Source organism: Phyllostomus hastatus, unplaced genomic scaffold, assembly GCF_019186645.2.
Source record: "Phyllostomus hastatus isolate PE091 unplaced genomic scaffold, TTU_PhHast_1.1 phas_scaffold_345, whole genome shotgun sequence".
Taxonomy (NCBI): Eukaryota; Metazoa; Chordata; class Mammalia; order Chiroptera; family Phyllostomidae; genus Phyllostomus; species Phyllostomus hastatus.
In genome coordinates, this window is record NW_025334024.1 from 28,593,473 (window position 1) to 28,733,808 (window position 140,336).

At 60.5% G+C, this 140,336-nt stretch overlaps 1 protein-coding gene across 1 annotated transcript; it reads right to left on the bottom strand.

Moving 5' to 3' along the window:
• Positions 1 to 9,955: 9,955 nt before the first annotated feature.
• NKD1 (NKD inhibitor of WNT signaling pathway 1) lies at positions 9,956 to 71,000 on the bottom strand. The gene is made up of 10 exons (XM_045819259.1): positions 70,818 to 71,000; positions 70,664 to 70,696; positions 69,861 to 69,994; positions 32,467 to 32,533; positions 18,334 to 18,440; positions 17,826 to 17,921; positions 13,411 to 13,558; positions 12,870 to 12,954; positions 11,629 to 11,756; positions 9,956 to 10,815 (listed from the first exon to the last, which is right to left on the bottom strand). The coding sequence occupies exons 1-10, from the start codon at positions 70,840 to 70,842 to the stop codon at positions 10,226 to 10,228; spliced, it is 1,413 nt and encodes a 470-aa protein (XP_045675215.1). The 5' UTR covers positions 70,843 to 71,000; the 3' UTR covers positions 9,956 to 10,225.
• Positions 71,001 to 140,336: the final 69,336 nt, after the last annotated feature.

Here is a 140,336-nt window from a genome sequence, read left to right on the forward strand (position 1 = left end):
GGGGTGAAAAATAGAACCGAAAAGAAGAAGAAAACCTCGCATTGGCAATGCCCACGGAACTGAACAAGCTCACACACACATATTTGGTTATGTGGTAAATGTCAAATAGTTGCAAAGAAACAAGACTGGCTTAGACTCATCACCTGGGCGCAGGAGGGACACTGGGGTCAACCACAGGGAGCGAACACGCCCCTGTCTCCCTTCCTGACCACATCTTCCACGGGAGACACGCGGAGCAGTGAAACGATGGAGCTGGTTGACCCTCTCCATGCCACTCCCTCATTCATTCACTCCCTCACTCATTCACTCACTCATTCACTCACTCACTCATTCACTCACTCACTCATTCACTCACTCATTCATCCGTCCATTCAACAGCATATATTGAGTGTTTCCTATGCCCTGCCCCCAAGCTCATGGGCTGCTTGCTGAGGGTGGGGTGGGGGAGGCCAGGAAAGCACAGAGGGCTGAGCAGGGAGGTGCCGGGTACAGAGGCAGAGCCTGGCCCCTGAGCCAGCTGTTTCCCCTTCTAGAATGCCCCTGTCCCCCGGGGTCAAGCCTGCCCCCCACAGCCACTCTCCTGCAGGAGGTTTCCCAAGTTCCAGCCCCGAAGCCCCCAGGACCTTGGTCGGCGGGGCCCGGCCCTGGGCAGACGGGGCTTGGGCGGACTCTGGGGTGTCCTTGTGTCCACTTGTCGTCCCCTTTAAGGGTGAGGGCTCCTAGAAGGAGGGCACTGCGTCCCCAGGGCTGACCCACAGCCTGTCCCGACCTGCAGGCCAGGGATGGGGGGGCAGCCCCAGCCCCCACACCTGCCTCGCGGCCCCTCCTCCTCTCCCCGTCTCTCCCCACCAGTTTCTTGTTTCATAAAAATCAATATCTGTCCCGTTTGTGCCGCGGACATAAAAGACGACGGCATCAATTAGCCTTCCTCCTCGCGCTCCCCTTCTCCCTTTCTCTTCCTCGTCTTTTCTGGAAACCTCTTTGTAGGGAAAATCTCGAGTTTCAGCAATTTGCATTATCCACACACTCAGCTTTGAAGTTCTAAGTTATGGTAAGAAAAGGACCCACTTATCTGCCCATAAAAAATGTTCAAAGCTTATAAATTCCCTGAAACAGATGTACATTATCATTGGATTTGCCTTTCTTTTTGCTGGAGCATGCCTAATAGAGTTTGGGCCGCCCCCCGGCCCCCTCCCCCCGCCCCCCGCGAGCGTCTCTCGTCTCCGCAGTAGCCCGCCCCCCACTGGGCCGGCAGACTTCAAAGATCCCGGGCTGTCTGAGGAGCGGAGCACAGAGTGGGAACATCGGGGCCTTTTAAATCCCCCACGTTTAAGTCAATATCGGGCCTGCCTTCCTCCCCTCCCCTGGCGGAGGGCTGCGCGTCAGCCATGCCTTTCCGCCTCCCCGAGCCCGCTGAGCCCAGCCGATTCGCGGAGGAAGCGGAGGCCTCCTGCTCGCCGCCGGGGCGCGCCACCGCCATCGCCCCGGCTGGCTCTTTCCAACTTTTCTTTCCGTCCCTCCCCCCCACTTAAGAAGAAATGTTATTCAACCGTCAGGGGAGGCGTTCCCGATCCCCCCCACGCCCCATGCATCCCTCTGGCACTTTTGTGGGTGCACGAGCAACTTCCATCCAGCAGGTCGCCGCTCGCGGGGTGGGGAGCCCCCTCTCCAGGTTACTCTTTCTAATCCCTTCTCCACAGTGGCCAGCCAGTCGAGTCCTGTCCCGCCTGCCCCGCTGACCCTCCAGCTTGTTGACGCCCCCTCAGAGTAGAGAGCAAACGCGCCCCCAAGCCCCCAGGCTCGGCTCTGCTGGGCCCCCTGCTCACTCGCTGTCCACGCTCAGCCTCGCTGGCCTCTGGGGTTCGCCCACCTCCCGCCTCAGGGCCTTTGCACCAGCTGTTTCCTCTGGCTTTTCACCGCGCTGACTGCTCCTCAGCCTTGAGGTCTCCACCTAAACACCGCTTCCCAGAGAGGCCGCCGCCAGCCCCCACCTCCGTCATCCTTCCTGCGGCGCCCCTCCCCCATCTCCCTAGCAGTGGTCACCATGGGCTGCGACGTAATTTCTTGCGTGACAGCTGTCCCCGCCCTGGGCCGCGAGCCCTGCGGTAGGGAGGGCAGGGCGTCTTACTTCGCGCTCAGCACGGCCCCTGGCGCAGCAGTTGGTCGGCGAACACGGGGCCCGGCAGAGGTAACGCCTGCTGGAGCGTGGCTGCCCGGGTAGTACCGTGCGTGTGATGCTTTACAGTTTTATTTTGGACGCGTCACCTAGAATGTCCTACTGTGTGCTTCAGTGTGATATTGTCACGTTCCAGAATGACACGCTTATGATGTTGTCATAAAATAGGTGTCGTTTGGGCCAGACCCCGTATTTGAAAGTACGGGTCGAGAGAGGGTTCTGGAGGTGGCCTGGAAACAGGCGCGGTACAGGGAAAGGCCCGCTGGGTCCGAGCAGGACCCCTGTGGGCAGCGAGGTCCAGGTTTGGGTCGTTGGTCGCCCTGTGCTCTTCCCAAGCCTTGAGCCAACTCTGCCTGGGCGGCTTCCTGTCTACAGGGAGCGGGCCAACCCCAGAGCTGACCTGCGGTAGCTACACAACCCAGCAAGACTGAACAAGATACCCAAATCCTTTCTCCATGAGGAAGGGAGGGAGGACGGAGGGAGGGAGGGAGGGGGGAAGGTCACACGGACCACTCCAGAATATTCTAGGCTGGCCAGGAATGTCTGAGCCAAATCACAATCAGATGCTGCTCTTTGAGGACAGAGTCAGAGGAAATGGGGTCAGGGGACTTCGGCGCAAGATGGCCAGCGGCCCCTCTCCATCTGGAAGGGGTGTGGCCGGGGACTGAGCCACTCAGTGTCACCCGGGACGCGGACTGCCAGGTGGGAGGCCAGGAACTCACCGTTCACTCAGCAGATCCCCTCCCCCCAACCGCCACCAAGCACCTCTGTGCGCTGAGCCTTTGAGATGACAAAATGACCTTTGGTGACCACAGTCGGGCTTTGGTGGAGACAGATGCTCCCGAAACAACCCAAAGCCCAAAGCAGCACACACAGGCCCTCCCGATCAGTCGCAGGTTATTTACGAAGGCACCTGCCGGCTCAGATGTCCTTGGAGCCCCCACATCAAGACTCACGGCGCGGTCACGGTCGCCGTGCACAGAGCAGCGGATGTCCTGAGCCCCTCGCCCGCACGTCCCCAGCTGACACCCGGCGAGGCCCGGCCCCGCCTCCCCGCCTCTGCTCTCGGGTCATTCGCACGCGTTCTGTCCCTGGTCCACTCGGCGCCACGCTTCTTGCACGTGTGTGCTTTGTGCCGGCCCGCCCCCCTGTCCCCCCGCGGGCAGCTGAGGCCACAGCCCACAACGGGGGCTGAGAGCAGGATTGGGCTCGGCTCCGGGTGAGCGTGGCCATTTGCCCGCACCCCCAGCCCCGTGAGCCTCGGCTCTCCGGCCTGGCCCGGCCTGGCCCACGGGAGGCGTGACTGCAAGCTCCCCGGCACCAGGGCGTCCGGCCAGAGTGTCAGGGACGTCCAGGGGGCAGGGAGGGAGCACACAGAGACTTCCTCCTTTTGAAATAAAGCTAAAGGACGTTCTTCTCGGTGTGCGTTTGCACAGGAAGACACTGCAGTCTTTCTTCGTTTCGTGTTTTTATTTTAGTGAAATTAGAAGCTGGGGAGGCCGTGTGGCTTCATCCAGCTTCTGTCTGAAGTGTCGCTGCCCCGTGCAAGTCCACGGTCGAGGACAGGCCGGCAGGAGGGGGCCGCGCACCCGCCTGCTGAGTAAAGGACGCGAAATCTCCCCTCCCCTCCCACCAGCCTCCGCTATCTTTCGTCCCTACTCTTCCCCTTCCTGACCACCTACTGTGTGCCACACCCTACGGAGACAGGCACCTAGGGTGCACGCCCGCACGGACTTCGCAGACCAGAGGGAAGGCAGGAGGCCCGCCGGGACGCCGCTGACCGCCATGGACCGCCCCGAGTCTGGGCACCAACGAGGGCAGCTCCTGGGAGTGGGGCCTGGTTCGAAGGGAAAACGTATGGAAGGTCGGCTTGGATGGACGCATCCTGGGCTGTGCCGTCCAAAGTGTCCAGGAAAGAGTTGTCTCGGTGGAGAAGGAGGGAGTCAAAGCTCGGGGAGGGGTGGGGGTGGAGGGTGGCCAGCCTCTTGGCACTCAGCATCCGACTCTGCTTGTCACCCTGAGAGCCAGGCGGTGGCCCTGGAGGTCAGGGCTTCTGTCCTCCGCCGGGGCTCCTCCTTGCATGCCCCTCTGGTTGCTTGCACCTTAGTCTTTCTTCTAAGCCTCTCACGCCCCTCCCTGCACACCTCCGGACACGGGGGCGTGGGGAGGACCCTTGGAAGGCTCTGCCCAGATATCGCCCCCAAAGCAGGTCCCGGTGGGGGCGGAGCAAGGCACCCCGAGGCTCAGGAACCAAGCCGGGGTCTCCAGCACAGCAGAGGAGGGCAGCTGGTGGTGGCCCCACACCCCTATTCCCCAAAGCTGCCGGGCTGGGCCACTGCCCCAGGGGGCAAGGGCCCCAAAGCAAAGCGGGAAGATGGGAAAGAGGCCACTGGCACCGTCTCCCTAAAGGGCCATGGGAGCAGGGGTTTCGTGTGGACCCGCCCTTGTCGAGGGGCGCCCTGGGAGTCTCCCCACATTACAGTCGGCTGTCTTTGGGGCCCCGTCACTTTATCACACAGGGAGTCTGGGCCGTTGGAAGAGAGCTCAGCTCACACACACGGGGGGCTGTGGGGAACTGGGGTCCCGTCCTCGGGTGCTGTCACGGCCCCTCGCGGCAACCTCATGCAGCCCCGAGGAGGTCCGAGGCAGGACGGGGTGAGGGGACTCTCTCTCCCCGCTCTACACCCTCAAATACAGTCCGCTTAAGGCCAGGCCCCGGCGTTCCCCCGCTTCACGTTGAAGTGAGCCCTTTGGGTTCTTAGCCACAGGGCTCCCCTGAAGCCCCACTTCCTGCGGGGGGCGGGGCTTGTGAGAAGCACTGGCCCCAACCAGCCCCACGCCGGGATCCCAGTCACCCCGCCCGGAGGGTGAGCCTGGGTGTCTGCCTCGAACACACTCCCTGGGAGAATCTCGGGACTCTCAAAGTCAGGGATGCCCGTCAAGGGCCCTCTGAGGCCGTCTGGGGGAGACCCAAGGTTCTGGGTTCTCCGCCCGGCTGCCCAGGAAAGCACCCAGGGGCGCCTGCGACGTCCTGATGCCGGGGCCACGTGACAGGCCAGCGTCTCGGCATCATCGGGGGTGGGGGGGGGGGGAGGCCCGGGCAAGGTCTCCCCAGGTGCTTCGGAGGCTCCTGGAGGACGATGGTGCCGGCTGGACCTCCCCCAGCCCACCCGCCTCGAGGTCACTCACTTCAGGAGGTCTCAGGCGCAGGTGCGGGGCTCTTGCACTTTGTGGGGGGCCCGTGGAGAGGAGGAGGCCTCCGTGGGCGGGTCAGGCAGCTGCCGAGGGGAGGCTCGGCCAGCCACTGCCAGACCCTCCCCGAGGCCCCTTCTGCTCCTGGGAGACGGGCCTCACCCCCTGCTCCCAGCTCCCAGCTCCCAGCTCCCGCTCCAGGCAGCTGCCTGTGCCGAAGGCTTGCGCACGGCAGTACACTCACCGGCAGAATGACTCACGGGCGCGAGCCCCTCAGAAGAGGGCTCAGGTTCGGCGGTCTGCGGGTTTGGGAGAAGGCGAGGAGGCCCAGAGCCAGATCCGAGCCCCGGACAAGGACATGACTGCAGGAAGTGGCAACGTGAACCACTCGGGAAGGGTGCCTGCACACCGTTCACTCGGGGGTCAGTGAAGCGTGTGGCTGCGCCATCACCGGTACTGGCGGTGGAACGGTCGCACGCACGCACGCACGCCGGGAGAAGGGGCGGAGCCCATGAACCTTGAGGACCCAGAAGGGCCGGGACGGGTCCTGGGGCTGAGCCGGCCCCGGGCGCAGCTGCCCAGGGTCCGCCGGGGCATGCAGGGTCTGCTGGGTGGCAGGCAGCCCTCCCTTCAGTGCGCGGGAAGAAGGGGGCGTGTCATAGCTGGCGGGAAGCACATGTCAGGGGTCCTCTCTCAGAAGCCGGGTTAGGAGAGTGACGGAGAGGCCACCGGAAGCACGTGCAGCCTCCCCCCGCCCCGCCCCTCTGGGAAAGCCTTCCCTCCAGCCCAGCAACGATGGGACCTGCAAACGCAGAGAGGGGGGAGGGGTGCAAAAGAAACTGCTCCCGGCTGTTTCCTGTGCCCCAAAATGTCATTGGAGTGGCTGGGTGGGAAGTGCACCCTTCCACTCCCCCAGCAGAGGCGGGTGGGCCGAGGGAGCTGCAGACCACACGCCAGGCGTCCTCAGGGCCCAGTGACAGGTCGGCGGAAAGGGGCAGCTGGGCGCCAGCTAGCGTTCGTGTGCAGGTGGGCGTGGGGCCGGAGTCCAGCCCCCCCCCACGACCTCTGCGCCCCAGATGAGTGGGGCGAGCCGAGCTCAGGGGCTGCCGCTGGCTTGGGGGCCGGCAGATTTGCAAACTGGACAGAACTCATCCGCCCCCGCTGCCAAAAAGTGGGCCGGAAGCCTCACCAGGGAGCGCGGCTGACGCCTTGCCGTCACCCCCACCCCAGCCCTCCCCCCCGCTTCTCTCTCTCTTCTTCCTTCCACTTCTAATTACTTGGCACGGCTGCTTCCAGAGGTCATTTCGAAGAGCATCAAAACCGAAATCGCGCGTGCTCTGGAGCCGGCAGCGCTGCGTGGCTGCCCCGTCTCCCGCTGGTGGTCGCCAAGCACCCAGGCCCTGCCACGGCCTCGGGGGAGCCCCCCACCGTGCCTGCGGGGGGGGGAGGGGCAGCCGAGAGCCGCAGGAGCCTGAGCAGCTGTCAGAGAGAAGGGGGCAGAGCCCCCAGACCCAGGGAGGCCGATCTCCGAAGACAGGAGGTCGCAGAGCAAAGCAGGGGCCTGAGTATGAAGACTATGCCGCTCGCCGGGTAAAAATAAGAGGGTGGGGCGGGAGGTGGATTAGGCAGCGACGGCACTGTTTTCTTTCTTCAAAATAGATCAGAAATAAATACTGCGAAATGTCAGCGTGTGTACCATCTGGGGGAGCCCGCAGTTCCTGGTACGCGCTCTTCTGTTTGAAACTGCGTTATTTGAAACAGTTGTTTAAGTGAACCATATGGGGGGTGAGGGAGAGGCGAACAGGCAGCGTCCAGAGGACGTCTCGCATCTGGTGGAAATTCTCTGTCCTACAAGGGTGGACGCGTCACGTCGTCCCCCATTCGTTCAGACCCACGGAATGCACCACCCGAGTGTGAACCCCAAGGCGACCCCCTGGGCTTGGGCAACTATGCTGGGTCCGTTCAGGTGCATTCTGGGTAAAAAAAAAAAAATGCACCACTCGGATGATAACGGGGCAGGCAATGTGGGCGTAGGGGCGGGGGGGGTATGGGGAGTCTCTGCGCCTTCCTCTCCATGGGGTTGCAAACCTAAAACTGCTCTGGAAAAAAACCGTCTTTTTAAAAATGAACAAATGTAAATGGGGAGATAGCTTATATAAATGCATTTATTCTTGTAAATAACGGCAGCTAACACTGAGGACGCGCTCCCAAGGGTCATTTAGCTCGCTGAATTTTCACCGTGAGTCGGGGGGTGGGGTGGGGAGTGAGTCTCTGAGGACCCCCTTGATCAAGGAGACACTGAGGCTGTGGAGGGACAGGGTACAGCATCGCAGAGCGCTGAGAGAGGCCGTTGGGATCTGAACCCAAGCCCCTGGGGCCTCACTGAGCGGCCCTGGCAGGTGCTCCGGGAGGGAGCACTTCTCCCTGCGCACCTCTCTGTACTAGGGGGTTGGCCAAAAAGTCCGTTCGGTTTTTTCCTGTGCGGTGGCTCTAGGAGCACTTAGTTGTCTCCAACTCCATTCAGTGAGAAAGTTTTGTTAGATTGTATTGTGACAGCTGTCCTATCAAGCGTGCATTATTTTTAAAAAGCATCAACATTGGTGAGTTTTTGTGCAGCCGTTTTAACACTGAAGATGGAAGAAAATACACAACATTGCCGGCAGATGATGCTTTACTTCTTCCAGAAAGGTAAAAACATAACCGAAATGCAAAAAAAAAAAAAAAAAAAAGATTTGTGCAGTGTATGGGGAAGGTGCTGTGACCAATCGAATGTGTCAAAAGCGGTTTGCGAAGTGTCTCGGCACTCTTGACGTTCTGGCCAAATAACCCTTTGCTGGGGGCCGTCTTAGGCACCACCTTAGGAGGATGTTCAGCAGCACCCCCAGCCTCTACCACTAGCAGCCAAGAGCGGGAGACAGCCAACATACTCCACATATCCCAGTCAATAAAGCTATTGGTGAAAATGAAAAACGTGTCTTTTATTTTACGGAGGGGAAAAAATTAAACCTTTTGGCCAACCCAATATTTGAATCTTTTACACGTGCACATTGCTGTTTTCAAAAATTCCTAAAACAAATCCCCGTCAGCGTGAAACAGAACCCTGACAGCCGGGGGTGGGGGAGCTGGGAGGGTCTCCCGCCGGAGGCTGCGGAAACAAACGCTCAGGAGCCACCAGGCCACAGAGAGCTCCCTGCGTGGACCCACTTCCGGGTTCGTTTCCATGGCTGCAGCCACGCTGGGCCTGGGGCGCCCACAGCTCCCCTCTGCTCAGCACCTCTCCTCCCTCCCTCCCTGGCGCAGACCTCCTCCCTTGCCACAGGTTGGCTGGGTGACCCCACTGGGCCACAGTGATTGGCCCAGAGATCAGTACTGGCCCCGAGCCCAGCCCATCAGTATCTCCCCCTGGTCCCCTAGTGCAAGGTCCTCTCCCACTTGGTGGTGTGGTCCAGAGGGCCAGCAGCCCCAACACCACGCAAAGCACGCTGGGGTGGGGGCGTCCCCCCTCCCTCCCTCCCTCGGCTACATTCCCATCAGCTGGGTGTCAGGAGTCCAGACACAGTGGTTAACATTCAGTGGTTAAGGGGCCACAGGGAAGACGAGAATCCCAGCTCTGCCATCTGCTGTGTGATCTCAAGCAAGTAACTCAACCTCTCTGAGCCTGACGTGCCTCCTGAGCTTCCCCTGGCTGCCTCGTAGGGTGGTCCTGAGGATTAAATGTATTCATCCAGTCCCAGGCACACTGCCCCCAATCCAACAATAGGGTGACAACAACTAAGCCCACTATCTTTACAAATAACCCCTCACCAACCACACTGAACCCAAAGCAGAGGCTCTGGAACAGGGGACGCAGCCGGGAGGCCGAGCCGCAGAAAGCACGCAGGCGGCAGGCGGCAGGCGGCAGGCAGCGCTGGGCTCGGAAGCCGTCCACGGAAGCAAACACCGACTGGTGCGCACGCGCAAAGGTACCTGAGAGTGTGTGTTTATAGAAAGATACATAGAAACAGACAGATGGCAGCGAGCGACAGAGACCGAGCGCTGTCCCAGAGCCCCGTCGGGACGCCCAGATTCGCCGAGGGCAGGACTCAGGCTTCCCCGCCTTCCGCCAGCACAACCGGCAGCACCCCACTGCCCGACCCGGGAAACCCCCGCTGGTCCGTGGGGCTGGGGGCCTCCGCGGAGGCTTCCCCCGTGAGAAGTCTGGTTTCAGGGGCAGTCTTTAGAAGTGGTGTGTGTATCTTTCTACGGAAGCGAGGAGGAGGAGGGGAAGGAGAAGTGTACGTTCACGTGGTGTGCAGCGGGAAAGAGGGACCCGCCGGGGCGAGGGCACGACCCCCCTGGAAAGGCATGGAGGAGAACTCCAGAGAGGACAGCTAAGGGTGGTCCCAGGTCAGGGCGTGAGAACACAGCAGCCGGGGAGGTGGCGCGGCCACAGTCCGCCGAAATCCTCGGAGCATGGTACCGTCGGTTAACGGCAAAACAAAATCAGAATAACACTAAGAGGTAGCAGCTGTTTATCTTCTCGGAGATTTCGAGGGTCTCTGGAAGAGATGGGGGGTGGGGCGGAGTCTGGCCGAGGGGATCCGGGAGCGGGGAGGGGCTGGGGAGGGTGGGGGCCTGGGTGGGAACCACAGCCGGGACCCGAGGGAGCCTCTGCCGCGCTCAGAGCCGCTCCCTGGGGGAGTCACGCACGCAGTCCCCACACTTATAAATAAAAGTTGACGTCTGTGTTTCCATAGATCTTCTACATGGAGCCTAGCGGAATATTAGTGGAGTAACAATAATTATTAATAACAATACTCGTCATAATAACAATAATTAATAGAATACGAATGCTGGGGCGGGCGGGGCGCAGTGGGCCTAGGTCTGGTAGAAGTGGTGGTGGTGGTGGTGGTGCTCGTGGTGGTGGCGATGCTCGTGTCTCTGGACCGCCTGGCCGGCCGGGCCGTCGTACACCACCACGGCGGGCAGCTCCCTCCCCTGGTCCCGCCCCACCAGGGCGCCGCCCAAGGCCAGTGGCCCCTGCAGGCCCCGGCCCCCTGGCTGGCTCTCCTTGGCTCGGTGCTTGTGCTTCTTGTGGCCGAGGGGGGCCAGGGTGGGGAGGACGGCTGCACCGGCGGCCAGGTGGGTGGATGGGGACGCCGAGGGGACCGTGGGTCCCAGAGGGGGTTTGCTTCTTGCCCCTCTGGCCCCGTGGCCCACACCCATGCTCTTGCCCTGGGCCTTGGGGGACCTCACAAAGTGCTTGCTCCCGTCCTGGGCACCCCGGAGTCGCTGCTGGGCCTCCGAGACCTTGGCGAAGGGGGTGTCGGGGCCGTGGGAGGAGCCCGGGTCCGCGCCTGGGGGCTTTCGGTGTGGGGCATGGACGGCTTCTGGCTCATGGGAGCGGGACCGCGTGGGGTTGGAGGTGCGGGGGTGCAGTTCGGACTTCTGGGCCGAGGATGGGGAGCCTAGGAACCAAGCAACGGAGAGTTGACGGGCACCTACCGTCAGCCGTGCTGCCCAAGCCCTGGGAACCGCAGGGTGCCGGCTCCCTGGGGCTCGCAGAGGCCAGTTGTGCTTCCTCAGAGCGCACCCCTAGCTCCCGGCCGCCCCCTCCCCGCCTCCCCCAGTCCTCAGATGAGACCACTCTGGAATGGACCTTGGCCATCTGCTAAGTGGGAAGAACTATTCCTTTGCTAGGGCTTTAAACATAATTCTCCTTCCTAGACAGAGTTGCGAAAGAGCAGAAGACAAAGGCTGATGACCGAGGCAGGAAGGTGCCCGCAGGCACAGCTCTAATGGGTAAGCAGGGGCAGCCCGCAGGGGAAGGGGCCCTCGGAGGGGAGGGGAGGGGAGGAGAGGGGAGGGGAGCTGGGCGGACTTCCAGGAGCTCCGTGTTCACTGAGCTTGGTGAGAGCTAAGATGCCGGAGCGGAGGAAGGCAGGGCAGCGATTTGCTGAGTGAAGCAGGGGTCCCCCTGGGGGAAACAGCCGAGAGACAGGGGCAGGGGAGGGCAGGCTGGGGTGTGGCACGGGGCTGTCAGTTTCCACCGTGTTATAGGCCCTCAGACGCTGGTTGATTGGGTTTATTTTGTGCGTTAGTTACAGCACTTCCATATTTTTAATGCTTTTCATGTCACCACCTCCACGCTAACATCTGTAACCTTGTCCCATCCATGCCGTGCCATCCCCCAGCCCAGGGGGGGACGGTGACCACTGCCCGCCCGACCCACCTGCCGGCCCAGGCCCCCCCCCCGCCCCCCGGCCCTCGCCCCGCCTCACCAGGCCCAAACTGGGACGTGTAGTTCTCTATCCCGGCGAGATCCAAGTAGTGGTTTCTCCTCTCAATGTTCTCGTCCACGCAGTGGTGCTGGCAGCCAGACTGCTCCAGCCGGCTGTCTCCCTGGAACCTGCGGCGGGAACCAGGCAGTGAGGGGGTGGGCCCTGGCCCCCTGGGGTGGGGCAGCTCCTTCCACTGCTCCCTGCCAGTGGAGACGGACGCCCGCCTGGCCCCCCTGGGCCTTCTGGGAGGGCCGGAGAGGGGCTTTGCTTTCAACAGACCCGAAGCAAGGCACAAGGGTTACTGACCAAAGCTTAAGGATGTCCCAAAGCCAGGCTTAGGGTCACGTGCCCGCCACTCCTGCCTGGTTCCCCAGGCGCTGTGGGCAGCAGAAGCCCCCAGGGCATTCGCCCTGAGGCTGGTGGACTCCTTTTCCTGCCCCAAAACCCAGAGTGGACCCTTCCTCTGGGGGGAGAGGACAGGGGAGAGGAGGATTCTGGGTTCCCTGTCCCTCCCCTGGCAGGGCCTCCGTGATCTGCCTGCGCCCCACTCCCTGCCCCCCTGCCCCCCAGCACAGACCCCGCACCTGCAGCCAGCCTGGGCACCTCCAATTGGGAGCCGCCTGCCCGAATCACGCCGCGCCCCTGCATCCCCCTTCTCTCGGGCCCTGTGCGGCTGCTTCTCAAAACCCAGACTTCTCCTTCCACAGCCTGGTCTCAGCCAGCACCGTTACTTTGTATCACTCTGCACCGGAGGCCTTTTTAAAAACAGTCTTTCTCTCCCTCCCACCCTCCCTCCCTTCCTTGAAGTTAAGGAAATAGCACGGGGTGAGCCGGGGCTGCCGGCTCATCCACAACGCTGCAGTCCCCAAAGCCTGGAAACAGAGGTTCCTCCTGACCCATTCTGAACAGCGCCCTAAGCGATGAGACCGCCCGAGTCTCCGTGTCATACTCAGTGCGAACGTGCGTGCGTCTCCCTGCAGACACCGGGCACTGCGGAGCGCCCAGACCCCACACAGAACACACGAGAAACACACGGCGAGCCTCTCTGCAAACCCAGCAAACGCAGACCCATCCTTAGTGATTTAAAAAAAGCTGGAGTCTGGGCGCCTGCCTACAAACCACCGCCCCCCGAAGACAGCACAGATGGGGGCCGCCCGCCCGGGTCCGCCCCTCTGGCCCCCACTGCGCAGGCGCATCCCCGGGGCGGAGGCTGCCCCTCCGCCCGCGCTTGCCCGCTGTACCTGAGCGGGGCTCGCTGCTTCTTCTCCCAGCTGCGCAGCTCCTCCGCGGGCTTGGTTTCCGCTCTGGGCCTGGTGGTCTGCAGGTCTGAGGCCCGCCCCAGAGACAGCCCGGTGACACGCGGCCCGACCCCACGCCCGCCGGCCTCCTGGCCGCGCCCAGGTTTTCCAAGCTGCCTGGCCCCTTAGAAAGCAGGCTCTCGCAGCTGCCTCCTCATGGCTCTGTGGCCGGAGTCCTCAGCGCCAGGCCTGCCAGAGGGGTCTCCCAGCACCCTGTCCTGCTGACCTCCTCTCCGTACCCCTCGGCCGGGCTTCAAGGCCCCGGCCACCCACCCCCATCACGATCCAGGCCTCTGTGGTGGCTGCCTGCCGCACATAGGCCCGGCACACAGGCCCGGCCCCGTGCTTTGCTGACTCAGGGGCCTTCCATTCCGATCCCTTCCCTGTCTAAACCCCACCCCTGCCAGACCGGCTCCAACCCTGCCTGGCCACCAGGCAGCTCCCAGCGCATGCCCCTGGGACCCCCACCGCCCCCGCCCCTCACCGGGATGGTTGAGAAGGATGCTCTTCTTGCCCTGGCTCCCATCGGGGGCCACGGTCAGCTTCACGCGCAGCGTCTTGCTGGACGTCGGGGAGTGGTTCACGGAGGAGTCGACCACCTCGTAGATGGTGTGCAGCAGGCTGGTGATGTCCTGGGGGCGGGGCGGGGCGGGGAGCAGACACCACACGGGCTTCAGCCGCGGCGCCTTTCCAGCGGGAAGCAGAGGGCCTACCGAACCCCAAACGCTGAGCGCCTGGGGCTCCCCAAAGCTGAGCCTCAGGCAGCGATGTGGGGGTGGGGGTTTGTGTGGGAGGGGCCCTAGGAGCAGGGGGAGGGAAGGGCGGGGAGACCTCGGAAAACCTAGCTGAGCAAATCACAGCCGGAGCCCACCTGCTCAGGCACACCAGAGCCCCTGGGGGAGACTGGGTGGAACCGGCCTGGAGAAAGTCTCACCCCAAGTCAGGAGCTGCCCTGGGGTCGCCGTGCCCCAGACCTCTGGGCCGTCCACTGCAGGCCCAGCCGCCTTCCCGGCACCAGAGGACGCTCCAGTGGGGGGCGCTGTCCCCACAGAGCACAAGGCAGCAGGGGAGCTTAGAGGCACGCCAGGGGTACAGGCAGGGGGACACTGAGCAGACCAAACCTCATCTTCTCTCCGGGCCTTGGGGAGCCCTCAACCGGGCAGTGGTCTCCAGTCCCTGCTCCACGAGCCCCCCAGAGACTCTCCCCCGGGGGACGGGAGGGGTGGACCAGGCCCCCTCAGTAGGCCTTTCTGTGCTCTGGGCCCCTGTAAGGTCGGGGTCTGAGGGGCAGCTTCCTGCCTGATGTGATGCTGGGAACTTCTGGGAAAAGGACTGGCCGTTCCCAGGTCACGGCCACATTATGGGCCAGCTGTCTGCCCAGCGACCCTACTACCTGAGCGCAGACTTGTCCCTCCCTTCACCCCCCGCCCCGCCACAGGGCAGGGCTGACACCAAGCTCTGCCTTGGCCTGCCCGGCAGGCGTGGGCACTGGCCCCGCCCCCCGCAGGCGGCAGCCACTTGACTGATGACAATGCAGGGGCTTCTCAGAGAGCCTGGGTCCAGCTCCTGTTAAATCTTCAGAACCCTGGATACTAGCAACTAATTTGTCTTTTCTTTTTTAAGATTTTATTTGTTTATTTTTAGAGAGAGAAGAAGGGAGGGAGAAAGAGAGGGAGAGGAACATCAATGTGTGGTTGCCTCTCCTGCGCCCTCTACTGGGGATTGGGCCTGCAACCCAGGCATGTGCCCTGACTGGGAATCGAACCAACGACCCTTTGGTTCACAGGCCGTTGCTCAATCCACTGAGCCGCACCAGCCAGGGTCTACTTTGTCTTTTCAATTCGCCATTCCCCTCATCCCCAGCCCTTGGCAACCACCGTTCGACCTCCCATCTCTGTGACTGACTACTCCAGGTGCCCCGTAGACGCGCAACCATACAGGACATGTCCCTCTGTGACTGGCTTCCACCACTCAGCACCGTGTCCCCAAGGTATCGTCATGACGTAGCATGTGGCAGGATCTCCTTCCTCTTTAAGGCTGGATGCTATTCCATCATCTGCGTGGACCACATCTGCTTTACCCACGCACCTGCTGACGGACACTTGGGTGGCCCTCCACTTTGGGGCCATGGTAAATAACGCTGCCATGAACGTGGGTGTGTAAGTAGCTCTTGGAGACCCTTCTCTTGATGCGGGGGGGATGTATACCAAGACATGGAATCGCCTGGTTCCACGTGGAATCGTGGTTTTCTGCAGCAGCTGCACCACCGGACGTCCCCGCCCGCACACACGCACGCGCGAGGGTCCCGGGCTCGCCACCTCCGCCTGTCATTGCCCGCTGGTCTGTGCAGCGCCCATCTCACCGACAGCGAGGCGGGGGAGGCGGGTCTCGGGGTGGTTCTGACTTGCGTTTCTCCCACGGTCAGTGATGCTGAGCGTCTTTTATGTGTCTATGGGCCATTTGTGTATCTTCTTTGCAGAAATGTCTATTCAAGTCCTTTGCCCATTTTTTGATCAAATTACTTTTTTTTATGTTGAGTTTTAGGAGTTCGCTATACGCTGTTTTCTGGATGTTATCCCCTTATCCGGCAGATGGTTTGCCCACATTTCTGCCCACTCTGTTGGCTGCGTCCTTCCACGCACGGGTGTGTTAAATTCTGGCGTAGTCCCACTCGCCTACCTTTACTCCTGTTGCCTGCGCTAATTTAATTCTTAACAAAACCCTACAGGGGCGGGGCGAGGCTGGGAGTGTGGGGGCTGCCAGTTGGAGACCCAGGCTCAAGTCCCTGACTCGCCCACTTGCTTGGTGACCCCACCTCCTCTGGGGGGACCACAGAGGACTCCTCCTCCCTCTTCTCCCGTCCTTGCTGGAGCGGCTCTGCCCAGCCACGCCTGCCCACCCCCCCCCGCCCCACCCCGTCTCAGAACGCCCACGAAGGAGATGTCGTCATCATCGTCTCCATTTCACAGATCGGGAAGCTGAGGCCCACCATCATCAGGCATTGCACACCAGGCCTGGAGCCCTCGTGGGTGACCCCGGAGGGTCCCAGCTTATTCGGGTGTCGGAGCGAGCAGACCTCGGCCACGGCCAGCTGGGAAGTCAGCGCTGTGGGCACGGGCACAGGTGCCGGGGGGGCTGGCGTGGTGCACCGGTTAACGTGTGATGGTGAACAGGTGCTTTCTCCTGAGTGGGAAGTCGGCACGTGGACCCCGAATCAGCCGCTGGGAGGGTCAGAACCCACGGCAGACAGAAATGACTGGTTCGGGGCCAGACACGTGACTCCACTGGGGCCGGTGCAGATTGGTCCCGGCACGTCTGCTGCCAGTCTGAACTTGGGGACCCGCTGGCGGGACAGGGTGTCGGTTAAAACTGGCAGCTGTCATCCCGAGACTGCCAAAGCCTGTCTGACAATAAGGGGACGCAGAGGAAACGGGTCCATGGTGAGCATGAAGACACTGAGTCTCGGGGCGCAGGGTGCCTGAGGTCAGCGCCCCGGGACCTGCCTCCCGGCCGAGAGCCGGCACACCCCTCTCGGTGACAACCTGTGCCGGGATTCTGTCCCTCACGCCCCAAAGCCACCCAGAGCCGCCTCCCCTCCCAGTTCCCGCATCCCCGAAACCATAGCCTCAGGGAGAAAGGGGTGTGGCCTTGCCCCACTCAGGAGGCGGCTCCCGCACCACCCCCACCCGCAGAGCAGAAGAGGCCTAGCCCCGAACAAATGGGGCAGGCCGGTGAGACGGCGGAGCGCCAGCGCTCTCGGCGAACGGGCCTGACACTCAGACGTGCCGGGGGCGGGGGGGTGGAGGAGCCAGCCGGGCCCATCCCTGAATCTGCGGCCATCCCACAGCCGACCACCGGGCCCCCTGCGGAGGGAGAGGGCGTCAGAGCCGAGCAGGACGGAACAGGAACACAGACCCGGCAAAAGGGACGGGCCCGGGGCCCAGAGCACCGGGGAGGCAGCGCTCCTCTGCAGTCACTCCAGTCTCACCCCGCCTCCACGGACCCTCCAGGGTTCCGCCGCACCTGCGCCCACAGCCTCTGGCCCCGCCCCGTGCCCCGCCCCGCCGGCTCCCGGGCTGCAGCCACGCCTCTCCCCAGACGTGGCCACAGCACCAGTGTCCCTAGCCTGGCACACTACATGGCTCGGCCCCCCTGTCCCCTCCTCCTCCTCTCCTCCCCGAGGCTGCCCCGGACACCCCGCCCGTGCCTGCGACGCCACTCTGTTATTTCCTCGCTGGACAGGTCACGCCTTATAATCTTCCTCTAATTGGTGGGGATCTGCCCACCTCGTCTGACAGGCAGAGCCACAGGCTAGGGACTGCCAGCCCGGATCCCGCTGTGGCCGCATGCCCAGTGTGTGGCAGATGCACACAGTAGGCACTCAGGATGCAGACACAGGCACGGAGGGAGGGCAGAGGAACACAGGGAGGGGAGGGGTGTGGGAGAGAGACCCAGAGCACTGCGGGGGTGGGGAGAGGACAGGCCCTGAGCAGGGGTGCTGCAGGGCCTTGGGGCGGGGTCTCTGTGTGCCCACCTGCCCCGGCTCCTGGGCCGACAGGCCGTGGGGGACGTGGCCCGGGTGCTCCCAGCGCACCCAGAGCTCCAGGCCACAGAGGAGGAAGCCGCACAAGACTCCGCTGGGGTCCCAGAGCCCCTCCTCTCGGTCACCTCTCCCCACCTGCCAGGCAGTCCTGGCACACCCCTCCAGCTCCAGCGGAAGCTCCCGGAAGCCTTGTTCCACCACACCCGCACCCTGCCCCACTCTGGGCCCTGTTCGCACTTAGGGGCAGGCCCCCTATGCGGGGGGCGGGGGGGAGGTGCAGGCAGCAGCCAGGCGCACAACCAACGCCCCTGGGCCCAGGACACGGCCAGCGGCCGGGGCCAGGCAGGTGCACTCACCTCGCGAGTGACCTTTCCATTGTTGTCAAAGTCATACAGTGTGAAGGTCCACTCCTGCCGGCTGTCCTCCTCCACGGACACGTCACACTGTAGCTCCTGGACACAGACAAAAGACACACAGGCACAACCGGTCAGCCAGGGGCTGGCTAGGACACCTGCAGGCCAGGTCGTGGGGCCACCACCTCCCCACTGCCAGGTAATGACCGGCCAGGGAGAGAGGCCAGGCTGAGCCGGGCGGTCTGGCCCGGCAGAGGGGCCTGCACGGGGCCACAGACTCCCAGTCCTCTCGGGCAGAGGGGACATGACAGGAGGGGTCTGCGAGGGGCTCTGTGGCCTCAGCCTGAGCTTGAGCCAAAGACTAGGAGCTCCCCCGCACACACGTCTACACACACACGCATGCACACGTGTGCCCACACAAGCACCCACACACGCTCACACACGTGCATGCCCACACAGCCCGCCCAGCTCTGCTGACAAGGCCCCCGGGAGCTGCCGCAGGGAAACTCACCTCGAACTTCAGCTGCTTCTTGGAGCCCGGGCAGGACTCACTCGGCTTCTCCATCCTCTTCTCATCTCCGCTGGCCAGCCCGTCGGTCTTCTCGGGAGGCAGGGCCACTGTGGGCGGAGGCGGGGAGGGCGCGTGAGAGAGGCCCCGGCCCCAGCAGGCGCCCAGCACTGTGGCTCTGCTTCGGCCGGAGCGGAGGACCTTGGGGGGCCGGGGCCCCTTCCCGCCCTGCTCACTGCTGAGGTCAGCGTCGCCTTGCCCTCGGGGGCTGTCCAGGCTGCTCCAGGGGGACCCCCATCCTGGGTGTGCCCATGCGGCCACCCAGATCACCCCCAAGGGCCTCTCAGGCCTCTGCTGTGGTCTCTGCCCCGACCTGAAGCCCACTTGGGCAGACTGAGCCCCCACAACGGTACAGGCCAGGGCAAGGGGCAGGGCTGACTTCGGAGCCCCAGAACCATGACTGCATGGCCGCAGCCCCACTGCCTTCCAGGCTGACACCGGTCTCCTCCAGGGTGCCACCCACCCGGGCCGGGCACAGCGCCCACTGGGGGGCGGTCAGGACGAGTGACAGAACACAGTCCGTTCGACAGGGCTGGTGAAGGGAAGGGCGCGTGTGCATACCGGCACGCGCACGTGAGAACACGCGTGCACGCAGGCAGGCGTTGTCTCCAGGAGAAAGCTGACCCTGTGCTCTTCACTCAGCCTCTGTCCACCCTGGGGGTCAGCCCCCTGCCCAAGGTCACAGTCCGTTGTGTGTCCTTCTAGGAGCGGGGAGGAGGGCGGGCATCAGCACCCATGACCTGTGCACCCTATTTCCCCATGGACTCCCCCAAGGATGCCAGGAGGGCAGCCCAGGGTGGCTGTCCTCGCCCCGACCTGCGCCCTGGCCTACGAGGGTCTTCAAATCTGCAAACCAAACGTCAGCCCTGCCTCTGCCTGCAGAAGGGGAGGCGGGTCTGCCTGGGAATGGGCTTTCCTAGGAGGGACGGCTCCTGGCCCTCGTCCGTCTGAGCAGATACTCAGCTGCCTGGGGCAGTGACTCTGCGGTCCTGCGTCACCTCTCACGCCCGACACTGCGCTGACTCCACACTGGCTGTCCACGGACTCCTCAGTCCTGGCCGCTACCCTGGGAGGTGACGACTATTATTAGCTCTGCTTTCCAGAGGGGGAAACGGAGGCATGGAGAGGGTAAGTGTTTTGCTAGTACATGACGGGGCTGGGATTTGAACCCAGGGAGCTTGGCTTGTGCTAGGCACCCCGCTGTGCCGTTCCCGGCCAACCTGGGCAGAGGGACTCTCTCCGCTTGGGTCCTGAGCCCCCGACACAACGGGAGGCCCAGGGCAGATCACGCAGCCGCACTGGATGGCTGCTTCTGCAGCTGTAAAAGGGGGACAACAGTCCCCTCCCCCGGGGGGTTCTTGTGTGGACGGAACATGCTGTGACAGAGCCCAGGGCCCTGACGCCGGGTCCCCACCATTAGTCAGGGGCAACGTCCCCTCCCCACAGAATCTGTAGGGAGTCGGCACAGTTGGTAGCTACGTTTTCTCAAAATACAGAAAGAAGGACACAAAAGTATCATTTCAAAAGCAGGCAGCCCAGGGTTGGGAACAGGGCAGGGAGGGAGGGGCTGAAGATAAGGATGCTCTGGGTCACCAGCCCAGACAAGCGAGGACCGGAAGGCCACCACGACAACTGACAGGACAGGCTCTGGCCACAGCTACCCCTCCCCGCAACCCCAGCTGGGCCTGGGGACCAGAACGGCCATGCCCGGGTGCCTCCTTCCTGCCCTGAACAGCCGGCAAGATGCAGGGAGCCCCCAGCCCACGATGTCCACCCCCCAGCAAGGTGGCAACTCCCTAGAGCTGTTGGGGCTCGGCTGTGACCCCAGCACGGGGACACTGGGCATCCTCACCACGGGAGTCGTCAGGGATGGCCACTGACCGCTTCTGGGGCAGTGAGTCCAGCCAAGTCCTTTCCTCCCTGCTGCTCCTCAACGGCCGGGAGGTGTCCCCCTCCAGGGTCACGGTGAGCCCGGGGAAGTCAGGTGGGCCACTGGCCCGTGACCCCAGGCCAGCCCAGCCTAGGGCCTGAGCCACCCTGACTCCTCCAGCCCAAATCCACTGGTGGCCTGCCGGACCACAGCTGCCACCACGCTGGGACAGTGCCACACCTGCCAGGCCACAAAGGAGCAGACATTACGGTCACACCCGTTTAAAAGAAGGGAAGGAAGTTGAGAGCCTCGTCTGAGAAATCGGAGAGTGTGTGGCCCCATCCCCAGCACTGGGAGAAGCTCCGAGCCCCGGGAACACCCATCATCTCCGAAGGGTGCAGCTCTGAGCCCCGGAAGCGCCCAGCGTCTCCGACGGGTGCAGCTGAGCTCAGCAGGAGGGTTCGGGTGGACGGGCCACATTCGGACTCACATCCCGACTCCACCACAAAGTATCTGCCCTCCTGGGGGAGCCGGGACCAGGGGGAACCTGACTCCCCTGGGCCTCAGTCTCCTCATCTGTAACATGGGGATGAAGCAGGCTCTCCCGCACAGGGCCGTTGGGGGGAGGGGACGTTGAGGAAAGTGCCTACTGAGTACAGTGGCCTGCATGCAGTAAGTGCTCACTAAATGCTGGCTTGGCAACCAATGGAGATGAGCCATGGCCCCAGCCAACAGCCCCGATCCAAATGATCCCCGCACCCCAGCGCGGCCCCACCCCAGGAGACGACACACCTCGCTATCACAAACCGCCACATCCCCCATGCACTCCCACCGCCCCCCACAACCGCCCCGGAGCGCGGGCGGGGGGTTGCAGAGGAAAGAAAGAAGAAACAAAAACAAAGGCCAGCTCCATCTTCAAAGCCGCTGCCTCCCTCAGCAGAGGTCCTGGCTGGAGATGTAAGCCGGCCAGGCTTATCGAAACCAAACTCCAAGTTCAAAGGGAAGTTATCAGAAAACCACCTTCAGGTTCAATGTTGCCTTTCAAGTTCCACTTGATAAAACCCAAAGGAAAGAAACCTCTGTCCCTGCTCCCTCCTTCCCGGAGCCTCCTCCTGCCCACCGAACAGAGACGGCCGGTCCTCTGCCAGGCGCCCCCCCCCCCCACCTCCCTTCCTTTCTCCTCTCCCAGGGAGGAAAGGACGCCCCTCACCCCCACCCTTTCCCATGTCTTTTCTGGAGACCACGGTGGCCCAGATTGTCCTTCCTCCACCAGCAGATCCCTCATCCCACCCCAGCTCAGAAGACCACCCGGACACCCATGGTGGGGGGGGCCTTCACAGATGGGTAGCAGGACTGGGAGCCGTTCCGTCCTGGGGCCCTGGGGGCCGGAAATGAGGATGATCAGCACCCCCAGCCCTACCGAAGGTGGCCGGCCTTTCCCCCTCCCCCTGTCCCCTGCCCAGTGGCCAGAGGATGCATCAAAGGACTGATCAGACAGCCTTGCAGACCCCCTGCCAGAATCAGGGGCCGGGACTCGGGGGCCAAGCCTCTGCATCCACACGGACCCTCTGGAACCAAACACCACCAAACCACCACCTGCCCACACTCGTCCCCGTGCAGAACAAATCACCCCTCACCATGCATCCACCCATCCGTCCGTCCATCCACCCGTCCATCCCTCCCTCCTCCCCTCCATCCACCAGTCCGTCCATCCATCCACTCATCCCTCCCTCCTTCCTTCCGTCTGTCCATCCGCCCACCTGTCAGTCCATCCATCCCTCCCTCCCTCTCTCCCCTATCTACCCCTCCCTCCCTCCATCCAAATGTCTATCTGTCCGCTCATCCATACGTCCATCTCTCCCTCCCTCCCTCCACCGTTCCAACCTCAGCGGAGAGAGCCACACTGCTCTGAGATGGGCTGCGGGGTCAGATCCCGAGCCCCTGCTGTCTCTGCCTCCCGTTCAGCCCAGCGGCTGTTTTCCCAGAGGTGACCTGTGGGGGTGTGATCTCAGGGGGACTCCATGACGAGTCACAGCAGCAACAGGAGATACTGCTCATTGGAAAGAGGAAAGGGTAGCATGGAAAAGTAGGAGGAAAAGGAAGAGAAGGGACAGAGCAGGAGAAGAGCAAAGCCTGTCATTGCCTCTGGAGAACCTGTGGGTGACCACAGAGCAGGACTGGCAAACCACACCCCCGGGAGCCAAAGCCCGCCCACTGCCTGTTCTTGTAAATAAAGTTTTATTGGGACACAGTCCAGTCCACGGTCCATGGAGCCCACCATGGGTCCTCTCCTGGCCCTTAGGACACGCAGCCTTCACCCCCGCCGGGGCGCCCTGATCAGCAGGGTGCAGGCGGGGGTCTCGCCCGCTGCTCACCTGCTTGGCGGGGAACCCTGACGCAGCCCGCAGCCCGCCCACCAGACCACGTGGCCGCGGAGACAGGAAGCGCCAACTCCGCTGCCCTGGAACCCACTCTCAGCTCTGACAAGTCTGGGGTCAGCAGGCGGAGGGTCTTTTCTCTGGAAACGGCTCCCGGTCCGTCCCTCCTCACACCACGGCATGGCCACGAGGAGGGGCGGGCTGGCTGTGTTTACCAGATGACGTCACCCCCCGCCCCCCCCCCGCCCCCCCCCCTGCCGCGTCCGCCCAGCCTGGCATTACTCCGCCCCCAGCAACTGCCAGATTAAATGCATTACTTGACCATCTTCACCCAGCTCCCTTTGATGTTCCCTTCTCCAGCTTCAAAATACCTTTTGGAGGGAGATCAGACAGCATTAAACAGAATTACTAATTAATTAAGCAAAGTTAAATTTTAAACACTGTTTGTTGTGTTAGCCAAAAGCCTGAACAGAACAGACTTTTTTTCCTCCACTGAGATCAAAGACGGTCTCTTCCCTCTCCCCTCCCCAAGTTTAAAAAAAGGGTGGGGGGGAGGAAGATGGGGAAGAAGAGAGAAAGAAGAGGGTGCTGGGAGGGGGGCATGGGGCACAGAGGGGGACACCAGAATGGTGATGACCACCCCCACCGCCCCACCTGTGGGCCCACTGGGAGGGGGCACGCCGGACTCATTTGGGACCACACACCGGGAGAGCCGTGGTCACTGTCTGGGGACCGTCCACCCTGGCCAAGAGCAGCGATCTGGGCAGCAGGATGGCCCTGCAGACCCGGCCCGAGCTGCCGATAGCTGGCACCACCTGAACACCATAAGAAGGGCTGTGACTCAAACAGACCGGCCGACTGGCCAGCCCCCACTCCCGGGGCTTAGGGACCCAGTCATGGGGGTCTCAGGGAGACCGGCCGAGGGAGGCGGGCCGGGGACTGTCCGACAGGGGCAGGCGCCGTGCCCACACGCAGCAGCACAGATGTGCGGACGGTGCGTGACATGTTTTGGACAGATGACGAAAGGCGTCCCGAGGGGGGTGGCCCTCTGTCTGACGCGCACAGGCAGGCGGTACTCGCTGCTAGCGGAGCTGGGGCTGTTCCCATTCCATCCAGCGCTCCGTGCGAGGTCCTGCCTGGGGTCTTCTGATGCCTCGTGGGGCCTGCCACAGCCACGCAGCCACGACGCACGTCTCTCGAGAGCTGGGGCCCCGCTGGCTCCTGGCCGGGGGCTGCCCACCGTGGACGGCACGCACCCACCACGGCGTGCTGAACTGCGCCGAACCCCGCCGATAGACGGGAGGGAGGAAGGCCGCCCAACCGACGTGCCATACATTCTGGCTGGACTGAGCCCCGGGGGGCTGGGGTGGGGAAGGGGACGACTGGGAAGCGGTGGATCGTGGGTGAATCTTGCCCTCAGGCTGCCGTCCAACCCCGGACGGGGCCGGCAGAGGCCCTCTCACCCTAACACAAGCCAGAGGGGCCTGGTTGACATTACACTTCGAAAGAGGAGACAGATCGGAAACCCCGTTGTCTGGCTTTCCGACAGAGTCAGCCCCACTGAAGGGCAGACAGGACTCTGACACTCAGAGGCACGGCAGACACCCCTCCCAGCCCGGGTCCCTGGCGGGCGCTCGGCTACCACCCCGTTAAGATCTCACCCAGGCCAGAGCTTCCTGGCTGCAGTTTGGACACTTGCCCCACCGTATCCACTGTCCTCTCTCAATGGGCCACGCACGGATTATCTGCCGCAAATATTTTCGTCTCGGGATGGCTGGCGGGATGCTTCTGACCCCCCAGCCCCCACCCCCCGACAGCTGTTAGAGGGAAGGCAGATGAGTTTTAATATTAGCCTATGCCAAATATAATTAGGCAGGCTAATCTGGTGCGTGTAAAAAGAGAAAGAGATCGTGTGTGCATTCCAGGCCAAATGGTTTCTGGCACCACGTGCTGAGGCCTCCTTGGGGAGGGTCCCAGAGACACAGTGATCTGCACAGCCCCGGGTGCTGGGGACAGGGGGACACACGTGGGGACACCCGTTATCTCAGGGACTCCTTCGTGTGACTGTTTGCGTTTGACATAAGAGGAGGCGGAGCTTAAAAAGCAAACTCGGGCCGTTTCGCTCCTGAAAGGGATGGCCTGCTAGGGCCTCTCAGACCCGCCCCTCCGCGGGAACTGCTTTTTCCCATCTCTTGACCCTGCCACGCCCTCATGCGTGACCCCTGCTCACCCTTCAGGTGCTCCGCTTCAGCTCCCAGCCCCCCCCCCCACCTCTGGGAAGCAGCTCCCCCGCCTCGGGGCGTGCCCAGAGAGCCCAGACAGACCCCGCCGCACCAGGCCGAGTGCATCACCACCATGGACACGACACGAGAGCAGCAGACCTAGGATCTGAACCCAGAAGGCGTAGAAACGGAAGGACAAAAATCCCGCCTGCCTGCCCCGGCCACGGGTCTCTCCCTTTCGTCACACCACCGTCACAGACACTTGTCCCCGCCTGTCCCGCCACCATTCTCCTGCCGATCACCAGGTTGGGGCCGCGTCTCGGGGGCCACCGCCGTCCGTCTCAGCCCACGTGGTTTTTCGGGGACTGATCCCCCTGCGGCTTCTGGGGGACGGACGCTCGGGACCCAGGCCCGGCTGCTCTTATCTCGCCCCGACGGCCACTGCGGCCGGTCCTAGATCAGCGCCCGGTCCTAGATCAGCGCCCAAGTTCACGGTCACACGACAGGAACGAGCGCTGCCTCTGTGCCCCTCACTGGCTCGGGCCCCTTTCGGCTTAGAACCGGCACTGTGTTTCGAGGACATTTTCAGAATCAGGCACGTTGACGGCCGACCGGCGAAGACCGTCGTCCCTTTCCGCTCTGACTCCCCGCACGGCCCCGTTCCCCGTGGCTCTGACGCGGCATCTCTGGAATTCGGCTAAGGGGAGGCTGAGTTGCAGATGCCTTTATTCAGGTTTAGTGGGATATATATAGTGCACAGTTATAAGAGAATCATGTATTCTTTTCCTTAAAGAAGCCCCCCCCACCCCCAGGCCCCAGGCCTGGACGAGCTTCAGGCCCCACAAACCTACACCCAGCGTGGCCGCTACAGCGAGACTCCAGGTCCCGCGGGAAGGACTGGGACGCGGCCGCTCTCGCCTGGGGCGGCTGAGCTCCCGGGACACGCGTGCCCAGCGCTGGGTGGGTGCCTCTGCCACCCGCGGGGGAGGGGCTCACGGCGGGCAGAGGGAGAGGTGGCGGCGGGTGGGTGCGGATGACGGACGTAGTTGGAGGTCCCGCACCTGGCCTGTCCTCTTCAGGAAAGTCCCACCCTAGGACTTTTCAGTTCCATGGGCCCGGGCTTAAGCCAATTTGGGTCGAGTATCCAAAAGAACCAAACGAATCCAGAAGTAACAATCCACCACTTAGAGTCCCTGCTTTTCAGGAAAAACCAGCACCACTGAAACAGTAATGGGGCCAACGCAGGGCTCGCTGAGGTGGTTTCAGGCCGCTCCGGCCCGTGCACGCCCACCCATGCACGCCCACCCTTCCGGAGACCAGCCACGCCACCACCTCGGGCCTCTGCAGCGCCCTGCCCCCCCCACCCCCCCCCCCAACAGCCAGGCTGCATCTTACTGTAAGTAGGTTTCACTTAAGGGCCAGTTGTGGCTGAGGGGGAAGAGGAAAGGGGGAAAAAAGGGGGGGAAACCCTTCCAACAAATAGCGCTCGGGCCTTCTTCCCTCATCAGAGTCTAAGGTTATGGCCACTCTACTCTGAGGTTCAAACAGGACTGAGACGAAACATCTGTTGGGGGCGGGGGGAGGGCACGCAGGGAGAGGGACAGGGAAAGGGAAGAAAGCCTTCTTTGGGCTAAAAATACCGTGTCCCTTCCACTCTCCCCCGTCCCCGCCCAAGTGAAACCATGTGATGAAACACAACTTTTAAAATCTAACCCCGAGCTACTTGAAACTATGAAAGCCTCCTCGGTATCTGACACAAGTCAGAATTTCCACTGCTCACGCTGAGCTTTTATGAAGCGCAGACTTGAGAGAAACTGCGGTCACTGCCGAAGCCTGGGGCTGCTGGGGACTGCCGAGGAGTGGAGTCGGCGAGTGACAGGCCGCAGGGGCCGGCTCCGAGCGGAGGTGGGGGGACGAGCCAGTAGGCGTGGCCCACCTGGGCCCCGCCCACACTCCCGTGGTGGCCTGAGTGACAGGCCGCAGGGTGGGCTCGGAGCAGAGGGGGACCAGCCAGTGGGCGTGGCCCACCATCTGGGCACCCCCCCCCACCCCGTGGTGGCCTGCCGTGGTGGGGCGGGGGCTGCTCTCCAGTGAACTCCCCTTCCTCTCGGACTCCCGGGGGGCCACCCGCCAGCCCCTCCGGAGGACCAGCCTGGCCCAGCAGCCCCAAGGGGCCCGGGGGGGCCCAAGAAGAAGGAGTTGGCTCTCTCTCCCCCAACTGCTCACTGAGCTCCAGACGCAGAGACCACCCGTCTGCTCAGCATCTCTGCTCGCACGGCCCACGGGCCTCTTGGTCCCAACACGTCTGAAACCCAGACCGACTGTCGCCTTCGAAAACGCCCGCTTCCCCAGGGATACCCTCGTTTTCTTAGTTCCTTAAGCGCAGATTCTAGAGTATATCCAGGTTCTCTCCCTCACCCCCTGCTCACCCCCTGCGCACCCCCTGCACCCCTCCACCCTGAGGCCCACCCTCTCCTCCCAGCCCCGCGGCCCCCACGCTGGGCCAGCGCCACGGCCTGGCCTCCCACCGACACCACCACGTCGCTCCTGTTTGGTCGGCCTCCGCCCCCCGATCCGTGTGGCCCCGCCTTCCCAGCAGCCACAGCCGACCCGCTGCAGTGGAGTCAGCACCCGGCGTTCCCCTGCCCGCACCTTCCCAGGGTTCCTCTTTCCAGAGCAGCCCAAAGCCCAGGCGTCTGCCCCGCTTGCGTCCCCGAGTCGCCTCGGGCCCCACGGGCCTGCGCCTCTCTGGTGTTCCCTGAACCCTGAGTCCCTTCCACCGTGGGGTTTGGCTCGCTCCCCCTGCGCCCGTCTTGGACGTCGGCCCAAGACGGGCGCCCAGGACCTGGGACCTGCATCTCAGCTACAATGTCACCTCCTCAGAGAGGCCTTGCCCCATTCCACCCTTCCCGGGGTCTTGCTCCCAGCCTCACCTGTCATTCACCGGCGGCTTCTGCCACCAGAACGCCCCGACACCCACCTTGCTCATGGCTGAGAACCCGCGGCCCACCCGGCAGGGCCCCCCGCCCCCGCCCTCGCCCTGGCGGCAGGAGCTCAGTCAACACACTCGCCAAGCGAGGAGGGACTTCGAGGCTTGAGCTCCGTTCCCAGTCTGCTGGGGGGCCTCGGACTGGCCACGTGCCCTCTCTGGCCTCCTCTGCCCTCCAACCACAAGTGAAGGGGACGAAAGGCCCCCCAGGGCTCCTCAGCTCAGGTGTCTCACACCTGGGCCTCACACCTGGGCGTCTGGACAGACTGGCGGGAGGCGGGGGGAGGGGGAGCCTGCAGGGAACAACTCCCTGGGCCCGGAGGGCCACCTGACTTCAGTGACTTCCTGGGGTTCACGTCACTCTTCCCGTGAGGACTCACCGGGCGTGGCCAGCATGCGGGTCCCCAGGCCACGCACAGGGTGCAGGACACGAGAGACTCCAACAGGATTGGAGGCGCCGTGAAAACAGGCCGTTTGATCTGGACAAGCAAAGGATTATAACTGCCGGCTGGTCCTAGTTGAGGAAGGTGGACCCCGAAACCGCACGAATCTCGGCGGCTCGCACCCCCCGGGGCACTCTCTCTGGGTGCAGGGAGAGGATGTGTCCCCACAGGAGCCCCCCCACCGCCCCGGGAAGAGGTGCTCTGGCTGTCCCCAACGAGGAACTGAAGCCCAGAGAGGCTGAGCGGCGCGCCCAGCGTCACACAGTGAGTTGCAGGGAAGCCGGGCTGGAACAGGGTCTGACCTGCAGATTCCCAGACAGCCAGTATAAGGGGGGGCGGGGGCTCTGCTGGGCAGCGGGGTCCGGGCCTGTGCACACTGGGACGGGCCCCCGGGTCTCGGTCCCAACCCCGCTGCCCTGCGTGGCAGGGCCAGCTGCTCCGGGCACAGCCAGCCACCTTAGGGGCTGGGGAAGCAGAGATGCCACAGGCTCTGCCTGCCAGGCCCAACCCGGGCTAGGGGGTGGGGAGGGGAGGAGGCAGCTGGACCCCCAGAGAAAGGGGCCACCTAACTGGTGGCTTTGAGGGCTCCTTTGGGTGTTACGAAGTCAGCTTTCTACAGAAAACGTCACGTGGACTGTGCCCTGCCCGTGTTCGCCCCCAAGCATAGAAAGAGGCCGGAAGACTAGAACTAGGCACTTTGGGGACCCTGGGAGGCAGGGGGCCATGGGCAGAGGCCAGAGAGTAAGAGGCAGGAGCGAGCCAAGAGGCTGGGCAGGCAGCACGTGGCGGGACGGCAGTGGGGGGACCCACTTTCCCTCTGAGGGGTGCAGAGCAGTCGCCGTCGCCCGAGCCGGGTCAGGAGGAGACCCCCCGACAGCTCAGAGAGCTGTGGGTCTGCCACACAGGCCTGGCCCCGACCGTCCCCTCAGGCCCCCGGCCACGGTCTGCCCCACCCCACGGGAGGAGGGGAGTGCGGGGCTCAGCGTCCCCGGTCCTCACACCCCGGCCGGGTCAGCACGGGCCTGCCCCCACCACGCCCAGCCAGCCCCGAGCTGGGGACTCGGGGTGTTGACTCCGTTCAGCCACAGTTCAAAAGCAGCCCCGCCGCCCGGCACCAGGCCCGGCCTTAATCTCCCGGCCCGCACGCTCCCAGCTGGCCGGTTAAGGCGGTTAAGACGCCGGATTAGGGCCGGCTTTCCATAACAACGCGGGAGCTAAAGCCATCCTCTCCTGGGATGGCTAAAAGACTTCTTTTTATCTTCATGCCTCAGATGGCCTTTTTCCCCCTCCCTTACACAGCCCTCCAGCCCGCCAAGAGGCGATGAACTTGGCCAACGGGAAGACAAAGAAGAGATTCAGGATTCAAGCTCGTTCTCCCTGGGCCAGCGCGCAGAGGGGCGCCCCCAGCCCCCAGCCCCCCCACCCCCAGGCCAGGTGGAGGCGGCTCAGGGGCCAGCACTCACTGCACCTGCGCTCGCCGGCCCGGCGGCACAGTGGCCTGCCGGTCACAGCCGCCACATCCCCCACCCCGAGGTGGACACTCAGAACGCTGCTGCAGAACACCGGGCCGAGCCTCGCCCCCGGGCAGGCGGGCCCGGCACAAGCCAGAGCTGCCACTCCTGCTGCTTTATTTACTTACTGGTCTCACTTCTTCATTCTGCCCTCAGTCTTTCATTTCACGAGGAGTACACGATGACACTCTTGTCACAGTTAAAACTTGAGTTGCAGGTAACACTGCAGTCCCCTGGGACCGGCGTCCCGCTCTTAGGCCCTTCCTCCCACGTGCAGGACGCTGCTGTCTGTCCAGGCCACTGGCTCCACACTAACACACATATGTGGTATACACACACACACACACACGGAAACACAGAGTCCTGTCCGGTGCCGTGTTCACATAAGAGGTCGCACGCTGCCTGTAACTCACCGCGTCTTCCCGCAGCCTGCCCTGGCCGCCCTGCACTGTGTGCTCCTGGCAAGCTTCGATGTGGAAAAGGGACTGAACAACTGCACCACCACGACCTAGTCCAGCCTCCCGGGCTGGTGGCCCCCCACCCCTCCCTCGTCGGTGGCGGCCTGACCGGCTGGAACACCAGCCGTGACGGGCAAGGCGCCCAGGCTACCTGGGAGCCTGGCATGCAGCTGAGGGGTGGGGGGGGGGGGTCAGCCCGATGCCACCAAGCTCACTCCCTGCCCCAGACCCTGGGGCATCTCATATTCACCCGTCAGGCGTCAGCCCACGTGGGTAAGCAAGCGCCCACCCCACCGCGGTCTATCCTCTGTGAAAGGCGCCCGCTTCCTCTGAGCACCCACCGAGTCCAGTTCCGTGCCCCCGGTGTCCCTTCTGCTTCACCACATCTGGGCTCCTGCCCTGAACGCAGGCACGGACCCCAGGGACCCTCCCCGCCAGAGGGGGTAGGCCGCTTCCTGTCTGTGTGTCGGGGCGGGGGGGCGGGGAAGACAGCTCATCTGAGGTCAGCTCCACGATTTCAGGCTGAGCCTCAGGGACGGAGGAGGGCCGCACCTGGGACGTTGCCGCAGGACGCAATAGAGGACGGGCAGCTGAGAGAAGATGGAGAGGCAGAGGGACGGGCGGAGGACGATGGCTGGGTGACAGGGAAGGGCTGGCTGATGGCCAGGTGAGGGCTGGAGGGGCGGTTATGGGTCAGTCTGGGCTGGCGGGCGGGTGGATGATGAGATGGCATTGGACAAATGAGTGGACAGGAGGGTGGACGGACAGGACAGTAAGTGGGGGGTGGAGAGAGGGGTGAACAGCAGAAGGAACTCGCCAGGAGGCTGCCCCGAGAAAGAGCAGAGGAATGGACGATGGAGTGAGTGCTGGGTCCCAGGTAACCCACGTCTGGGGTCAGCTCGGCCCCCGGGGCTCCATCCTGCACACCTTTACCTGACTCCCCGGACCTTCCCCAAGTCCTGGCACCTGTCTGTGGGGTCAAAGGTGACCAGTGGGGCTCGGGGGAGCGCCCACGTGCAGCCGCCAGCTCCGCAGGCAAACACGGTCAAAGAGAAGGCCCCGCCGCCTGGACAAAGCCGTCTGCCCGTGGACTCCCCCCCTTCACTGAGGACCTGCTCACACACGAGCAGACCCGAAGGACACCCGGGCCCCTGCCCGCCTCCCGTGCAGCTGAGCAGCTCTCCCGAAACAGTGCTTCTCAAAAGGCAGCGTGAGCACATGCCACCTGGGAGCCTGGGAAAGGGGGGCTGGATCCCACAGGCCCGAGGTTCTACCTTTGTACCGACTCTCAGGCCAGGCGTGGCCACGGTCCTCAGGCAGCCCAGGCACCCCTCCAGAGCCTGCTGGGACTGGCTGTTCTGCTGTCAAGGCCCCACAGGACCCCTGAGGCCAAGATGCTCCCCAGAGGCCCCTGGGCCCCAGCCCTCCCGCCACCTGCCCACCCCTCCCCAGCAGAGGGGGCCGCACTGCTGTCGGGCACCCCCCGTTCAGCGCTCCCCTCCTCTGAGCCCCAGCAGAAAGTGGGAACCCCATCCTGTTCAGCAAACACAGGCAGGTGCCGTCCATTCCACGCACCACCCGAGGGAGCCGTGCAGGCAAAGGCCCTCGTCCCCTTCCACGGGCACAGAGAGAAAGGCCCAGAAAGGCCCCGTGGCTGGCCAGGAGCCAGGTGAGCCTGCCAGCAGTGACCAGTCCTCCCCACAGCAGCGCCCTAATTCTTCCCCCATCACGGCGCTCCCCCTTGAAGGAAGGTGGCGTGGCAGCTACGCAGAGGCAGGTGAGGGCTGGTGGGGTCTGCGTGTGCCCACTCTCGTGTGCTCCGGGGGATGGAGTGGAGGGAGAGCTGGGAGATGCCACAGCTCCCCGAGGGAGTGCTGACGTCATGCCCCAGCCTGTGTGAGGCGCCTCCACGACCACCTCCCTCCCAGTGGCGGGGCCGAGGACAAACAGCCCACCCAAGTCCCAAAGCTGACACAGGGCAGGGCAGGGCCGGGGTGTGACCTCAGGAGGCCTGGCTCCTCGCTGGGCCTGGACTGGGGAAGCCACACTTCCCTCTTGGGCCCCAGCCCCACCCAGCCCCACCCGGAGTCCTGTCCTCCGCCTGGCCTGCAGATTTCCCTGCACAGTACGCAGGGCATGTGGTAGACCAGATGGCCCCTTCCCCACCCCACGGCCTTCTGGGAAGGAAGTGATGGATTCTAGTACCTTCCAGTCGAAAGTCTTCCTCTTCCTCCTCGCTGAGTGTTTCTCGGAACACCTCGCCCACGAGCTCCTGGAGGAAGAAGACCAGACAGGGACATGAAGGACGTATCGGGGTCAGCTAGGCACGTGGCACTGGGACAGAAAAGGTGGCATCGTGACCCTGAGCCAGGCTGGTCACAAGGAAGCAGGGCCCCTGTTCTGGTGGTTCTGATGGGAATTTAGGCCACCCGAGGCGGAGCCCGTCAGCCCAGAAGAGTCGCCGCCACTCTGCTCTGCAGGAAGGACATTCTCTCCGCCGACAGCCCACCATGGACCACCACACCTCTCCCACCCCAGACAAAGACGGGACTAGAAAACGTCCCTCATCCACCCCTCTGAGCAGACCCACGAGCCCGCTCGGGTGTGTACCCTTCCCCTGCAGAGGGTCCCAGGCGGGTGGGCAAGGTGGTTTGCAGAGAGAGAGGCTGGGGTGGGGGCTCTAGGGTGGGCTCCTCCATCTCCATGCTCTGGCTTCAATCACGCCTCCCGGGTCTCCCCGACACGCCCACCTCCAGTAACTGGCCCGATCCCTGCACACGCCCTGCCTGGTCCCTTCTGGGAGCTGAGGGAGCCTGGGATCTCATCTCAGAGGGCAGGGCTCCCCCTCCCCCGCCCTCCCCCGCCTGCTCAGGCTGCCACGTCAGGCTGGTGGGCGGCGCCTGGTTGGTCCCCGGGCTGGGAAAGTTCTGGGGTGTCCACCAGGGTCCCCTCTGTCTGACCCCAGCCCGGCAGGATGACTCCAGACAAAAGGCTAAGACTTGTTGAGCCGTCTTCTGTATGTATTGGTTTTCTGCCAAGCAGAGTTCTGTGATCAAAAAAGATGATTTCAAACAAAGTTAAACAAGGTCCCTCCCTGCAGGGCTTACTATGGCAACGGACACAGAGCACCCAAATAACGAGAACGTGGCAGCTTAGGCCGCGTTCCCGGGACCTCATCAGACCACGGAGTTTCGTGTCTCAGACGCGAGACGTGGGGTTTGTCTTCCGAGGAACCCGCTTTGAGAAACGCTCCCCCTTCGGGGGCCACAGTGGGCTTCAGGACATCGCCCTGGCTGCTCTCCCCTGGTGCCCAGCTCCCTCTCCTGGGGTGGCAGCGTGCCTCAAACTGCGAAACGAAAAGTGATTAAAAAAAAAAAATCCCCAACTCAGCAGCTATCACCAACTTCCCTTTTGGAAAAAAAAACAAAAAAAAGTGAAAAAGAAAAAGAAAAAGCACCCTCTCCTTGAAAATCCAAGGGAAGAAAAATATAAATCCTGCACCTCAGATGTTTCAAAGAAAAAACCAGGGTTCGTCTTGATTAACAACAACAACAACAACAAAATCGAGTTAAACACTTTCCAGTGCTTTGTGTAGTGGATCTCATCAACCGGACCCAGCCAGGGGGCGACGCTCCCATCCTGCTTGGATTCAAGGGCTGGTCCTCTCTGCTCTCTTTCTTCTTCCCGGGCGCTCTGGGGCACCGCCCTTGCACGCTCTCAGGGCGGTCACAAGGTGGTCCCTCTGACCCCCGCTGCCCCACTGCCTTCAAAAGCAGGCCAGCTGATTCCCAGGCTGGGACGGCTTCGCTCCCCCCTCTGCCCACTGCCATCGTCGCCGAACACGTCCCGAGCTTGTACACCGGCGGTCGGTGCCAGCGGAGCCGGAGTTGACAGGGAGCCGCATGGAGGCAGGAGAGGGAGGCACTCGGGCGGCAACCCTAGGCAGCCAGGCGCACCCCAGCAGCCCGGTAAAGCCGGTCTTGCACGCCAGGGGAAGACGGCAGGCGGTCCGTGCGCCCGGGAGCCAGTGCCTGGCTGCAGGGGAACTGCAGACCGCTGCACGCTGAGGTTGGCCGGAGAGCGGGGGGTTAGGGTTAGGGTTAGGGTTAGGGTTAGGGTCGCTGACCTCCGCCACAGCCAACCCCGGGGATGCCAGCTGCCGGCAGGGTCTCCGAGACTTGCTACCGGAACCCGTGGAGGAGCTGAGAGCCTGCAGACGTCACCAGCGATAAAGCAGCCGTCTGGGACCCCTCGATGTCGTCTCACAGGTTGTACGACGCGCCCACAGTCGTCATGTCGCTCTGACGGCGGCTTCCGTGCCCCCTGCGAAGACTGTCTGTCTGCTGGGAGGGCCGAGCTCTGGAACGTGTCAAAGCCGAGTCCCGGCCAGGCCACGCTCTGCCCCGTGTCAGCGCGTGGTCTCTGACACACTGCGGACGCTCCGGGACGCGCCCGGCGGCCCAGGGCCCGTGCGGGGCAGGGTCTGCGGCCCTCCAGCGCTGACTCGCTGGGCCAGAGGCGATGCAGGCTCTTGGGCCAGACCCAGGAGCACGTCCTGCCTCCGCGGCCTCCCTCGCCCCGCACCGGGGCCGTCCCCTCCTTCTCGGACCCTCAGCCCGCTTGTCTACTCAACGGGCACAGCGACAAACCGCAGCTCCGGTACTCCGCCAGCCGACACTTCCCGCGAACCTCTCAGGTGCGAGACGCCGTGCCCGGCACCTTATTGCCTTCAGTCCTTTCATCGCCCCAACGGCCCTGCCTTTCCCAAGGCCCGAGGAATAAACGCTCATAAAGATGATTTGCAAATTGTAAAGGGACGGGTATGATTGTTATTAGGTTTGTTCCTACAAACAAAGGGCCCTCGTCCCTCAAGGGCCCTATGAGGCGGGAAAATAACGCTGATGACAGGCACTCGCATCACTCACCAAGCACTCGGGGACCCCCCCAGAACCTCCACAGAAAGGGCTCCCCGCCAGCCCGGCGCCGAGGTGGCCAGGAGGTGACCAGGAGGTTCTGGGAGGCCAGCTGATGGGCTCTGGCTCCCCAGCCAGCGAGGGGCAGAGCCCCGATTCGCGCCGGCTCCAACGCCCCGCCTAAGCTTGTGCAGTGAAATCGGGGCTCCTGTGGGCACGGGGGCAGAGGTGGCCAAGAGCCCTGGCTGTCACTGGGGACCAAGGATCACACTTTAAAAAGTGCAAGAAAACCAGCCAGGCCCGCGGCTCTTACGGGTCCGTCGCCAAGTCGGCCTGTCTGCCCAGAGGGTCTCCAGGCTCCCCACGGCCCTCCCCCACGAGGTGTGGGACTGGGCGGAGCCCTGCGGGGAGGAAGGCACTCAGGCCCCTGACGCAAGGAGCCACATAGGGAGCCTCGGGTGCGGGGGGTGTCGGGGGTGCAGGGCATGGAGCCGGAGCTGCTGAGACCGCAGTGCAAACCCCAGCTCTGCCTCTCATGGGCCGGGGCCCCTTGGGTGGAGGGACTTCTCTCCGACGGGTGCCCAGGACAGACAGCGCAGATGAGGTCTCGGGGGCATGTGAGGGTTAAGGAAGGCAAGCGCTCAGCACTGTGCCCGAGAGAGCGGTGTTACTGCTTATTATGTCCCCTCTCGTCGTCCGGCGGCCGCCAGGGCGTCGCTGGGAGGCGCTGGGAGGCTGGCCAGACCCACGGTGCCCCACGGACACCTGCACACGCGCTCCCAGGGCTTCGCATTTCGTCCTCGCGGCCACCCATTGAGGCAGCACCACTACTAGCCCCACTTTACAGATGAGGAAACTCAGGCCCGGGGTGGGGTGGGGGGAAGGACTCGTCCAAGGTCACGTGGCTGGTGTCAGAGTCAGGACGACAGGCAGGCTGTCTGGCTCCGGAGCCCACACCCTTCACCACCGCCCTGTAGGAAGCCACCCCTTTACCCATCACCCGTCGTTGTCCCCCCCACCCCGGGGCCCAGGCCCCCTCTCCTCTGGCGTCCAGGCCGCAGGCTCTGCTCCAAGTCCTCATCAAAGGCCTCTTGGTTCCCCAGACCCTCTGCCTCGCCCCGGCCTGAGGCCCAGCTGCCCACCCCCGCCCGGGGGCCGGGCTCGTGGCCTCCTTCCCCCATCCCGGCGCTGGCCTCCTCCGCCCCACACGGGCCCCAGGCGGAGAGGCCCGCTCCCCTGGGCGCCACCCGTGCAGCCGGCACCAGCCCCAGCCCCGAGTCGCAGGCACAATGCCTTATAAGGCCGCGGGGCCGGGAAACCACATCAAAGCGGGGCTCTGGGAGTGGGCCGGAGTTCAGGCAGGGTTTTTCCTCTTTGTCTTTGCGACTTCAGCTTAGCTTGGTCCCCGCCGCCTGCCCCAGCAGCTCTCTGTCAATCCTTCTGGGCTCTGAGAGCGGGCAGACGCTGGGGCCCCGGTTTCAAAGGAAACTCCTGGCACCCACAAAACCCGCAGGACTCAGAGGTCCCGGGGATGTGCAGGGCTGGGACTGGCCAGCCGGGGACGCGAAGGCTGGGAGGCAAAACCCGGCCACCCTGAAGCCCTTCCGTCCGAGCAGCCAGCCGCCCTGGAGCCGCCCCAGAAGTTCCTGGAGAGCTCGCTCTTCCCAGCATGCCGTGCAGAGCAGAGCAGAACAGAGCAGCCCGGCTCTCGTCCCGGGAACCCGCGCCCCTCGGGCTGGCCCCGCTGAGAGCAAGCCGCGGCAGGCACCCAAGGGACAGCGGACGCCCCGCTGAACCCCGCTGGCTCCCACTTTGCTCTTCTGTAAGGGGGGGGTTAAGTGTCAGAGAAACAGAATGCCGAGGGCAGCGCTGGGTGCACAGATGGGGACACCAACCACAGCCCTCTGTCCCCGCCCTGGGGGCCCCCTTCACAGGTGCCCGGAACATTCCCACACTTAGCCCTGCAAGAGCCCGGTGGGCCGAGGCCGCGGTGTCCACCCCGGGCCCACACTCCCACGTGAGCCGCCGGGGGTCTCGTCGGAGGAGGCTGCCGGGCCGCACAGCGGGACGCCTCACCGCGGTTTGAAGAACCCGGTGGACCCGTGAACGCCGACACGCGGCGCACACGCCACACGCAAGACGGGGTGTGCGTGATGCTGCGTGCACACCCAAGGAAGCACCACACACACGTCCCTGCACCACGAGATCGCCCACGTGTGTGCGGCGGCTGCGGTCACCCCGGGGGGCGGGAGGGAGAAGACAGGTGGCGGGAATGGGGTGACGGGGAGACGGACGGCAGTTGGCTTCATCAGAACCTTCCTGCCTTTTCGAATCTCTGCTCCGCACGGCAGGCGCGTTGCCAAACTCTCCCACGACCCTGTGGGCTGACGCTTTCCCCCGAGGACACTCGAGGCTCAGAGAAGGCGGATGCCTCAGTTTCCTCACCTGAGCGAGGAAGCGGCACCGTGGAGGCGCCACGTGGAGGAGAGTGAGAGCTGGCGTGGGCGCTCCGCACGCCGGCGGGCGACCAGTGCGTCACAGACGGAGCTGCTACTGTTCCTCCCCGGCCCACCTTCCGCTCTCCCTCCCCACCCCCACCCTCTCTGCCCTCCCACTGTGGGCTGGGATGCCGTGTCCCAGGTCCCAGGTGGGCAGAGCAGTGCCCCCCCACCTCCTCGTGAGGCCTCAAGGGACACCTCCAGCCGGCACTGTCTGCGCTCCGCTGCCCTCCGGCCCAGCCACCAGTCCACCGTGCCTCCGCCTGCCACGCCAGTGACCCCGCCAGTCCCTGGTGCGGCACGCCGTGGGCCCACCCCGGCGCTGGCCAACTGCACCCAGCACAGCGAGTGCTGATAACAGGACAGGCCACAGGGGTGGCCACAGGCCCCGGATCAGGGAGCAGCTGGGACGGCCTGTGCCAGCAGCTCCTGGCCCGGGGACAGGCCCCGGGTCTGCTGCCAGGGTCCAGCGCATGTGCCCTGCTGGGCAGGGTGGCTGTGGGCCAGGCTGCTTATGACAGACAGCGCCATCATCTGCTGACCAAAGAACGGTGTCCCCACCGACCACGGGCCACCGCACTGGGGGGAAAGGGTGTGCGTCGCTGCCCGGGGCACAGGCCAGCCCCACTGGGGGCTCCGTGCGGCCTGAGGCCCGGGGAGCGTGATGGTTCTCAGCCTCCAGAGGGAGAGGTTCGCGTCTCACTTCCTCTCACTGACGAGGTGCAGTAAGACCCTCTCGTGCCCACACCGCAGGGGCCCCGCGTCCCTGAGAGGCCTCGCCCACGGGAGTTGGCTGGAAGGGCCTCGGGGGTGAGGTCTGTGAATTTCCGGTGCAAGGCGCCATCTCTGATTCCAGCTGCGGGGAACGCGGAGGCAGCAGCTTCTGCGCCCCAGGCTGCACTGCTCCCCCCACAGCTACGGGTGCGCACAGACAGGCCAGGGGGCCCCACGGCCAGAAGCTGCCAGCCTCGCACCGTTCCCGGCTGTGCGCGCAAAGGCAGCCAGGGCGCTGGCGGGGCCCTTTCTTGTGGTCGCGTAATGCCGGCGAGGCTTTGGTGCCAAGGATGGCGCGAGGCCAGCGGGGCGCGTCAGACGGGCTGTCACTGGGACCGGGGGAGGACGGCGGCGCTCTGCTCCCCGCCCCAGCACCGCACACCCGAGCCGGTGGTCTCCACTCTCAGGCGCGCGGCGGCCTACAATAACAACAACTGTTTTTGAAAAGGGGCCTCCCCCGCCACTGCCACAGAGGGGTCCCCTGGGAACTCCGTGGAGGTCTGGGAGATGCCATGGGGTCAGCACCCAGGGTCTGAGGAGGCGCCCGGGCCCGGGGACCAAGGAGGTGTTCACGGCAGGGCTCCGTCCATCCCACCTGCGCCTTGTCTGCCCGCCTCGGTCACCCGACTCACCCCGCAGCCCTGAGAGGTCAGCAAGGGAGCAAGCACCCCTTTCACCGAGGAGGACCCTGAGGCTCCAGCAGGGGGGGCAAGAGCCTGGTGTGGTTGGGAGGGACCCAGGCCAGGGCTCCTGGGACGTGACACCGGGTGTGACCCAGGACGTCGGGGCCAGACCAGAGCCCTGGAGAGGTTCGGACACGCAGGGAGTCCAAACCCCTCCGGGAGTTTCCCCCTGAGTCCAAACCCCTCCGGGAGTTTCCCCCTGAGTCCAAACCCCTCCGGGAGTTTCCCCCCGAGAAAAAGTCACGCAAATAAAACCGCATGTTGACACTTTTTGCCAACTTTGGGTGAAGAATCTCTCAGAGTACCGGTGGGGAAACTGAGACCTCAAAAAGGGACAGGACTTGCCAGGGCCACAGAGTCCAAGGGTGGCTGGGCCACCGTCAGAACCAGAACACCCAAACCAGGCCGCCGAAGATCGGACCCCCGAGGGGAAGAAACAAAAACGGGAGCCCCCCAGCTGCACGGGAGCCCGGAGCCGGGAGGCAGCCCGGACCCTCCGACCGCGGTCTACCGCAGCGCTCCGGGGAGGGTCCCAGCGCTTCTCGGAGGGGCAGCGGCAGACGGCACAGGTTACTTGCAGCTGAAACCCCCTCCACAGCATGCGATCCCCCCAACTTCTCAGGGCCCTGTGATGGTGGCTCACCCCTGGTCTGGGGGTCCCCACCCTCACCCTGGGGGGCTGCCCCACCAGCAGCTCACACCTGTGAGGTTTCTTCAGTGGACTTCCCCGGGACTTTGTCTGCAGGCCCAGCGAAACTCACGCCCCCCCATCCCTACCCCACCCCACCGTCCCCAGGCGGCCCTGAGCGACACCAGTGACTGCCTGGAGCAGGTCAGCAAAAGCCCAGCTTCCTCACCCCTGGGGAGCACCCTCTCTGAGGTACAAGTTCTACTCCAGAGCCCCCCCCGGAGGGTCAGGCTGAAGCCCAGACTTTGCCCGAAACCGCACCTTACTTGCCTCCCTCCCCCTCTGCCCACTTCCTCCCCGCCCCGCCCCTCTGGTCTCCCCTGGGAGCTCGCCCCTCCCCTCGCCCCTCGGGCTCTGCTTCTGCGGCACCTGCCACCGGACGGCCCTGTGCACAAGCCCTCGGCCCTGGGAGGAAGCCTGACGCATTTGGTGAGTTCACAGGGAGCGGACAGGCGGGTGGACAGCCAGCTGGTTAGTCTCGGACAAAGGCATCGGTCACCCCAAAGCTGGTCCAGCGAGGTGAGAGGCCAGGGACCCTCGTGCCCGGACTGGCAGGCCCACGGAGACAGACACTTTCTCCCACCCGCCACTCCCCCCACCAAGTACCGGAAGCTCTTTCTGAGCACTTCGCCCCCCAGGGACCCCTCTCCCTGAGTAGCCATCATTCTTGGGGCTGCCCTCACGGACAGCGGCATCAGCAGGACTTGGGCTGCAGGGAAGCTCTTGGCCCTTCTCTTTGCCTCTGCAGTGCGCACCCGTGCCCTGGACAAACACCCCCCTTCTCCCTGCCCCCAGCATTCATCCCTCCTCCCGGGGACACTTGGACCGTCCCCCGGAGGGCCGCCCTCCCTGAGCTCGCCAGACGGCACCAACAAAAACACAGGGCCCTCCGTTCCATTGTGTCTCAGCGTCCATCCGTGTTTGGTACAAATATGCCCCGTGCAGTATTAGGGATAGACTTCTATAAAAAATGATATGTGCCTGAAATTCAGATGTAACTGGGTGTCCTGCCTTTTATCTGGAAGCCCCGCCCCTCCGCCACTTCCATCCACGAGGTGGGGCCAGAGCCGATGTCTCCCCAGAACGTCCCAGCCTGACCCACGAGAGCTCTGCACATCCCCGGCCACAGGCAGGGCCCAGGACCCATGCTGGGCCTACGAGAGGCAGCAAAGGTGGGAGTCTGGCACCGAGGAGAACACTTTACCTCTTTACGGGGAGATTCTGTCTAAGAAAAAAGCCAGCCCAGAGGAAAGCCGGTCCAGGAGGGGAAACAATGGAAAATGCACCCTGACCACGCTGTCAGGGCACCTGGATCAAACTATACCTGAAGCTAGTGTTTCCTTGCACTTTTCAATTAGATGAACCATTGAACTGCCCCCTTTGTTTAAACCAGTTTGAGCTTGTTTTCTGCTATGAACCGCTGAATGAGTCCTGCTCGGTCCAGCCTCCTCTCACCCCACCCACCCCCGGCACAACGCTGGGCACAGAGTGAGTCTGTGCTCAGAGAATATGTAGGTGGCGCATGTCTGCAACTTTATCCTTTACTGTGGAAGGTAGCGCGGGATTATGGGAAAGCCTGGGCTTCGAGGTCAGACGGGCTCCGTTCCCACCCCAGCTCAGCCGCCGCCTCGTTCCAGCGCCTTCCACAATGGACTCAGGTCTCTGCCAGCCTCAGTTTCCTCGAGCATGAAGCAAAGATACAAGTCCCTGCATCCGGGGTGCCCGTACGATTCTGCTGCCCAAAGTGGGACCCTTTTGAGAAGGAAAGGGGACACATGAACAACCAGGCCAGGACAACAGGAGTGGCCGGAACGGTCACGGGCAAAGGGACCAGCATACCCACAACCTGCACAACTCCACCTGCCCCCATGATGAACATCCTTCCACCCTGTGACCCTGTCCACGACGCTCCCCCCACTGTCCCCTCCTGCCTACTCCCTAATTCCCACTCGGGCCTCAGCTGGAGGAGCCACCCCGGGGCCCCAGACTCCGTGTGGTGTGGTATGCTGGCCGCCCGCCCTGCCCGCTGGGGTCCTTGGCACTCCGTATTGTTATGACTTATAGAGCGCCAGTGTCCCCGGCGTGGTCGGACAGACTCATGGGGGACAGAGGCCGTACACTTCTTCCGCGTCCCTGAAGGCCCTACAGCGCTGGCCCGGCGTCTGGAACAGGCAGCGGCCGGAGAAGCAGACAGGTGCCCCTCCTTCCCCCGCTCCCGGCAGGTGCTGTGTTGTCTCCCTGGGCGAGCTGTGCAGCAGGGGCCGTGAGCCGGGGAGGAGGGGCCTGGCAGGGGCAACACCCCCCCCGCAGGCCGGGACCTGCCGATAAGGTTCCCAGAGCTCGCAGTGACTCTAGGGACAGCGACCCCAGGAGGCCCCGCCCAGCTCAGCGGTTCCCGGGCGGCAGCAGCAGCGGCGGCGGGGGCGGCGTGCTGGCCCTCTGATGGCTTTCACTGATCTGGGGCCAGCCTGCACTGGACCCGGGCCGGTGGTCTGTTCCAGAATCCAGCCCTGGCTGCGGCTCAAAACACAGGCCCGGCGTCTCCCGCAGCCCCGGCCAGCTCTGTCCTCCGCGCAGCCGAGCCGCTGCCCAGAATGCAAATCAGGCAGGTGCGCGGGGCCTCTCCAACCTGAGCCCAAGGCCACGACGTCCCCCACACAGTCCAGTCCAGGGTGTCCACACGTGAGCGGACAGTGTGCCCTTGGGTGGCTCGGCCCCAGCCCACGCAGCCCCCCTGGCCTGCCCCGGGGCACCCTGCCCGCCTGGTTTCTCGGTCCAGCCGGCTCCCCGCCTGAGGTCGGCTACCTGCAGAGCGCTTTGCCACCCCCACGCCTTGGCTCACACCTCGCACCAGACGGCACGCTGCCTGGTGTTTTCCCAGGACCCCTCCCTGCTCTGCAGCCCTCAGGGGCCCCCCACTCCCGACCAACATACACCCAACGCACACCCCTCTGTGGTCTCGCCCTGCCTTCCCAGTCCCACTCAGGGGACCCACGCGGTTAAGGTGAGGGAAATCGCTCGCCGGGGAGCCTCCCGGGAGGCCTCGGTTTCCCCAAAGGCTTTCCTGCTACAACAGCCCCATGGGCTCATGGTGGGGTCAGCTCAGCCAGGCCATGACCTCCGTCCCTCTCCTGGCACAGGCCACCCTGAAGGGCCACCGCGCACTCACGGAGCCACGGACTGCCTGTCTCGTGGACCATTCGTGCTGCAGGGGGCTGCACGGTGACTTGCGGATCTGAAGGTGTCCCCACACCACACTCGGGACCGGCCCTGCACCTCGCTCTCTGGCCATGACGTCCAGGCCCACGCAGGGCACTGCGGCAACCACAGAACCGTGCAGCTCGGACTCAGGAGCAGCAAACCTGCCCCTGGCGTGGGAGGAAGAAAAGGCACGCACGTGCCTGCAGGAAACGCCTGGGGAGGACCCCAGCGTCCTCCGCCTCACAACGTGTGCCTCAAAAAATAATAATAACTACCGGGTTCGCTTTGTAGCCGGTGGCGTGCTAACGGCCTTGAGGCCGCAGTGGGGCCACCAGTGAGTGGCACGTGGCCCAGCTTCTGCCCCAGGTGGCCTGGGGTGTGGGTCTCGGCTCCGCCACCCAGCAGCTGTGTGATGCTGGGCAAGGCGTTCGAGTTCCCTGTGCCTCGGTTTCCCCCGTTACTGCACTGGGGAATAACATCTCCCTCCCGGAGTTGCCGTGACGATTAGACAGGGCGGTATCTGCAAAGCACCGAGAACGGTGCCTGGCCCGTCAGAAGCGCTCTGGACATGTTAGTGCGGTGAATGAATGAAAGTACATGCAGATGCACTTGTAACAGAAGAGCAGGATGGCCGCCCCCCCGCTTCCCCAACATGGGGTGTCCGTCTGTGACCGCCTTCGGCATCTGCGGGCCGGACACGTGGGAGGTGTGAATGCATGTGGACATTTCTGCTTCCGCCGCCGGGCCCACGCCTGACCCGCACGAGGGGCTGATAGGTTCTGGCGCTGGACCGCGGGAGCAGAAACTGCAGCCCCATGCGTGAACCGGCCACCCTGGGCCGCTTGTCGGGACCGGGAAGACACTGAGAGCACCCCAGAGCCCGGCACAGGGTGGGCACTGCCTCTGCCGAGCACACACACACACAGCGGGCAGGAGCGCCCGTGCGATCCAAAGGGCGGGAGAGCTCCTGGGCGCGCTCCTTCAGTGGCCGCAGACGCGACGCAGCCCCGGACACGACGGGCTCATGGAGGCGTCTCCGTAAACGGTAGCTGTCCCCGCCGCCGCTCTGGCTGCTGTTATTTTTACTACCACTGCAGATCCCGGAGGGAACCGTAAGCGGAGAGAAGAGGGAGACGTCGAGGCAGACACCCTGGTGGGCGGCCTGGTGCAGGGGCTGGGGCTGAGGCACCAGACGGGGGATGGGAGCTGCAGGGGAGGGGGCAGCCCTGCCTGAGCAGAAGCCTGGCGGCTGGATGCTGGAGGTGGCAGGCCCCGGGGGGAGCCCGCGCCCCCGGCCTCAGAAGTCAGGCCAGCTCTCAGTTCCCAGCATTCCAGCCCCGAGTCCCCGGCCGGGCCTGCTGCCTGGGGCACTCACACCCTTCCAGGGCCCGAGACGTGCGTCCAGAGCAGCTTCATCTCCTCCGACTCGGGCCCAGAATTCCTTGGCCGGCCGGGGCCACGTCTCCCCGAGGCTGACATGGCCCAGCTGCTGGGGCGCCTCCTCCCCGCTCTCCCCCCCACCAACCCCCAAGGACCCACCAGCTCTTGAGCAGAGACGACCCTGAGGCTGCCAGGGTCCTAGCCTCTGCCCCAGCCGCATACGGGGTCCCAAGGCCAGCCAGGGTCATCGGCCACCTCTGCTGGCCCCTAGGCACCAGAATGGCAGCCGGTACCTCGGGGTCCAAATCCGATTCTAATGACAGGTTTCCCCGCCCTGGAGCACAACCCCTGGGAAGGCCAAGTTTGGAGGGAAAAGGACCAAAAGCGAAGGCTCTCTGTTCTCCAGAGCAGCACGTCCTGAGGGTGTCAGCGTGCCCCACAGCAGTCCCCGTCCTCGGGTGGCTCTGAGGACACCAGGGCCGGGCTGCCGTCTGGGACCCCAGGTCTGGGTGCCTGGGGCTTGTTCCCCCCTACAGACGACAGCCCAGAGCCCTCGGGGACTCTGGGGCTGCAGGATGGGGCTGGGGTACCAGAGGTCCCTGCTGTCCTCAGGTAGGGACAGTCTTAGCGGGGCCACCGTGGATGGAGTAGACCCTTTGTCCACAGAGGCCCGAGAAGAGAAACCAACCGGCCCCCGCAGCGACCAGTGACCACATGCCTGTGACCTTAGAAGTGGGCTGACCGCTGTGACTGCTGACACTGGCCAAGTGCCCACTCTGTGCCAGCACTGTGCCACGCGCTCTCCACCTGTCTTCTTCCGTCCCTTTGCGACATCCCTTCTAGCGCTGCGCCCATTTTACAGATGAGAAAACAGGCTGAGCCACAGTGTGAGTTCCACCTGTACAGTGTGTCCCTTCAACGAGACCGTCTCCTGCTCTGCCCCGCTGCCTTCCGCACGTGCGAGGCGGCACTGTACCGCGTGGTGGGGGCGGGTCACCTTTCCTCCGTGGGGGCCGACGCTCCGCTGCCCCTCCGTGTGGTTCTCCGTGGTTACAAACAAACAGCCACCGCACCTCGTGGCTCTGCTGCCGCCTTCTGACCTCCACTGTATCACCTCTGCGAGGCTGTGGGTTGACTGGGTTCAGCTGGTCCCTTCTGCCGGTGGCACCTGCGTCTCTGAGTGGCTGCCAGCCCAGGAAGGCTGGCCTGGAGCCCCCAAAACAGCTTACTCTGTGTCTGAGACCTTGACAGGCACGGCCAGAAGGCCAGGCTCCACTGAGCCCCCCGGCTACCTGGGCCTCCCTCCACTGTGTCTCGGAGCCTCCCTCAGTCCCTGTGACCTCTCCTCAGGGTCCCCCCACCCCCGGGTGGCCACACTGCTCCGGGCTCTCCAAAGCACAGGTGCAGACGCTGCCAGGCCTTCTTAGGGGTTCCTTCCAGAGCCTTCTATTGGGTAAAGCAGTTCCTGGACCTGCCCGGATTCTAGGTAGGGAATGAACTGTACCTCTCAGTGGGAGGGTGACAAAGAAGATGCAGCTGCTTCGCCACAACCTCTGACCTCTGACCTCCTACGCGCAGCCCTCCCAGCCCAACACCCGTGGGGCGGCAGCACACAGCCTGAGCGGGGAGCAGAAATGCACCTGCGACCCCCACGCACGGCAGGCCTGGGAAGGGCCCGCACACGCACACGGACGACACGACCGTGCGTCCCCACCAGGTCCACAGAAGGTTCCGGGGTGAACGCCCGGGCCAAGGCAGCAGCAGGCTCCGGACCCCGGAATCCCTGACGGTGCCCAGACGCCACGAGACCCCGTGCAGAGCGATCGTGTGAGCTGACCGGGGAACGGCACACTGTCCCCCTTGACGCGCGTGCACAGGGACGTCCGGAAGGTGTGAGGCCACCGCGTGCTTTGCGAAGGCCTCAGCCCGGAAGCGGCTGGGCCTCACCTGACAGCCTGAGCCGCCCCCAGGCCCCGGGCTCTGCCAAGAGGCGGCGGGTCTCTCCCAGGACAGAGCAGAATCTCCTCTCGGCGAGCGAGCGCTCCAGGCGGAGGCCCGGGGGACCGCTGCGGGGACCGCAGCCCTGGGAGGGCCCTTAATCGTTTAACTGAAATCACAGTCGAGGCATAATTAGCAGACAGCTCCAAACGCGCGATCTGAGGCCCGTCGGCTCTGACGGACTAATTAGCAGAGGCATCCTTGGGCAGGCGGTGCACTCGGGCCCCCTCAGAGACGTCCCGGCGGGCCCGCAGACCGAAACGGGCACCTGGTCCAGAGCTGCCTTCCTCCGAGCTGGGCAGAGAGACGAACGGGCAGCTGGGCGAGAGGGGCACCTTCCAGCACACACAGCCTCCCTACACACGGCCCTGCCCCCCCCACAGATTCCACACCTGGAGCCCTGCAGGCTCCCAGCCACGGAGGGGGTCTGCAGAACAGCCCGGCATCACCCTGGATCAGAGAAGCAGGCCACCAGCTCTGTGGAAGCCGGCAAAGTACCCGGAGCCCCAGGCCGACCACAGAGAGCGGGCGCTGGCTGTTCGGCCAGCTTTCTCCACCCAGGTGGTCAGAGCAAGTGGCGGGGACCCCTCATGGCAAGGAGGGCCGGACATCTATCTCAGCGAGGGGCGGGCGGGAGACAAAACCAAGTCTGTGACTGAGAGAGGCCCCGGAGGCCTCTGGCGTGAGCGCAGGTACATGCTTCAACGGGGCACACGGGCCGAGCAAACACAAGATACGGCGCCCAAGACAGCGACGGCGCCGGACCCTCCCGACGAGGCCGGGACACCGGTCACCAAACACGCACAGAACACGGAGTTCTGCTGCAACCCCGCATTCGGGACTCACGGCGCAGAGCGGGACGGCGAGGCCCTGACACCCGCTGCAGCGAAGAAGAGGCTTGTTCCTTGGGCGGTCGCACCTGTCGCTTTCCGGACCCGAGTGAGGGCAGCCTCTCTCCTCCCCCGGAGCTCCAGGTGGGGCACGGCTCTGTTTGGGAACCGCGGCCCTGTGCGAGGCTGCGCGCCAGCGTGGGGCGGTGGCACGAACTACGGTCCCGTGGGCGGAGGGGCCCGTGTCTGCGTCAGAAGCACAGACACGCTTCGGCCTCCGTGAAGAAGGCTCTCGCTCATTTTTCTTAAAACAAAGAACCATCTCGGCTCATCTCCCCTCCCCTGTCCCCGCCCCCGCCCCCCGCTCCCCTCATCTTTGATAGAATGTTTTGCCATGAGAGAAACACAGATGTTTATTGAAAAGAAACCCGTCTCCGTAGGAAAACACACACAGTAACAGGGATGAAGGGACGCGAGGAGAGAAGCAGGACTGGCGGGCCCCGGGGGGCTCGGGCGGGCGGGACGGGCGCGGGGGACACATCCCCGTCCGAAGGCCCAGCCCCACTCGGCTCCGGGCGAACGCCGCCAGGCGGAGAGGCCCTTACCGGCTTCCCGATCTTCAAGAAGAAGCCAGAAATAGGGACTCCTAAGTGAACACCCCCCACTTTTAAATGTTGGCTCAATTTTTTAAAAGAATTTATTTATTTATTTATGTTTAGAGAGGGAAGGGAGGGAGAAAGAGAGAGAGAGAGAGAGAGAGAGAAACATCAATGTGCGGTTGCTGGAGGCCACGGCCTGCAACCTAGGCATGTGCCCTGACTGGGAATCGAACCTGTGATGCTTTGGTTCGTAGCCCGTGCTCAATCCACTGAGCTACGCCAGCCAGGGCTCAATTTTCTTTTTAAAAAATGAATGGGTCGAAGAAAACATTCCCAGGGGCTAGATTTGGGCCACCAACTTGCAACCTCTGCCCAAAGGAAGAGAGTGACCTGCTCATTGTCCTGTGTCCTGAGCTCATCTGGCCAGGGGGCCCTCGGGTACCCAGCGCTGGAGGGTTCGGTGCCGTCGGGGTCTCAGGTGCCGTCTCCTGAGGTCACTCGGCACAGGCAGACCTGCTCTCCCTCCCACACGCGCAGCCTCGGCCTCTGCGAAGGCCCCGGCCCCAGCCCTGGGCCCTCCCCTCTCCTTGGGCACAGTCGGGAAGGGGTGGGCCGTGAGCCTGGCACATGGTGGGGCCCCACCCAGAGTGGCCGGGTCATCAGGGGGACCCATCGTGGTGGCACAACACGGAGGTGCCTCCCAGAAATGGGCTCTGTTCTCAAACCAGAATTAAAAACAAAAACCCACCTGGAGAGACCTACGAAGGAAGGCCCCGCCCACGAGACGGGGATGGACAGATTGCCTGTGTGTAGAGGCAGGACAGTAGGACGGTAGGACAGGGTCAGGGGAGCCTCCCGACAGCCCATGTGGCCTGCGGCCAGGACTTCCTTTCGTCTTTACCGGTCTTTACAGCTGAGGCCCATGGGTGCAAAGGGACTTCCGCAGAGGGACACGGCAGCCCCTGTGTCCCCAGAGACAAACCCAGCCCCTAATAAGCGGAGGCGCCGTGCAAGCCAGGGACCCGGACACGGCCGGCGCTGTAGCCAGACGGGCTCCTCAGAACCACAAGAGGCTGGTCTCACGCGTCCCTCGGAACCGGCGCCACAGCCACAGCAGGGTGAGGAGACAGGACCCCCCCCCCACCCCGGGTGTGAGTTTCTCGGCCCAGGACGACACTGCTCAAGTGGGAAAATAGGCAGAAGCTTCTGCACCACGGAGCTAGACAGGACCAGCAGAGGAAGTCGGCAGAAAAGGAGGCCCAGGCGCCAGCGGCCCCTCTGCACGGGGCCCAGGGACGCGAGCTGGGACTGGGGCGGTGCGGGCTGTCTCGGGGAGACGGCTGCCCAGAGGGGACTGCATTTCCCAGCACCCCTCGCACCTCGGGGCTGTGGGAGTACTTGCACCCAGGGATCCTGGGGAGCGGGCAGGGTCTTCCTGTTCTCTCATTCCCCTCCCGACGTCTAGAAGCAAGATGCTCAGACACCCTGGTAGGTGAGCAAGCCGAAAGATGGAAGGATCCGGGGCCACTACCCCCCCTCCCCCCGCCACAGGCAGCGGCCGCCTTCCAGCCAGGTAAGACACCTGCGTCGGGCTGGTGCGTGGACGGTGAACAGAACCCCGGAGCACGGAGCCGCGGTGGCATCGAGGGTCACTTGCTGTAACAGCTAGGCTACCCCACCCCGCTCAGGAGGAGAGAGAAGGAAAAACGCCGTGGGCCCGGAAACAAATCCTCGCCTGGGGGTGGCTCCTCCGGAAGCCCCCGGACAGAGGTCGGCTTGAAGCCCCCTGGGTGCTCCGCTGTGCCTGCCACCTTGAGCAGGAACGAGCCATAAAAATTTATTTTGGAAAAAGTGAACGGGGATTCTGCCCGAGTGTATCCTGCCCACTCGCCCAGCGAGCTCCTGGGAGGGAGGCGGGAGGGCCAATGAGTATCAACTTTGGACAAAAGGTCGGGGTAAGTCAAGGAGCTAGCAACCCCTCTGGGGCATTCAGGACCTTCCGGAAGCCAGGAGTGGGCATGGAAGCCGAAAAGAACCCAGAGGCTCGCCCCAGGGGGGCTTCTCAGCCTTGGCACTACAGATGGAGGGCAGGGGGTGGGGGGGCGCCCCGTGCACCCCTGCCCTCTACCGGCCCCCGGATACCCGCAGCAGCACCCGCCCCCGGGCCGTGACAGCTCACGTTCCCCGCGCCCGTCGAGAAGCCCTGCTCAACAGGATGCACCCAAGGGTGGCTGCACCCAGAGGGGGGCCTGGCGTTTGTTTGCAGGTCTCCCCTCCTCTCATATCTGCATTTTTACATACAATGTCCAATTTCTCGATGCTGGCAACGAATGAATTAAAAATAATTTTTTTATGCTGTAAGAGCCAAAACTACATGTGTGTGCAGGTCACCAGCCAAGCTTCTGCCACATGCACAGGGAGAACAAGGACGGACACAGGCCCCCTCCCCGACGCTGGAGCCCCTGAGCTCCCCAGAGGCCAGACCGGACCCCACAGCCACCCCCGCGAAAGAGCCCCCAGATGGGACACTCACACGCAAAGGCAGAGACAGACAAGGACCCCGAGTTGCTTCTGGGGGATGCTGTCAAAACATCGCTGGCCTTTCGAATGCCCTCTCCCGGGGTCTGACTGACCAACCCACCCCCGTCCCCCCAAAACACAATTACCCTCCTGCCGCGGCCCCTAAGGCCCAGGCCCTGAGGTCCTGCTCTGTGAAGCCAACATGTGTGAACCTGGCCTGCGGCCACCACCCGGCCTTTCAAAGCCTGCATCCCCCCCCACCCCCCCGGGACTGGTCGCCGCATCTTTCAGCCCCGAGTTAAAGAACTTGTTCTGAGCAAGCTTCCTTTACTTCCAGCAAAAATCTGGGTTACTAGGGGGAGGGCGGCGGAGAATCTAATAAATCTTAGAATATACTTCTTGGCTACAGAAAAAAAAAACCCACTTACTGGTGTCATGAAACAACTTTCCACGTCTCTCTGAAGAGAGCGGGTTCAGAAGTTACTATTGTATTCAAGCTGTATTAAATCAAGCTGCGAGCGGCACCAGGGTTACGCTTTTAAAGAAAGCTCCGCGCCAGTTCTGATGTTTAAAGGGAAGAGGAAAAGTTTCCAAGCCTTCCATAAATTCCGACGGGAGGAAGTTTCAAACTTGGGTGTTCGGCCCGTGGCCCCCTCATGGAAACAGCTTGGTTTCATGTATTTGGTTTTACTGTTCGAACTTGAGGGTCTTTTTTAACTTTTTATTTTTACAGGGCTCAGAAGAAAAGGGAAAGGGAGCCATTGGCGTGCCGAGTGCCAAAGAAAACGCCGGCGCCTCCGTCAGAGGGCCTCTGCCCGAGGCGCAGTGGGGAGGGGACCCCCCCAGCTCCTGGCACAGCCCAAGTGAGGCCGCCCCCCCCGCCCCGCCTGCAGACACCAGGCCCGGGGGCCTGCTGCTGAGGAGCTCGGACAGGGTCCATGCAGGATCAATTCAGGTCAGAGCGTGTGAGTGGGGACCGGGCAGGACAGTCCCCCGGCTGTGCCCGAGCTCTGGCCGCCGGCAGCGGGAGGAACAAAATGGACACTTTCCAAAAACAAGACAAGACCCGGCCACCGGCCGAGGAATCCTAAATTTAGTCCCTGGGGGAAGACGGCCGTGTGGGCTCGGCCAGAGTGCCAGGGGGTGGGGGTGGGGGGGTCAGCATCACTGGGAAACGTCGACCAAACCAAACAGGCCCTCCCAGGAACCTCAGCCCCAAGCCCTGACTTCCAGAGGCCACCCTGCGTCAGGAGGGGTGGCCCACGCACCCCAGTTCCCACTCCCCCAGCGCTGTCCGCCCCTCACGCGGCCAGCCCCACCTGACAGGCAGGGAAACTGAGTCCCAGGAGAGGCCGAGGGAGGCCGAGGGAGCACAGGTGGTCCGGAGGCAGGAAGGACCCAACATCGAGTTCTGGCCTCGACACCCGTGACCTGGAAGACGGTCCCTTGTCACACGGGCCTCACTCTTACCATCTGTAAAATGGGAGTGGGAATGTTTCTTTCAAAAAGCTGGGATAAGGCACCCGTAAAATTCAGAAATGTAGAGGTGCGTATACACATGTAATATGCACATACATGTGTGTGTGTGTGTTAAAGACACCCTGAGCCACACCCCAGATATAGATAGTTAACAGCTGTCATTGGTGCAGCGGGGACCCCTCCACCACCTGTGGTAACGACGTCCTGACACTCATCCCTCCCCTCTCCGTCCCTGTGGCTGAGGCAAGCCTGGCCCGTGTCCATGAGGAGCTTCGGACACCTACTGACCGGGAGTCCCCAGGGCTGCCCCCAGTTGGGTGCTCCACGTTCCCAGGTTACCCTGCGGCCTTGCCAATAGCAGCCCCATGGCGGCCCCATACACCCCGGAGGGCTCAGAGGCTGCACTCTCAGGTGTTAATCCCTGCGAGGATGCCATACATCTAAGGGTCTCCTTAGATTCCAAAGGGCTGCCGGGCCGGCCACGCTCCCAGCACCCAGCTGAGACGGCGGTCCAGGCAGGGAGCTCCCGCATGGCAGGGACCTGGCGGGTCTGACCGACCCCAGACAGCACTTGCTGGCACCGCAGGGCAGCTCGAGGGGTAAGGGGAGGGACAGACGAAGGGGGTCTGGACTCCAAAGGAGCCTCCCCGCCCCTCCCCTCCACCCTTGACGGCCTTCGGGGGGGTAACAGGACACCCGCCCAGCCACAGGGCGAGTTTGGCATAAGGCAGTCTCCATAGCAACCCGGGGGGAGGAACTGAGTTAACTGGTGACCAGACAGAGTGCAGGGGGGACAATGGAGGGACAGGGTGAGGTGGTGCTGAGGGCAGGGGGTCTCCAGAAGGAAGAAAATCACAGACACCTTTCCATGGGGGACAAAAATTCCAGAGACACATCTACCGTCTCCCTGACACGAAGCAATCGCGAAGGAATAATTACTCATCATAACGAGAGCAGTCGTATCGAGTGCCACAACCACACCAGGCCCCCTCGCAGGGTTCACGAGGTCTGAGGAGTTCATGCACCAGCCCCGAGCGGGAGGGCCACCCCCAGCCCCATCTCACAGATGGGGAGACTGAGGACCCTGCAAAGGTTAGGGAAGTGGCTTAGGGTCACCTAACTGGCAGGCGGCAGGACGCACACTCACCCGGGGCCAGAGTCCACTGTCCGCCCCCCTCCTGCGAGGGCAGGCAGGTCAGCGCCCGTCCTGGCCTCGCACCCTCTGGACTCAGTTACCGCATGAGTAAGGCGCTAATGAGGACTGGCCTCCGAGCACTGAGGACCAGGCTGAGGACGAGGGGGAGGACTAGGGGGAGGACCAGCACGAGGGAAGGGGCAGGAACCACGGTGAGGAAGGAAACTGGTTCCGAGCGGGGCCTCCAGGAAGCCTGCTCGGAGGCGGTGACGTGGACCCGAGTCCTGAAGAGTGAGGCAGGGAGAACGGGGCAGAGAGTATCGGGAAGAGCATCTCAAGCAGACGGAACAGCATGTGCGAAGGCCCTGAGGTGGGAGGTATGATGGGTGTGTTTAAATCAGAACCCGAGTGGTGAGGAGGACGGCAGCAGGGACGAGCGGTGGGCAAGGGGCAAACTGTGCTCTGTCCCGTAGACTGTGGGAGGGACCCGACACGCCCCCTACAGGTCTCCAGACGTCACAGCGGGGATTTCCGTTGGAGCGCGATTCTGCAAAACCCCACGGGCACTGTGTACTCAGCCTGGCTGAAGGACGGAAGACAAGTCAGAGGCTGCTAGAATCTTCCACGTGCGATGTGAAGGGGGCTTAGACCAGGACGGTGAGCAGGGGACAAATGTCAGATTCACTGAGTCACTGAACTGGCAAGTTACCCATCTGTAGGCTCAGCTGAGGGAGGGGAGGAGTCCCCTCCGGGTTCTGACTGAGCACCAGGGCAGAATGGGGGGCAGGCTCTGAGCCCCCGAGGCCCGGAGCACCCACGGGTCCCACAGGAAGAGGGCAGGGTCCGTCTGAGTGTGCGTGCGACATCAGGAGGGGGCATCATGCAGTGGAAACCCAGGTCTCCAGGCACCTGAAACTCTGGGGACCCCCACCCAACCGCCCAAGCTGCCCTGCGTGTCAGCAATGGGGGGCACCGGGCTGTGCGGCCGGCTACACCGCGGACCAGCCTCTCCCCACCACCTCGTCCCTAAGGAGTGGGGAGCCTGGGCATCCGTCTTTCCCGCTGCGACCTCAGGAGAGGGAATTTGGTTTTCTTCTTGGAAGGCTGCCGTCTGGGGTCCCCAAGGCACTGACAATTTCCGAGTCCTTAAAGGCACCTTTAGTCCAATTGTCTGTGCCAGGCAGCCCCTCTGTCCCCTGCACCTTCCTCCCAGCTCTCCCTTTGAAGGAGGCCCCCAGGGAGGCAATACCGCCCAGCGCAGCCTGGCCGGGCCCCGACAGCTGGATGCCCACCCAGCCGGGAGGGTCTGCCGTGGGCCCAGTGAAGGCCACCACGGCCGGCCCTGGGGGCGGAACCCCCCGAGTCCTGGCGCACCTCCGATCAGCACACAGCGCTGCGCAGACGTGTAATCGTCCCTGGCAACGCGGTTTCCAGATGGAAAAACCGAGGCTACCAGACACTGTGGTCACCGTGGAAATTCCGGGAGTGGAAGCCCTGCCCTGTGCGGCCTCCAGACGCCGAACAGGAATTGCATTACTATTAATTGCATGTTAATATGAATAACCATAATAACGGGTCCTATTCATTACCTACGGTCTGTGTGTCAGGTACCGAGCAAAGTATTCCACGGGTGTTTTTATTTAATCTGTACAACAGTTGGGTGGGGTACATTTCCACTCCCCTTTCGGGTGAGGAGACAGAGGCACAGAGAGGTCAGGGGGCTCACCCAAGGTCACACAGCTCATTAGGGGCCAAGCCGGCGTCTGACTCAGGGCTGGCTGTCTCAGGGCCAAGGGTGTCTCCTTCTTCAGGATCTGGTCCCCACCCCCTTACGCCCTTAGGGAGGCTTTTTTCCTTAATCACCCCACCCTGAGATTTTAATACCACAGATATGCTATGTAACTGTGTATATATAGATCAATAAATGTATATCTGGGTGTTATCCCTAAAAAAGAGTGAGATTTCTTTTGCCCCCAAGAACCAATTTTTGCCTCCTTTGGGACGAGTCCGGAAGAGTCCGGAATCCACACCAGCACTGCCCAACAGAAACAGAATATAAGCTTATGTGTGACTTTACTTTTCCCAGTAGCCCCATTTTTAAAAAGTGAAATTAACTTTAATAATGTTCTTTAAGCCCCTATAAATAAAATAATGCCATTTAATAATCAATGTAAAAATGATTAATGACAAATTTTATGCTGTTTACACGCTAAGCCTTTGAAATGAGCCCTATTTCACAGGCTCAGTGTCCATGGGACGCTAGTGGCCGGTGGGCTGCGTCCCCTGGGCTCTAACCACTTGGTAAAGCAACTGTGTGTAGCTTCCCCGAGCCCTAAACACCCAGCGGGAAAGACTTTGTCCAGCAGGGAGCCCTCGGGAGAGCCCCACCCCTCCTAGCCCCGCCCCTCCCAGTCCCACCCTTCCTGACCTCACCCTTCCTAGCCCCGCCCCTACTAGCCCGCAGGTTCCCCACCTCATTCTCAGGGCTTACAGACCAGGTGCTGGGCTCTCAAGCAGACACAAAGATGAATAAAAACTAGCCCTGGCTGGCATAGCTCAGTGGATTGAGTGCAGGCTGCAAACTAAAGTGTCCCAGGTTTGATTCCCAGTCGGGGCACATGCCTGGGTTGCAGGCAACGGCCCCCAACAACCGCACATTGATGTTTCTTTCTTTCTCTCTCTTTCTCCCTCCCTTCCCTCTCTAAAAATAAATAAAATGTTTTAAAAAACTGGCCTCCGCCCTTGAGCAGCTTATCATCTAGGCGGGGCAGGGGTGGTTGAAATATTTACCAAACCCACCAGGCCCTGAGGCTCCCACCCCTCACCCTAGAAAGGGGGTTCTGCTAGTTCCAGCCCATTTTATTGATGAGGAAACTGAGGCATGAGACCATGGCCCTTGTCCAGGGCCCACCTATCTGAGTCCGTCCGCCCAGAGCAAAACGCGGGGGTGTCGGTAAAGAGCTGTGAAGGCTTTTAGGAACCAGGGGCAGCCTTGGGGGAGGCCTGGGCGGGGGGGCGGTGAGCGGATGTTAAAGGTGCATGAGAAGGAAGAAAACAGGCTCCAAGGATAAAGAGGGGGCAGGTGTGCTGGCAGGGAATGGAGAAGCCATGCGTGGATTCCCGGGGCGCAGTGGGGGGCGTGGTGGGGGGGCACGGCGGCACGGTGCAAGGGGGTCTTAAGAGGCAGGAATTCTAGGTGCTAAGATGTCTCAGCACATCACCCCCGTGCAGGGCACTGTGTCAGCCGAGTCCAAGTTCGGCCATCCACTCACGGGAAGGCACCCACCACCCAGCCCATGGCCCCAATGCCGGCAGAATCCACCTTCCCAGAATATTTACCCCAAGGCTCTGGGCTCCAGGCTCCGCTCTGCAAACTTGGATGCCGTCCCCAAGCTGAAGCGATAGGTCTCCCCGAGGCCGAGACACACTCCCCCTCCCGTTGCATAGGATGAAGAGGAGGTGAGCTAGGGCGCGGAATAAATCAGCCCTCTCCACGGCCCGACTGGGAAGGGATGGTGGTCAGCAGCGAGAAGGGGGCAGGGATGCAGGCTCCTCATCAGGCCCGTGGCCGCCCCAGACGCAAACAAAACTTCTGGCACGCACACTCCCTCCCCGCCGAGGGAGGGAGGAAACAACCAAATCTTAATCCGCAAAGGTCAAAGGCACCCTCCTTGAGTTCCAGCGAGCCGATGTTTCCCCTCTCACGTCCAGGACAGGACAGCCCCTTCCACGAACTGCAGTCCTGACGGCAGCCTGAGGAATGACGCCCCCACGCCTCCCGGTTGCCGGGGTGGCCCAGGTCCCCCAGCCCGCTGTGTTATCAGACCGGAAGTCTTCCCTTGGGACTTGGGAAATAGCCCCCTGTACATGCAGACCCCCGCCTCCGGCGGGGCTGCCACTGGCATGTGGACGAGGGGAGGCCCGCCAGCCTGCACTCCACGTGGATGATCCCATTTAATGCTGACAGGCCCAGGTGCCAGAGAACTGTTACCTCCAATGTACACGCGGAAAACTGAGGCTCAGACAGGTAAAGACCCAGAGTCACCCTGGTGGATGGCAGAGCCCCAGGCCTGCTCCCTCTCCAGTGGGGGACCTCACATACAAGGGAGGAGTCCCCCACTTTCTTCCTCTGTCCACCCTGTACCCTCAGGTCACAGCCCGGCTCTGACCACCTCCCTTCCCTGCTCTGCAACAGAACAAGGCCCAATTCCCCAGAGAGGGGTAAGAGAAAGCGGGTGCATGCTCGGGGTCCCGAGACCCCCACACCGTCTCACGTCACCCGCTCCCAACTCCAGAGGCGCGGCCGGGCCTCTCACACGGCCCGTCCCAGAAGCGGGCTTCCTAGCATAATATTTTCCTCCCACAGAACGTGAGAATAAAGGGCCCTTTGCTTGTCTCCCGGAATCACTGGCTTTCGCCGTCAAGCAGTCTTCTGCCCAGTAAAAATATTTCTGTAAAACTTGGTAACTCTATCTGTGGTTGCTTTTCTGAAAGTCAAAAATCTTGGAGAGGGAGAGACAGGGCAGGGGCAGACTTTATGACAAGCTCGTGAAGTCATGTCTGCTCAGACGGTCCCTCCTTCACGCGGTGATTAATTCGCTGCGACCCCCAGGGACTTCGTCTTAGTTCTCTCAAAGCGAAGTGCCAGTTCGAATTTCCACAGGACAATACCCACCACCCCAGACCTGGGGTCCGCCAGGGGGGGCGGGGGAGCCACCAGCTGGGGCTCAGGGGCCCGGGGAGCTCCGTCGGGTGGCCCGCCTGCCCAGGTGAGCTGTCACCTGTGGCCTGTCCCTGTCACCTGAGGCACAGATGGTCAGAGAGGGGTGCTCGCCAGTCAGAGTACAAAGGCACACGCATGACCAGCCCAAACTAACCCCGGGACACAAAGTCACTGAAACCCCTCATCTGGCAGTGGGGAAAAGTCATCACAGAGCAATTCCTGAGCAAACAAAGGTGGTCTCTCTCCATCCACAAAGCGGCATGCATGCTCTGTCCAGGCGCTGTCCTGGACCCGGACGGACAGAGCAGCTTCCCTGGGGAGGGTGCAGACACGTGGGCAGCCCCAGGGGCTGGCGAGGGCGTTCGCCGAGGGCTCCCCGCAGGCGGAGCCGTCAATCACCATGTGTGCATGCGCATTAGTTCGTCCCATCCTTGCACGGACTCCCAAGGGGCGGGCATTTCTTCCCGCATCTCACAGCTGCGGGAACCGGGCCCGACGTCCACACAGCTCGGCAGAGACCAGATCTGCAGCCCAGGTCAAAGCTCTGTGCCCCCTGGAACTGGGGGGGAGACCCACAGAAGGAAATGAGGTAATAAAAGGAGGCTTAAGACACAGCCGTACAAACTAAGTCAGGAGTTATTAAACTTGGGGCCGTGCATGCCCTGAAATTGGGGTTAAAGGTGTAAGGGCATGTATTTGAGGAGGGGGGAGGACACCATTAGAGTGGTGAGCTCCCCAAAAGGTTTGTTACCTGCCCGCTGAGGGTTAAGAATCATTAATCTATGAGCCTCATGGAAAAGCCAAGAGCTTGAAAGGAAAGCTGTGACCCACGTGGGCTGCATGGAGGAGGTGGCAACCCCCACCCCGGGGCTCTTCCGAGATCCACTGTCATAGGCCTGGACCACGCCCCTGGCGGGCTGTGCTCCTGCTCTGCTCATTCGTTCGAGGGCCTCCTTCCCATCAGCGTGCAGCCCCTCACCTGCTGCAGAGAGCACCCGGGGGTGGCCCCCCAACCCCCGTGCGCCTGTCCCCTGTGGCGGGCACGTGAGCTGTTAGGCAGGTCTCGTTCCTCCGAATAACGCAGAGCCACGGACACCGCTGCAGGTATGTGCTTCTCCCCGTGCACGCCCTCCGCAGCGCCCCGCCCCGATCCACTCCAGGCCGACCTCTGGTGTCAGTCTGCCGAGACAGCCCCTGCCCGCCCACCCGTGACCGCCAGGATCCGACATCCCACCAACGCCACTCAGTCCTCCTGCTTCCCTCGACTCTCAGCAGCTTCTCTCCCGGGGGGCCACGCCCTCCCCGGTAGGTGACTTGGATGGCCCCCGGCGACCCGGCCTGTGCAGCCCCTTCCCCTACATCGGGGCCGGACCCAGGACCGGCTCTAACCAAGAGAACGTGGCACTGCCAGCGCTTGTCCCCACCTTAAGAAGGCCCGGCAGTGTCCGTCAGGAGTCTGGCCACCAGACTCCTGTCCGTCACCCCGAGGCCGCCACAAGCGAACCACGTGCGGAGGCCGCCTGGGAGGAAGCCCCCAGACGCGCGACCCAAGCGGAGCTGCTGCCCTCGGCCCCCAGCTCTGAGCCACCGCAACGACGACGCCACCCGGAGCCACGCACCAGCCACCCCCGCCAAGCCCTATGCAAACGGCACAGCCTCAAGCAAATCGTGAAATGATCAAGTCGCAACGTTTTGGAGTCGTTTGTTCTGTGGCAAAACACGACCTTAAAACTCTCCCTTCCAGCCCTGGCTGGCGTACGTAGCTCAGTGGATTGAGCTCGGGCTGCGTGCAAACCAAAGTGTCGCAGGTTCGATTCCCAGTCAGGGCACATGCCTGGGTTGCAGGCTATGGCCTCCAGCAGTCGCACATGGATGTTTCTCTCTCTCTCTCTCTCCCTCCCTCTCTAAAAATAAATAAATAAAATCTTTTAAAAAAAAAACCTCTCCCTTCCTTCAGCCCATTCTGAGAGGTCACCGTGGACGCCTGCTCGCTCAGCCGCCCTGCCCCCCGAGCCTGGCTCAGGACTCCCAACACAGTGCTCCGCAGTCCCCCAAAGACTCCGCCGTGCCCTCCGCCCGGCGTGCCGCGGCGGCTGCTCACGCTGGGAGGCTGGCTCCTCTGCGTCAGGACACGAAGACCCACAGGGGACTCCTCGTTCCCCCGAGCCAGGAAGCACGCACCCACGGCCGTCCCGGGAGAATCTGTCCTCACCAAGAAGTCAGCACACCAGACGGCCCTGACGCTAACAAAAAAAAACAAAACAAAAAAAACACGCGTTGGCAGTGAGAGGTTAGGGGGCTTGCCCGAGGCCACACAGCCAGTGAGAGGCAGAGCTGGGGCTCACAGCCAGGCGTCACCCGTGCTGGCTGACACTGGGAGGCGGCCCGCAGTGCCAACTGTGATTTACAACGGCCTCCGTCCGTCCGTGCGGGACAGAGGGACACATGGGTGGGGACACAGAGCTAGACCAGCCGGATCGATCCAGCTCGTTAGCTGTGAACGCGGACACCCACGGCTACAAACGAAACAGAACGTTACACAGAGCAACGCTTACTCTCGCTCTGTGTGACACGCTGTCACAATTTCATTCTTTTCTAGTGCATTTTTCAGGCTGGTCACTACACTGATTTTTGTGAAACACCAATGGGGTTTTAACATAGTTTAAGAAAAAAAAATGTGCCATCTATTCTGATGTAGGATGGCTCTCGAATCAGACGGGCCTGCATTTGAATCTGGCTGGAGCGAGAGTCCACTTCCAAGTCAGGTGACGTGGGATAAGGAACAGACTCCTTTAGAGCCTCAGTCTGCCCGTCAGGAGAATGGGGGTGAAAGCAGCCCCAGCCTGGCGATGATGCCGTGAGAACGGAGTGGCGGCGACAGCGCCTGGCCCCTGGCCTGGTGGACGGCAGACGCTCGGTGCTGCACCCACGGGCTCAGCTCCCGGGAGCACCGAACACCGCGGCGAGCTGCTGCACCACAGAGCGCGGAGAAAGGGCGCACGAGCCCAGCACTGACCCAGGCGGTGCCCCCCTGGGTTTGCACGACGGGGGCAGCAGGAAGAGAAGCCACCCGGGGCCCACTGAAAAGGCAACTCTGCCCCTGGTTTGTAGCAGCTTCCTCACAGCCTCCTTTTGCTTTTGAAGTCTACATAGATCACTGGGGGAAGGAAGGGTCAAACGACAAAGTCAAGGTCAAAGAGCGCTGTGATGAGGCGCCCCCTGGAAGCCAGGCACGGAGCGGCACCCCTAACCAGCACCCCCGAGGCCCTCTGTGGAGCCACCATAAGCCACGGCTTCTGTGCCAGGGGCCAGCCCGCGTGGCTCTCGGGAGTTAGATAAACATCCTCGGAGGCTGCGGTCTTCCCCAGGCCTCACCTGCGGCCTGAGGGGGAACGGGCCCATCCTGCCAACAGGGGCCCTTTATGCTGTCCGCCCCACCCTCTCCAGGGCCCGCTCTGCACACAAGGCCAGTGCGGGGCGGGCCAGCGCCAGGCCGACACCAATTCTCGGGACAGGTGGGCTCTCCCCAAGCCCCCAGCCCGCCAGGACGCAGAGAAGCTGGACCGAACAGACGTAGGTCAGAGAACAACACTCACATCACAGAGGAGCACCTGCGGCAGGGGGACAGGGGCTCTCGCAGGGTCCCAACTCGGAGTGGCACCCTCTGCGCAGACGCTGCCGGCCCGTCCACGGGCCCCCCGGATTTCTGCCCTCTCCTCGCAGAGGCTGCGGCCCGCCCCAAGTCAGGCACCGGGAGTGGGCACCAGCCGCTCGGCCTGTCCTTGCCCTTCCCAGACCCTCGGCCTGAGATGCTTTCTCCAAGCCTTCCGTCACGGGGCTGGTGAGTGCTGTCTGGGTCTCAGCAGCTCTGTCGCCGCTCCCCAATCCAAAGCAGCGCCCTCTCTCTACTCCCCTCCACCGCACCCGTTTCTCCTTCTTCCTGGTGGGCCAAGGTGTCTGATGCCACGCCCTAGCTCCCACAGTTAGAAAACAGTGTGGCCAGGATTTGAACCCGGGGCGTCGCACTCCAGAGTCCTTGCTCTTTAACAGCCACCCTGTTCTTTCTTATGTCCCGTGTGAATCCTCTGGTCCGTCCTCAAGGGTCCCCTGGGTGACCGCTGAGAACTAAGTCCTGTGCCTGGACCAGTGAGTCATTCCAGAAGCTCTCACGAAGCCCACAGAATACAGTCACTCGATTCCTCTTTACCCTCCAAAGTATTTTTAACACGGAGAGCTGTCCCCACATTCCTTCCCTCCCTGCACGAGAGCTCCCCCAGATTGCGGGGCTCACCTCTGCCCCGCTGGCCCCTCCACCCAGGGCCTGACCCTTGTCTCCCCTGCAGACGAAGACCGAGCTCCGTAAGGTGACCGGGAAAGGCCCCAGGCCCAGGCCCTGACACCTCTTCAATCAGTATCTCAAATGGAACCGCTGTCTTCACCTGCACTGCTGGTCCGTCCAGCAAATACTCACGCCGCTATTTCATATTCCCTCCCTGTGCCTAGCTCACCACCATCCCCTCACCTCCCCACTCCCCTTAGGGCTTAAATCGCAGACCCAAAGGAAAACAGCAGTCAGGCCAGCACAGAAACACTTTAAAACCGCCATCTGTCACGACAAGGATGTAGTTCAGGAGCACAAAAGGAAATCCCATGATGCAGACCGTGCATGCACAGCACACCAAAGAATGGGCAGCTCCAGCCCCACGCCCCAGCAGCCGCTGAGAAAACTCCGTAATCATTCCTGGGTTTAAAAACCTTAGCAAGCCACAAGTTGAGAAAGCTTCCTTAACTGGACAAGCAACACACATATCCTTAATGGTCATTAAGCAGTATAGGCGACTGTGACCAATGCAATAAGATAAGAAAAATCAACGAGAGACAAGAAGGTTTAGTCCCAATAAACGCCGCAGTTCTGCCCGGCAGGAACTCTGTCCGATTCCTCTTGTTTCCATAACTCCCTAAGCACAACCAGAGATTGGTGGAATGAAGAGCCACCCAGCTGAGGTCTGATCCCCATGAAATGTTCTCCGAGCATAGTACTGCTCCTCCGAGGCACATGTCACCACTTAGGCTGTGAACTTTGTTTGTGAAAACACTTCCTGCTAGAGTGTAAGCTCCAGGAGAACAAGGACCATGCTCGACGGGCACAGCAAAAGGGTACCTGGCCTAAGGTAGGCACTCAGTAAGTATGCACTGCAGAGGTGCATAAAGGACTTGAATAGAGCATATTCCATGGATAGTCGCTACACGATAATCAATGCTTTATCCTGTTTCTCAGCTGGACAATCAAGACCCAAAGAAGGGAGGGACCCTTTTCCTGCTGCCACACCACGCTGAAGCCCACCCAGCAACCTGGAGTCCTCTGAAAAGCGTCAGCCACCCGCAAGGCCACACACACAGGCCACAGCCCACGCGGCTCGCCAAGCCAGGAGAGGGAAGCCTAGAGCCATTCACGGAGACCTCTAAACACACACACACTCACTCACCCAGGGCACACCCCGGCGGGCAGAGCCCGTGGCGAGAGCTCCGGAGGGCCACCCCTCTGGGGCCGAGGATGACTTCAGTGGAGGGACCTGAGGTTTTCCTCTCAGAGCCCCGTGACCGGTGCCCACAGGGATAAACAGCCCCCCGCTGCTTTCCCGGGAAGTTATCAAAGAATTACTTATGTCTCTGCAAACGCTTGTTTGGAAAAGGTTCTCCACCCGACCTGGGCTTGGCAGCGGCGGCGGCACTGCCAGGCCTGCCCTCTGGGGAGGGAGTAGGCTTTTCCTCCGCCCCCCCCCACCCGGAGGAGCACGGCCACTCTTCACGCAGGGAGTCTGAAGCCAGCCGTTAAGAAGCAGGCAGCTTCCCAGGATAAACGGAGCACGGTGACATCAAAGACGGCCGTCCAGATTCAACAACTGAGGCCTTCAGCTCTCGCTGGCATGTCTTCCAGGATATTCTGGGCCCCTGCCTCAGTTCTCCCTCAGATGGAATGGCAGATATTTTGTTTGCGAGAGTCTGAATTTTCCCCTTCCTCGGGGAGAGGGGGAGAGGGAAGGGGGGGCGGAGAATGAGAGCGAGAGGAAGAGAAAGAATGTCTGTGAGAGACAAGAGCCACAGAAAGAACACATGGGAGTGAAAAAAGAGGGAAGCCAGGGCGGCAGCCAGAAGTGCCTGCTTTGGAATCCAACAAGCGACCTAAAAATTCCAGGAGTTTCTGAACCAAAGCACATTGTGAACCCACAGCCAGCCAGCGAGCGAGCGAGGCTGCGAGAACCCCCGGACCGGGAGGGCGGCGGAGTCCCCGATGCCAGAGCCAGCCGGTCCCACGGACCACGGCGTCGCCCCTCTGCACGCCCCTTTCTCGGATGCATCTGGTAAACCAAGGCAAGGGGCCCTGTTCCCTCGGCCACAGGCTCACGGCAGTGCTGAGGCAGAAGGCGCTCTCTCTGGGATTGTCTTGTCACCGCCTCTTGTCCCTGGGCCCCTGGGCAGCCGATCCCACCAGAGCCAGGCGTCTGGCACCTCAGCTGACCCTCCTCCCCGCACAGGGCAGCAGGGGCCACCGACCCACTGGAAGAGCTGGAGAAATGCCCCAAGTCCTTGACGCTCCACGGTAATCAGCTCTGAGGCTGGGGCAGCACACTGACCGCCCGCCAGCTCCACCCCACACACCTGTCCGGAGGGACAGGTAGGTCAACGTGCCAAGCGTCCCAAAGGCACAGGGCTTCTCAACAAGACTGAGCGCCAGGAGAAACATGCAGTCCCCGCTGGCTGCGGAGACACTGGGACCCACGGTCCCTTCGGAACGGCACAGCCCGGCCATCCCCCACTTCCACGGGCGAGCGTGAGCCCGGGCACCTCCCTGCACACAGCCCGCACCCTCTGCCACCTTCTCCCTCACCGGCTCCCAGGTCTCGCTCAAATGCCGCCTCCCACAGCTTCCCGCGAGTGTCGCGATCGGCCGGCGTGCCATGTACCTGCTCACTCTCTTAGACGGGAAGCCATGGGAGGACAACGACCGCATCTCTGGTATTTGCCACTGTGTCTTCCATGCCTGGCACAGCTCGGGAACTCGTAACGAGTGACCACCCACTACTGGTCGTGATGCAGGAACAGCTGGGTGCCTCCTGAAAGGAAAGGCCTAATCCACTCGCTCCTGCATCCGGTTCCATCAGTCTGGGGAGGGTGGGGGGAGAGGCAGGGCTGGTGCCCGAATCCATCCTCCATTCATTCATCCGTTCATTCATGCCACCATTCTTTTAGCAGACAGCTCACGAGTGCCCACTACCCGCCCCGGGGCTGCCGCAGGGGAGGTGTGTCACCCAGGAAGGGGCTCTTGCCTGGTGGGCAGCTCCGCCTTGCTGCTTCAAGCCCCCCAGGGGACAGCTTGGTCCCTGGGCATGGACTACTCTCTGTCCACCCATTCCCCGCTTCTCTCCTAGCTTCTGGTGTCCCTGCTGGAAGAGGAGGCGGCACGCCCCGCAGGTTCGCAGGGAGCCGGGGGGACAGGCCGTGGTGGTCCCGTGGTTTCGGCTCGGCCCTGGGCTTACTCCCGTTGGTGCACAATGTGAATGCCGGGGACCGCTCCTGAGTTCGGGGGGCTAACACGGGCACAGAGCCTGACTCAGGGGCCCGGCCTCCTTCTCCGAAAAAGAGAAAAGTTTCAAAGGGAGGAGGAGACACAGCTCGCAGCCTCTAGGAGAGAGACGGGCGTCGCAGAGACGGTGGCCCTGCCTGCCGCGCGGCGGCCCCGGGGACGGAGGCCTCCTGGAAACCAGAAGCCCCGAGCCTGGCACTGCGCCCGGCTCGGGTGGCCCCCGTCCCTCCCGGCCACTCCACGGGGGTAAAGAAAGCTCCCGGGCAGGGCTGGGAAGCTGGTCCGGTGCCACCGGGGGAGAAGACCCTCCGTGGAGAACGCGACGATGCCAGCGCGTGGAGGCCCGGAGGCCTCCACCGGCCTCAAAGCAAATCATCTTTTAATTCCAAAACACCAAATATTTAATTTATGCTCTACCTCAAATGTCAAGTCCACCTCCCGCCACATAGCTTCGAAACCACGTAAGGAGGCCTAACACTTTCCATATGGTGAAGACATGAGGCTTTTTAATTGTGCCAACTGGTATCAGTCAAGGGTAATTCCCCGGGAATCTGGCGCGCGGGCAGCAGCTGGGCCGACCTCCAATCTCATCGCCCGGCCCCACAGGGACCCGCGGGCTCCAACCGGGCCTGCGCCCGCCGCATCTTCCCCCGACACCGAAACGCACTAGGTGTCCCCTCATCAAATTTCCGAACCGCCTGGCGGCCACCTTTGCTGCAAAGACTCCCTTCAGGCATCTGAGAGGAAAGAACAAAAGGACCAAAGGCACCAAAGGGGGTGGCGGGGGCGGCTGTCTTAAGTGCATTTGCACACACGTGTCCACGCCCCACGAGCGTGCACGCAGGCTCGCGTCTCCGAGGACTGTCCCACCGCGGTCTCCACACCAGTAAGCTTCCTGATCTCATCCGTTGTGCTTTCCAGACCCAGAGTACCCACCTGGTTTGCTTTTGTAACTGCCTGTTGCTGCCTCACGTTTCCAAGACTATCCCCCTGCCTTCATCCTTTTGAGATGATGATGCTTGTCTTAATTTCTCCCTGGGGAGGACAGTGTTGTCGGGCACGTGAACAGTCAGTCCCCTTGACTGCTCTGCCTTCCTAGGACTCGCCCGCCTTGACTTCCTCGTTACCTTTCTCCCCTGAGCTCAGGCTCCCCTGGCGCTCGCCCGCCTTGAGCCCATGGAGAGAAGAGAAGCCGTAGCCTTGGCCTTGGCCTGCGTCCCTCCAAGTGAGTCTAGGTTGTCCAAGGTGCTTTCGCAGTCTGGGCTCCCAGCTCTCCCCGCACCTGCGTCTCAGCAAACCCCGCCCCCATGCCACCCAGTTTTGAAGAGTTATCTGCTATGACCCTGCCTGGGATGAGAACGTTCTCATGCCCATTTTACAGACGAGCTCATTAAGGCACACAAAGGGAGAGTGGCTTGTACAAGGGGATGAGCTCCGTGGCAGAGCCTGACCTCGTGTATGTCTGTATCCAGGGAGACAGGCTTAGGTCAGCGCCAGGAGGTCACCCTCTGACACCCCAGGACCGTGCATGGGGGGTAGACCCACCCTGAACATTCACTAAGCTACTCATACCCACCAGGGAGGACAAGGGCAAGAAGCAGACCCTCCTGTTCTGAGCACCCCAAAACCTGCCTCACCCCAAAGGGCTCACAGCTGCTAGGCTGCCACCTCTCCAATGAGGGTGCTTGTGCCCCAGCTCTGGGCAGACACTGTGGCTCAGGGCTGCACCACGCACGGCTTCTGTGGTCCGAGAAAATGCTCCAGAAATAGAGAAAAACAGCCCCCACCAGCTGGCTGGTAACTTCACAGGCTTACCAGGAGGATTAAGATAAGGTAGGCAAAGCGCAAGATACACACAGGCAGTTAATAAATAGTGGTTATCCATGTAGTAATAGTAATAGCAATAATAATAATAACAATAATAATAATGCTAGTTGATGTGCTACTGACACGTCTGCAGCCACTTCAGGGAAAGGGCAGGGAAGGAGCTGAGGCGGGGGCCACCCCAGAGACCGGCCTGGGCTCCTGGGGGGACCTCCATCAGCCCTTGGAGCGGGCGGACTTTGGAGCCCTCGCCCTCCTACATCCTGATGGCATCACGGGAGACCCTGCGGCCCGGAGTCGCCCAGCGCGAACCAGCCGAGGGCTGCCCAGCCCGGTCCCGTGCGGGAGGGACCTCGGTGTTTCCCGACCGTCGGGCACTCGGTGCCCACGGTCACCGTTTGGGCCACTTGCACTTCGCCATTTTTCTTGGAGTCGACTCCAGACTCTCTCTTTCCTCTGAGCGTCACCCTCAGCAACCACAATAGCAGCGGAACCACGGGTTTCGCGTCCTAGTGCTTTTACTTCTGATCAGAGAAACAAGGAACTATTCGGATTGAAAATGACCCTCCAGGTACCACCCAAAATCCGGCCTTGGGGGCCCCGGCGTGGGGCTCACCTGACTCTCCCGGGGTGCACTGGCACCCCTCTGCAGACTCAGTGGCTGGGCCAGGGCTGGTGGGAACCCAGGTGTCCGGGCCCCAGGCACCGAGCACGACTATAAGGAAACAGAAGTTCCCTCCCCTTCTTCTTGAAGCGCAGGGCCCGCCCTCCACCACCCAACATGTGTCACCCCGATGGCTCCGTCTCACATCTTCAAAAGTGCTTTGAACAAACATTAACGACCCCTCCGTGTGCTTCTCCGAGACAGGGGGCGAGGAAGGGAGGGGGCGCGCCCCCTCCCCGGCCGTCCTCAGCTTGGGGGGGGTGGGGAACCAGGCCACATAATCCCGTGCCTCCACCAAAGCCACCGACTTAAGCCGGGGGCCCCCTCCCCACCCTCCCTCGCTTCCCCCCATGGCAACTTTTACTGGCCCACATTCCTTTCGCTGGGAACACTACTATTTAATTAAAAACGACAGACTTTTGTTTTTCTCTCCTTCCTTCCTCCTCCCGCCCATCCTCCAGGACTGGATGCCAAGGAGACCCACCAGAAACATGCGGGGAACATTTGTTACGGCTTTGAAGATAAAAGTCAGTTGAAGTAAGCCCTCGCTGTATTTCAAGTTTCCCCTAAAGCACGGAGCAAGCTGCCTGGCAGTTTAGGAAAGGAAAAAAGGCTGGGGGGGAGGGGGGGGACGGGGAGGAGGGAAGACTGCAAAAAAAAAAAAAAAAAAATGTCATTCTGCAGGAATACTTTGTAAAAATAAACAGGCTGAAAAAAAAACCCCAAACCTGATTAATGGAAATCCACTCAGCTGGCCTCAGTCTTGAGCCACGAATCCATTTATGTGTCCGTATGGCTAGATCGGATCATTTTCATTGCGCTTTGAAAACACATGTAGATCATAAACTGGAAATGCTGGGGGAAAGACTGGGACGTCCATAGGTCTGTTTTCAAAGGCCCCTAAACTAACTGCAGCGCCCCTGCCCACCACGGCTGACCGTGCTGGGGGGCAGCAGCTCCAGACCGCCCCAGCCTGCAGGTGAAGACACACGTGGGAGAGAGAGCCCCAGCTACGTGAGCGGAGGCGGCGGAGGGGCAGAGGGGAGCTCCTCCCAGACGCAGGGGTTATTTCGTACATGCACGAGAGTCGGCTGCATCCACAGGCTCACTGCCCCACGCCGGCCCCTGCCACCGAGCTGCGCCCAGCCCACCACTGAAACCCACCACTCAAACCCACACACACATCTGAAAACTCTGCCGGCCCCTCCCCAGCCCACGGGCAAGACCAAAGAACTAACCAGACCTGAGGCGCAGTCTGTTCACCTCTAAGTTAAAAAAAAAAAAAAATTAAATGTCACATCAAAAAGTTGATTCATCCTTTGATCCTCGGCTTGCTTGAGTTCCACGCAGACCTTCTGAAAGCCCGTGCAGAGCTCCAGAGCTCAGAGGACATCTGTGAACGCCAGTCCCAGGCCAGGATCTGGGGCTGGGCTCACTCACTCCCCCGTCACATCTCTCTCCTGCTCCCCCAGAAACAGCTCCGACCGCGGGGACCCTCGGGAGCGAGCGGGCCCGGGCTACAGCAGAACGAGGGGCTCTCTCTCCTCGTGGGCCTAGCTGGGGGGGGGGGTCTACCGGGTCCCCTCAGTGCCCCCAAGCTCTGTCACCCAGATGGCGGTCTGCTCTACTGTGGTTCCCGGGCAGATGGTACCGACGAGGGCCACGGACACACGGAATGTATTTGGAGGCCGGCACGGTCGCGTGCTCCACCCAGACACCCCTCAGTGCCCGCTCCCTCTCCCCCGCCCCACCTCTAAGCCCACCCTTGCAGGCTGGCCCTGAAAACAAGGGAGTCAGAGCAGGCCCCCAAGTCCCCGGCCCCCCAGCACAGATAAGCTTCTTCACGGGCTGGACCTGCACCACCTCCCCACCTAGGACCTACGTGCCCAGGCAGCCCTCTGGCCCCAACCGGACAGGAGACTGCCACCCATGTCACCTCGAAGGACCCTCAAGGCATGGGGGTGCAGGGGTACGTTGGTGGGGCAGGGGTGGCTGAGAAGGGATTTCTGGACTTAGCAGCTGTGCTAAGAGGGTGCTAAAAGTTGGGGTGGGCGGGTGTGGAGACTCATCTCTGGGGGTGAAAGAGGGGCGTGAGGGGATCGTACCCGGGCTCCTCTGCCGGCGGTGCCCGCCGCCCGCAGCTGTCGGGGTCCGGAGCTGCCACCCGGGCAGCGCTGCCTGCCGATCCACTCCTCGATGCCTTTCCGGGCCCAGGCGGCACTCACAGCGAAGCTGTCACCTGGGGCGGGGACGACAGGAGTCCCTGAGTCCGGCCCCCGGAGTGAAAGTTACCCGAGAGAGGAGGGAGAGAGCGGGCGCGGCCGGCGCAGGCCACGGGGGCCGGGAGGGGGTCGAAAGCCGGGGCACAATCCCAGGGGCGGACGCAGGCAGTCGGGGGAAGGGGTTCCACGAAGCCCCAAGAGCAGGAAGAGTGGTACCCACGGAGGAGGAAGAGTCCGGGGACCAGAAGAGCGAGCCCCAGAGGCCAGGACTGCCGAGGAAACGGGGTGAGGGTCCGGAGACGGGTGCATGAAACACGAGGTGAGGGGAAGTGGGGAACTGAGGGTCAGGAGAAGGGGCGCAGGAGCCAAGATCGAGGAAGAAGGGCCTGAGGGCCAGGAAGAGAGGGGACAGAATTTGGGGGAAGGAGCTTGGGAGTCTGAACAGAGGGCGCAGTGAGCGCGAAAGGCGGGGACCGCGAGACGAGAGGTTGGGGCTCAGAACAGGGGGCACAGGACAGCGGGGACAGGGTAGGCGGGACAGAGAGGGGTCACGAAGGCTGCTCCAGGAGCGGGTTTGTGGGGCTAGTGGTCAGCCAGAGCTGGGGGTGGGGGTGGCCCTGGTAATGAGATCCCGCGGGCTAGGCCATTCCATCCATTCCCCGGGTCCATGCCCCGCGCGCCCCTACCTTCCGGGCTCTCCCTGCGCTTGCACACGGCGGCTGCAGCACATCGCGCGCGGCGGCGGCGGGAGCCGGAAAGAAAGGAGAGGCAGAGAGTTAGCAATCGCCCGGGAGAGGGCGGCGGGGGCCCCGGGGCCGGCGCGCGGGCGGGGACACTGACCCGGCTTGGAGTGAAGTTTCCCCATGCTGGGGGCGCGGCGGGCGGGGGCGTCCCTAAGCCATGCGCCCGGCCCGCGGGCCCCGCGGATCGCCGCCCCTCGCCTGGCTCTCCTCCTCCGGGAGCAGCCCCCGAGCCGAGCGGAGCCCGAGGCGGCGCCGGGACTAGCTCCTGCCGCCGTCGCCGCTGCCCGACTGACGCCCGGGCGTGCCGAGCCCCCAGCCCGCCGCCTCGGCCCGCGCCTCCCCGTGCACCCATTGGCGGGGCGCGGCGCATCAAAGGCGAGGCGGGCTGCCGAGGGGGCGGGAGGGGGCGTGGCCAGAGAGCTGGGGGCGGGGCGCAGCCAGGCGCTGCAGGTCTGCCACAGCGCCCCCTCCAGGCTGCAGTTTACGTCCCCCAGCCAGGTGCCAGGAGCTGGAGACCGTGGGCTGGAGACCGGGTTTGGGGGCTCTGGCCAGCAGGCAAATTGGGACAAACACCCTCTTGGGTCTTGCCGTCTCTAGGACAACCGCTCCTGTCGCTATGTGCCTTCTCTCCGCTCTATTTTTCCTAAAAGCGCGCTGGGCGGGACTCAGGGGCTCCAGGTTACAGGTGATGAAACTGAGATCCGGAGGGGGCCGCTGCCCTGGCGCTAGCGCCTGCTGCGTCGCCCCTTCCCAGTCTCCCTGCGACCTGCCTTCGCAGAGAGTGTTCGCTTATTACTCGCCGCACGCCCCCTGCCTCGACCTCTAGGTTTGATGTAAGAGTCCAGGAAAAGCCCCCACCGCGCCTCCAGCCAGTTGCGGACCCGGCCCATTCCTGGCGGCGACAAGTGTCCGAAAACCAGGAGTTGCTAGCCAATCGCTGGGATCCCCTCGCCAGGAGGCCTGTGGGTGCCCGCCTGGGGTCACGGCGCGCTGCCAGCTGCGCGGCCCGGAAGGGGGTAACCGCTGGGTCTTTGATCTTCCTCGGTTTCCGCTCCCCGCTGCACTTTGCCAGACCCAAGGGCTTGTTTGTTTGGTCTGGGGAGGTCTCTGCAGAGGGGAGAGCGACATCAAGGGGCTCCACCCCACCTTCGAGATTCCTGCTCCGCTGGGGACATCGTGGGCCTGTCGTTAAGCTCATCCTGGTACTGGGCAGCCTGGGCGCGGGAAAAGAAGACCCCCGGCCTGGAGTGAGACCAGCTTTGCCCCTTGGACCCAATTCTCCAGGACAGCCTCAGTTTCAGCATCTGTAAGATGGAGGCTCCCAGCTTCCCTCTGGGAGCCACAAACGTAATTCTGAATTCTCTAGTTAGCCACAGTTGGGGGCGGGGGGGAGTGGAAAGAAATTAATTTTAATAATATATTTTACTTAACCTGCTATATCAAAAATACTCAACATAGAAGGAGATATTTTAAATTCTTCATTTTGCACTAAGTGTTTGAAATCCAGTGTGCATTTTGCACTTTGAGGACATCTCCACCCAGACTAACCACACGGCGACGGACCAGTCACCGCGTGGAGCCCGCGGCTGAGGTTCGCCGTGCTGAACAGCACAGGTCGGGAGCATCTACACGTCCGAAAGGAGCTGCGCGGCCGTCCGGAGTCATAAATATGTTCATCCGACAGTGTCTCAGCTCCATCCTCCAAAGTTCCCTTCTTTACACCCTTCTTAGTGGAAATGAGGGCGAATCTTATAAGCAGGTACATTGTTGCTTGTTTTATATTGTGATTCTTTATCCAGCACCACGCCAGCCAAGGTCTAAGTCAGTCATTTTCACCCGGTGTGCTGCAAGAATTTGTGAAACATCCAATACCTACCTACCTGACTGTCTCATCAGAGGCGCTGACCTCTTACCCCTCGGATGGTCAAATGAACAATGACAATGGACAACACAGCAACAGCTGTCTGGTGTGAATGAATCAAAAGTATACCTATTTTTTTGTCAGCTTGGCAAAAAATATGTTTTTGGTGTGCCACAGGAATGTAGTCATTAGTTTATGTGTGCCGTGAGATGAAAAAGGTTGAAATTCACTGGTCTAACTCATGTGTAGACCTCACAACCGACCACTCTCTGATGCAGGCTTGTATTTGGTCTATAAAGGAGGGAACCTACTGGGCTCAGAGAGGTGAAGTCACTTGTCCAAGGTCACACAGCAGCCAGCGACCTGGTTAGGAACGAACCCCAAGCCTGTGGAGCCCACTGCCACCCTGTTCTACATCAGGCTGTCCTAACACAGTCCCGACGTCACAGGCCCCCACTAGAGAGAGAGTCCCCGCTCTAGAAACAAACGGTGATGCGGTGCCAGCTACGGGACAAGCCCCGTCTTAGGCACTTATGATACATCAGTGAACGTAGCTGACAATCCTCATTCTTGAGGAGCTCGCTCTCTGCTGGGACGCAGACAGACAAGAAACAGTCGACGCGACGCTCGGGCACACAGTGCGCACAGTAGGGCAGAAGGCGACAGCAGCCGCAGCCGAGGTTCTCAGCGGGGGGCAGTTTGCGGGCCCCCTCCCCCTCCACAGAGGACGTTTGGCACAGTCTGGAGCCATCTAGCAAGAAAAGACCAGGACCGCTGCTAAGCGTCCTACACTGTACGAGACAGACCCCCCAGCGAAGGAAATATCCAGGCCAACATGTCCATCGCGCCCACGTTGAGAACCCCTGAGCCACAGGAAAAGGCCAGAGCAGGAGGACAGGTTTGGGGCGGGAGGAAGGTGGGCTCTGAGTGTCTGAACCGGAGTGGCAGCCTCCCCGCAGACCCCCCTCTGAAGGAAAGGGCCCTGGGATGGGATCGCTGTTTGTCTCTCTCCCCCCTGCCCCCCGCCGGGGCTGGCGTGGCGCGTGGAAATCAAAGCAGAACTCCGAGTGTTCTTTCTCACCGTGCTCAGAAAGTTGGTTACTTCCTTAAATCGGTCATGGCTTTCTTCTTTCATGAGAAAAAAGTATCCCCCCCTGCCCCTCGGGAATTTCTTTTCGCAGTTCAAAAAGAGATAAAAGCAGCAACTAAAACTCTGCAGTTACCAGTTTGAGCCTTAGGGGAAGTAAATCCCAAATGTCCACCCAGACACAAAGGCCCCTCCACCTTCAGCCCGGCCCTTCCCAGCCCGGCAGGCGCCAGGGGCTTGCTGTATTGGAATCACCCCCACCACCACCGCCAACCTGGCCCTGGGCAAGACACCAGAGGGTTGGGCCTTGTGCTGAAACCTTAGCCTGCCCCCTGGAGGGGGGGCTCTGAGGAGGGGCTCCCCAGGGGCCAGGAGCCCACCTTCCACCTGGGGTGGCCATTCGGTCTCCACCGGCTCCCCGAGCCACGGCTCACTGTCTTTTCATGCATTTTAATAATTTATCTGGCCCACTTCTTGGGCTGTATACTTGCAGTGACACATCTTTTTCTTTGAAGATTTCCCATCCTTTGGGGGAGGAGCATGGGGAAGGAAGGCAAGGAAGAGATAAGAGAGAGAGATTATAACAGAACCGGGTTTGATGGGGCTTGAGATTTAGCGGGGCTGGTTTAGGTGAAATCTGTCAGATGTGCAGCTGGGAGGCTTTGGGCCGGGGGGGGGGGCAGCGGACACCACATCTCCTTGACTGGCCACCCCTACTCCTGCGCCCAGGTTAAGCCACCTGATCTGGTCCCCTTCAAATGCCACTTCTTATGGGAAGCCCTCCCTGACCTTCTAACCTGAAGAGCTCTGACCACTCCGAATAGGCAAGTTCCCCTCTCCTCTTTCTTCTCTTGGCACTTTTTTTTTTTTCAATGCTGGAGCTAAATTTTCCTCCTAGAGCCTGGGCTTTCTGGGGCAGGGGTCTTGCCTGCCTTGCATCTCAGGGTGCAGTACCCAGCACTGCCCATAGGAGGTGCTCTATGCAGACCCAGGGGAACCCACCCAGCCCTACCTACCGCCTTGGGGTGGGTTATGGTCAACAGGAGACTGGGAAGGCTGCCAAGAATGTGACCCAGGGTACACTAAAGAAAAACGTAATGCCCAAGTCTCTGCTGGTCGCTGCTCGGTCCTCGGAGTCACGTCTTTCCACAGTCCCCTGGTGAGTTTAGGCATCACTCGGTGGCTGGAAAACCTGCTTTGGCTGAGGGGGGAGTGAAATTGTCCCGCAGGCGAAAGTCACTGGGACTTTGGAGATGGCAACCAGGAAAGGGAAAAGACGGGTCTCGAGGGAAGAGAGAAATAAATACGGCCTCAGGAGGGGCACCGCAGTGAGGAGGCGGGGGCAGCCGTTAACGTTCAGGACAGCGATGACGAATGTGTGATGGGCACTCACCTGCTCTGCTCTGGGCTGGACTGACCCTCCGTTACCCCAAACCTCAGCAAACCCCTCACCACACCTCTGGGTCAGGAGGAAAGGGGACAGGACAGAATGAAAGAATTAGAGAGGCGGCCCAAGCCAGCGTCAGCAGGGCGGCAGGTCACGTTCTTGAACGGAGATGTGCATCGCGAGAACAGGTGGGAGCCGGAGGCAGCCGGGAGGAACCGCAGCCCCCGGCATCAGCCCATGGCGACGAGGTTGGGGGAGCTGGGCCCGCCCCCCAAGAACAAGGGGTGAGGGCCCCAAGCTGGTCTATTCAGGAAAGAGGCCGCAAAGATAGTTTCGGGAGCCTCAATGTGGGCTGATCTGAACTGGACTTTTGTGCCGCCGACCCCTCCAGGGTCAAGGGTCTTGTAGCAAGTTCAGGGCAGCACACAGGCTTCCAGGGTGATGCTGGGGGAGGGAGGGAGAGAGGCCGCCCGGCCCTATCGCGCCCCTGCTCCCCCCCACCCCCCGCCGCCCCTGCCCCTCTGCCCCGCTTCTCCCGGCTCGTCCTCCGGGAAGCCCTCCCAGTCGCGGTGCCTGTCTGCCCACTCGCAGGCTGCTTTCACCGTGAGGAGACAGAAACTCCCCTCTCCTTGAGCCTTCCCTCTCCAGTTGCGCGCAGTGAGCCGACACCTCACCGACACAGGCCGCCTCCCCATCCACAAAGTAGCAGGAAGGGCTGCGTAGATCCACGTTTCCCAAAACGGGTTCTGCCGAACCGCAGTTCCGTGTGCCGAGGCCCCACGGGAGACTCAGGGCCGCCCCCCGCCCCCAGCCCGGCCGCAGGGAGACAGGTCGTCGCCCCTCCTGCGAGACTCGCCGGGACCGCCCGTGGGCAGCCGAGCCCTGCGAGTCTCTGAGAGGAGAGCGTCCCGAGCAGGGTGTGTGTTTTGTTTTGCGTTCAGGAACTCGCCGGACCGAGGAACCGTGTTTAGGAAGCTCAGCCAAAACCAGTGGAGCGCCCTTCGGCAAACGCTGCGCTAAGTCAGAGACGCCGAGTGGGGAACCCAGGGGCCGAACCAAAGGGGATGATGAGGGAGAGCTCAGTGCGGACAGAGTGGGGAGGGAAGGCTCCCCCGACCCCCGAAGGAGCCCGCCCACCCGTGTCTGCGATGGCCACTCACTGTCTTAGGGAGCATTTGCCCGCCTCCAGGCCGCTGAGCGACTGGATACCTACTACCCGTGAGGATCCACGTGGGGCCAGAGGCTCCTTAGGGCCACAGCTCGAGGCACAGGGAAACACCACCTCCGTGGTGATGGTGCTCGAGGCCCATTTGCCTGTGTCACCTGCCTTCCCTTCCAGCTCAGCTTCTTCCTCCTCCTCCTCCTCCTCCTCCCCTGCCTCCGCCCCACAGAGCACAGCTTCAAGGGAACCTTGCTACCACGTGGGTACCACAGGGCCCCTTCGCTCCTCAGCCACAGCCGATTGGATGCCTGACCCATAGCCTGACCAATCAGCATCTCTCTGCAGAATTTTAGTACAGAGGCCCAGGGCCTAGGGTCTGTTCCCTGAAGGTCTCAGGAGCAAAGGGCTCCATAGTCCCAGGGCCTGGAGCAGCTGATGGAGTCCATGAGGACCGACGAACAGACAGACAGAGCGGAAGTGGGGACAGACAGAGAGCCACAGAGCTAGCAAACCGAGTGGGGAGAGACAGAGAGACTGCCTTGCCCCCGACACTGCCTGCTCCCAGGTCCAAACCTTGTTAGTTCTCACACCGGGCCCCCCTTTCTTGCCCGGGGGGTCAGACAGCCCAAATTAGAGCTGCTGGGAATTCACTGGGGCTCCCCCAGGAGCTTGTTGAAACGCAGTCTGGGGCAGAACCTGGGACTCGGCATTCCTAGTAAGCCCGGATGGGGCTGATGCCGCTGGTCTGCAGACCACACTCGGCGGCTCAGAAAGTCCAGCTTTCTCAGCAGCTGCTGGGGCGATCCAGTTTGCCTCTTCACTGAGGAAGTCACAGTACCGGGGAGCAGGAAGGACAGAAGGAACCGGGAGGGGGGACCCGGGAAATCAAGGTATTTCTCTCCTGTTAAGTCATTCAGCAAAGATTTCTGAGGGCCCAGTTTATACCGGGCTGTTATGTCCCCTTTGTGTCTTAAGCAGACGGAAGTGAGCCAGTGAAATAAATATGAGGTATGTCCCGGGGCGGGGGGGCGGGGGGGGGAATCAAGGGGGGAAAAGGAGAAAAAGTGCCAGGGGAGGGTTTGCAATTTTAGGTGGAGGGGTCAGAGAGGGCAGCCCTCTGAGCACAGGCTCGGAAACGAGGACGGGAGAAGGTCCTGGGGAAAGCGGGTCCGGGCAGAGAGAGCAGCAAGCGCAAAGGCCCCGGGGAGGGTCTGTGTGGGGATGTTTGCGAAACAAGGAGGCCAGCGGCTCTGAGGCGGCGACAGGCAGAGGGCCCTTCCAGAGGAGGGGATGGTGAGGTTGGAGGTGACGAGGCTCAGTCGTGAGAACCTCATGGGCCTCAGCAAGGGTGTCGGCTTCAGCGGAGGGTGGCGGGGGCTCTTGGAGGAGAGTCGTGGCCTAAAACGACTGGGCTGCTGTGCCGAGCCCTGAGTGTGGATCTGGGGGCGGCGGCAGGAGACCAGGCAGAAGCAAGGAGGCAGGCGGGAGGAGAGGGGACTGCAGCATGCAGACGTGACAGGTAGTGGCTCAGACCCGGGTGACCGCCATGGAGGCGGCGAGTGGTCCGCTGCCGAGCACCTGTGGAAGCTGGAGGGGACAGGCTGAGCTCATGCACTGGATGCGGGGTGAGAGGGCAAGAGGGGAGTTAAGAAAAAATTATGCCGCGGTTTCTGGCCTGAGCCGCTGAAAGGTGGGGCTGCCAGTAACCAAGGGGAGGAAGCCTGTGCAGGGGGCGGGGGGGGCCCCCCAGTCTGCAGGGCAGACAAGCTCAGTTCCTTATTCTGAGAGGCCCGCGGAACATGGGAGCTGCGAGATCACGCAGGCAGCTGGAGCTGCGGGCTGGGGAGACACACCTGGGAGTCGTGAGCACATAGGTGGAATTTAAAAGCCTGGCAGGGGGTGAGGCCTCCCGGGGAGTGAGTGTGGACGCAGGGCCAAGGACAGGGGCCTGGGGCCCGGGAAGCTCAGCTCGGCGAGTGCCTGCCCATCTCCTCCCACTCTCAGCACCATCGTGACCTCCTGACCTCCATTCACTCCTCGGGGCTCCCTCTCGGTGAACCCCCTTCTCAGCACATCCTTCTCGTACCTGCTCCCCCCGCCCCGGCCGGCAGGATTCCTGGCGCAGCAGCTGAACTCTGAAAGCCCTTCTTTGTTCCGGCCGGCCCTGGGGATGAACGGGACAATGTGTGTGAGGCGCAGAGGGCGTCCACTCCAGCTGACGCAGGACTGGGGGTGGGGGGGGTGCCGCTGTCCCCAGATGCGGTGGGCGGAGCAGAGCGCCCCGCCCTGACCCCGGGTTAGTCGTGCCTGTACCTGCCTCGCACCCCTCGGTGCCTGGCACACAGTAGGGGCTTTAGAAATGTTTGGTGCAGGCAGGAATGGCTGAGCAAACGGGCCGTCTGGCCAGAGGTGACGGTGTCCCCAGCCCTCTCCAAGGCCGTGTCATTTTTCTTTCCTCTGCCGCTGGGCCCAAGGGGAAGTCACTGCCACCGTATTGCTCCCCTCGGCTTTTGCCCACGTCACACCCACCGCCATCCAGGGCAGATGGAGGCCACCGCTCGTGAACCCAGCCACTTTTGTCCCTTCCTCACAAAGCACACGCAGGGGACCGCGTTTCCTTCCTCGCGGACCCGAGAATTCTCCGTGTGCATCTTCCGAGGGCGAGCTGGGTGCACCCTCCACCTGGCGCCGCCTTCAACCTCACCGCCGGCTGGCTTCCCCGGGAGACAAGTATCTTTGTGCCGAGCCCCCTTCCCCAGCCCCGCCCTCTCTGCCCGGGTCCTGACTCCTCCCCGGCTCCCTCGGCACAAAGGGACCATTGAGAGGCAGGCCGTGGGACGCCGCCTTTGATCCCGGGTTCTAATAACGTGTGGATGTTTGCATCCCGAAACAATGCCACGGCCTGGCGGGCGGGCGGGCGGGTGGCAGGGGGAGGACGGGAGCGTGGGCGGGAGGGTGCCAGCGCTGGCGGGCATGTGGGGTGAGCCCTTCCACAGGTCCCCTCTGGCGAGCACACTTGTCACACGGATGAAAGCCCTGGCGTGGCCAGGATTTGCCAGACCGAGACGTGAAGGGTCAGCGGACTGCCCACGGCTCCACAGAGGCAGGGGTCCCACTACCACCGGGGGAAGGGCAGGAGGCGACAGAGAGGGCCTCGGAGCGGGTAGACCTGGGGGCACATGCCTGGCCTAACAGGGCAGATATAGCGCAGTGCCAGCGACTGTCGAGGGCCCGGGGTTGCTGTATCTTCTCATTTTTCCCGAGTAGCTGGAAATCCAGGTTCCTAAATGAAATCTCCAAAATTTTCATATTGGCAACCAGTTTCAAATGTTTCAGGTATGGTCTAGAAGGCCAAATGAAACACGGGTCCCTGCTGGAACCCAGCCTGTGGTCACCAGTTCCGCCCTCTGCTCGGGTAAAGTCACCCCAAAGGAAGTGTCCGTCAGGGCAGGGAGGGGGTGGGAAGGCAGTGATCCGACTAGGGCCCCGGCTCTCGCCCAAAGGGAAAGGACGGGGTGCTGGACTGATGCCTGCTGCCCCCGTTCTCCCACGTACCCTCACCGCCCTCAGCAGGATTCCCCAGACCCTGGGCCAGTGGGCTCCAGGTGCCTCCAATGTGCCAGGGCCGGGCTGGGCACGGAGCACACAGGAGCGGCCCAGACAGGGTCCCTGCCTGCCCTCAAGTCCCGGCAAGGAGGCAGAAGCAGGAGGAGCCAACCAGTGCTGCGGGCCCACGGCGGCCAGGCTGCCCGTGAAGGGCTGGGCACACTTCGCTACCTCACCCGCTCCCCAGTCCGGCTGACCTTCTCCTGTCCGAGCCCCTGGCTGGAGCCCAGGGGAGCCTGGGGGGGTGGGGGTGTGGTCTGAGCTCCAGCCCAGGTGGCTTAGCAGAAACAGCTCCTTTCCCCGCCCCCCACAGCCCCCGGAAGGAATTCTGGGGCCAGCTGTTCAGTGCCGGCACGAAAGGGGGAGCTGAGGATGGGGTGTGCAGGGTGCTCGGGAGTGGGGACCCTTTCCACAGCCACCTCGGGCCCCAGCCCATTGCTGGCCACAGGACTGACTCTGTGTGGCCTGTGGAACCCACGTGGTGGCGGGCTGTCTGCACTGACCACCTCATTCGCCTCACACTGGACCCCAAGGTGACCCACCGAGGGGTGTCGCCGGGCGGCCCTGCACCCAGTTCAGGACAGGCACCGAGCCGGGTGCTCTGCAGGGGGCCGGGACAAACCAGCCTCAGGGAGATGGGCACCCGGACAACACAGACGGAGGTGACTCCTGAGCTACCGTGTGGAGGCACCCAGCACAAAGCCTGGGAAACGGGTGAAAAAGGGTCTCTCAGTATCCTTGCTATAAAAGCACCAAAAGCGATGTTTTTCTCTGGGACTTTTTGGTTGTGCCAGTGACAGAATGCTGCTGAAGTGAGCTTCCCAAGCAGAAAGGAACTTCCCGGGCTCATATCACCCCGGCACTGGGAGGACAGGACAGGGGCAGCTTTGGGTTTGTAATCCAGCAAACGGCAGGAAGTGGGAAAGAGAATCATTCCTCCCCAGCTCCAGGGAGAAAAATCCTGGGGAAGGATTTTGATTGGCCCAGCTTGGGTCACGTGCACATGCCTGGGCCAATCACTAGAGGCGATTGGTTGGTCCAACTTGAGTGAGATGCCCCATCCTGTGGCCAAATGGTGTTGATGGCAGCCCCACACCGACTGCCATTTCGGATGGCAAGGCACAAGTCCCCCGAAGGAGAGGGGGAGGAGGGGTGGGGAAGGGTATAGTATCTTACCCGAGTGAAGGCAGAGTGTCCTCATGACTCCACGGCTCCTGGAACAGAACTCAGGGCCCGCCAGACAGGTGTGAAGCCCACTTTGTGGATGGGGAAAGTAAAACTCAAACCTATGAAATAGCTTGCTCGGGGTCACGTGATCTATCAATGGTGGCCTGGGATTCAGCCTGTGATGTCTGCCTCCACAGCCGTCCTCACGACTAACCCCTGTGAGCCTGGCATTCAGAGGAGGAGAAAGCTTGACCACACCCAGGCAACAATGCTTCCCCAACTCAGTCAGCCACCTGCCTGGGCCAGTCCTGCCACATCCAGAACCCAGCCAGGTCTTTGGAGATGTCTTTAAACGGGTGAACTTGACCCCTTTGAACTGGCCACTCCTGACTGTGACTCACTGTGCATCATCAGGCAAGAGTCTCTCCCTCTGGGGCTTGGCCACCCTCCTCTAGAATGCGGGGGCATCTCCAGGGTCCCTCCGACATCTAACAGGCTCAGGTGTTTGGGGAAAACCTGAGAGCACACGGCCTGGGTCGCACGGACAGACGGACATGGTGAGGACAGGCGGCAGTGCCTGCATGCTGCCAGGTCAGCCTCTCTGGGCTTTCCCCTGAGAGTCTCTTTGAAGTTCAGAGCCGACAGGTGCCACCTGTTTGCCAACCCCGCATTTTTCTCTCCTGATCCCACACCACGCCCACTGCAGCAGAAACGGCTACTGGGTCCCGGCATCCGCTCCCCCCTCATTTGTTTTAGTAATGGAACAGCCGCTCAGCCGGACACTCCATTTTCCAGCCTCCCTTGCAGCTACGTGTGGCCATGTGTGCACGGATGTGAGCAGAGATGCGGGCTTGCCCTTCACCTTGTGCTTCCTCCTTTTCGCAGGCTGGAGCACAGACACGGTGCAGAGGCCCAGCTTCAACCACGAGGGCGGGCCAATAATGAGACGGAAGTCACTGAGCCACAAGCCGCTTTATGGAGTCAAATGGCACCCTGCTCCAGGCCAACTCTGAACTTGGAGTTTTATGGAAGAGAAAAAAACTTCTCTCTTATTTAAGTTGCTGTATCTGGAGGCACAATTCTTATGGTGGCTCACCCTGTGCCCCAACGAATACCTCCCCCCCAGTTCCTGCAAAGTTCTCGGAGACCTTGCCAGCCGGGACGCAGGAGCTCGTCCCCACCGAGGAGAGAGGGAAGGAAGGTGAGAACTGGGGGGTGGAGGGAAGGGAAGGATAGCGTTTATCGAATGCTCCTTCTGTCCCAGATACTTACCACCGTTATTCTGAAAGCTTGAGTTTGATCATTGGCAATAAATACTCTCCATCATTTTCCTTGAGGTGCCAAGCACACGTTACTGCTTTTCAAGAAATTATCCTGCCAGTACTCAGGTGTAAATAACCATAATTTCTCTGTGAGCCATTTTTTCTTTTCTCAAACGAAAATGGGACTCAGCTACGTCAGCTCACACCCCGAACAGCGGCCCAGACACTCTTCCTAAGGTAACGGCTGCATCTTGGCATTCGGCCAAACACAGCATCGCGACATCGAAGACAGAGAAATTAGCAGATTGATCCGTGCTCCTGCTTTAAGGACACGCTAAGCAACGCTGTCTCGGTTTCTGCTTTTCGTCCCGTTAACGCATGTCACAGCCTCTCAGTGCCCCTCGCAGCCAGCACCCCCACCAGCGCCTGCGCCGTGGGTGCGAATGTCCACACAGGGAAACGGGCATGTACGCCTCGGCGTCACTAGGAAAACAGTTCTGACCTCGGAGACCCCCTGAAGGGGTGAAGGGGGCCTCCAGGCATCCTCAGGCCACATGTTGATCCCTAGGGTGCCTTTTTCTTCCGTAACATACAAACACGCACACACTCAGCATCTATAATTGGATTCTTAAGGGCATTTGAATATCAAAAAGAAGAACCACGTCATCTCAGAAGAAAGGGTAGCCCGTTACACTGAATGCACCCGGGCTCTCGAACAACTCGCTGCATTGTCTTTGCTCCTCTGGTTCTGCCAAGGCCAGAGGGCAGAGGGCGGCACGGACGAGGGTGTTCGGAAACTGCCACACCCCTTCCCGTGCAGATGGCAGGAGTCACGCCCTGAAGGGCCGGGCCAAGCCCGAGTGGGCGCACGGCTAGAACCCGCCCGGCAGAGCTGGACCCCGGGTCTGCCTGGTGCTGACAGCAGGAGGACCCAGGGTGAGCTTGCACACCCGCCCCCACCCACCTACGACAGCCAGGGGTAGAGCGGGCCCCCCGCCAGCCCCCATGAGGTGGGCACAGATGGGGGCGTGTCTGAAGTGGGCGGTGCTCTCACTCCCCCATTGGGACCCCAGAGGAGCAGTTGCATTCCTTAAACAGGCCACTCTGCTGGCCCCTGCCCGACTCCCTTGCGCCCACCCCCCAATTCAGCATCCCCGGCCTGGGGTCGCTCTGTAGGGCCCACCAGACCCAACACCTACTCATGTGCACAGCACACGCACTTGTCATGCACACGCACCTGTCACGCACACACTCCCCCACCCCCATCCCATCACCTGTGTCCTGTCTCCCCATCACGCCCACAGCCTTCGCCTCACTCTCCCCCTGGGGGACGCACAAAAATGACCAGGGCCCGAGGGCTGGGGCAGCCACTTCAGACAAATCCCTTCTCCTCTCTGGGCCTCAGCTTCCTGCCTATAAGGGGAGGGGGAGGGGCGGAGAAGGTGCTCCATCTCTAAAGACGCTGCCAGTCCAGCATCCTGCCCCGGCGACGGAAGGGGAGCACTTCGAAGGCCACCCCAGCAGCCGCAATGGGGTGGGGAGAGAGCGACCTGAGGGGGGCAGGAGGGGATGGGGTGTCCACCCTGAGGTGCAGGCAGCTGGGACCACCCAGGACTGGAGTTGAGGGTGAGGGGGGAAATTTGGAGGTGGAGAGTGTAACGCAACTCTGGGGTGTGTGGGGAGTGCGGTTGGGGGTGCTCGTCAGTGAGGATGGGGCAGCTGGAGCGCAGCACATTCACCCGAGGGAAGCCCCGTGGCGGCCCACCCACCCGTGACACGTGGCTTCCCTTCCGTGTGCCCACACCTGGCCCCAGCGACGCCAAGCCCGTGGGTGCAGGACACATCTCCGTCTCTTCTTCAGGGACTTGGCTTCTGTGGCAGGTGGTGATGGTGAATTTCATGCGTCAACTTGTCTCAGCCACGGGGTGCCCCGACGCTGGGTCACCCACGACCCTGGGTGTGTCTGTGAGGGTGTTTCTGGACGAGATTAACACTTGAATCTATAGACTGAGTAGAGCAGACGGCCCTCCCTAGGCTGGCTGGGAAAGCCAGCTGCGATCTGTTGACAGAGGAGCCGTCAGCACCCCAAAATGCTGGAAAGGCCAGGGCCCCTCCCCACGGGGCTCTGGGTCCTGGCTGGATGGACACCCAGCCACGTGGCTCGCCTGTTAGTGGGCACAGGTAGGACTTCAGGAACCTAACTCAAAAGCTTGATGGGTTTCAAACGTCTGTGACCAGAGAGAAGAAAAACACACAGGTGTCTCTAATGCTGCCTCCAGGGTGCCCTCCTGGATTGGCTTGTCCAGGAACTGGCTCCACCCTTCTGCCACTGCCAGGAGGATGGGAGACTGCTGCCTCCTGGGAGCCACCTGTCTTCTTTTCCAACGTCGCTTCTCGTGTCCCTGAGCAGACAGGAACAAGGCTCACATCCCCATTACGTGTACTCGCTGGCAGTTCAGAAGCACGGGGTGTCAAGTTGTACCAAATCAGCTGAAGTGAATAGAAGAAAGAAAAGCTGAAGGAACTCCATGTCAAGGGAGGGACTACCCTCTCCTCCTACAGCACAGAGGGATCCAGACGGCGTCTGCCATCCCCCTGAAAGCAGGACCTCTGTGGGGGGAGGGAGGGTGGCCGTTTCTCCTGCTGCCCGCCCCTGGGTCCCCACCGACCCCGGAGGTTCCCGCGTGGAAATGACAAACACGGGGCAGCGGACATGGCCCCCTGGGTTCTCTCAGGTGGATGGAACCACCAGGTTAAAAGGGGGGAAACCCCACGGCACACCGAGTAGCCAGAACGAGGTAATAATAACGAGGGCACGGTTGTGTGGAGGTGACGTCCGAGCTTTGAGGGACCTGCCCCTTGGTTTCAAACACCTGCAACTCTGCTCGCGCTACACGTCCTTGGGCCACTTTCCTCCACCAAGCCCCCACTCCGCCCGGCTCCGTGCCTCTGTGCAACGGAGGTGACGACCCGTGCGGCCACCTCCGAGGGCGGTGCAAGGGTTCGATGGGTCCACGTACACAAAAGCTGAGACTAGTGTCCGCTCCAGTCTGCCACGTTCAGGGTCGCCTCCGGATGTGCTAACAGTGGGGCTCCCGGGCCCAGCAGGATCCACGTCCCCAGCCGGGTCGCCTGGCTTGGGGGGTGGTACTTGACCCCTCTGAGCCTCAGGGTCCTCGCGGCAGAAGGAGCGCCTGCCCTGCCGCTCCCTCTGCGGACCTTCTGGTGACCGAGAAGAAAAGTGGAGTGGTGGCAGAGCCCCGCCCTCGGCTGCACGCGGACGGACGGACGGATGGCACCCTGAGGCTATGCAGGGCACTCTCCGAGCCGCAGCCTGGGGACGGGCGCAGAGCAGGTGGCAGGTCCCACCCTGGGCCTCCGTCTGCGGCGACTTGCGTATCACCCCATTGACGTTCACTCAACGTCTCCCCCGGGGCCCCTTCCTCCAGACCGAGTTCCTGTCCACCCGGAGGAAGACCTGCCGCCCCAGTGCACGGGGTCCCTGCCTCCAAGGAACCACAGCTTCTCGCGGGAAACCGTCCCAGGTCCTGACTCACTTGCTCTGAATGAAGGAGGACAGTCTCCCTCCAGGGGGAAGGGGTGGGGTCTGCCACCGGGAGGGGGGCACGCTCCAGGAAACGGGGGCCGTGCTGCCTCTCCTGAGCACCCAGGATGAGGACGACGGCCCCTGGGCCCCGCTCCCGTACCAGTCAGCTAACCCACTTCGAATGGGCCAGCTCAGAGAGAACCCCCAAGGGACACCATTTTCCTATTACCCTTCATTGCCGCCGCTTAGACCTTCTGTTCTATTGCGAACGTGGCTGCAGCCCAGTCGCGGGCCGGTCTCCGCACTGGAGCTGCCCTCCAGCGCGTCCAGATCAAAGCCGCCCTGTTTGTTTGTGCGGGACAGAGGATGAACCATCTCGCCCGCCTTTGAACATGAAGGCCCCTTTGTGCTGCGGCTGAAGTCATCCCTGGCACCGGGCAGGGTGTGGGCTGGGGGCGGGGGAGGCTCGTGCAGCCCGGCCAGGGGCTCGGGCCAGAGATTCCGGCGGGGCGGCGTTCAGACTGAGACCCCAAGCCTCCCTGCCAGCCTCAGGGGTGCGGGGGTCTCACCCACGCGGCTGCAAGGTGGGTCCTATTTGACCCTGCGGTGATTTTTGATTTAAATGCTGATGCGAATATGAAAAGATTTAAAAAGAATACCAGATATTTAAATATTTCCTAAAGAAATAGAATCCTTTATTCCTAATTTCTCTTTAAAAATCAGAATATCTGCCAATCCTGGGCCTCCACAGAAATCACGAGCTAACCGGTTTTCTGAAGGTTTTCTGGTGACCCTCAGGGCATCTGAGTTTCCAGCCCTACTCAGGGATTTTTTTTTTCTTTTTAAGAATCCTGTAAATGATTTTTTTTGTCCCTTGAAATTCCTGCTTTCATCTCCCTGAGCCCACCAGAACCTCAGCCCTGCATTGCAGAAGGTGGCGGGTAGTGGGGGACTGATCGTACCCATTTTACAGATGGAGAAGTGGGGTCCTGTGGCCTTCCGTCGGCCACGCAGAGATAAATGACAGACTCGACAGATCAGAATCGCAAGACAAAAGGAATTAATGTGGATTTTTCCTCTCTCACTTTGATATTACGGTCCATGCAGCTGTTTTGGTTGGGGGGCAGGGGATGCGCAGTGAAGATCTTTCCGACGAAGACCCTCGCACATGGTCCTGGCCTGCGTTTCTCTCATCGTCGTGGTTGTTGTCAGCGACAAGCTTTCAGGGTCAGGAAAACCAGCAGCAAATTCAACCGACTCTGGACTCTGCCACTTTGCAGGTTTCCCACAAACTAGTTGGTATCGTCCGTTGGCTTCCTCCCACCATCAGTTCCTCCAGGCTCAGGAAAGAGACTTATTTTATTGTCGACTAAGCCCCTGCATTCCTGAAGATGAAGGTGCTCATCACTAAAATCATGTGCAGTGGGTACGAGGTCTGTGCAGAAAGGGTCCAGCCATGCGCTATGAAAAATGGAGACACTTATTAAAGCGATGCCAGAAACACTGTACACAGGACAAGGATGCCTCAGTCCCCTTCAAAGCAGGCACCTTGGGACCTCACACAGTTCCCCCAGTCGCCACCAGCTGCCCAGCGTATTTTCCTGAATCTCATCCACGATCTGCAATTCCTTCCCTTTCAAAGGTGATTTTAGTTTTCGGAAAAGCCAGAAGCCACAGGGCACCAAATCTGGGCTGTGGGGAGACTGAGTCCCCTGGGTGATTTGATATTTCACCAAAAACTCTGCACAAGATGGGATGCATGCATGGGCATGATTGCAAGAAGCTGCTAACCACCAGCTGCCCACAGCTGAGACCTTCTGAATCATCCAAATAGTTTTCACGGAGGAATGTCCCAGCTTAATGCAAAATTGAGTGCAGATTCGTGGCTCTGCTCACTCAGTCCTCTGAATGCGACAGCCACTCAGTGCACATGCTCCCTTAACAGTGTCTACTGCCCCCACTGAGCGGCACAGTGAAGGCCTCATTGTTCACACATGCGCATTCCAGCCCACTCTCCTTGGCTGCCTGGTGACATGGACGTGGAGCAAACCGTTCTCGTCATATTAACAAAGGCTGGCCTTTTTCTGGACAGACTTCATATGAATTTTACTCCACAATCCTAGAAGTGTTAAAAAATAAGTCCTTATTTATATTTGGAAGTTTGTAATTCTAAGGTCAAATTAAACCCGACCCCAGGCACCCCCAGCAGCACGGCTGGAATGCGCTCCTGGTCTCTGCCGATGGCTCCCCATTCCAAGGCTGGGCGGGCAGCCCCCCGGGCCACTGGAAGGCTGCTGCTCGGAAGCCTCCGGCCACAGCTGGGCGTGGGGTCTTCCCTAAGGCCCGGGTCTTGGTCCAACCATTTCTGTAGAGGGCCTACTCCTCCCTCGCCACCCCCCACCCCCGGTTCCATCCTGTTCCTTTAGAGACCCCAGAATCCCACACCCCTTTCCTCTCTCTAGGAACCTGCTTTTCTGCTCCTGACCCCCTCTCCCTAAATCAGCCCCTCCACTCGGTCACTGCCCCCACCCCCATCCCCTCTGGGACCACGTAGGACGGGGGTTCTCTAAGCTGGTCCTGGGCCAGCACCCCCTGCATCCCCTGGGAATTTGTTAGAGATACACGCTCTCGAGCCTCTCCTGAGCCCTGCTGAACCAAGTGCTCTGGGGGTGGGGCTGGGCAATGCGTGCTTCAACATGCGTCCCACGCGGTTCTAGTGCACCCTAAAGCGGCTCTAGCGCACCCTAAAGCGGGTCTAGCGCACCCCAAAGTGTGACAGCCACTGGGCCAGCCTCTTCCGCTCAGTGAATTGATAAGCCTAAACTCAAAAGCCAAGACGGCTGAGACGACTTCAGGTTCATCTCCACCACACAGCATCTTCCCTCCTGGAGAGCAAAGAAGAAACACTTGAGTCCTAGGCTAGGCAGGGACAAAGGACCAGGCTGGCTTGTATGGTAGCTCAGGTTGTGCACTGCACAACTCCAGGGGGCGCCATCCGCATAAACTGCTGCGTGAATGGCACAACGTGGTGGTCAGGTGGGGAACATCAAGGAACCAAGGGACCTAAGGAGGGGCCTAGTGGTCATTTGAATAAATGGGTTTGGAAAGGAACAATGGGGAAGATGGGGGGGAAATAGTGCGAAATCTGAACTCAGCCCCAAGGGGGGCTATCCATGTGGACGGCGCCCATCATGGGTCAAACAGAGAGGAATGCGTGATTCAGAGGGTCCCAAACTCAGACCCCGAGCAGGCTGGCTTGTCGAGAGTTCGGAGGCTGGAAGAAGCAGCCCACGGGAAGACACAGCCACCACCCGGCCTCCGCCGCGGCTGCCACGTGGGACGCTGGGCTCGGCCTTCCCAGAGCTTCCAGAAACCCAACTTTCACGTAGAATCTCTTTAAATATTATAAACAGATTCCGATTTAAACACACACACACACACACACACACACACACACACACTTTGTACTGTATCCAGAATATCTAAATTACTTTTGAAGCCTAATTAAAAACAACCCAAACAAAAGATTTGGACACTACATTAAAGAAAATATGTGGAAGGCAAAGAACCACATGAAAAGATGTTTAACATTGTTAGTCATTCGGGAAATGCAAATTAAAGCCACAGTAAGATAATGCCATGCCCCCCCCATAAGAATGGCTAATTTTTAGAAAAAAATCTGACAATACCAAGTGCTGACAAATAGGAAACTGCAGCCGTCACATTGGAAACAATTTGGCAGTTTCTTACAAAGTTCGACATCTGCGTCCTAGGCCACCCAGCGACCCCACTCCCAGGTATGAGCCAAGAGAAATAACAATGTATATTCACACCAAAAGCTGCGCGTGTGTGTCTCCAGTAGCATCACTTATGACCACCAAAGGCTAGGAGCCACCCAAACGTTCCCCAGCTGGGGGTGAATGAGCTGTGCTGTACCCACGCACTGGAGTGTCATCGATCAGCAGTGAAAGGGAAGACCACCCGCCCACGGACTCATGTCCCCAATCCTCACGGGCGTCCTGCTGAGTGAAGGAGCTCAAAAGGCTCCATGGTGAGGACCCCGTTTCTGTGACCTTCCAGAAAAGGCAAACCTGTAGGAAGAGAAAACTGACTGCGGTGCCGGGGGTGGAGTGGGGACCGGGGCTGACTAGAGGGGGCTGGTGGGGAATTTTGGGGGGGTGATGGAGACAAGCCCTATGTTGCTTGTGACGGTGGTTTATCAAAATTCACGGAACTGTCTACGGCGGTCCCTCTTCTCCCTGGGGACCCCGTAAAGCCGGCGGCAGTCAGATGAATGCCTGCCCAGCCCCGTGGATGCCGGGGGTCACTCGGGCCCGGCCCTCCCATGTCCACTCAACGGGAGAAACGGGACGGGTCTCTAGCCACAGGCCCGAAGGAGGCAGGCGACACGGATGCACAGCATTCAAAGGGAAGCGATTCTGGCCAATTGGACCTCACCTGTAACACGGGGACAAATAATAACAGTCAGGTTATTTATTCACGAGCATTAAGTGATGGTAACATATCAAGCAGGCACACGGTTGATGCACAGAAATGCTGGCGTCCTCACGGGGGTCCTCACCCCCCCCCCGACTCTGGGCAGCCACTGACCCAGGTGGCCAGTCACCCAGGTCCCTGGGAAGCCGTGCTGCTCCTCTCCTTAGTGGACCAGCCATGCCCAGAACCAGAAGAAAGGCCTTTGTCCCAGAAGTATGTCCTAGCAGGCCGGCCACAAAGAATATGGGGGTGAGGGTTGGGCACCGGGCTCGTGCTCCCCTGGGAAATGAAGGGACCAAACACTGAGAACCGGGAAGGAACGAGGGTCCCCAAGACGCTGGCTGGAGGAGTGGGCAGGAGGGGAGAGGGGGTCAGGGGGCCTAGGAGGGCAGGCGGGAGCGTGGAGCCTGGATTCAGGGGTCAGTGACCCTCAGCGCCCGGATCCCGCAGCCGCTGTACTCTGCTCCGTTTTTCAGATGGAGACGCAGACGCCCCGCTGCATGCGTGAGCACAAACAGTCGCTTTCCCGAGTCACCTGGCTGGAGGGCCCCCACTCTGCTGCTAACTCGTCAAAGGAGCTCAGGAGGGTCCGTGCACCTCTGTGGGCCTCAGTTTCCCCTTGTTGCTGATGACCGGAAGGCCCTGGGTCCTAAATCCCCAGGTGGCAGAATGACCCGGGGTGCCGGCACCGGCTGCCCCCAGACTCCGGGACTGGCCACTCCTGTGGTGAACCCCCCCCAGCCACAGGCTGGCACTGACCCCCAGGCCGCCCTGCCCCACAAACGGTGGCCAGGACCCCTGCCCATGAGAGCTACCCCAGCTCCGCACGCTCAGCCTTCTGGAAGAATGACCCCATTCTTCTTGCTCATCTCTCTGTTCCCGGCCACTCCAGGCCACCTCCTCCCTCCGAGCCTCAGCCGACAGTGCTCCAGGCCCAGGCCGGACCCCCGCTCCCCTCCCAGCCTGCCCTGCGCCCCTCGCACATGCTCGCTCTGCGCCCCGCCCCCCGGCCCACCCCCAGCGCGTTGGCACCAGGCCCTCGCAGCCCATCCGGAACCCGTGTCAGGCCGAGCAGGGCAAACGGGCCCCTGCCCAGGTTGCTTGGGAAACCATTTCGGGTCCTCTGGGACGACGACAGACCTCAGAGACCAACCCTGTCACAGTCCGGCCACGCAGCCGTCCTGGGGGCCTGGGGGTGGCCGCACTCCTCCGGCTGGCCTTCCCCGGCTGCCGCCTTCGGACGCTGCTCCACCGGGATGTACCGGGAGAGCTCCCAGGGGGGCTGGCGTCGGTGTCCGCCGGGGAGATGGGGTGACAGGTGGGCACCGGCCAGAGAGGGGAACTCCCGGGGGGACCAGACTGAGCCCCGCCCCCCAGGGCTTCTCAGAGAAAAGGTGTTTGATATCCGAGCTGCCCGCCTTGTGGCCTTGGCTTCCAAGTGTCCCCCAGGATGGACAGCAACGCCCCAAACCTCCTGCGGTCCTCTTTCTCAAGGGAGCGAGACGCCTCGGCCCTCCCCAGGGGTCCGAGGTGGCGCAGCAGGCAATTTATCACTTTTAAGATTAGAGAGCAAAGGGTTGCAGGCTATATTCTTTTTAATACCAAGATGGCTTATTGGAGGTGGCTACACAAGTTATTCTGCTCATTGTAAAAATTCCAACAATAGCCAAGAAAGTGCAAAATTGTTCTTCATCCCCCGTCCTTGTTTTTCGGGACCTGCAGGGATGTACGGCCTCGGGACGCACGGTGGCTGGGCTGGGCACTGGGCCCCGGGGCGGAGCTCTGGGTTCACCTGCGGGCTCGGCCTGGGCTGGGCTGGGGGAGGGGACTGCGAGCATTCCCTGAGCCTGCACTCCCTGGAACCACGATCCAGGACAGGTAGGGAGCTCCCCGTCAGCAGAGGAATTTAGCGCACCGATGTGCACCTTCTCAGTGTGCTGGGAGCCCGGCGTTCCAGGCTTTGGCTGTCACTCGACAGTGAAATCTCACCAAACGTGGCTTATCCGTGGGACGGTGCCAGTTTTTAAAATTGGTCTCTTGTGCCAAGCCAGTAAACTTAAAAAGGAGATCGGCGGCTGCTCACCGTCCCTGGGATTTCACAACGGGGCGAACCCGCACGAACCGCAGTGGGGCGGGCTGGCTCCCGCAACACAAAGCTCGGTGAGGACGCGCGGCCCACCGCCCTCGCCCCTGCTGTGGGGGGTCCAGGGCCTGGCTGACGGGCTGCCGTTCCGTCCGAGCCGAGCTGGGAGACACGGGTCCTCTCGCCTGTCTCTCGGCCTCAGTTTCCCCATTTGTCTAGCATTCTTCTTAAAGATTTTGAGTCCCTTTCACCCGCTATATTATCTCCCTCCCTCCCTCCCTCCCTCTCTCTCTTTCTCTTTCGGTGACAAACAGCTCTGTCCCGATGGTCACCTCCCAACATCCCATACCGGGCAGGGTGGACCATTAGAGTGACAGCCTGGCGGAAGGGGCAGCGAGGAAAGCCACAGAGGCCGGCCGAGCTAGAGAGGGAGGTGGCAGGGCGTGAGGGAGGCGGCGACACGCAGAGGGACTGGCGGACCCTCTGGGGGAAGGGTCTCTGGTGTTCTAGAAAGGGTGTGAGGGGGAGGAGGGGCAGCGAGAAGACTCCCGGGGTAGACTCTTTCCTGGTGGTCTTTCTGAGCATAAATGCCATATTCCGTCCACCATGAGGCAGTTCACAGGAGGGGTCCCCCGGGACCCCCAGATGGGGAGGTGGAAGAAGGGGCAGACCCCTCTGCTTGCCCTGCCCTTCCCCAGCACCCCGCTTCTCCTGGGACCCCAAGAGTCGTGCTCTAAAGCCCCCAGCTGAGACCCGTCTTCCGCGGCCGGGGACTCAGCCGGGGCAAAGGAGGCTCCAGCCCCTGCTTGTCCCTCCATCCTCCTCACGCCCCCTTCTCGGGGGCAAGAAATACCCGGCCACACAATTGAGAGGGAGTGGTCGCTGGCTGCTGCCAGGGCCCAGGGTCATTCCATGGTGCCCAGAGTGCAAACTTAGGTTGGAGGAGTGAAGCCACCCCCTGTCAACGAGTTCGTGGTGGAGCCGAATCAATGGCAGCAACCCTAGCAAGAACAATAAAGATAATAATCAACGTTTGTCGAATTCCCGTCTCCTCTCTCTCCCTGCAGGATTTAGGCTGGAGGTGTGGATATTGGAGCTGGTGGGACTTCGGCCACTGAGGCCTGAGGTGGGAAGGACCTGACGTGGGGGGGAGCCTCCCGGGGCCTCTCGGGTCGCCCCACGTGGGCACCGTCGCCCGCTGGGTGCACACAGCCTGCTTGTCTCCCGGCGAGGACACTTCTAAGCAGTTAGGTTTCCTCTCCTTCCCAGCCCCTCCACCCCACCCCCACCCCTCCCAGCAAATGGATAACAGGAAACAGCCAAAGCTTCTTAACTTTTCTTTAATCTTCCCCGCTCGGGCAAACTGAAAAATCAAACGATAATTGTCTGGGTGATCTCATTATTGTCAACAAAATCCGGGCCTTGAAGTCCGAATCCGCTGAAACGCTGACACATGAAACACGGAAGGAAGCGGAGCGTGCACGTCGCTCGATAAATAAATACGGCTGGCGGGGGTCGGGGCAGGCCCGGCACTCGGGGAGCCCGAGCCGACATCGAGACCCGGGGGCGTGACCTCTGTCTGGAGAAGACTGGGTCCGGGGGACTGACGTCCCATCCTTCCTGTGTGTCTCCGTCTGGGCCCGGCAGGAAACACATGGCATCTTCCAGCTGAGGGGGGTTGACCAGGGGGCCGCGTACAGAGGAAGGGGAACCGGAGAGGGGCGGTGGGCACCCTGAGGGGAGCACCGGCGGGGAGCCCCAAAGGACCAGGGACAGAGTGGGTCCCCGAACCAGGCAGGGCGGCGTCTGCGGAGGCCACCAGCTAGGAGCGCTGGCCTGGCAGGGAGAGAGGCCAAAACTCACAACCTCCGCAGACTTCTCTCCTGTGCCTTCTGACCTCCCATCGACTGAACCCGAGCAGAAGCCAGAGGGCGAGGGGGTGTGGGCGGCCACACAGAGAGACGAAGCTATCTGCAGCACAAAGCAGGGCCCGGAGGGCTGTCCCGTCCACGAGGGACACCCCTACAGCGGGCTGCACCCACCGACCTCGGCCGTGCATGCCCGGGGGTGGGAAGCTCACCCCTCCCTACCTACATGTTGCTCATCCGAGTTTGAACGTTCCGAACCTCAGCTCCTGGCAAAGCCCAGTTCGAGGTCTAGGGAGCAGGTCATGTGCTCACTAGTCAGTGTCTGGAGGGCAAGCCCAAGGAGGACCAGGGCGGAGCCTACAAGGCCTGCTTCTCCCTGCACTGCTGCGAACGGGTGGCAAATAGAAAGCAAGCGGTCCCCACACTGTGCCTCTGGGTCTTGGTTTTTCTGGTGCATTCTGAGAATTCTAACCAATGCCGTGACAACACATCACTGATCGCCTCATGGGAAAAGGGACTTCAGGGGACTGAGGTGCGGTGGGGTGGCACTCCCCGGCTTCATGCTCACGGACTTCCCCTTCTCTCTGCCCCCCAGACAGCTGTGCAGGGAGGGGGTTGAGAGAGGGACATGGCCTTCGGGACATGGCAGCCAGACACATGAGTTGTCACCTCCTTCTGCCACTGCCTGCTTGTGGGACCCTGAGCAAGCCCTTCCCCCCCTCCCCTGGGTCTCAGATTCCTTGTCTTACAAGAAAAGGAGATTCTGACCCTGACCTCGACCAGCGTAAGACCCCAACGTGGAGAAGAACCCCCATCACTCGGCAGAATCCCCCCCAACCCTCCCCAAGCCCCTTTCACTCCCCAGGGGCCAGTGGCTGCTTCTACACTGCAAAGTTCATCTCATTTTTAAGTTTATCTTCAGTGAATTCATTTAGTTCACAAGGGACTCCTGTGAGCACCCTGGGTTTTTGCAAAGAGCCTCTCTCGTGTGGCCGCACACGGTGGGTGTTCTTCCGGAAGCCCCCCAGTTTCGCCTGCTTGGCGGTAATGCCAGCAGACGGGATGAGGGAGGACCCCGCACACCGCCCCCCGCCCCTCCCTCCTCGCACCACGGCTGCCTGACCCCGGCAGGAGGGTTCACCTCTCTGAGCCTCCGTGTCCTCGTCTGTAAACTCAGCGTGCGGATGATAGCCCTGCGAGGGACGGCACACACGCCACTTGGCTTGAGGCCGGGCACACGGGAGGTCCTCCTCCCCATCCCCAAAGAACTGCAGAGGGGCCAGCCTCACCCTCTGCCCTCCTTGGAGGCTCGGTGCTGGGGACTCCTCTGCAGAGGTGGGCGGTTCTGACCCTGGCCTGTCCAGCCGCCACTCGGTCCCGGCACTGCATTCCCTCTGCTCACGCGCCGGGGCAACATCTCCCTCAGGGGACCATGGGAATGTGGCGGAGGAAGCCTGCTGCAAGATGCAGAGCACAGCCTGCTCCGAAGGAATTGAGAAAATACGTTTATCTTTTCAGCTCTCTGTGCCTTGTCGAAAATAAAGGCAGGAAGTTAACAGGAGGCATTACAAGGGCTCCCCAATATCTAGTCCACTTGTCCTTCCTGGACATGAAGAAAATTATGTAGCTCAACGCCCCTGTGTGGGATGGAGCTAAGTGACAGTTCTGGCCAGAAGTTGAGGGCAAGAGTGCTCTGCCCGATTCTTTAGTTAATCTCTTTCTCTGTCCCACTGAGGCTTCTTGATGATGTGGTAGAAGCAGACTATGATCTTCTGGATCACATGGGAGAAAGCCACCCTGAGATGTAGCCTGGACCTACAGCAAACTTTGTGAGAACAGAAAAGAAACTTCTGTGGTGGTACGCCACTGAGTGTCGGGGGATGTTTGTTACTGTGCGGTATAGCTTCGTCCGGGCTGACGGATACAAGCACCAGCAGGTGCAAGTATCTCCTGTGCATCGTCATCTCGCCTGGCTCTCCCCACAAACCTCGAGGAAGGTAGGAATATGCTCTCCACTTTCCAGGTGAGGAAACAGACTCCAGCACGCTGGGTAATAATCAGCCCAAAGTCAGGAAGAGGTAGACCCTGGGAGAGAGCCAGGCCTACTGGCCTCCTTAGCTCTGAATTGAACAGGTAGGTAGGTTCCACCACCCAGAAGAAGACATTTTGGAGGCAGGCACGTCCGTGGCCAACTCAGGGCAAAACTGCCCCCAGTCAGTTTGGGGTCTTTGTTGAGTACATCTTAATCCCTCAAGCGTGGCCTTTCTAGAGTCTGGGAAAAAAATGTTCCCAGCTAAAAGTAGCCGCAGCAGGCGGGCCCAGCCAAAGTCCAGCTCTAGGCTGGCAGACTCCTCGGATGGCCTGGAATTCCTGCTGGCCAGGCCTCCGCTGGCATGGACGTGTTTACACTCGCCTCAAATTAGTTCTCCCACGCCTTCCAGGGCCCCAGCCCATATTTGGGATGGAAAAGGGAAAATGATTCCCAGTGGGGATTCAAAAGCATCAGAAAAATGCCACAGGGGCCGCAGCCTCCATGCACATGGGCCAGGGCTCTGAGCGGCCTCCTCTTTGGTCCCTTACACCTGGACCCTGAGCCCAGCAGGGCAGCCAGGCCGGAAGGATGTGAACCCCCCTCGCACGCTAATTCGGAAGGCAGGCATTTCTGGAAGGTTTCTCTGAGGTCCAGTGCACCCCCTCTGCCAAAGGAAGTCCAGGAAATGAGACGGAAGACAGCACCCCACTTTGCTTCTCCTCCGGCGAAAGTGGGCTTCTATCTCGCCCTCAAGAAGGCACCACGTGACTGGATTGCCTTCAACCCCAAACAAAAGCATCTTCACGGAAAGGAAAATTTCCCAGGAGACCACGCAGTGTGTGCCCTTTGCAGAGGCGGACCTGCAGAGACACAGCCCCCGGGTCCCAGAAGATTCCTCAGAGCCAAAAACCGTGAACACCCCCCCCCCTTCGCCACCCTGACCACCAGCCCCTCGCGGCACCGCGGTGGCGACACATCGAGCAGTCCGCTGACTTCCTGTCCCTCTCACCAGTCCTATTCGGACTTCCAGCTTCTTTCCAGCCCAAACCCTCCAAGGCTGCCCACCTGCAGGGCCTGTCTCAGAGTGTCCCTCCGGCATGGAGGCAGGGGTGGCAAAAACATGGCACAGGCACCACCACGCCCCCTCCGGTGCCTGTGGCAGGCATCACTAATCGATCAAGAGTGAGTTCTCTACCGAGCAAGATAAAGGCCTCAGAATCCTATCGTTCAGTCCCTTGATAATTCAGCACTGGGCCTCGAGGGGACATCGGTTTGCCAGCTATCAGCTGCATCCGTCGACCACACTCTGGGATCTTGGGAGGGTCCCTTCTCTCACGGCCTCATTTCCCCCACATGTGCTACGGAATGATTTTTTTATGTCCCCACCAGCTCCGTGATCCAGTGACTTCTGTAATAGTGGACTGGACAACTCTATGGTGTGCAGAGTAGAAGAAGTTCTGTTGGTTGCCAAAGAAAGTCAATGATGTTTTCAATATACTTCTTGGCAGATTTGCCCTCCCTGTTTTATTTCCATCATGGAGGTCACGCAGCCAGACATCGGGAGCTGATTGTGTTCCTGGCCAGCCATGTCACCAGTGCCATCTGGGGGCCATTTCCTCCTTCCTGGAAGGCCCCAGAGCCAAGACAGTCCTAACACTTTCCTTCCAAGTGGGGCTGTGCCACCCCGCCCGCCATCTCCCAGAAGGAGAGAGCCCAGATGGACATTACGGCCCCTCACGCGGACCCCGACCTGTCCGGTCCCCTGTCCCGGGAGGGCAGCTCTGGCCCCTCACTGGGGCCTACGCAGCCTTTCCCAGTGGCCCGCCAGCCAGCCCGGCTGCCCTCTCCGCCCGGCCCTCCGCCAGGCAGACGGGATGCATCAGAGGGAGGGGAGAGGACAGGGCCGCCCCCTGGCCACCAAGCACTATAAAAGAGAGAGCATTAAATCTTGGCCCCCACAGGGAACTGCCTTAATTAGGGTGGCGCCAAGCAGGACGCCATAATTAACTGCGTGTCTGTGTTTCCATCCCAAACACGCATTTGCAGAGCTGTGGGAGCCAGCCTTCTGAGAGGAGCTCAGCCAGAAACTCGGCACGAGCAGCCCGGAGGGGAGGGATGGCCGGCTTTTTCCTGCTCCCTCCTCTCGCAGCCCCACTCGGGGGGAGTCTCTGGAGGTGGGAGCTGTGGGTCCTTCCGCTCCAGGTGTTCCTTACTGGCTCCCCGCTGCTGGCTCAGCCGGGCCCCCAATGCCAGGGAAACCCAGAGGTGCGACGTGGTGTAGGTGGGGATGTCTTAGTTTTCCTTGGACAACAACCATCACCCCAGTGACTTTCCCTTTCTTTGGGGAAACAGCCTCGGCCACCTGTAGCTCCAGGGCTAGCCCGGGATCTAGGCCAGCCAATCAGAGCGTTCATCTCCTGGCTACAGGGACTGGTTCAGGGCAGGTCATGTGTGTGAGGATGGGCCAATAAGAGCCTGGTTGGGCGTATTGGGAAATGGGTGTTTGCTTTCTGCTGACCGGGATGCTAAGCTGTAGCATGTCAGCCTGGATCGCTGGGGACCACGTTGGCCACCGTTGGGGAGAGTCTGCCTAAGAATAGGGCCACGATGAAGCAAGCGTTCAAAACAGACGGGATGTGCCAGAGAGAAAGAGCAACCTGAGGACACCCTACAAGCACCTGAATCCAGCCCCGCCTGAGGGGAAGTCTCCCACAAGCTTCGGTTGTAAGGGAGGCAGTAAAGCCCCCATTTTTGTTTTCGTTGAAGCGAACTGGACGCCCTGTCCTCGCGGGCGTTGGCGCCTACGGTCCGTGGAAACAGGCCGAGGCGTCCCCCACCAGCCCGGCTCTCGCTCGCTAGCCGTGCCAGCCACCGCCCAGGGGGAGCCCCGCTGAGCCCCAGGGCCCCAGACCCGCAGTGCCTCCGGGCCTGTCACAGCCAGTCCCACTGCCCTTCCTCCCGGGAGAGTCTTGTATCAGAGGCCCCAGCCTTGCTTGGAGGCCACCCTCGTCCCCTTTGACAAGTCTTAACAGCTTTGGATGTCGGGAAGGTGGCCCTCCCAGGAAACACCCAGGGTTATGCAAAATTCCCTGTGCCTTTGACATTGACCTTCAAGCTCTGCATAGTCTGTAAAATACTGTCGAGTCCTCCTCACCAGCCTATGACATGCACACACACACACGCATGCACCTATGGCTTAGGAATGACTCAGATCTGGAATCTCACTCTGCCCCTTATCTGCTGCGCAACCTCGAGCCACTCGGCTCCTGGGTGTCTTTATTTCTAAGAAGACGGTAACGGTGTCTATGTGTTGGGATTGCTGAGGATTGAAGGAGATGGCGACAGTGAAGTTACTCATCGTCAAGACTCAAGGTGTCGGTTGTCACATTATCGCCGCACCTCAGCACCTGAGTGGGGCTTCGTGTTTATCATCCGAGATGCCCGGCACCCTAGGGAGTCAGCAGGGCGCGGCTATACCCCATGTTGCAGCCGGGCAACTGAGGGCCCAAGGGGCCAAGTGATTCAGCCCAGGTCACAGAGGCCGGTCATCACCGTTCTGGGGGTCCGCTCTTCCAACCCTTCAACCCGACCTTCATCTGTGTGATTCAGGTTGCTCGACTACCAAAGCCCCGGAGAGTTTTGAAGGAATCAGGTCTGGGCCCTGGGTCCTCCCGTGCTCAGCAGTAAGCAGGGTGGCTGCGAACAGCCAGGAGAGGGGAGGGGTGTTCCCACTTCAAGGCAGAGGGTGGGACAGCAGCTTCTTAAAGGGCCCCCACGAGGAGGGACCTTCCAAAACGCAAACCCAGAACACGGAAGCGAAAGAGACAGACACACGTGGCTACGGGAAAACATCGCTCTTCGGTAAGGCCAACGCCACCATCAGCGAAGGGAACAGACCAACACTAAATCTGGGGGGAAATGTTTGTGGCGCGGAGGACAAAGGGTTACAATCTGTCCTACACAAAGGGCTCTTACAGCTTGAAGAGGAAAGAAAGGGCAGACAACCCCGGAGAAACTGTGGCGCAGGACATAAACAGGGAATGCACAGAAGAATGAGGGCAAGGCGCCACGAACAAATGAAAAGATGCTCACACTCATTAGTGGTCAGGGAAATGCAAATTAAACTGACAATGAGATATCACAGAGGAAAATGTAAAAGAACAATCGCAGAGCCTCGCTGGCAGGGGCTGAAGGGAAGGCTGCACCCGCGTGCGGTCGCTCCGAATGTCAATGATTGCAGCCTTTTCGGAGGAGCAACCGGGCAACGCCAACGACAGCTTCAGGAGTTCCGGTAAGATCTCACATTGAAAAGATACGCAGATGGCTCCTTGGACCCAGCCACCCTAACCCTGGAAATCGGATGGAAGTTGAACTACCGTATTCTAAGGACAAACGACAAAAAATAGTTATTGACGTATTATTCATCATGGGGTGGGGGGAACTTCAAACAAAGTGCGGCAGAGACCGTCACACAGGCCGGGCCTTGTGTCCCGGACTCCCTCGCAGCTCGATCTGGGCCACGTGCCTGGGCCACGTGCCTGGGCCAGTGCACCGGGGGTGGGGGAGTGGGGGGGAGAGGTGATGCACGGCCGGAAAGCCCACTGGGTGGTCCCCTTGCCAGCTGCCCTAGATGGCGCTGGCAGGACCCCAGTCCCCAAGCCCCTGCCTGGGGAACACCGCCGCGGCCGCCCAGCCACACTGCACTGGGCAGGAACCAGAAGTACACTCCTGCGCGAAGATGCTCCGGTTCCAGGGCTTCCTCGTGGCCGCTGCACCACCTGGCTACCCCCGAGAAGTAACGGGCAGCCAGAGTGTCCAATGGGAATGACTGACTGGTGGCCCCGCCCACCCTAGACGGTTCATCGGCCTGTTCAAGAACAAAGTAGGGCAAGGGTTTCCACGGCATCAGAGGAGACAAGGGAAACGCGGAAAAACACACGTGGTAACTCATTTGGGCAATACACTCACTGACCGTGAAGACCGCTAACAGTCCTCGTGGGCCGTGTCCACACGTGTGTGCCTATGCGGTTGTATGAGCAAAAATAGGGACCCAGAGGATGCGCCTGGCTTGCAAGCATGGTTGGGGGAGGGGTGGGGTGGGGAGAGGGAGAAAAAGCGGTGGGGAACAGCAAACAATAAAGTGGAAATAAAGCATATCAACACACATCGTTCACACAAGTACACTAATGTCCCGTTCACGGTGACGACGGCACACAAGGCGCCTTGGCACGAACCCAACCGAAGTCCACAGCCCCGGCACCCCTCGCCCTCCTCAGGGCAAACTGCAGGCCCCTGGAAGCAGAGGTAAAACCGCCGGCCCGAGAGCAGACACACCATGTTCACGTTCACGGAGCGAAGGCCGCGATGTCATCAGGAGGACAGCGCCCCCAAATTCATCTACAGCACAGCACGGTTCCGACCGGGACTCCGGCCGCGTTTTTCGTGGTACCCGATCCGCTGCTTCTACAAATCCCGGAGGAACTACAACCCAAGAACGGCAGCACACGCAGAAAAGCGCACGAGCCAGTGGTGCGCAGCGCGAGGAAGTGTCCCCCGGTGGCCACGCCCAGGTCTCCGAGCCCCAGGTGGAGGAACGGAGCAGGGTGCCCCAGCAGCCCTCTGCATCCCCCTGCAGCCACGACCGCCTTTGAGGGGAACCACCCTTCTGGCCTCTGTCTTCATGAACGGGCTTTGCCTGTTGTCATACCTTCTGTATGTGGAACCATGTTCTATGAAGTCCCTCGTCATCTGGCTCCTTGCACTCGACACCCCGGTTGTGCAACACTGCTGCCTGAGCCGACGACGGTTTCTCCTCCTTTCTTTACTCTGCACATCCCAATGCGGGGCCATCTCGGCAACACTCACCCTCCCCACAGTCCACAGGCATTCGGGCGGTTGCCAGCTTGGAGCTCTTACAAATAGCTTTCTAGTACTCGTCCTTTGATCCACATTTTTGCACAAATGTGTTGGGCGTATTCCCAAAAGTGCAACTACTGGGTCATCAAAAAAAACATTTTTTTTTAAGAGCCTAGGATGTTTGTGCGGTGGGTGGGAATGGGGCAGCCTTGCCCTCCTGGAGGTCAAAATCAATTATAAAGCTATAGTGATTAAAAGGCGCACGGATTAGCACACCCCCAAACCTACACACACACACACACACACACACACACGAGCACACACAGGCGCGCACGCGGCACTCCTCCACACACAGGCGTGCCCTCCGCCCCACGGACTCCACCAGCCGGCAGACAACTCTCGGCCGGACTTCCCAGGCCAGATAACTGAGTGTCTCGGTCCCTTTCAAGTGGTATCAGAGCACAGGCCTGCGAGTATCCAGGCGACGGCCGATGGTGAAGGGGAAGAAGAGAGAGAGCCCCCCCCCCCACCTGCCCACTGGCTTTAAAGGGAGAACAAAGTGAGCAGGATCAGAGGGGGCAAGGTGACGGCGGCGATGCCGAAGCCATTTATCACTGCGAGACGTGTGAAGATTCAGGCTGCAGGGCATGCTGGGAGTGCCACGGGGGTGCCTGGACCGCAGACACAGTGAGAAGTCGCCTGTCCTGCCGGCAAGGGACCAAGGGGGGGTTGCCGGGACCCTCTTCTGAACAAAATGACAATGCGCTTTCTAGAATTTTCGTCCAGGCCAGGAGAGGCTTGGGGCCGGGGCAGAGGCAGCGGCAGCGGCAGCGGCAGCTTAATGAAGGGCTGTCCGTCAAAACTCTAAAAATACCCTCCCGCTGCCGGCAGGCTCACTCCCGCACCCGCCCTCGGGCTTACTGCCACCTGAGTGGTCCCTCGGTGACACGCAAGGACAAGTGTTTGCCCAGAGAGGCCTCGTGTCAGGCAGTACGCAGGGTCCCACGATGGCCCCTGCCCCTGCCCCCAACCAGGACCCTCCAGCAGGCGCACCCGGGGCCAGGAAGCAGGTCAGAGCACCCCGGAGGGAGGGTGCACCTCCACCCCGGCTTCTCCACCCCCTCCCCCGGGCACACACACACACACCAGACCCCTGTCCCTGCAGGCGGCCCCTGACCCCACAGAGAGCCCGAGACCCCCAGCCAGATGGGAAAGGCATCGCAGGCTGTGGGCAAGTCTGGGACCCAGAACCATTTCTGCTTCGCGAAGCCCCCAGTCTGGTGGGGAGGACCGACGCTGTCCTTGGGGAGATTCCGGTCTGTCGGGGAGTCGTGGTCCCCACCATGGAAACCCATCTAGTGTGATGGAGACCGCTCCGCCCCTGCCTCCAGGAGCTGCCGGTCCGAGGGGCGCGGTGCGGCTTCCCACAGACAGGTCCCCACGCGGCGACAACAGCAGACTCTTGGCCAAAATGTCCTTCGGGTCCAGTGCTCCTCGCGCTTTAACCCCCCGAGGGCCCTTTAAAGCACAGGTTTTATTCTGCAGGCCCAGGGAACGGGGAACGGGGAACGGCCTGGGTGCCGCAGGCACTCCTGAGGACATCCCCTGCGACGCCCACACCGCCGGTGCCGGCGGCCAGAAGAGGTGGACGGGGTGTAGACAACCAAGCTCTGTATCCGCTGTTCTGCTGCGAAGGGAGCCCTGGGCCGGGGCCCCCGGGGAGGGCTCTCCGGAGGCAGTGGAGCAGAATCTGATGGGCAGGGAGAGAGCTCTGCAGCCAACTGCCTAACACACCCGGCACAAGGTAGGTGCTTAGGACATGCCAGCCACGGCTTTTACCATAAACGATGACCATGTGCTCACAGCTGGGAGGACCAGCTCAGGCAGAACCCGACGGGGGTGCTCCTAAAGGCAGGGATGCAGGGAGGCCTAGAGGTTTGGGGCAAGCCCTTGACCGTCCTGAGCCTCGGTTTCCTCGCCTGTAAAACGGGGGCATAGCATTGCCTGTCTCTGTGGCTCACACACAGCTGCAGAGCACTGCGCCTGGCACGCAGTAGGCACTCAACAAAGCGCTCTCCCAGCGGTGGGGGCTGGGGGACAGCGGTGCAAAGGGGGAGACACCCTGCTGGCCTGGGACCAGGCTGAGCGCAGGAAGCCAGCAAGCCCACCCCACCCCCCCACCCACCCCGAGGCCGCCTTTGAGCCTGCGCTGCGCTTTGAAGTCCCAGATGGGCCGGGAGGAAAGAGGATCCCCGCGCCCAGCCCCCAGCCCGCACCTGGATAAACACGCGCCGCCAGCCCGGCCGCCAGCCCCGGACCGACGGGCTGGCGGCAGGGACGGCCAGGCGGCCCGAGCGGCCGGGCAGCGGCTCACTTCAAAGCGCCAGCGGCCGCCGGCGGGAGGGGCCCTAATCAGGCCCGGCTGCCGCCGCCCCGCCATCTGCTCCGCGTTAGAGCGCGCCCCGATGGGGGCAGGGGCGGCGGGGATTGAATGGCAGCGTCACAGGCTGTCCGAGCTGGGAGCGGGCGGTCATCTCCCCCAGCTGATTCCATTACATCACCACGTCATTAGTTCCTTCGTTTATTCAGCCAGCAGTCCGAGGGCCTGCTACCAGCGCGGTGCCGGGCAAGGGAAACGCTGTCCGTTTGTTTGTTGGTTCATTCGCCGAACCAATATTTACGGAACTCCTACTACATAGGAAAAGGCCCTGGGGATACAAGTCATTCATTCATTCACTCACTCGTTCATCCCATAAACAATTTTTGACCTTGGACAATATGCTACAGGCCTGTCCCCCCTTTCACCTCCCTCCAGCCCCACTCCAGCCACACCCAAGCCTCCCGCTGCTCCTCCTCCCTCCCTCCCTCCCTCCCTCTCTCTCTCTCTCTCTCTCTCTCTCACCTGCCTGCGCTAGCCTCCTGCCAGAGCCAGTTCAAAGTTTCCTCCTCCGAGCAGCCTTCCCGCTTCTCCCAGTCCTCATCCTGAGCCCACACGGTGCCTCCCTCCACTAGGAACTGTACGGCCTTGCATAACAAGGACTGATACCTTCACAGGGGCCTGCGTGCCCCCCACAGATGGGCACCGCCCACCTGGCCCCTGCCAGGCACCAGCTGGGTGGGCTCTGCAACTTCTTCGTGCCTCAGTTTTCTCATCTACAAACTAGAAAGGACACCCTGGCTGGCCTGGCTCGGTTGGGACGTCATCCCAGACCCCAAAAGGCTGCAGGTTCAATTCCCGGTGGGAGCGCATGCCTGGGTTGAGGGGTCGATCCCCAGTCCAGGCACATGTGATCCCCGGTTCTGGCATGTACAGGAGGCAGCCAATCAACGTATCTCTTCCACATCTGTGTTTCTCTCTTTCTCAGTCTCTCTAAAAAGCAATGAAAAACGTCCTCAGGTGAGGGTAGAGAAGAAGAGAAAGGACAAGGTGCCCCTTGCAGGGTCGTGGGAAATGAGCAGGTCAAATACGAGGCCAGGCTGGGGCGAGAGCCTAGTAAAGGCAGCAGCAGTTGCCTGACTCTGTGCACAGCCTTCTGGCTCCAGGAATCAAAGCCCCGTTCATGTTTCCTCCTCCAGGAAGCCCTCCTGACCTTCTGAGAACAGGCTTCCTCTCCCTCTGCTGAGTTCTCCCCACTGGCCTCCTGGCTGCTTGGGGCCTGCCAGGCCTCTGCCCTGGGCCCCATGCTCCAGAGTGCAAGGAGCTGGCCCTGTGTCCCTCTCTGCTCCCCCACAATGGCCGACACATTACTTAGCATGCTGCACACCCCGGGTGCAGCGGATAAGGGTCCTTCTCAGGCCCTTGCTCTGGCCAGTGGGGAGCCTGGGCCAGGCAGGCCACTTGGGGACAATGTCACAGCCCCCAGGGGCACAAGAAAGCACCTGACAGCAGGAGTGTCACCCACAGGAGAGGTGGTGGGGCACAGGCTGCCTGCCCGTGCCGACCTGTGGGCTGCTTAGTGCCAGGAGCTGGGAACACCTGGGAATCCTCAGGAGCCTTCAAGAGGCAGCCCCAGGGATTGAGACCAGAGTGCCCGCACTTGTCGGGGCGTCTGACCCTGGCAGACAGACAGGCAGAACAGCCCTGGACCCCTGGGACCATGATCCTCTTGGGCTCCCAGGTCCTTTCTCCCTCCCTCTCCATCCTCTGCTCCCTGCCAGCTCCCAGTCTCTGTCCCCGATGTGCCTCTCTGGGCCCATGGGTCCCCTGTAGGCGGGCAGGGGGAAGGAACTTGGAGGAGAGACCTGCCGGGGGGTGGGGGGGGAGCAGAGTGGGGAAGGGCAGGACCAAGCACCTGTGACCTCAGGCAAAGACCGGCGGAGGACGGCTTCCACCTGATCCCAGGGCGGGTGGGGGGAGGCCCGGGCGGGGGGGCATTTTACACTTGGAGCTTTCCCCACCAGGGCGAGGAAGAAGGGAGCTTCCACACACCTGTGCTCACGGGGCAGTGGTAATGCCCAGGAACTTCAGGTGCTTCGCAGGTGCCATGGAGAGCTGCACCCCCCAGGAGTCCAATCTTGATGGCACCCAATGGTGGGGCTGGACACTCAGAAGTGATGACAAGGGTCCAGGGGACTGCCCACCAATCCAAGACCTCCTTGGGCCTTGCCCTTGGGACACTCCCTAAGGAAGAGCTTGGTGGCCACCCCAGGGCCCGGCAGGCATGAAGAATCCCCAGAGACTCCGTGTGCATCCGAAAGGTCCGGTGGACCTGGCGCCCTCGGTCGGGCCCCTGCCGCTGTGGGGCAGGGGATCTACGAGGGCGGGCCACAGAGCACGATCTGAGGAAGCCACTGCCCACCTGAAAGGCGGTCCCTCTCAAAGTCAGGACAAACCAGGACGCAAGAGCGCACGAGGGCCCCCAAATCTGCTACCACCTTTGACAAGCTGTGTGGGCCTGGGCGGGTCATTTCGCCTCTCTCAGCCTGAGCTCCCTCAGCAGCGGAGTAGGGACGACTGTAACAACTACCGGACCGTTACAATAAGCGAGACACACCGCTGAGCTGGGCCTCCCGGGCAGCGGGGCCTCTCCGATCTCACCAGCCAGCTCCTGTCCTGAATTCCATCCACGTCACCACTGAAGACAAACTCCTTCCCCCACGCTGGGGCTAATGAGCGAATTCCTGATGTTGATGTCGACAGCAATATTTGAAGGTGCCGACGCCGGATGACATGACTACGCCCTCCCTGCAGAGGACGCTGTGTGCAGACGCACGGGCCGCCCGCTGCTCAAGTCCCCCAGGGACACGGCAAAACCGCAGTCCGAACGCCGGCCTCTGGGCCTTCACGGGGCTCCACCGCCCCACCGGCCTCCGCGGCCCAGAGCGAGACACGGCAGGCCCCTGCTTCCTCCGTCTCCAGGAGGCAGAGCTACCTGGTCCGCACACCTATGTCCCATGATTCCTCGGGAAGCGTTTTGAAGGCAAGCGTGCAGGCAACGCCGCAGGCGCCCGGCCCCCAGCCTGGCCCACACCCCACTCGGTGCACGGTGCACGGCGCTGTTGTGTTGGTTCTGCCCGCAGCACTTTCTGCCCAACCGCCGGCCCCAGAGGAGGTTTCAGCTTTCCCGGTCCCAGCTCCAGCTTCGGGGGAGACCCCAGTCCCCACCCGGGCCCCCCAGCTCCCACCCATAACACCCTGGCTCCCACGGAGACTGCCCCCAGAAACCCTGAGGGGAGAAAGGGTTGGATCGTAATGTCCCTTCTCCTCTCAGGTTCAAAGCTACCGCCAGCCCCCACGTGGGCCGGCTCGATTTGTTTCTTATATTTAATTTTTTTTTTGATCGAGCGGACCCCCTCCCGTTACTTTTTCCGCAGCATCTTACAGCATCTTTGGAGCAGGCAACAAAAGCCTTCTTTTCCGAGCGGCGGGGGGTCAGGGCAGAGCCACTTCAAAGGGAATGCAAAGCGGCAGCGATGTCCCTGTCATTGTCCTCCCCTGTGTGCCTGCCCCCCATTGTCCCGAGGCCGCCCTGAATAGGCAGGCACAAAGGCCACCGTTCAAAGTGGGCACCCCATGTTCCTCAGAAGGCCAGGCTTCGCCTCTGCTCTGTTCCCTTCATCCTCTGCACGCAGGTTTGCAGGAGAGGAGGGGGCCGGCCTTGATGGGGGCATGCGCTCTCTCTCTCTCTCTCTCTCATTCTTTCTCTCTCTCTCTCTCTCTCTCTCTCTCAGCCCGTGACTGGCAACCCTTGCCTCCTGCTTTCTCTACAGCACAAGGACTCACCCGGGGCTTCAGATCAGCTGCAGGATGGGCGCCTGGGGAGGACTGCTCTCCCCTCTGGGTGGGGGATGGGAAGGGGCCAACCCCACTCCTGACACCCAGAGGCCTGAGACCTGCTGAGCTCACGGGAATGTAGACACAGACTATCCAGCCTGGGTGTTTTCAAGAGGAGGAGACTGAGGTCCAGCTTCCTCGGTCGGAGGAAGCAGCTTCTCTATTATTATCCTCATCTGAGGGAGCAGGAAACCAAGGCTCAGAGAGGCTAAGTAACTTGCCCAGAGTCACACAGCTGGCTAGGGACAACGCTGGGCTTTGCACCCAGCTCTGCCAGACTCAGTGGGACATTAAATAGCGTTTGTCCTGTGCTCCCGGGTTCTCTTCATAGACGCACTGTGTGCAGTGTCTCGGGGAAGTGGCCGGAATCAGGTCCTTAGGGAGACGAGTGTGTGATCAAGTCAGTGAGTCCGGATTGAGGGGCTTGGTGGCGTCTTCGGCACTGAGCTCAGAGGGCCCCGGGGAGGGGACCGAGCAGGGCCAACTCCATCCTCTGTAGGCTCAAGGACCACAGAAAAGGCAGGAGATGCTTGTGTGGCAGCAGCCTGGCCACGTGACAACTGTGGCGTCCCTAGCATCCACCAGAACCCGGGTTCCCATCCCAGCTCTGGGGCCTGAGCTGTGTGGCCCTGGGCACCCACCCACACGATGGGGACACGGGGTCCACCCTGCCCAGAAAGGGCCTCGGGCCGTGCCCAGCACACAGCAGGTGCCCAAGAAGGGGTACGGCTGTCGTTTCTGTTTTGCAAAAATCAAGAAATCAGGACAGAGAAGCAGAGAAGGCTCTGAGGCCAAAGTATCAGGCCTGTGGGGCCCGGGGAGCAGCTGGGGTCTGTTGGGTGGAGGCGGGGGGGGGGGGCGTGAATGATAATGGCAAGGTCTGGCCGGGCAGACCCAGCCTTGGCCTTGGGGCTGGCTCCAGGGTCTGTTGCGGAAGAAACCCGGCCCCCCGTTCAGGAGGGATGGGACAGGGAGGGATGGGACAGGGTCCAGAGGAGGCCTGCCTGGCCGCCAGGGCCTAGCCCGGCCCACGGCCGTGCTGTGCGGCCAAGGGGCAAGAGACGCCCTCTCTGAAGCTCAGCTCCCCAACCTATGAAGTGAAGGGGGTGATCTGGCTTTGGGGGAGGCCCTGCTCCTCAGCTGCAGAGAGGTGGGGGAGGGAGGAGAGGGGAGAGGTCCTTCCCGGGGAACAGGGCTCCGAGCCCCCATCCTCGGCGTTGAGCAGTGCAGCCCCCCCACCCCTGCCCTGGGGTCAGCACAGGCTGGGCCCCACCTAAGGCTGCCTTGGACTTGGGTGAGGAGCATTCAAAGAACAAGCTGGACAACCATACGGAGCCTCAGTGGAGGGCTGGGTTTTGGTGAGGATGAAAAAGGGCCTGTCCCTGCCCTGAAGCAGCTTCTAGTCGGGTAGGAGCGGGGACAGGGACACGGAGAGCCAGGGCTGGGGACCCCAGCTTCCAGGTACTGGTGCTTCAGGGAGCCTTGGGGTGTGCTGAGCTGACACCTCTCTCTCTCTCTCTCTCTCTCTGACACACACACACACACACACAGGCTGACACGGTTCCTAAGACACCCCTCAGCCCCAGAACCCACTCACATCTACCCGTCTGTGGTCAGAACCCACAGAATGAGCCTCTTCCAGGTGCAGAGACGGGAAAGCCCACCCTTGGCACAAACCAAGTTCATGTCCCTGGAACCCTGGTGGCCGAGTTCCGCAGCCCCCAATAATGAAAATGTTAAAACCGACTACTATGTATTGAACACAGACCGTGTTCCGGAAGGCGACGGGACACTGCTAGACAATTTCTTCAGGAGGCGCGCAGGGAGAAACGGGGACTTCCTGGGGGCTTCCCTGACCTTTGGTCCTGGGCAGTGCCACCTCCGTGTTCAGGCAGCCAGGCTCTGCCGAATCTCATCCCCCAAGACACACCAGCCTCATGACATCGCCTCTTCCTAGAAATTAACGCCTGGAGGAAAACAGCTGAGCGGTAACACCATTGTAGCTTCGCCTGTTGAGACACCGCTGACTTTCAAATCAGCTTGCTTCGGCGGCCCCCACGGCGGACAGAGAGTCAAAATGCAAATGTAGCATAAACGACTCTATAATAAATGCTCATTCAACATTTATTCTTTCTCAAATCATCTCTTAAAGCCCTTTCATGCTAATGTCTGGAAGATGTGACATTAGAAAAATTGCTTTGACATGCTAAGGGGCTCCAAGATTAACTAAAAAAGAAAGGACAAGATAAAGCTTTCGGAAGACCTATTTCAGAGGAATTATTCCTGCCTTTGAAAGTGTTCCAAGGTTGTGCACATTGCGGCTTGTTGGCGTACATGCAAATGAAGCGGCACAAAAAAGCACAAAAGTCCTCAGCTCAATTCCACTCGAACGACATCTCCCTGCCACCGGCGCGGGGACAGGGAGAGAGGCGAGACTTGGGAGGAGCCCTGAGTGGGGCGACAGGGGGCTTTCTTGTTCTGCAGGCAGGAGGGGGCAGGCTCCCGCCGGAGCCTCGGACACCAACGCCAGGGGCCGGCATGGTGGGTGTGCCGCATCCAAGGAGCCACGTGTTTGGTTCGTGTCAAACGCATCTTGCAACCCACCCACCGCCGCCAGCCCAAACCGCTGCCCTCGCCTCTGCCTGTGTGTGAGCTTCGGCAGGCGGTCTGACCTCTCCGGGCCTTTTCAACGGAGATCACAAGAGAGCCCACTCCGAGAGGAGTCGGAGACAGGCGACAGAAATTGCGGAGGGAGAGCGCTTAGTTAAGTGTCTGATCCTCAGTAAGTGCTGGAGAAAGGGCTTGTGCTGGCTGTCACCGTCAGGACCTGGTCTCTGAAAGCCCAAGGTCGGAGGCAGGAGAGAGAGGAGGGGAAACGCAGGGATGTCACCGGTGAAGTGACCGAGACCCGGCGTCTGCATGAAGACTGCCTCCGGGGCCCCCCAGCCGCACAGATCGACAGGGTCATGACCAAGTCCACCGCGTGGTCCGTCCGGCTGCCCTTCCCCCCAGCCCAGCTTGGGCTCTTGCTTCTCCAGTGGCCCTCACACCTGCCACACTCCACCACACAGAGTCACCGTGTCACCTGTGCAGTCCCACCACAGGAGCGGTCTCGGGACCAAGGGCCTGTAGCACACTCCTGGACACAGCGTTTCACAGCACGCAGGGCGGGTGGGCTTTGGGCCTCACTCTCGACCACTGGGGCGCCTCGGAGTTTCCGGAGAGCAGGGGAAGGGACGGTCACTGAGCATCTGCTGGGGGCTTCAGTCATGCCCCCAAAGGTCGCATGTGGAAGTCTTAACCTCCAACACCTGGGAATGTCACTGTACCTGGAGACAGGGTCTTTTTTTTTGTAAATATATATTTTTAAAGATTTTATTTTTAGAGAGAGAGGAAGGGAGGGAGAAAGAGGGAGAGAAACATCAGTGTGCAGTTGCCTCTCCTGCGCCCCCTACCGGGGACCTGGCCCGCAACCCAGGCATGTGCCCTGACTGGGAATCGACCTGCGACCCTTTGGTTCGCAGGCCTGTGCCCCATCCACTGAGCCACACCAGCCAGGGCGACGGGTCTTTAAAGAGGCGATTGAGTACAAGTGGGGTCGTTAAGGTGGGCCCTAATCCAGTATCACGGTGTTATAAGAGGAGGAGATTTGGCTGCAGGCATAATCAGAGGGCAGACCACGGGGGACACAGTGAGAAGGTGTCACCTACAAGCCAAGGAGCCTCGGGAGGAACCAACTTGGCCCTGAGCCTCCAGAACCCCGAGACAATACACTCTGGTGTTGAAGTCCCCCAGTACAGGGTCCTTTGTTACGGTGGCCCCAGCAAACTAGCCTAGCATCTTCTAAACAGGTCTCGCCATGAACGTTAGCGACAACCCACTGATGTCAGCATAACTTTTTTTAATTTTTATTTTAATCGTTGTTCAAGTACAGTTTTCTGTCTTTTACCCCTGACCCAGCCCACAACCCCCTCCCCAGCCCTTCCATGATGCCGGCGTAATTCTTGATGTAAATATTTCCACGTTAGCCAAGGTGGACAGACTACTCCCATTGTCCTAAAAATAAAAGTGGACTCCCTACTCACACAGCAGCCCAGTGGGGACGTCGTGCGTGGGGCTCCCCGGGGCGGCCCCGCTTCGGCGGTGGCAGGGCCCAGGCTCTGTCTGTCTTCCGTCGCCCAGGATGAAGGATCATCTGGGAGGGCGTTTCCGGAAGCGTTCGGGGGTGAGGATATCCCTCCGGCCTGGGACAGAGCGCCCCCCGGGGGCGGAGTGTGGGTCCGCCGAGACCCCAGGAGGAAAAGGAGAACCATTTAGGACCGGCAGCAAGTCTCCGCTGTGGGAACGCAGACTCAGACTGGTGAGGCGACCCGCCCGCCGTGGGGCGACACCACAAGCTGTTCATTGGAGGCCTGGTCACCCTCACCACAGTCATCCTCACTGTGCACCTACTTTGTGTTCAGGGCACTGAGACTCGGAGCCACGGGAGACACGGGGTGCTTTCTACTTGGGGGAACAGGAGCCTCTGGGAAGCCAGAGCGGGCAGCTCTGCTGAAGGAGGAGAGGGTGGGATTCCGAGCGGACCCGTGCAGCAGAAGGGGTCAGGAGGGTGAGGGCATAGGCTGGGCCTGCCAGAGAGGGCCGAGGCAGGAAGCCCAGGGCCAGCTGGGAAGAAGGTTTGTGGGGGGAGAGCCAGGCTGGCAAGGGGGTTGGGTGGGGGGGAGATACCAGAAGGCCAGGGCCTGGAAGGTCAGGGCCAAGCTGGGGGGTGGGGGGGGAGGGCAGTGGAGAGGGCCGGGGTGGGAGTGGGGTCCATGCAGTGGCTGCCCTGACCAGGCCGCTGGGGCTTCGCCTGCCAGCATCCACATCTCATCGCCCGAGGGGCTCAGGCCCCACGCCACTCAATCGCTGGAAGGGCTGGCAGGCTCACGGCCCAGGGGCGGCTCTGGACCTCTGTCAGGGCAAGGGGTCGGGGGGAGTTGGTATGAGGACCCCAGCTCCTCATACGTGTGCTCCAGGACTCCCCAGCTGCCCCCGGGACACCCCACCGCAGAGCCTGCCCTTGGTGGCCGCCGTCCCTCCCCATCTCTCCACCCTGCTCCTCTGCTGGGGGATCCTGGCTCCTCTCCCAGCTAAACCGCTGGATCCCAAACCTACAAAGCATCACGCGGCTCTGCCGCCATCCCAGTAGGAATTGCCAGCAGGCGTCTCGCAGGTGACGGCCCACCACACTCAGCCCTCCTCGCGGGAGCCTGTAGTGGCCGCAGCTCTGCGGCTGGGGGCGGCAGGCCCAGGCTGGACCGGAGGGGCCCTGGGACCTTCCCAGCCCCCTGCAGGCTCATCTCCTCAGAGCGACGCCCCAGCTGGCTGTCCCAGAGAGTCACCGTGACTCAGCCCCTCTGAGGACACCTACCTGGTGTCTCCGGCCTAGAACCCCACCCTTCTATCCAGTAACTTCTAGAGGCCCGACGGTCCCAGTGTCAGACGATGAACCCACAGCCTTCTCCTCTCTGCCCACGCTGGGCCCCACGGAGCCTCTGGAGGCCCATCCATCTCTCTCACCAGGTTCCCCGAACACCAGCACACAACCCACACACCAAGGCTTCCACCTGCAAGGGTCCCACCGTGGAAACCGACCCCCCCCCCAAGGCCCGACCTGCGACAGTGTCTGGTTGGACTCTGCCCAGGTGGGGCCAGCCCTCCTCTGAGATTGGGGTAGGGGGCGGTGACATGGGAGCGCAGACAGAAGCTCCTTCTTGGGACCCCTTGATACGGGCTGGGGTGGGGGTCACGAGCAAGCACAGCATCCAGGGAACGCCCCCCACTTCCCAACACGGGTAGTGCGGCAGTCGGACGCCGCCCCGAAACTGCCCTGGGCACGGTCTAGCCAGAAACCCGTGGGCTCCCGCCACAGGCCTCCGTGCTACCAGAAACCGCTGCACCTCCAGGAGAGCTCAGCTGGACTGGTCAACATCGCTGTGCTGGGCAATGCAGCAGAGCCCTCTAGCCTGGGCATCACGAGTGAGGGGCTCACGTGGTTTAAGCCCCACCCCATGATGGTTTTGGTTCTGCTGCACCTACTGTGTGAGGGGGAGCTCCCCAGAAGCAGACCCCGGGACCAAACGGGGCTCACGTGGGTGGGGATCCGAGGCAGCAGCCGTGGTGGGGGGCAGGTTGGAAAGGGAGACGGGAGAGGGGGAAAGCCGATCGCAGGGCGCCAGTGAGCAGGCCACACTCAGGGCGGAGGGCTCACTCCCCTGGGGACTGAGCAGACAGGTGTCCCGCCAGAGGGGCGAGAAAGCTGTCAGTGACTGACTGAAGTCTGCCCCCAGGGGTGCTGACCCCCCTGTGCTTTCGCTGTGTAAGTCTCAGAGCCAGAGGAAGCATCCAGAAAGAGCCCCATGAGTGGCGGGAGGAGCCACAGGGTGGGCCTGACTGGGAGCATTGGGGGGGGGGCGGGGGGGTGGTCTATGACGGCTCGCCCTCCCGCCTGTCACACCTGTGGGGAGAAGGACGGGGCTTTTGAGCTCTGTGACTGCTGCCAGCATCCCCCAAAGCAAAGGCCGTGGAAAAGCTTTTCTGTAGGGGGCAGCTTCCCCATACTCCTGGGGGCCTCCCCGGGTGGAGGGAGGTGCCCCTTCCCCCACCCCCACTCAGCCCTGGGACTCATGCCCAGCCCTGCCCAGCTGGGGGGGCTGACGTGGGTCCCCCTCCGGGCTGCTTGAATGGGCAGTTGCTCATGGCGTACAATAAGCAACATGGGCCCCTGCACGGCGGGAGGAGTCAGCGCCAGGGGGGACAGGCAGGTCTGGGAGGAAGCCCCCCCTGACTTTCTTCCCCAGTCCTTCCAGGAGGTCAGAGGGCGAGTGGCACTCTTCCCCACTTTGATGACACTGTGCTGAACCCGAGGAGACAGGACCTCCGGCTTCCTGTGACTCCCCAGGGCCAGCTTCCGGCGCAGGGGCAGCTGGGGAGAGGGCCCCTCCGCTTCTGGCCCCCAGTCAGAGCGAGGGCGCCACGTCGGGGCGTTGGCAGAGAAAGGACTTTCAGAATCGGAAGGCCGGTGCCCCCCCCAGCCCCAGGCCTCCGGCTCCAGGGAAACGCGTGAACTGAGGGAGCCAGCACCCCAGTGTGGGAGGGAGCGGGGGAGGGCCCGTCAGATCTCTGCCACGCGGTCCCCGAGGCCTGCATTCCCCGATCCTGAGCGGGCGAGCGCCTTCTGACACCTTGATGGCGGCTGCCGCTGCCCAGGTGCCCGTACCTTGCTTTACTGGCCCAGGACGGTCGCCCCCACCCACCCCCTGGGATTTGTCTGTTTCTACTCTCTGCCCACTTCCCACTGGGTCGTTTGCCTCCTTTTCACGTAGGGTGGGCTCTTCGGGTGGTGCGGGGAAGGCCGTTTCTCAACGATATGCATGCAGTACACCCCCGACGGGGAAGCCGGACAAACACGACCTTTCCCACCTCGTTTCATTCCCCGGATGGCCCGCCCGCCTCCCAGCACCCACTCAGCCCCGTTGGGAATCGTCTGCTGTTCGTTTCAGAGGGAAGGACACAGAACCTCGGTCGGGTTACGTGACTTGTCCAAGGCCACGCAGCGGCACAGAGGCAGGGCCGGGCCTCCCGCCCCCCTACCCGGGACTCCTCCCCAGGTACCCACTGGGTCCCCTGCAGCTGGCCGGGCACGGCCAGCACACCTACTGTCAGTGCGGTCCCCGCCCTGGGCCCCAGAGCCAGCTGCTGGGAGGCCTCAGGGAGGAGACCAAGGGTGGGGGCCGATGTCCTGGCCGGACCCCGCATGGCCCATCCCAAGCACCCCTGCCCACCCCACCTCCAACCCCGCCGATACATATTTTATGGGGCCGGTCTCCCTTCCTCGCCAGTGGTGTCATTAATCTGCTCCCTGGCTGTGCGGAATAACATCCCTGCAGAACAGGCGGCTTTCTGCATATTTTATCACTCCTCATTCCTTCTCCCCCGGCGAATATGTATTTACACGGCCTGTCTCCTGCAGGAGGACCCTGTCGTTTTCTCTCGGAGCCCGAGAATGTAGACACACACAGAGTCTCACGCAAGCAAGAAAATATATGCCTGGCCACTGATGTGGAAAGCGGGCACCAATCACTAATCAAGCTGTGAAGGAAGCCGAGAGGAAGATGTGCATATGGTGAAAAAATAAAATAAAAAAGGAAGAAGAAGAAGAAGGAGGAGGAGAAGAAGCCAGGCCCCCCGCCCCCCCAGGAGCGGAGGCAGAGAGGACATCTTTGGTCTTCCTCCGACGGGGCACCTCGGTTCCCGCGCCATCCTTCCCGCACTCGACGCATCTCGGCGGTGGGCCGAGTGAGCAAAGAGCTGTTTTGTCAGCAGAGCCAAACACTTCCTACTCGGAGATGCAAGCCGCAGAGGCCCGGGCTCTGCCCAAGTCTGACGGCACCACCTTCATCGTCGTGGAATATTTACGGCGAGGAGGAGGGGGCGCACGTGGGTGGGACCCTTGTGTCACCTCGCACATTGTTCTGTTGTTATCGCCGCCCCCCCGCAACAGGCTCGGGACATGGAAAGGCAGAGAGGGTGACCCCATGCGCAAACGAGGGGAGACAGACCCAGATGGCAATGCCCTGGCCTGCAGGGAAAGGGTAAAGAGAAATGCATATGAAAATAAGCAAGTGACTACTCGGTTCTAAAGTGCTAGGCAATAGCCTCCATGGGGACGGGGGGTGGGGGGGTGGGGGGGAGGGACTTGGCCAACGACTCAGAGAATAGAAACAGCCTCCAGGATCCCAAAACAATGCTCCTGCCCGGACCCACCTGGCCCCCTGCCCCCGTGCAGAGTAGGCAGGCCATTCTGTCTCAGTCTTCCCCGTCCTGCCAACCCAAGGTCTAGCCTTGGCCCTTGACTGCCTTCGGCACCTACAGGGCGACTTCCACGTGAACTCGATCAGGACGCCTGCACTCCAGGCCCAGCTCCGCGGCCAGCCGGACTCGCTCCGTCCACCCCCGATCAATCCTGGCCTTCCTCCGACCTGCCGCCCTCGCTCCCGCGGCCCCTGTAGTCTGTGACTTGAACAACGGTCAGGGCTGCTTGCCCGAGCGCCTGGCCCCGGTCCCGTCTCCCCGAGAGCACTGACCGCTTGGACCTCCATCCCTCTTCCTAGCACTGGCCTAAGCCACAGGGCAGGGTCCGACCACTTTGTCCCTGGGACCCAGGGGGGCAGACCACAGCCACACACCCTCCGCCGAAGAGATGAGCGGATGACCCCGCACCGACACGAGTTGCCCTCCGTATCAGGAGGGCTCACAAAGGCCATCACGACAGGTGCCCTCCATTGAGCATTTACTGCGCACCAGGCCGCGGCACCCTCCTTCCATCCCCACAGCGAGGACCGAGTAAGCGATGGCGGGTCCCCTTGTTCGTTATCCCCCCCGTGTGAGTGAAGAGGCTCAGAGAGGCTCACCAGCTGCCCGAGGTCACACAGCTGTCCCGGGCTGGCATCTACCGCCCGGCTGCGCACGGCACTCTCGGCTGGTCTGTTCGTGGGTTCGTAAACACTCCCCGGGGGTTTCTCTTGCAAGAGCGCCGTGAACATGGGTTGGACTCAACTGCCCTGAAGTCTTGTCCTTCTTCAAGGGACAGGGTCTCTGTCCCCTCTCCAGGGCAAATGCCGTGCAGGAGGGGGCCCGGTGGAAAGGCAGGTTTGTGGATGGACTACAAGGAGGACCAAGGAGGGAGCAGGTCCCAGCAGTTTGGGAAGGCCCCTGGCTGGAGCAGTTGCCTGCTTTCCGTAGCCTGGGGTCAGCTGGAAGAAGAGGCTGGAGGAAGAGGAGGGGGTGGAGGAGGAGGAGGAGGGAGCTGGCAGACCCAGTGGGGAGGGCCTGCCACCCCAGACGGCCTGTGTGCCCCAGGATGCGGAGACCCCCTCAGGCCTTCTCAGTTATCCCGGGGTGTGGGTTGCAGGGAGGGCTGTGAGGTTTGGGGGTTCGCAGCTCCTTGGGTGGACCAAAAGAGAAAAGAATTTCGTTCCGTCTGTTTATCTCCTAACCTTATAAACCCAGGAGGAGCAGATCAAAGGCGGGTTTGGCACAGCTGAGGGATGACAGTGGCTCCAGAGAACAGTGTGGGCTCCATCCTTCGTGATCCAATGAGCTGAAGTCATTGCCACAGAAGTGGCGTTTTGAATTCCTCTAGCCGGGCGTGCGGGGCCCGCCCGAGCCTCCCCAGCCGGCCAGCCCCCCAGGACAGTTAACGAGCTAAGGAGGGAGCAGTGGCCACGAGCAGGGTTCCAGGGAGCCCCCTGCGGCAGGGGAAGGGGTCCGAGGACTGCCCTCTTCCCACCAGCCCCAGAGTTAAGGATGTGTGTTCTGGAGCCAGAAGCTGCAGGTTCAAACTCCCAGCACAGCCACCAACGGGCTAAAGGCCCCAGGTGGGGCTGCGACCTGGCCTGTTTCCTCTGCTGTGAGATGGGAAATAATGACGTTAACAGCTGCCCTGGACTGAGGGCGGCACCCCTGGACCCAGAGCCAATGGAGGAGATACAGAGTCAGAGCAGGAGGTCAAGGTCAAAGCTGGTTCTCCCAGTCCCTGGCTAGACGCTTCCTTCGGCTGTGCCTCGGCCTCCTTCTCAGTAAGAGTGTGAGCCTGGGGCAGCGAGGAGGAGTCGCTGTCCCCCAGTGGAGAGCCCCTCAGGGGCACTTGACAGGTGGCTGGGCCACAGCCTCCCTGCAGTCCCAAATGGTGTGAATGACCCCATGCCACTCACTGCCCATGGACCCCAGACCCCACCCTAGCCTTTCTCCTGCTCTGCTCCGTGTCCCAGGAACACTACGCGTCCCCCAGATTCCCCTGCCACCCGCGTCTGGGAGGCACTGCAGAGCAAGGGAGCAGCCAAGGCACCCTCCCAGGACCCCCATCTGTTTCCTGCGGAGTCTCCAACAGCGGACACTGTGCCCGGTCTCTGGTCTACCCCCACACCCCACGCTAGGCAGCCCCTCCCAGATGCCAGCTCCTGCCCCAGCTCTCAGGCTCTGGTAACAACCCCGCCACCCCCTCACCACATCTGCCCCCAGCCCTGGGGGTGGCAGCAGCTTCCTGCTGTTGCTAGGCGCCCGGCTGTCTGTCCTTTCTCTGGTTGGCTTGTCTGCTCTTACTTCTCTTGTGCGATCGACCCCTCTGTTGAAGTCACTCTCGGGGAGAGACCTGGAGAGATTTCTGACTGGTTACGACCTCCCTCACCTGTACAGCACCTGTCACTCACCTGTGCAGTGACATTTCAGCGATCGCTCTCAGCCAGGCTCCCAGCCGAGGAGACATTGGCAATGAGGTGCTCGGTGCTCAGGCGTGTCTCCACGAGGGGTTCCGAGCTGGCCTGGGTCCGACCGGCCACATGGGGCCAAGGGCTCCCAGGGCCTGGCCACGGGCACCCCGGCCGGTCTGCTCACCGGGCACTTTCATGTCCTCGACAGCTCGGCCCTGCGGACGGACAGGCAGACGGAGGCCCAGGGACACGAGGTGACAGGACGTCTTGGCCTGGAACAGAGGGAGCCCTGGAGTAGGGTCAACCCCCCAGGGATTGCCCCTGGGGTGCCAAGGGACCCGGAGTAAGTGCCCTCCTCTCTCTGGGCCTCAGTTTCTCCAGCTGAGAAACCAAGAGCCTGCGGCAGGTAAGCGCCATGGCTCCCCCATTGCCGCAGTTTGTAGCTCTGACTCTCCACCCAAAGGAGAGAACATGCACCGAACACCTCTGGGCTGTTTGGTTCTCAACCTGAGGTCGCCAGGCCAGCCCTTGAAGTACGCTCCTCTGGGTCAGGCGGGCTTGGGACTGAGCCTGTGCTCTGCCCAGACTCCCTATGTGGCCCCGAGCAAGTCCCTCTCCTCCTGAGCCTCAGTTTCCCCATTAGAAAAATGAGGCCCGTAGCAGTGCCTACCCCCAAGAGGGTTGTGTGGTTTTAAAAAACATAGTGTGCAAAAAAAAAAAAAATCACTCAGCACAGAGTAGGTGCTCAATAAATGCTAGTGCAGAGAGTAGGTGCTCAATAAATGCTAGCTAGCCAACCTGCAGCTGATAGTTGAAAGCAAAGCAAGAGGAATGAGGGAGCGGGGACATGGAAACGTGACAGGGAAAGATGTTAATTGTTTAGGATTTGCTGACAACCTCCCTGCCGTGGCCACACCAGCTGCAGGGGACAGCAGCTGGGAGGCAGCCAGGAGCGAGGAAAGCTGGGCACCGTCCCCCTGCGACAGCCAGGTCAGGTTTTGGGGCAGAAAAAGAGTTTCAAAGGGCTGACAAAAGTGACGTCCTCTCGCTCAGAGTCTCTGAAACGTGCTTGTCCCCTCCCCTAGGTTTTGCCTTACCACAGCCAACACCTGCCAGGGGAGGGCATGAGCCCCCCCGGGAGAGGCCACCCCGGCACAGAGAGGGCAGCTGCTTTAGTTGGCCGCACAACAGACGGCCTGGGTCTACGAGACCCCCCTCGCCCCCAGCGGAGGCCTGGCTCAGGCCAGCACCCCCGTGCTGGGCCCAGATTGTGTGAACAGTGCCTAAGGCCACCCAGCAAGGGAGGGGTCCTTGGGTGAGGGGCGTGGCTTCTTTCAAGCCCCCCACCCCCTCACTCACAGGGTCTGCTTAAACTAATCCCTCCGCGGGGGACCTGCCGCTCCTGGCGTGGCCGGACATGCATAAAACATGGGCGGTCGGGTTTCCTCCTCTGAATGGCTTCATTCAGAGAGCGCAGGGGTGAAGGGGCGGTGGGGGGACCACTCGGCTTCCTGGGGGGACAGCACAGCCCTGGCCTCTGCCCAGGTCCCCAGCCTCCCGCTCTGTGCCTGGCTCCTGGGGCCCACAGCGGCCCTCGCATAGGGCTCCCAGGTGGGAGCAGGCTGGAGGGCGGCTCCCAATACCAGCCCCCCAAGGCCTTTCTCTGGACCCCCTCAGTGGAGAAAGAAGAACCCCCCGGGGCAGAAGTCAGGCAGCCCCGGGTTTGAATCCTGCTTCTTCCGCAGTCCCGCTGTGTGCCGGTGTCTGCGTGTGCCTCACCTGACAGGGGAGGAAGTGCGCTCAGCCAGGTGGAGGGAGCCGCACAGAGACACGCAGCCGCCGTCCGACTCACCTGCCGCCGCTCTGCAGTCACGGCCAAGGGCAGCTCGGGGCGAGGGAACTGGCCATAGAGGAGGAAACCCACAGGGCACGTTCATCCCCACGGCGGTTCCCAAGAACCACGGGGTCAGGGCCTGCCCACAAGAACGCCTCCCTCTCTCCTTGTCTGGAATTCATTGCCCCCTCAATCTTCACTTTCTTTATTCACTCAACAAACATTTCCTCATAAACATTTTCTTAATAATAAAAACATAGGCTCACAATAAAAAAACTGGAAGTTTCCAGAAAAGCCTAGTGGAAAGAATAAAAATGTCTCGTAGTCCCCTGCTCCAGCCATCTGCCAACACAGAACAACCCTCCATCACTGTACAACATCTGTCAGTACACACCCCGCCCCGGCGCTCCGGCAGAGACCAGCCAGCACCCAGAGACAGGCCGCGCGGGCTGCTGCAGGACCGGGTCCAGCGCAGAGTCTGTCTTGCTCTTCGATGCCTTTTAGGGGGAAAGAGTCAGGGGCAGGCGAATACCTCCAGTTGTGGACCCAGTTCTGATGTCCCGTTTGCTCAAGTCACCTGTCACCACCCCCCCCCCCGGGGCTGTGGGCTCCACAGGGGCAGCCAGCACCCGTGTCCTCCCCCTCCCGGCAGGGCCTGGAGGTGCTCCTGAGAGACATGTTACGTCAGCGTCTGACTCTCCGGTGACAGCTAACGACTACCAGGACAGCACCCAAGGGCGTGCCACGCCTCGGCTTCTGCAGCAGGTCTTCCTGCGACGTCCTTTTGCTCAACGTAGTTTCCTGGCAACACACTGACGAGATGCCGTAGGGTCCTCGCTCTCGTTTCTGTCAGTTGGCCGACGGTAGAACTGGTTCTCAGACCCATCGACGACGCTGAGTGCGGACCCGCCCTGCATCTGCTGCACCCTCACCAGTGAGGCATCGCTATTACCGCCCCCTTTGCCCCTCCAAGGCTCCACAAGGTTGTCGCTCGCCCACAGTTCGTGCTTGGTGGGCCCAGGTGAGGGACAGCGGCAGAACTGGGGAGGCGTGGCTTCAGAGCGAAGCCGGCGGCCACCTGGCCCGGTGGTCACCCACGCCAGCAGGCAGATGTCAGCCCAGGGTCCCACGCCAGCGAGTGGGAACCCCAGCGCCGCACGGCTCCAGCCGGCCAGCGACCGGAGTCAGGCGACTGATGGTGTTGACAACGTGCGGGACCAGGGGTCCGACCCGCCGGGAGAGGCATCGGCCCCCACGTGGAACAAGCCCGTGTTTGCTTTGTATCTGGTTCCCGCTGGGCCGTGCCTGCCGGGTGGGGGCTGCCGGGGGTGTGCCTTTTTCCACCTAACGGTTAAAATTCTTAGAAGCATTCTCCTCTGCTTTGCTTGGCGGCGTAGAACATACCTCTGATGCGGCAGGTAACTGGATAGGCTCTTGGTCCCCGCAATTTGCTGAACACGGGGTTTTGAGCGCAAACACATACGACAGCACCGGGGCTGTCACTCAGGGGCACCGCCCGCCACGGTCGGAGGCGTGAGCGTCAGAGAGGAGGGGAGGGGGCGCCCAGTGGAGGGGGGCTCCAGCTGGGGAGGTAGGAGCTCCGGAGGGCGCAGCCAGGGGGGCCCCAGGGCGGTCCCCAACATTCACACTCAGCTGAGGCCCGAGGGTGAGAACAGCAGCCCGATGCCCGAGGGGCCGGGGGGCCGATCTAGCCTCACTGCCCCGGCTGTGTGACCTCAAGGAGCACAGTTCACCTCTCTGAGCCTCAATCTGTGACATGACCAAAATCAGAAGGTTCAGCCCCCAGGGCTCCTGCAAGAGACACAGGGGGACAGGATGGGACACGGAGTAGGGACTCCGCAGCTATCTGTCAGGTAGCTTCGCCGTGTTCACGGCCGTCCCCCCTGCACGCAGAGCGTGCAGTAGGCGCTGAAAGCCTGCATGTTGAATTGGCCAATTGCTCCCAGCTGCGCCCGCCCAAACGCGGCGCCCGGCACTCGGCGCCCGCAGTGCTGACGCAGGGAGCGTTTCTGAACGAGTGCACGTAAAGCATTTGGCAGAGGACACACACAGGGTTTGGTGCTCCCTTTACGTTAGCGACTGTCCTTTGTTCATTCCGCACAGACGCGTCGAGGGCCTGGGTGTGTCTTTTCCTGACCCCGGGTCTCCAGGTCTCCGACGCTAAGTGGGTGTCCAACCCTTCAGCTCGGTCCTGACCCCAACCGCCTGGAGTGAGCGTCAGACTCCCCAGGGTTGGGGTTCGGTGCCACAAGATGGCCCTTATTGCAGATGCCAGCCACAAGTGGGGTCCCCCGGTGGCCCACACTTCTACCCCGGCAACTACAACGTCAGGGGTCCCCACAACACCCTCCCGGGTTCTGTACTTTGCTGGAATGGCTCCTGGAACTCAAGAGAGGGTTAACTCGTGACCATGGGTTCATTAGAAAGGAGACAACTCAGGAACAGCCAGATAGAAGCCCAGGGCCTCCTGGGCATAGACCCCCCCGCCACAAGCACCCAATGTGTTCACCCACCCCAACCTCTCCGAATGTCCCAGTGCAAGAGTTTTCAGAACCCAACCCAACCTACAACCTACCCAGAGGTCAGGTGTGGGGATGAAGTTCCCACCTCTAATCTCTCTGGTGACCACTCCCAGCCTGAAGCTATCCAGGGGCCCCACCCTGAGTCACTTCATTAGCATAAACCCCGGGTGGTCCCAAGGGCTCCTTAGGAATAACAAAAGGCACTGCTGACCCCGCCCAGGACTCATCTGGTTAGAGTGTCCTCCAGATACCCTCAGGCTGCGGGTTCGATCCCCCGTCAGGGCACATACACGAATCAACCAATGAATGCACACATAAGTGGAATAACAAGTTGATCTCTCTCTCCCTCTCTCACTCTCCCTCTCTCTCTCCCTCTCTCTCTCTCTCCCTCTCTCTCTCTCTCCCTCTCTCTCTCTCTCCCTCTCTCTCTCTCCCTCTCTCTCTCTCTCTCAATCAATAAATAAAAATTTTTAAAAAGAGACTCTTTTCATTCTATGAAAAGCAAGGTTTTAGGAGCTCTATGCCAGGACCCAGGGACAGACACCAAACACATTCCTCATTATACCACAATCTGGTACCCAGGTCACCATCCTGGACGCTGGGGACTTTCCAGTACACAAGCCAGCAGAGCCTGCCTCCTCTGTCCAGCTCACAGGACCGGCCATTCTCCAGACACCCGGGGAAACTCGGTGCATCTTGTGGTGGGGGCAGGGGCCGTGGGTTGGTGTCAAGGTGACATTTTTGTGCTTTCATTAAAAAGAAAGAAGTGCAAGAGCTATGGGGGATAACCAATGTGTTCCCAGAAACTGCGGGCCAAAAAGGGGAGGGGGCGTCAGAGAAAGAGACAGAGGCAGAGAGAGACAGAGGCGCCGGCTCCCCCAGCGCCCCACCCGCACGCTCTCTGCCCTGCTCTACATCGGGTTCTCTGGGACTCCGCGCCGAGATGGAGTCAGAAACGGCAAGCACTTGATTGAGGGCCCATACGTCCCTCGTTAGCCTTCAGAGGAACGCCAATCAAAACCACAGCGCGGTCCCACTTCGCACCCAATAAAACGGCCAGAATCAAAAACACAAACAACAAGTGCTGGCGAGGATGTGGAGAAAGCCGATCCCTCCTCCGCCGCTGCTGGGAACCCGACAGGGGGCGGCGGCGGCCCTGGGGCAACAGCCCGGCGGGGCCCCCAAAGATCAAACACAGTTACCATAGCACCCAGCCATCCCAGTCCCAGGCGTGCTTGCCAGGTAAGTAACAGGCGTGTCCTATCATCGGCCACCGGTGCACGGATGTGACGGCGGCACTCTCCGTCACCGACAAAAAGTGAGAACGACGCACACACCCGTGGACTGACGCACGGGCGGTGGGTGAGTGAGAGAAGTAATGCCCGGACAAGCGGACCCGCGGACATGGGCAGCAGATGAGGGGTTTCCAGGCACCGCGAGGCTGGGGGTGCAGGGAGGAGAGGCGTGCCCACCGATGAGCAGGGGGTTTCTTCGGGGGAGACAAAACGTCCTAAAACTGACTGCTGCCCCACGGTGAATAGGCCATACACCGCTGAATGGCGTGTTTCAGATGAGTCACTCGTGTGGTAGGGAAATCATATTTCTATAAAACTGTTAGCGAAACGCTGAGTTAGAAGCCACACCTGTGAAAGGGAGAGGGGGGAGCAGGGCTGGGCGGGGGGGCCACCAGACCGCAGGCCTCCCTGACGAACCGCTGCCAGCCCTGCAGGGGGCTCCGGAGCCAAGGCTGCCCCGGGGCCTTGCCCTGGCTGGGGAGTTCAGGGGTTAGAGCAGCATCCCCATACGCCAAGGTTATGGGTTCGATCCCCGGTCAGGGCATCTACAAGAAGCAACCAATGTGTGCTTCAGTAAGTAGAACAACAAATTAATGTTTCTCTCTCTCTCTCTTTCTCTCTCTCTCTCTCTCTCTGTCGTTGGCCACCCCAGTGCCGGTAAAATCGGTTCATGAAAGGAGTAGCCACAGTGACAGGAAGGAGTTGCTACTTAGGAGCCAAAACACATGAGCTCACCAAGGCGGGTCAAGCTCCTGCCTCTGCAGAAGGTCCAATCTGGCAGCGACAGAGACGACACTGAGCCCTCAGGGTGACACTATGATCTGATAGGACCGACCATTCACTTGGTGACAAGTCGCCTGCACTGGAAGGTTCCCTTCCATCCGGAAACTGAGCCCCGGTGTCCCCCTCCGTGGACAATGGGCCTTCCCTCGGGGTGGCTGGGAGATGCAGGGCAGCACCGAACGGCGGGCTCTCTCTCAAATGCTTCTTGGCAAAGGAAGGAAGGGATGCCTGGTAGGCAGATGACTGAATGTGCATCTAGCCCCAACCCCGGGCTCCTGAGCTTCCCGAACCTGCACTTGGCTTTGGGTTCCCCTGTCCTTTCTCATTCGCGGGGCCCAGCCTTGCTCTGGGACACCTCTCTGTGGGCCTCTGGTTGGCTCAGCACTGCGCCTGCCACGGAGCATGCCCCCCATAGGTGTCAGCCTCCGAGTCACCGGGGGTCCCTCCCAGCGCCTCCGGCTGGGTCCCCTTCCCAAGAAAAGCCGCTCTGCCTTGGTACTTGGTGAGAAAAGGGGCCCTTCCTAGAAAGCCCCCCAAATTCCTCACTCCTCCAACAGGAGGGGATAAAAGCATTCCTTCATTGGTGCCACAAAGACTCTCCATGGGGAAGAAACAGAAGTTCCAAATGAAAGGCAGATTTCTCCGCAGGAGGGGCAGCGGGTCTGGAGTCGGAGCCCAGCTGCTGAGCTGTTTTCCAGGAGGCAGGCCAGGCACAGGGCGTCGCCTGAGCATCCCCACATTTGTTATCAGATGGGCACCTCCCCGTGGGTGGCGGTGCCAGCGCTGCCCGGCCGTGCCTCCAGCTGCAGCTGGGCCTGGCTGGTCCATTGTGACAGGCCCCTCCGGGGGCGAGACAGGCCCCAGGAGAGGCCATTCCGGCGGGCGGATGGAGCTCAGCCTCAGGAAGCCACAGCCCCGGCGGAGCCCAGGGCATTGGGCAGGGGCAGGGCAGCAGCACGTCCAGGTGGGCTCCCCGTGGGAGCAGGTCGCAGCCAGAGGCCCACCGAGAGGTGTCCCAGTGCAAGGCTGGGCCCCCCGAATGAGAAAGGATGGGGAAACCCAAAGCCAAGTGCAGGTTCGGGAAGCTCAGGAGCCCGGGGTTGGGGCTAGATGCACATTCAGTCATCTGCCTACCACGCCTTCATTCCTTCCTGTGCCAAGAGGCATTCGAGAGAGAGAGCCGAGACACGCCCCAGGGCCCGGACGCTCAGCGGTGACACGGTCCGGCCGCCTGGAGGTCGCAGCGAAGGGACGCCTGAGGCTTGGCTTGCACACAGGCCGCTATAGCGCTGTGTCCCCGACCCCTCCCATCTCGGTCACCTCTGCCCCTGGGCCTCGTGCGGGTCTCCTGCCAGATGGCCCCAGCCAAGGGGAGGTCAGGCCTGCAGAGGCCAAAGCCAGGCAGGTTTCAGACCAGGCCCGAGCCCCGCAGGCTGGAAAGGCTGGACCGAAAGTCCACCCCTGGCCTCTAACGAAATCGCCAGTTTAGGCGAGGATCATGGACTGATGTGTTAAAGCCATTAGGTGAGTGGCTGACGTGTAACCGGGCATTCGAATCGGGCAAAGACAGACCCCCCCCCACAGTGTCCTCCCGGCCCAGGAGGACAGCACTGGCCCAGGAGTCGTCTTGCACAGCCAACGGCAGGACGGCCAGAAGGCATGTGTCTCCCCCCACAAACGTGACACAGTCTGAAGCCCTCAGCATCTCCTGCACGTTCCCGCCACAACACGCTTGCCAGGGTCCCTCAAACTGCAGATCCGCCGCCGCTGCACAGGCTGTACCGGGGGTGGGGGCACACGCTAAGGCGACGAAAGGTCGAGGCCACACTAACCCGGACAGTGGCAGACCCACCCCTCCAAGCAGCCACGGGAACGGGCGCCGAGCCGATGGCACGCAGCCAAAGGGACGATGCCCGGAGCCACCGCGAGGTCCTGCACGAGACTCTGCTTTGGGCGAACCGCTGAGGCGGGTCACTAAGACAACCGCTCCCCTCGCTGAATGTGGACCGGGTGTACGGTGGTATTTACAAACAATTACATGTGTTTTATTAAGTGAGACAGTGCTACTGTAGCTTGACCAGAAATGTTCTTATTTTTTTTAAACATACGCACGTGAAGAACAAAGCTCCAGAATGTTCACAGGGGCTGGCCGTGGACAGAACTCCAGGGTGGCCCCCAAGACCCCCATGGCCTGGTGCCCAGGCCCTGGGCATGGGCGGGATGGGGTGGCACTCTGTTGTGTGGCAAAGGTGCCGGGACTTTGCAAATGTCCCTACGCGGCTGACTTTAATCGGAGGGAAGAGCGTCCCGGGTGGGCCTGACCTAATCAGGTGAGTCCCGTTAAAGGCGGCCTGGAGGTCAGAGATGGAAGAAGCCGGAGAGATCTGACACAGCGGCAGATATAGCCTTGTTGGCCTTGACACAGCAAACTGCCGTGTTGTGGACAGAGCCCCACGGCAGAGGACAGAAGGGCGTGTCTGGCTGCTGAGGACTTCAGCCCTACACACACAAGGAACTGAACGCCACCTAAACCTCTATAAACCCGGCAGAGAGCCCAGCGGTTCAGATGAGACCCCAGCCCGACCAACACCGTGATTTCAGCCTGAGGAGCCCCTGAGCAGAGACCGCCCGCCCCCCCACACCTGTGCCTGGACACCCAACTCACAGAAACTGGGAAATAATACGTTTGTGTTGGTGTAAGCCGCTGAATTTATGGCACTTTGTGACACAGCCACAGAAACTGTATAGTCGAGAGCCAGAAACCCCCGAAGTACCCAACCCCAGTACCCAGAGAATGGATAAACCGACTGTGGTGCCCGAGCACAGGGGGCTGACCCTCAGCGATACAGAGGAGCGGAGGACCGGTGCGTGTAACCAACCGCTGGGTGAGCTTCAGAAACAGTGTTGAGCGAAAGAAGCCAGACACAAAGAGACCACGAGTCTACGCTGATATTCTATCACTTTATTGACACGCTGTTTAGGAGCAGGCAAAAGCCACGTGCGGAGACAGAAAGCAGCGCCGTTGTTGCCCGCGTGGGGGCGGGGTGGGGGGAGGAGCCGCTGGACAGCAACAGACAGATCCTTCCGCGGCGATGAAAATGTTTTCGGTCTTCGCTGGGGTACGGGTTACATGAGTTGTACTCACTCGTGAAAACTCACCACGGCTGCACACTAAGATCTCTCCGTGCGCGGCATGTAGCTTACCCCTCGATTTGAAAATAACAATTCCATCCTAGTTGTCTGGAGGTTGGCAGAAGCTTCTTCCTGAATTTGGGGCCAAGACACGATGGGTGGAGGGGATGATTCCTCAACACGCTCACGTTTGCACGCACACGCACACACGCGTGCACGCACACACACAGATGGCGGCATTCCAGGCCAAGCGCGCCTCCCCTTTGGCCCTTGCCTCATTTACTGCGGGGCAGGCAGCTGCCGCCCAGCTCCCGGGTCACGCTCCGTGTGTCCGCCTGTCGAGATAAGGAGGCAGAGGCAGATGCTGCTAATTACCTGGCCTTTCAAGTGGTCCCCCAGCCTCACATCTGGCTCCATCTCCAACCTCCAGCTTGAGCCAATAAAAGCCACATAAAATCACAAAGAGCTAATTTGGTGGCCAGCTAGCGCTCTGACAGGCTGCACATGAGGCCGTGGGGGGGCGGACAAAAGCCTGGCTGGGAGCAGGGGGCGGGGAGAGGGCCCACTGACCCTCACGCAGCCTCCGTGCCAGAGCGGGCGAGAATGCTGCCCTCTCCTCCTGGGAAACTGCTTCTGCGCCGCCCGAGCCTGGAGCAGGTTCCAGATGACGGTTGGCAGCTGGATCTTTTACCCAAGGAGGGAGTCACCCTCTTCCATGGTGGCCAGTGGCCAGAGCCATAGCTGTTTTGGGAATCCCGTGCTAGACCTGCAAGTGTGACCATGCCACACGTGAGCCCCAGAATTCCGGTGGCCCGGTTTCTCATGGGACCAGCATGGGGGGGTCAGGGATCTATCCCAAATACTGCTGTGGGGGGAACATGCCCTGGGAGGCACAGGGGACTGGGCAGAGTGGACAGTCACCCAGCGTTGGAAGGATTTTTAAAAAGCACCCCACCCCCCACAGCCCTGCCCCTTTGTCCGAAATTCCACCGCTTCTTTGAGTTGTAAAGGCTTTATCAAAACACAGGTCCTGGGGGTCAGCACAGCTCGGAGACTGACTTTCTTAAGTCTTACATCTTGGAGGAGAGAGGCAGTTGAGGAGATCTCTAGGTGGTGGGCCTCGGTTTCCCCGTCTGTAAAATAAAACCATGAAACTGGATTACCTCTCAGATCGGAGCGGAAAGGTGAGCCGGCCCTCCCCAGTCCTTATCTCTGCCCCTGCATCAGGGAGTGGAACCCACAGCCAGACCCAGCCAGCGGGCGTGTTTGCTTTGGCCTGCGGGGTGTTTGAAAAGAGCTGGGCCAACATTTCAAAACGGACAGATTTCGCATTTTACAAATGCCAGCTGCTCGCTTCTTTTGGAAAACGGGAAGCTCTGAGGGCGCTGGGCCCACATTCCCACACGGTGACAATTGTCCTGCGCCGAGGCTGGCAGCCCCCACTGGAGAGGGCCTGCGGGCTGTCCGGCTTGCCTCAGTCCCCACCGCTCCTCCTTGTCCCCTGCCCCCAGCTCACTTGGCCCCTTTCCTGTGTGTGCCTGACCCTTGCAGGCATCCGAGTCAGAGGAACTACTCGGGATGGTCCTCGCTGGCACCCCCCCTCCCGGGAGCCGCACTCCTGAGCTGGGTTCTGCTCCCCTCTTGGAAGGCGGGATGGAGCTGGGGAGCACGCGATGCTGGGAGTCCTTTGAAGGCGATGCCGTGGGACTATTTTGCTAAACATAAAACCCCAAAGGCAGCGGGACCACTTTTTGCAAATGCCAGCAAATTAAAAAAACGTGTGTGCAGAATGCCATTGGGGGGCCAGAGCCTGGCTTTCATGAAAGAATAACTCGTTGGCCAAGACAAAGCAGCACATTAACTTTTACAGGGTTTGTTGCTTCTGGGGTGCAGCTCCCACGGGGGAGGCTCCTCGTGGCTGCCACGAGGAGAGATGCCGCCTCACCCTTTATCTGCAGCCGGCGGGGCCACCGAGGCCGGCGGCGAGCCCGGCGTACACTTGAAATGGCTCAGCAGCAAATGTCAAAACCGTTTGATCCGCTTTTAGAAAATCACCTTTTCAGGCACTGGGAGACACTTGACACTTTGCAAAGAGATTAGAAACTTTTCAGCTGACTTGGAAAAAGAGCCCAGGCAGGTTTGATTCCTGTGGACACAGGCGGGGGGAACCCCAGCGGTGCCCGGGGTCAGTAAGCCTAAAGCCAGTGGTTTTGCTTTAAAGGGAAGAGCTCCGAGCTCCGAGCTTGGGCTGGCTGCCAGCACCTGCTCTTGGTATCTATCGGGGATGGTCCCCGAGAGCTCTCCTTTTCTCGGCAAGAGGAGGTGGCTGCAGGCAGGGCTGTTACTCAAAGTACAACTGGTAACGTGGACATCGGCATTCAGCCTGCTGCAAACGGCCTGCCCTACCGCCCCAGCCTGCCAGCTAGCTGGTCTGCAGGCTGCAACAGACAGGCAGAGCTCAGGGTGGGGCCTGGGCTGGGCGGAGCCTGGGCTGGCTGGACCGGAGGGTGAAACCACACCAGTGCACACAGGTGACTAGAGCTGTGACGAGAGGTGTTGCACAAGTGTCACCGTGGCCCAGCTTCCCCGGCTCGCTCACACTGTCCTTCCCTAGCATACCCACTGTCCCTGCACAACCACTGCTTACACAGTCCCCTTCCAGCCGGTCCCCTTCCCCTGCCCTTCCCCCTCACCCCATCATCCTAAACCACGCTGCTGCTCTCACGCCTCCCTGTCACCTACTAGACAAAAATCCTGGCATTCAAACCATCCACCGTCTTCCCCTAAGAGCTGTGACTGTTTATTGTGGCTGAGTCACGTATCAAGTGGTTTATATACTTTAACTCATGTAACCCAATCTCTTTTTATCGGCCTCCTTTTACAGCTGAGAAAATGGAGGCCTCACGAGATTAACTGGCTCACCTGAGGTCACAGAGCCAGAAAGAGGGACTCACACTTGGGTCTCCTGGCCTAAAGCCGTGCACCGTACACACGCTCTCCCTTCTCGCAGAACGTCGCCGGAAAGGCCCAGTCGCCCACGACTGTCGGAGATCAGGGAGAACTCGAAGGCCAGCTGCACCCACACACTGGGAGCGGCCCATCTGCACCATGAATGGGCCTGCACCATCACAGGAAATGATGCTTTTGAAATATAGGCTAATAGTAGGATTTCAGGCACAGGAACCATGGGAGGAGAGAGTCAGGCCAGCCTCTTGCCGAAAGCCGCCCACGCTGTCAGAAGCCAGTGAGGAAGAATCTGGGACAGGGGTTGGGCATGTGAGTCTCATCCCTACTCCTAGAACTAAGTTGGTTTATGATACTGGGCAAGCTCCAGGGGCTCGGGTTCCCGATGCACAGAACGAGGATGATAGCACTGCCTACTTTACTAGTCAGGATAGGCTAGGTTTTCCTGCAGTAACAAACAAGCCCCAGTATTGGCCACAGTAAAGGTCTGTGTCTCGTGCACATGACATGTACCACGCACGTCAGCAAATAACTGCTCTAATGTAGTAGTCATTCCCCAGGGGCTCGAGGTGACAAAGGCTATAACCTATAACCAGCACCTTAAGACAAGGCTTCCAGCATCCCTGAAGCTGGCAGAGAAAAGGCTGGAGAGTGAACACCAGCAATTAAGTGCTTCAACCCAGTCGTGACACATGTTCCTTCTGGCTACATTTTATTGGCCGGAACTCATAACAGGATGCTGCCCCACTTTACAAAGTTATAGAATCATAATCCTGCCTACCCATAAGCAGATGAGAAGTCTGTCTGAATGGGCATTTGTCACATCCACCACACCTGCCTCTGAGGTCACTGGCAGTATCAGACGAGTTTCCAAGGAAAATTGATTGGCGAGTCAGCTTTCGCCATGATTCTGATCCCACATAGGCACAAGTTCAAGCTCTGGTTCCGGGCAGGTGCGTGTGACCTTGTGAAAATGACTAAACCCCTCAGTTTCTATGTCCTCATCTGTAAAATGGGCATATCAAAACCTACCTGATTCAGCCATTGTGAAAAGGCGATAAGGCAGCCAGTGCTCTGGGCACAGCACTTAGTAGGTCCTTGATCAGTGGCTGGTGGAATAAATGGAACAGGATCGGCCATGAGTTGATAATATTGGAGACTGGTTGATAAATTCATGGCAGTTCCCTTAAATACCCTCCCAACTTTTGTGTGTGCTTAAACTTTTCCATAATTAAAAAAAAGTAACCCCCTGGGAGAAGTAGAGTGATGTCACAGACACACAGAAGTAGGGAGCTCCGAGAACTGATCTCCCCAAAGAAGCAACCATTCAACTAAAAAAAAAAAAAATCAAAAACAAAAAAAACAGACAGAATCAATTCTGTTGGAATTCTAAAATCTAATTTAAAAAATTGCAGAAACGAGGGCAGTGCTCAAATAAGAAACGAGCTGCTAAATTGCAGTAAGAATGTGTAGGATTTGTGCTTACCTGAAAAAGGAGGAGGCCAAGGAGGAGGATTTGCTGGTGGGCAGGGGCCAGTAATAAGGGCTTCAAAGGACGACCACACACACCAGGGCTCTGGAGTGTGACGTGCATGCCCAGGGCTGGACGCATGCTCAGAAAAGACCTGATAGGACCCTGGGCTTCCACCTTCGGCTAACCTTCGGGATCTGCACAAGTAGGAGGTAAATGCTAAGGCAGGACCCAGGCTTAGCCCTGAAGGAATGCTCCAGCTCGGAGCCCATCTGCAAAGACCAAGATAACATATTGCTTCTTTTTGGCTCCAGGCACTTAAGGAAGCATCTGTTGGGTCACTGGCGAACCTCAGAGTTAAAGGTACAGAGACGTCTGTGACCGCACACAACAAGGAATACAGTCTTTCCAAAAAATCGTTTGGAAGGGTGGAAACAGTGGCTGCAGCCCTCGGCAGTGAACAGCAGCAAACCCCGGGGAGAATCTCATTTCAAGAGTTAGCCTATTACAATATTTACATTGTCCATGGATAATCAAAAATGTTACAAGTCATATAAACAAACAGGAAATATAGCTCATTCATGGGGGGGGAGATATTGCCGGAAACTTTTCTTGGGGAAGCACAGATATTAGATTTACTAAATAAAGACTTTAAGTGAGCCATCTTAAATATGTTCAATAGGCCAAAGAAAACCATGAACAAAAAACTGAAATAAAACAGAAGAACAAGGTATAAACAAATACAAAAAAAAATCGGTACAGACAGAATATTTTTAGAAAGCCAAATGAAAATTCTGGAGCTAAAAATGACAGTAGCTGAAATGAAAATTTTACTAGAAAGGTTCAACAGCAGATTTGATCAGGTAAATGTAAGAATCAGCAAACTGGAAGATGGTCTGTTAGGGTATGAACCCATCATCTTCTCAGACCCCCGGCCATCTGAATAGAGCGCCCATAGAGATTCAGTCTCTGTCTCTGCTTATTGGGTTTGGTAGTGATGGGCTGCCTGAATTCCCATGTCTTTTCTGGTTTCATATTTTGGCCACTCTGGTAGGACAGACTTTGGGACTCTCTGAAACTTCTCCCCACAGGTTTGCTGTATTCCTTTGAGCCTGCCGATAAGGTGCTACTCAAGACTTGGATGACAGCATCTCCAGAGAGCCAGCTAGAAGAAAAGTGGACTGGACTTTGGGATGTACTCCTCACCACCCCCACCACGCTGAAGTTGGGAAAAAAAAAAACCTCAGACTCATCACACCAGAATAAAGAAAGCACTGGAGGAAGACCTGAAAGTCATCTTTCGGAAACAATGACTTATATTCTTTTCTTTACCTCTTGTTTAACCCCTTGTTATGGACAACTTACTCCCTTCAAACAGGATGAAAACATTGGGGTATATTTAGCAAAAATTGTCCTGAATATTTCTGACTTCTGCTTTGCAGGAGGAACTTACATTGAACAAACTTGCGCCTCATGGCTTCTAGGTGTCTGTACTCCCTTGGAAAGCCTTAGAGATTAATTATACGGTGTTTGAGCGTATCGAAAAGAAAATGACCTACTCTGATACCTGTAACTGGGAACCAGTGGTGACTACAAAGGACAGGGAAATGCTTTCACTGCAAGTCGCTCATGTAGCCCCAGCTAGAGGGTGTGCAACCTTTGTCAACCGCTACAACTGTCCGGTGCTCTCAGCAGGGGTGAAGATGAATTGCACCACCACCACCACTGACGTATCTTATGCTCACACTCATGTCAAACTGCCCACAGCATGGTTTGTGATCTGTGGGATCACTGTCTATTCCCATGTTCCAGCGAACAGCTCTGGGGGACCACGTTCTCTGGGAGGACTGGCGGTGTTTATGCCTCAGAAGCCCCACCTGACCTGGGTTGGACGGGACCTCTCCCTTACGCACGATTATAACAGTGATTTATGCAGCTATTGGAGACCTTCTTTTAAGGCCTAATCATGGACGTGAAGAATATAAAGGACTCTGCTGTTTTAACCTAACTGATAGTTCACAGCTCACAGAGCATAAAGTAAAGCAAGTAAATGATGTGATGTCCAGTCTAAAACAGAGAAAGGGATTCTTTGGCATTGACTTGTCTAAACGAACCTCCTGGCTGCCTGGTATATCTGGTCTCCAAGAAGCATTTATTGTTTTTATCCTTGTCATCTTCTTCAGTGTCACAGCTTGCTGTTGCATGCAATGTGCCCCTTTCTGTGGGTCTGCAATTAGGTGTCTTCCTAAACCCCCACCGGACAGTCCGATGCCAAGTTACACGCCCAACAACAAAAGGAATACTTCCATATGAAGCCGATGGCATAGAAATGAGATAGTTTAATACTAGCGGTGGAGAATGATAGGGGACTCAAGAGTCGGAAAATTTTAGTTTAAGTAATAGCCAATAAGCTTAGTAATCAATGTATGTAAAAGCTTTTGTTCCAGAACCTGAAGGTATGAGCCACCCTGACTCCAGGAGACCATAAGCAATTCCACCTTTGTTCCTCAGGAGGACTGCAAGCGACTCAAGATGATATCTGAGCCATTATGCTCCAGGGTGAGGTGCCCAATGCCCAGGACACACCTAAAGACCACCTAAGACCACCGCCTGGGACCACCACCCAGGACAAGAATGCTGAAGTCATTTTTTTAATCCAATTAACATGCCCCTGAATTTCAAAACCCCTCACCACACCTTGTTTATTCCCTGCTAGAAAAGTCTTGGCCCGGAAAGAAAAGACAAGATGGTCTGTTAGGGTGTGAACCCACCGTCTTCTCAGATCCCCAGTTGTCTGAATAAAGCACCCATAAAGATTCCAAAAAAAAAAGAATCAGCAAACTGGAAGATAAAACAATGAAAATTACCCAGTCTGCTACAAAATAACTTGTGTTTCCCAGAAATTCATGTTTAAGCTCTAACTCCCAATGCCATTATGTTTGGAGATAGACCCCTTAAAAGGTAACAAAGGTGAAATATGGTCACAAGGGGCCCTGGTCTGATAGCATTGGTGTCCTTATACGAAGATGAAGAAAAACAGGAGCTCCAGATGCCCGATCGGTTAGTACGTGCAGAAGTAAAACGATAGGGAAAATCAACTAAAAAAGCCGATTCTTTGTAATGTCAACAAAGTTGGTGAAACTTCAGCTATATTGACTAAGAAAAAAAGGGAAAACTCAAGCAACTAAAATCAGAGATGAAGGGGGGGGATATTACTGTCAATTTTACAGAAATAAAAGGGATTACAAAAGTGTACCATGAACAATTTTATATGCCAACAAATCAGATCATCCAGAGGAAACAGACAAATCCTAGAAACACACGAACTACCAAACCAGAGTCCAGAAGAAACAGGAAATCCGAGTAGGCCCGTACTGAGTAAGGAGACTGAACTGACCGTCAAAACCTCCCAACTTTGAAGACAAGCCCAGGACCAAAGAACTTCGCTAGTGAGTTCTACCAAACGTTTAAAGAAGAATTAACAGCAAAATTCTCAAGGTCTTCCCCAAAAGCTGAAGAATAGCCAACACGTTCTACACATCCTACGAGGCCAGCATTTCTCTGATACCAAAGCGACACAAAGATAGTAGAAGGAAACCACAGGCCAATATCTTTGAAGAATACAGAGCCAACCACTGGCTGGCATAGCTCAGTGGATTGAGCGCGGGCTGCAAACCAAAGTGTCGCAGGTTTGATTCCCAGTCAGGGTACACGCCTGGGTTGCAGGCTGTGACTCCCAGCAACCGCACATTGATGTTTCTCTCTCTCTCTCTTTCTCCCTCCCTTCCCTCTCTAAAAAATAAATAAATAAAATCTTAAAAAAAAAAAAGAATACAGACCCAAAATCCTAAACAGAGTACAAGAAAACAACGCAGCAGCCATGCACCAAAGCCAAGTGGGTCCAACATCAGAAAACCTACCAATATGATACACCACATTGATAGAATGAGGGGGAAAAAACATATCATCTCGCCTGATGCAGGAGAAGTGCTTGCAAAATTCAACCACCGTTCACGATGAAAACATTGTAGAAACTAGGAAGAGAATAGAGCGTCCTCAACGTGGTACAGGCTGTACGTGAAAAGCCCACAGCTCCCATCACGCTCCATGGTGAAGGCGGGAGGCTCTCCCCTATGATCAGGAACGAGACAAGGTTCTTGCTTTCATCACTTCGGTCCGAAACAATGCTAGGAGCTCTAGCCACAGCAGCTAAGCTGGGAAAGAAATGAAAGCGCAGGAAGTTTGGAAAGGAAGAAATAAAATGATCCGTGTTCACAGATGACATGGTCTTCTGTGTAGAAAACCCTAAAGAATTCTCATACGTGCACACACACACACACACACACACACACACACACCCTCTGTCGGAGCTCATAAATTCGGCAAAGTTGCAGGATGTAAAATCAACACACAAAAATCAGTGGTATTTCTATACACTAGCAATAAACAACCCCGCAAGGAGATTAATAAAATAATTCCGTTCACGGCTGCAGCTAAAAAAATAAAATTAAAAGACTGGGGACTAGATTTAACCGAGGAAGTGAGAGGCTCACACACGCACGGAAGACTACCCAACCTTGCTGAGAGAATAAAGACGACCTGATAGAAGAAAAGCCATCCTGGGTTCACGGATTGGAAGACGTAATATTGCTAAGGTGACAATATTTCCAGGCGGTGCCATCCCTATCAAAACCCCAGGAGTGTTTTTTTTGTTTGTTTGTTTTTGTTTTTTGCAGAAATGGAAAAGTGTATCCTAAAATGCTTAGCAATTTCAAGTCGGCCCAGTCCAAAGAACCTTGAAGAAGAACAAAGTCAGAAGACTGGCTCTTCCCAATGTCAAAACCTGCTACAGCGACAGTAATCAAAACAGCGTGGGAAGGACAGACGTGCAGACAGACCGATGAACAGAATAAAGAGCCCGGAAATAAACCCTCTCCCATACGGCCAGCTGCCTATGACAAGGGGGTCGGGACCCTCCAGTGGGGAGAGGACAGCCTCTTCGGCGAATGGCGCTGGGGAAACTGGGGAGCCACAGGCGAAAGACTGAAGTGGGACCCTCACCTTAGACGGTGTACAAAAACGGACCGAAGACCTAAAACTGTAAAACAGAAGGAAACGTAGGAGACAACATTAATGACCTTGGATTTGGCGACGGTCTGTTAAGCACGACACGAAAAGGACAGGCCACAAAAGAAACAAATAACCGAATGGAGCTCATCAAGATTAAAACCCGTATCAAAAGACACTATTGAGAGTAAAAACAACCCACACCTCGACAAGAAAACAAATAACTAAATTCAAAAATAGGCAGAGGACTCGCTGTTTCTCCAGAGAAGACAGACAAAGGGCCAACGAGCACAGGATAAGACACTCAACACGGCAGTCGTTAGGGAAGTGCCCATCGCAGCCATGGCACACACGCGCGCTGTCACAGCTCCGCTCAAAACCCAGAAAACAAAGCCCTGGCTGGCGTAGCTCAGTGGATTGAGCGCGGGCTGCGAACCAAAGCATCGCAGGTTCGATTCCCAGTCAGGGCACATGCCTGGGCTGCAGGCCACGGCCCCCAGCAACCGCACATGGATGTCTCTCTCTCTCTCTCTCTTTCTCCCTCCCTTCCGTCTCTAAAAATAAATAAGTGAACTCTTAAAAAAAAAAAAAAAGGATGGAATCTCTCGATTCCCTCACCAAAGCTTTAAAAACAAAACAAAAAAACAACAGAAAACAGCGAGAGTCAGTGGGATGTGGAGCAGCTGCAACCCTCGAGCTGTGCTGGGGGGGATGCAAAACGGTCTGCTCACTGTGGACGCCGGCCTGGCGGCTCTTCCTGTAGTTAACCCGGGCACCACCACGTGACCCGACCTCACTCCCACGGAGGCGCTCAGAAGGACTGGTAGCAGAGTGCAGACAAATACCTGTACGGTGCAGTGTCCAACCCAAAGCCTGCCCCAGGATGGCTACAAATGCAGCCCGACACAAAATCATAAATTTGCTTAAAACATGATGAGATTTTTTGGGGTGATTACATGTCACAGTGTATTTAATGTGGGGCCCATGACAACTCTTCCTCTTTCAGTGTGGCCCAGAGACGCCAAACGCTTAGACACCGGCCTGTTTGTGTGACCATTGCAATACCATTCTCAATGGCCAAAGGGTGGGGACAACCCAAATGCCCGTCGCCGGATAAATGATGGATAAACAAATCGAGGTCTATCCCTACAGATTCCTCGGCCACAAAAAGGAATGAAGTACTTACTACACTTGCTACAGCATGGGCGAACCTTGAAAACACTGCGTTAAACTGACAGAAGCCAGACACCACGGCCATGTGTGTATCGGGCCATGTACCTGAGATGTCCACAGCAGGTAAATTCATTGGCACAGAAAGATGACCGGCGGCTCCCAGGGGCTGGGGAGGGTGAGGTGTGTGAGGAACAGAGTTTCTGTTTAAGCAGATCAGGAAGCTCTCCCGCACAACCCTCTAAATGACCTCAATACTACTGAATTCTTCACTTTCACATAGTTCATGTACGTTATGTGTATTTCATCCCCCCCCCAAAAAAAATAACACCTGAGAGACAGATTTTGTCACTTTCCATTTACTGCAGAGAAATGGAATGCCCCCGGAGGCCAGTAGCTTGTTCAAGGTCACCCAG

What these genes read in the sequence shown, in the direction of transcription:
- NKD1 (XM_045819259.1), bottom strand. Translation starts at nt 70,842, where the DNA reads ATGGGGAAACTTCACTCCAAGCCGG. An exon ending in GAAACTTCACTCCAAGCCGG is followed by an intron (nt 70,697 to 70,817) that starts GTCAGTGTCCCC and finishes GATGTGCTGCAG; the next exon opens with CCGCCGTGTGCAAGCGCAGG. An exon ending in CCGCCGGCAGAGGAGCCCGG is followed by an intron (nt 32,534 to 69,860) that starts GTACGATCCCCT and finishes TTCTTCCTCCAG; the next exon opens with GAGCTCGTGGGCGAGGTGTT.